We start from the raw sequence: 143,449 nt of genomic DNA on the forward strand, positions 1-143,449 counted from the left end.
TGTTGGTGTTCATTACTTCGTCTTGTCTCCGCTCCTTGAGAACGAGTCTCTGGAACGCCAGCTCCGGGAGATGGAGGACCGCTTCGCTATGGAGACGTCTGGTTACCATGATACGGTGAGCCGTCTGGAGGAGGACATGCGCGCTCTGAAGGATGAGATGGCGAGACACCTGCAGGAGTACCAGGACCTTCTCAACGTCAAGCTGGCCCTGGACATCGAGATCGCCACCTACAGGAAGCTGCTGGAGGGCGAGGAGAGCAGGTGAGCCAGAGCTCTTCGACACAATCAACAAATAAGATAAACAAGTAGTGATAACTTAGTAATGGGAAATATTCTTTCTTCTTTTTTTTTATCGTCATCATCCAGGATCACCATTCCAGTTCAGAGCTTTTCCAACATGCAGTTTAGAGGTCAGTAAGAAATGTGATGCCTCAATATTCTCATCCCTTTATTAATTTGGATGTTTTTGCTTTTTGGAAAGTGCTCCGCAAGTATTATGGATTTTTAATATGAAGGATAATTTACAACAAGAATGATAGAGGAGAACCCCAAAATACTTTTGGCACATTAAATATGTATAACAATTGTTGCATCATGTTGTTCCCCGGCTCTATTCCTGTCACCTCACCCCTCTTGGTTATCTAGTAAAGTCTTAAAATGCCTGAAACACAAAACAAAAACATGGCTTCCTGCCTCGCGAGGTTGTAGAAATATCTTCTTAGCATCTGACATTCTTTTCCCATCTCAAATGTCATATTTTGGGATGTGTGCTGTTGTCACATTTCAAGATAAAATTGTGATTGATTAATGGGCAGTCCCTCTTGTGCCCTCATCCTTCAACTTTAACTTTGTGTAACAGTACCTGAAGGCTTACTACGATGTCATTGAACACAGGATATTAAACGTGTATTTTTTGGACTTGCACTTTCATCTATTAGAAACTAACCTGGACCCTAAGACCCAAGAGGCGCACGTGAAGCGGCGCATCCTGGTCCGAACTGTGGAGACGAGAGATGGGGAGGTAGGTGCTTTTAAAAACCACACAGGGCCAATCTGCACATTGCACCTCTCACTCATTCCCTCTGGAGGGCAATGTTGAACCCTTCTGCAGGTTTTCACACTCATTGGCTGTCTCTCAACACAGCTGATGTCATTTGCAGTAAAAACTCACTTGGGATCTGCGTTTCTATTTCTAACTCTGATGTCATTTCTTTTCAGATCATTAAGGAATCAACAACTGAACACAAAGATCTTCCATAAAGTTTGGTTCTCATGGTCTCATGGCCCAAACCGAAATCAGTCATCACCTTTTATTTCTTTTTTTTCCCTCTCCTTTCGTCATCACCTTTAATGCCATAAAACCCATCATATAAACATTAAATACTCATATACTTCCTCATTAGAATTATTACCAAAAACATCTATATGTTCAGCGTTTGTCCAGCTGTGAGTAGAATGTAGGTCACTTGTCTTAAATGTGTAGCCTGTTCCAGTAAAAACTACAGGAAATCACTGGTAACATGTTGGATTTTAATAATAACTCACCCTCATTTGTAGCTTTTTTTTTTTAGAGTAGCTGCCATGAGAGAGGCCTTGACAAGTAGCGGTTGTGTTCAGCTAATATGTGTGTGGAGGTTGTCTGGTGGTTCTGTGGATGTGAAATGTGCCAAGGGAAGTACAAGAGGGAGTTGGGTTTTTGCAGACACCAGAATTGGATTCAGGCAGGAAAAGAGAGGTGTGTGTATGTCAGAGCAGCTTTTTGGCAGAACTGCAGTTAAATTTGGACCATGTGTTTCTTTTTTTTTTTTACCTTGGCTGGTGCTATTTTGCTTTTAATTCCTTTGTGTTAGCAGCAGCCACCTCTGCTTGTGTGTTGTTGCTTGTGTTACCTGAAGAGGTGTTTTCAATTAGCGCATTCGTGACTCACCTCTGGCTGATTAGACGTGTGCTCAGATTGGCGCCGAGTGGAAATCATCGAAGTCAATTTAGTATGTGTCGATGTCACCTTTTCTCATGTTACAACCCTAAACCTCACAGAGCGGCCAAACAATCTGCTACTGCTGCTTTCAAAGGGTACAACTTCAAAACCAGGTGATACAACAACAATTGTTTTGTCCGACATACCGGACAGTCAGTGAGCTGGAGACGTTGGGATTTGAGTTTACAAACATGTACCTTTACTGACACCAGGGAAATCCCAAAAGCTCAAGGACATCAAACAACAGAGACAGCTGACTGGCATTCAAGATGAGATTTAAAGGTGTGCTTGATATATGACTTTTGGCATCAGGATTTCCATCATCTCGCACATTTAACAGTTTGCCGGAATTCTGTCTAAATCCGTTCGTGCAGTCACCAGCCCATTTTAGCTGTGTTTATTTCCATGTGACTGCACCAATGGCAGATGCTATGTTTGAATGCTTTCCACTCTGAGAGCAGTGACCATGGCAACATTTACAGTGATGTCACATGCATACCCTTTATACAAAAAAAAAAAAAGTTATCAAGGGGCACAACGAAGTGAGCCAAATTAAACAGGAACAACTTTCCCCCATCGCTTCACTTCTGCTCTTCTGCGCATCCTCTATTCATCACACACCCAGGTGGTGGTGTCTTTTCTCTTGAACACAACCCGATAAGACATTTTTTTTGACACCAAGACCCGTCAGGGCTTGCCCACTTATCCAGCACGGGTGATGGGGACAGATCCAGGTTGGAGGTGTGGAGGAGGTGCTTGGAAGCTGTCGTTGTCCTCAAGCCTCCAGTTTCTCCACCAATATCCCTCCTCCCAATTCACCGGCCAATTTCTGTCGCGTGTGACTGATAGTAAATAGAGATAGAGATGCAGAGACAGCGGAAAGTGCCGTGTGGATAACCTTCAACAAATCCCACAGCACCAGAAACCCTTATTTTATTAATATTTTTGATTGGGGGGAATGACAGGAGTGAAAAGGGGAAAAAAAAGAGGCTTGGAAAAAAGCTGGATGGATGGAAATCACAGCTCAAACACTGTAATCAAGCATCCTGCTTTGTCGGGAGTCCTGCTGACTGAAGCCATGCTGACAGGCCCTGCCACTAATGAGAGTGATGCTACACCGAAGCTGGCTGTCGCTGCACTCGTCGCCAAGGACACGCTGTGAATTTGTGTTCCCATGTGCCTCCCACCTGCTCCCCTCCACAACTTCCACTCCTGTCACTCAGCCCCGTATCCTGCTTCTCCCAATAGCGTGCAACCCTCTCTTGTATTCACTGTGTTGTCTTTTTTTTTATGTCGATCTAATAGAAGTTCTGACTCCTGAGTCTTGTAGCAAAGACGCAGATGACTGCTGCTTTTTTTTGGCGGGGAAGAAACCCCTGCAGGTGGGAATATAACGTTAGTTCTGACCAATGCTACACGCTACGATGTAAAGTTAACAACAATAAAACATGACTAGAGTTGATGACTCCTTTTGTTTTGGTTTCTAACAAGTGTTCCATCCATTTTTCATGTCAGTTCATGCGTTCGTAGACGTGTATCTTTACTACTGAGTCAATACTCAGACTTTTATTAATCTCCTGCCACAAAAGTTTAATTGGATACAAATGTTAGATTTTTATATTAAGAATTTGCAAAAAAAAAAGGTAATGTTTTCATCAGCGTTTATCTCAATGAAACGAGGGTTATATATGCTGTCAGTTAAGGGATGACAGACGCAGACAGACACTATTCATCATGCTCACTGATTGCAGCCAGGTCTGCTGAGCAGGTGGGTTCGCTTGCTGTAATATCCTCGCTCATGATGAGTGTTGCTGTATATCCTGGCGGAAAGATAATTGTAGCCAAAAATAGAGCTGTCTAAGATGCAGACAAACACCTGCACCGGCTTGTCAAACACCTGAACTTACGTTTCCCAAAATGTCACTTCACTGTCCCTCCTCTCTTTCATCGGAAGAATTATTCTCTGATTGACTCCCTTTGCTTTGACAAATATTGACATTTCTCCCAATCAGGGAACCTTGAACCAACTTAACACACTATGGTTACTGTTCTGCTTATTCATGTGTTCATGTATGATACACTTGGAAATCTCTGTTTTTTGGTATGTATTGGTATTTTAGTTTGAAGAAACAGCTCATCCAGGAGTTTCAAAAGGGCTCAGACATTTAACAACAACATAATGAGGGCTTATGAACATCAGAAACCCTCTCAATACCAACAGTTACAAATGAATCCAAAGCCTTTAGTGACCCAACATGGACGCCCATGTTATCTAAGCTTTCCACCAACATACATGTGCTGTTAGTTGCTCAATGCTTTCACTTGTTTCTTTAAGTCAACAAGAGCATCAGAAAACCTTTCACATAATGCGTCATTCTTTGGGATGATGTGTGTGACTGAGTGTGTTTAAAGTTTGCACTGTCTTTGCTTTGTCCAGCTCTTATCAGAGGAATGGTGGACTCAGGTCTGCACAGAAGTCAACCCTGAGCAGAAGGCATTCCAGGCAGATAAAACTCTCAGGCAGTTTGGCTCTGAAACACTTTCCCATCCAGAGCTGCTGGGAAGGGGCGAAGATGGACATCTTTAAGCTCATTATCTTCCCACAGTGGGTGCGAGGTGACAACAGCTGTCATGTCAGCTATGGAAAACATTAAATCACACGGTCGCCAAGTCTCGTTACACCTTTAAATTACACAAGCATGGACTTCCAGGAGGTGAGCAGGTATGACACAAATAGCCTTAATTGGGATTTTAACATTTCGTTCCATCAAATAATTTCAACATACGGAGAACACTGCCAAGGCTGAACAGATGGAGATTTGAACCGTTTATACACACTAAATATGAAACCACAAGTCAATTTATTGATTGATAGATAATTAATCTGCAGCTCTTTTGACAGCTTAATTTTGAATTAAGCTTTTTTTTTGGACATGCTGCTTGTTTTATATGATGTAAAAGTTATCTAAATATATTTGGGTTTAGGAAAGCATGCTACTTTGATGAAACAAGCTATCTTAAGATGTCACCTCAATGTTAATGGACTTTAACGGATAATAAGTGGGATTCTACTCATCCTTCAGACTGACGCTCATCGTTCAGTGTTGCGGCCAACTCTTATTATTCATCGCTCTTTGTCTTTCGCTGCCCTGTGTAGTGCACATTCCTGTCTTACTTGTCTCTCACACTGAGAGGTCAAAGGAAGGCATTTGTGCTTCTTGGTTAATTTTAGCCCTCATTTTATCAAGGCCATTGAGACAAAACACAGAGCAACCACCTCCGCCTGTCTGCCGGGTTCATGAAGCCCCCTCTGGTCTCCAAACACCCTTTACGGACTGCACCGCTGTATCACCAAACACGTGCTCACAGTGACTGCTTTTCATTGGACGAAGTGGAGCGAGACCTTCTCAGATGTATTAGCTCACCATCATACGACCTAAAACATCAAAGTGCCACTTGAGAGGATCATGACTGGTCTCCCAATTACCTCTGTTTTAATGATTGAAAGCAATAGGTCACTTACAGACTCTGTAACTCTCAGATATCCACCGAAATATATAATACAGGCTCAATTCAGATGCTGTGTCAGTGTTGCCAGTGGAGACATAGAAAGAGGAAGTACAGTTCACCGACCTGCAGAAAACATCACTCAGCCGAGCGTCTCTCCACTCTATTGTGGCATCTATTCCCAAACAAAACTAACAATGTGCAGTGTGTGTGTGTGTGTGTGTGTGTGTGTGTGTGTCAAGAAGCCCCTTTCAGCCTCATCATGTGACCTTTAACTAGGTGTCCAATTGAAACCCTGGCCTGGACGTCTGCTGTGTCTCTGAATACTCAGCTTGTGCCAACTAAATGTCTCCTCGTCGGGTTCAGGGAGATGATTGTCGTCTTTTAAAGACACACAACCAAAGTTCTGGGGATTAATCACATTTGTAAGGCAGAAAGTCAGTCTAAAGAACAGAGAAAGAGGCCGCTTCAACAGACACAAATGCTTATTTTCTGAAATATTCAAAAAGGACACACACACACACACACACACACACACACACACACACACACACGAGACTAGCTTATCGTGAATATAGATTGATATAAAACTCCAGAAGTGTGATAGCAGCGCTGAGAGAGAGAGAGAGAGAGAGAGAGAGAGAGAGAGAGAGAGAGAGAGAGAGAGAGAGAGAGAGAGATGATGCTGCTATTTTGAGCTCAGAGACTTGTGATGTGGAGTCAAGCAGAGTGGACTGATGGCGGTCTGCACTCTGTCAGTGTCTGACCACCATCAAGTCATCCACAATAGAATAAATACCTCCCTCAGGAAGTGGATTTCAAAATATAACGTAGAAAAAGTCATGCAATTTCCCCAAATCCCAACATATCCAGTAAGTATTTCCCCCCTTTTACACCCTCTTAATTCACGATAGCCTTCCACTATATATTCTAAAATGTCATATTATGCTTCAAGTAGACGTTGCAGCATTTGAGGGCATTATAACAACAATCAGACGATATATATAGCCTACATGTGACCAAAATGGCATTGGATTTTCATGATATTAGGCGTTATAAATAATAAACTAATATAGATATTATGAAAGGAAAAAACAAATACCATGGGCAATGATTTGAGGGCACTACACTGAATTACAACGTTTTGGGATTTGGGAGATGATAACAAATAATGTATTTCCCAAGTTGGGGAAGGCATGCCGCGGCTGACATATTATAAAACTAATCAGAGAAAGAAAAACATTGCCTTTATTCTGAAAGCCAATCAATATGCACTTCCGTTTTTGACCTGGTGAACCGAGAGAGACTCGTCGCCGCTTTCCGCCGCTCCTGTCGAGCCGGGGGGAGGTGGAAGGGGAGTGGATCCAGAGAAACTGGCTCATTGGAGCCTCGTCTTATCGCGCGGGGTCTAAACTTGAGAGAGAATGCTGCGATGATCAAAATAACAAAACCGAGATGTCCTGCAGCTTCTGAACACAACTTATTCTCCCAAAGCAGGGACTCTTCTTTGCCTTGAGGAAACCAAAAAGTGAGGCACCGGGTTGTTTGTCTTTTTCAAGGTTTAGAGATGTTGCATATGGCTTTTGAAGTATCCTAGTCTACTTTTCTCTCTCCTCAATATCAGCGTGCAACATCCTGCATATGCCATCACCCTGGCAACCATACCCTTTCTCCATCCTCCTGCGCTCAGCTCGCGCCACCATCAGCAGCCTGCGAGACATCAAACCCTGCGCGTGCCTCCTCCAAGTGGAAGCTGATTTTGTTTCTTCATAGGTGGCAATGCAAATTATATCTTTTTCTTCTTCTTAATTTTTTTTTTTTAACTAGTAAGGTTCATGTGTCGGAGAAGTCTTTTCTCTCAGCACCAAAATGCCTGTGAGACGCGGTCACGTGGCGCTCCAGAACACCTACCTGGACACTATCATCAGGAAATTCGACGAGCAAAGTAAGTGCACATTTAAATTAGATTAAGTTATCCTCCATGAGAGGCTGTCAAAGTGTGGACACACAGTTGACCCTCCAGATGTCGATTATAAGTGCAAAGAAAGTTGCCCTCCATTCCTGTATTGTGAACTAATAATGTCTTCAGTCCCTGAAGGAAACACATGATTTCTGACAGAAAACGGTTATCATCAGCAGGAGTTGTGTGCCTTCACACCATATTTCTGTCACGATTATTGTGAATGGAACATGTAACAACCTTTTGATTACAGAGATAAACATTGTGGGTCAAACCTTGTTAGTTTGGGGCCACAGCATTTCTTTGTGTGTTTATTTCTCACCTCTTTTGTTAGCCACACCATGTTGTCTGTCACAAGGGCCACAGCCGATCCTTTGTTTCTTACACTTATGTTCATTTAGACTCTCGTGTACAGTCTAAACTGGTGGCACACATCTTTATCTTATTGTCAGTGATATTTGCTCACCTGATATTATAATAATAGTCTAATATTATTTTTCCATTAGCTCACAGGTTCCACTGGCTCCAAAGTAAAAACCAGCGCTTGCACATTTCTAAAGAAAAAAAATGGGTTATGTATTCATTTATCTTTTGTCTCCATTTTACTTAAAGCTTTTGTACGTCACGCATATCAGCAAGTTACATCTTAGTTAATATAATGTATTTTCAGTCTAGTTATGAAGTCTGTGTTCCCTTACTTGTGGGCCTAACTCTCTGGACCGCTCGCCCGGACATCCTGATCAAATATGACCAAACATGAGAAATAGTTTCTTGCTCTCGATCAGTTGTTGTCTGATTCAATCTGGGGGCAATAACACTTAAATCTCCGAAGCACCTTTAAAAAAACGCTTTTATGCAATGCCTCTACTGTATGTCGCTAAATGTGTAACGTGCACACGCAGCCACATGCACGTGCCTGACCAGGTAGTTGCTGCTAAGCAACGGTGTGACGATCAGGGCTTCTGCTTTGAGCCCAGGATAATGACTTTGGAGAGGATGTGCTTCCAGCCAGAGGAGCTTTTTACTCTAAAGAGAGGGGCTGAGGGGAGAGTGTGGGGGGGGGGGCACTCATCTGTTTGGGCAGCAGACAGCGAAGAGCTGTGTAACCCAGTTCCACCACAGGATCATAAAAGGGCCAGAGGATACGTCCGTTTCATTCAGCTCATTGCACTCCTCCATTAGCGGCCTTCAAACAAAATTCATTTTATGGTTGACGATGCTACGTACATTACAACCATCAATAACAGGAACTGAATGGTACGAGCGTGGAATTAGGCTACTATTAAGGATTTTTCTGAGTGCAGAGTAATACTCAAAGGTTTGAAATCGCAACAAAAAAACGATACTGTGGTCCAGTTGTCAGTGGTGGACTGAATATACAGGTATCAATACAACAAAGTAAAAATACTCCATGACAAGTAAAAGTCCTGCATTATACTCAACTAAAAGAAGTATTATGAGCGTAATGTACGTGACAGACAAATTCTGTGGAGAGTTTTATCTGTTTGGGCCACACATTTGAAAATATTAAAGAAGTTCAGAGGGGAAATATTTCTTTGGTGGAACTTCTAACAACTCCAGAACATCTGAAACATGACAAGCTGCTCGACTCTTTAACAATGCCTTGTATTTTAAAATCATGATTAGTGAACGCAATAATCATTATCTTGCCTGTGGGGTCATGGGCAGATATATTTGTGTGGGCTTCTAAAATAAATTCCATATATGTGGAAACACGACCTCAAAGTATGCTCACTTGTACTTTACCACTTTCTACTTTTTACTCCAATGAATCTATTGCTACTTTAAAAAATAAGATTTTTCTATACAAAGCATACGAGTTTATCAATTATTGTGTCTTTTGATAAATGAAACTATGACAACAGTACATAAAACCATATATAATAATGAGGCTTTACTTCAAGCTACCACAACACTCACAGTAGTGTCTTTCTTTACTCTGTGCTTTTACATTAATTAATGCATGAGTAATAATAATCTCATAATACAGTCATGGACATACAGAGAGTATTTTTCGAATAATAATTACATTTATTTATTCTCCGGTGCGATGTGAGTATTTTGAGTAAAGGAATTCTTCCTCCACCACTATCAGTATCAATATTGAAGAGAACATAAAACAATAATCCATCACAATAGAAAGGCAATACTCTCATACCGCAGCATAATTATATGAGCACATGATTATGACAAACAGCTGGAATATTTAACTTTATTTAAAAAAGAAATGTCACGTTAAATCTTTCAGGCTGATGTACGCTAACACCCTGTATTCCCATGAAGTAGGTGACAGCAGGTGTGACAAGCTGCTGAAGCTCTTGTATTAAGAGCCCACCTGCTTCTCCTCAGTCTCTCAGTGAGAGATTGTGAGAGTAATACCATTAGCACCATGGAGAGGTGGACTCCGTTGCTCCACTTGAGTTCATTGTCGGGTGGAGGCCATGCAGGGGAGTTAAAACACCACGTTAAGTGAAACTTTTATTGTAAACATTAGAATTTATTTTTTCGAATAACTTTAATAAAACAAACAGTTCGTGCATATTCGGTAGAATTTAATACAATGTTGAATTGTATCGTTTGTTTTACCATATGAAACGTTACTTTGCCGTAGAAGGGCATCAGAATGTAGCTCCCTCACCGTTAGCTTAGATGAAAGCTAGCTGCTGTCGTTCCCTTAATCTTTACTCCTGTTGTCTCCTGTAACTGAAACAAATATCTTTGACAATCCAAAGATGTCCGTAAATCAGTATTTATAAAAATGAAGCAGCAGCTAACGTTAGCTAAACTTGTCCTGCTAAAAGACTGCTCGCTAACAAAGCAAAATGTAGGGCAGTGTAGCATACAGCAGACTTTCTCATTATATTGTGGTGAATGCTTTTTAATAAAGCGCCTTCTATCATGTGTAAACTACATTGAATACTCAAGAATATATTGAGTATAATTGTAGGGGCCTATATTGTTCATAAATAAATATTTGTTATACATATTACTTACTTAGTTTCTAACTTAAACCCACAGCCACTATATTTTCAGATAGATTTATTGCTTCATATATAACACTGAATATATACGTTGTTATGTCCTCTTATTTCTTTGTTTGTTCACCATATTGTATCATACATCTTCACATTTTCTATTTTTAAATTGTGTCATACTATTGCACTGTGTTTTACTGTTATAAACTAATCATAATATCCGCATTGTTTGTGTAACGTAGTTGGCCATAAACAATTTCTGTTTCTGATTCCGACATTTCCTCCGACCTTCAGATCGCAAGTTTCTGATTGCCAATGCCCAGACGAAGAACTGTGGCATCATCTACTGCAACGAAGGCTTCTGCCAGATGTTTGGTTTCGCCAGGGCGGAGATCATGCAGCAGCCCTGCACCTGCCAGTTCTTGGTGGGGCCCGGCACCATGAAGAGCGCCCTGGCCCAACTAGCTGAGGCCCTGCTGGGCTCAGAGGAGCTCAAGGTGGAGATCCTCTACTACGATAAGGAAGGTGAGTGTTTGCAACCTCAGATACCTGGCCTGTTGGACAGCTTGATTGTTATAAAGACAGTTATTCAGAATAATCATCCTCATGTTCTCGCACGAGCCTGTTAAACGACCATTCTAGGGGACCTGCCATCTTATTCTTTCAGACTGTTCAGACTCTCCATAGTCTCAGAAATCAGTCATTACTGAGTGTCCTCCTCAGCAAAACCAGACAGGCATGTTCACACACACCAACTTGAATCATTTAAATCTAATTTAAATTTATTTGTTTAAACTCACCTGTTGTGCCATATTGGTTTGTTGTTACACTCTTAATCCCGCCTATCCCACCGACTCCATCCTAAACAAACTTATTTGTGCTTTCCATCACATTCCCAATCTATAATGTTGTGCAAAACTTAATTGCAAAACAGAAATATATTTATCACAGTTGGGGTAGCATGAAGGAACAAAAAGTGTAGACGTAGAGATGGTGATATTAGGACTGTAAGGAGGGAGCAGAGTAAACGAACAAAGAAATAACAGAGCGAGACATGCGTTTAAACTTGGCAACGGTGGCATTTTAACTGAACGCTCCCTCCTCTCAAAGCTCCTTTTCCTCTCGTCTTATCCTTAATGCCACCCGTTGCAGACTGACTAGACTGTTCGTTCAATTCCTCCCTCACCGTTTTATCTGTAGCTCACACAGAGTGACAGGAACACAAGGATAGAGGCACGCAAACACACCAGCAGATTACCGTCATCAACCCATTCACTGTCTCCTTACGTACACACACGGACATGTACACCCACACACGCACACACACACACACAGATGTATTTTGCTACTTTGGACATTTGGGCATGGGGCGTTCAGTCTCGAGCACTGTTGTCATGGAAATGTAATCAGCATGCCAGCTCAAATCCACTGAGCATCCATTTCTTTTGTCTCCTGCTTCCTACTGTGCTTCCAGACTGAACAGGCAGAGAGAATTGCAAACAAGTGGATACAATGTGATTGGGCTGCCCTCTTTTCTGATTGGATGTGTGAATGGTACTGAATGCAGGAACTATGCGTGTGTCTGTGCATTTATGGGATACCCCCCCCTCCCTCCCCTCGTCCCCCCCACACACACGCGCACACACTCCGAGTATTTTTAGACCCCACTGATTGTAGTGAAATTAAACCTAATGGAAGTGTTGTTCAATCAGGCATTTTGAGCCTCGTGAGCCAAATCAGATAGTATTCATGGATCTCTGTAAATGGGGGTATAGCTCAGTGGTAGAGCATTTGACTGCAGATCAAGAGGTCCCCGGTTCAAATCCGAGTGCCCCCTGCTTTCCTATTGAAGCGTCTCTCTTTCTGTGTCAATAGGAACCTGTCGGCCATGCCTGGTGGACGTTGTCCCTGTGAAAAACGAAGAAGGTCTTGTGATCATGTTCATCCTCAACTTCCAGGAGCTGATTGATCCTTCTCTCAAGAAGTCAGGCCTCCGGAATAGAGTTACCCAAGGATTGATATACTGTAAACCATTTAACTTTTGTCTTATAACTTGCCTGCTATTCATTTTCAAAAAAACATATTTTTGCAACTGAATTACTGGTAATTGGATTTTACAAAATGATTGCATGTGAACATGATTTTCAGGAGATACAATTGAAGTTTTCTTAACAGCTGAGCTGAATACAGACTTTCCCCCTCAGGTCAGAATCGCAGGTTAAAGATGAGGCTCCCGGTGCTGCGATCCATGAGACAACCCTCACTTTCCAAAGATCAGTTTGAAGGCGTGGTCGTGGAATACCTGCAGGTACATTCATAACACTCACAGGAGATGATACAATGTGGCATGCTTGCGTGTGTGTCATGCAATCTGCTGTAGTACGTTTACAACACGTTTTCCCATATGACATATACAGTTAGACATACCTCAAATATCTGCGAGAATTGTTTGAAATTCAGGGATTGATTGCTTGTCCCAAAGGACCCCAACGGTAAAAAAAAATGAGGGGGAAAAAAATCTACCATTGTTGAGTTGATCTTTCTCTTCTCAGAGTCTCTCCTTCCTTTTGTTTAGAGTTCTCTCATATTGTGATGAATCACTTTTTTCCTGACAGTATCCAGGCCTGATTTGCAAAACACAACACAATTTCTGTTTAACTGTTGAAATGTAACAAATGTAATTATCATGTTTTGGACATCTGAGATGAGACTTCCTGCTCTCTGCCCTTGCTAGCCAAACAGCGAGGAAGTTCCCCTCAAAGAGTTTCGCATCCCATCCGAGGAGAGCTGCATGCAGTCTGAGACTGAAGCCCTGATAGAACAGGACCTTGCTCCTCCATCGTCTGCAGCCCGGTCCTCCACCAAGCGTTGCTCCCTGCTGACAGACCGCCTGGACCCCGGAGACGCCTTCTCCAGAGGTTCGCTACCTCGGAGCGCTTCTCGGGACAGCGTCCGAAGCCTTCGACGCGCCTCGTCACTGGACGACATTGATGGAGCGAGGGCCGAATGGAGCGGTCGATCCGCGGACCTCCAAACCAACTGCAGTGGGTGTCTGGGACGCTGCGAGCATTTCAGTGGGCACTTGTAGTTGAAATACAGAATTACTCGGGGTATTGTTGTAGAAGACTATCGGGTATTAGTCTCTGAAAAACTATAATATCGTTAAAGCACATGATTTCAACATATTCGTAAGTATGTTTATTTTCCAATTAAACTTCGGACAGGAGTACAGCAAAATGTATTATTCTAACTTAACAGTTGATAATAGGGAATTATTGCTATTTCGAGGCCCTTAGGTGAAATATTATTTTTAGTGTAATATTACATATGCCACGTGTACTATTTGATATAATTACATACTTTTATTTAAAGACAATTGTTTAATTACTATTAACACAACCAACAGGAAATTACGTAAATTGAGTCATATTGCATAATCTTGCAAGTCGTGCAGAACATAAAAAATGTGTTTGTGTCTATGCTGTTCAAAATGAACAAGTAGCGAAATGTTTGCAACTTGAGCTGGGAAAGAATGTCATCTTATATTATTTTATACTATCAATAGATTTTGGGGCTTTTTTTGCATTTATTATTTCAAATGGGACCAGAAGTTATTCTGTATACGATGTTAACAGCCAATCAGAAAGGAGTATTTACCATGGTCATGGGATAGTATTTGTTCCAAAACTGAACATTTTGATACAAAATGAAAGATGAAATTGGTGTAAACACAGGAACATTCCCAGTTGTCCATCTTCCATAACAAGGAGTGCATTGCTTTGAGCATGTGGAGCCGCCGGATGATTGTTCCAACAGAGACACACAATAGCTCTGACACTGTGTGTGTGATTGTTTGTCTGATTCAGTGGGTGTGTGGTCAATTTGTGGCACAATTGAACGCTGCTGCACGTAAATTGTCTTCTTCTCTCAGGGAAAGTCTTTTGTGAGGAAACTATATTTTTCCAATCATATTTGGTCATTGAATCTGTCCGTCACATTTTCTTTCATCTCACCGTATTTGTAGGTCCATCTCCGTCTTTAAAGACTTGCTGGAATTGCAGTCTGTCCTGATTCCCTTGTTAAGGGCATGAAATAGTGTATGAACAAAAACATTTAGTTTCCAAAACATTTGAACTGTTTCATTTCTTTTAACATTTGGTCAAATGACCTTTAAACCTGGACGCTTCATTTAGAAGTACATAATTGGGAATTTAACGTATAATTTCACGTATAAGGCCTCGTATTATTCAAATAAATGTATGTCTCACGTCTCTCTGGTGCAGATCTGAAGCCAAGTGGTCTGAACTCTACGTCGGACTCGGACCTGATGAGACATCGGACCATCGGCCGGATCCCTCAGGTCACTCTCACCTTCGGCTCGGACCGGCTGAGACCACCTTCGCCCACTGAGATTGAAATCATTGCACCCAGCAAGATTAAAGACCGAACCCAGAATGTCACTGAGAAGGTCACTCACGTCACTCAGGTAAGACGAGTGCTTTAACGCCTCAATGAAAAAAAGAGATAATTACTGGGAAATTATTGGATGAAATGATCTCTTTTTTTTTGCATTGTAGGATTAAGTCAAGTTAAGCCTCGTTTTTAGAGGTTGTGATGACAGAGATTCACAACAGCTTTGTCTGCAAGCTTTTTCTTCTGCCTGAACATAAATTCTTGTCACTCTCATTGGAAAATTATATTATATTCATTAGATCATATCACTCCTGATGTCATAGTGTCAAGTTCAGCTTGTTTGGCCATTCGTGTGGTTGATCTCCCAGCATTGTCACATCCAGTCGTTGCTTCTGGCTCACTGAAGATGCTGAAAGACGTCTGCAGTCACAGGGTGATAGTGTGAGAGTGATCTCTCCTGAGGTGTGACATCTATAGCACCAGCAGCACAACACTCTCATCAACCACCTGTCGTCACACCACAGGTGTGTCTGCCCACATTTTGGCCCAATGTTACCTCTTATACAGCAGCAGAAGAAGTACCTCAATGGAAAAATACTTGAAGACGAGGCAAGTTTCTGTTTTGACATTGTCTTGTTGCGGTGAAGCACACATCAAGGATTTTCTTTCTTATCTTTTCCAGTCAATAATATTTACCTAAGACATTTGGAGAGAAAGTTGTTTGAGTTGTACTTAAGTAGATGCTTTTATTTACCACATCTGCACAAACACACACAACCCAAACGTCTCACGGACTGGCCTGTGTGGTGGAAGAGCGAGCCATCAGTCGGGCTCTTTGGGGCCCCCTGACCGCATTAATCCGGTTAAACTGCGGTCAGTTGACTCTCTTTCCAACCAGTCTGAGCCAAAGAGGCAGCGCTTTCAGCTCAGTTTATCTGTTTAGTTGGTTTATTATCTTGCAGTATTGCTCCAAAAACTGCCAACAGATTTTAAGTTGATTATGTTGTTGATTTAGATCCTTCAAATTTAAAACATGCACTTAATCAAAAAAGAATGGGTCCAGGTTATACTCAGCTCAGTATACCTTCTCTGAAGCGTCCCATTACCTCTGTGTTGTGGAGACATTCAAGTTATTTCTATTTCAATGATCATTAATCAGTGCCACATTTGCATGGTTTTTCGTGCAGCACCCTATTGCCCTATGTTGTATGTAATTGCTGTTGCCTTGGTGGTGGTGAGATCTCACTTCTTCACACCAGGGGAAGAGTGGTATCGACAGCCGGCTACACCGTTGGGAGCAACGGGGCTTCTGCGGCCTTGGAAAGTGACAGGATGAACAGAAGGCCTCCTTGAATGCCTGGCAGAACACTGAAGTTGTTATCTTGACTCTGCTGACGTCACGCTCAAGTTTGGATGAAGAGTGTTCCTCTGTGTTAGTGTGTCAATGGAGTGGAGTGTCAGAAGGATTTTTGTTTTTGTTGGAAGGAAGAGTTACTACAGCTCTCTGTCTCTGGTGTGTGTCCTGTTGACGGACCCGCACACGGGACGTCTTCATCTTCACAACAATGTGGTCTTTAAATCTTGCTTTTAGTCAAAACAGGGGGCTGAGGTGTTTCAGTAGCTGATTCAAAACATATTGGATGAATTAAGGTTCTGGTGAGATGTAATGAAAGCAAGTGAAAAGGGTGACGGCTGTGAGGCTTATTGAGCGGCACTCGGTGGCTTGGTGCTGATGCCAGTGACCTTGACCTCTGGAGCTAATGGAAGTGGAGGACAGCAAGCATGCTCTCACTCAAAACCAACAACTGCAGTCCCGTCTAGCCGTCTTCTAGCGTTTGTCCTGTTTCAACAGGGGTGTCGTGGTCGTGGGGTCACAGATGAATGTGAAACCCTGAAGGTCAGGTTTTAGGTCACGCTGCTGCTGTCACGTGAGAGCAAACTGTAGCGTGAGTCAATAACCATAGCAAGGGCAATTTAGTCTAAAGAATAAATATGTTTTTTTACATGCTACTAAATCTATATGCAGATTTTGCCTTTACTTATTCTTATACGCTGTTATACAACATTTATAATTGGATTTCGATTGGCGCCTTACAAAAAGGGAAATGAAGGTTGTCATTGATCTTTGTTCGTATTGATTTGTCTGCATAACATGAAACACACAGTGTGATTGACTAGACTGTAGCGTGTACTGGTAACTGGTAGAAAAGCCCCAGCACACTGTTACTATTGTGTGTGGCGCCCCCTGGCTTTGAGAGAGATCACAACAGGAGCCTGTTGAGATGCAGTTTAAACTAAATATAACTTAATATTTGTTTTTAAAACGTGGCACCATGATTTTTAAAATGTTGTGCACGTGTTCAACAGGTACACAAGGAGGTATCACAATCTCTCCATACTCATTGATCAAACCCATTATTCTAAGTTAATTAGCCATTGCCATACAACAGTACGGCAATATAATAGCCATGATTTACTTAATACATTTATTGATGTAATACATTTATTCTTAATGTCTTTTCATGATTTTTAAAGCATCCCATGGGTTCAGAATCAGCACATCGTGTCATATATATCGACGTTAAAATACTTTTTTTTCACAAATAAGTAGACATGGTTGTAATGTAAATACTAAGATATTTCTGAAGTAGCTACATTCGGCTGCCGATATCAACAGTGAAATGTATTCAGCAGAAAGCTAAATGAAAGCTACTTTGGCTTTTCCAGTTATTGCTTGTTGAGCACCAGTTGAGGAGCCGGTGGATCATTTGTTCCTGTTTGAAGGAGGATCCCGCGGAGAGGGCCGGGCGACCGGGAGGGAGGAGAGAGCAGGTGGGAGGGGGATACAGATGGATGGATAGAGGTTTCCTCCCTCTCTTCTCTTGCAGTCTCTTCTCTTGCAGTTTACCTTGTGGTGCGCTTCAGCATGAGCTACAAGCATAACCTGCAGCCTGTGAGTACCTCAGCCTTCCTGGGTCTCTCACGCTCCCTGGTGTCCTCCTCCAACTCCCCATTTCTTTTTCAGCTCCACTTCCCTGTTTATTTGGTGTCCCCTTCCCTCCTCTTCCTCCCTCTCTTCATCTTCATGCTTACCTTCTGTAGCGCCACAGGTGAACCACATCAGCTGTATCCATGTGAAGCTGATGCCATGTCGCCTTGCTATGACATGCTACTACTGCCTGTCTATTTGTGACGCGTCACAAATTTAGCTTATTTTGCTTTTATAACATTTTGCTTTTGAGTTGCACCTGTTTCAGGTTTACTGAAGGGGTTTTAAGTGCAGCAATTGCTTTTGTGTTCATGTTTAGAGTGAAATGTGACAGCACGAGGAAGATACATTGGCTGAAACGTTGAATTTGATCTACACTAAAGTTCTTTATTGGTGGAATTTTGTAAGAAGAAAATTAAATGACTTTACTCAAAAGTACGAATAAAAGTACTATTTTCTTGTTTTCAGCAGATTACATACAATCCACAGTCTGTGAATATTTAGTGTTATCACACTAGCTCTTGTGGTATATATCCTCTTCACTTGTTAAGCTGCTTTTGTACTTCTTACCTCAACTGCCTATAAACGTTTCTGATCAAAAGTATAAACAGTGAACTCTTTATATGTTAATTATAAATTCAGAGAAATGACACAGAGCTGTTGCGTGCAAACTGGCGGTGGCGGTTGTTCTATGGTCGTCATTCTGAATCAGAGCTGTGCCCAACATCAATAACTTAACATTTCTTGGATGAGTGAACTTTTGCCTGTGTTTACATTCTCATTACTGTGTTGTCTTTTCACATCTGTTCAGCTGCTGTGGTCAGCTGCTGACATACAAAGAAGTGCCAGAGGCTGTTGTGTTCAGTGAATCCTGTGATAGTTCACACCTCAAACCTTGTTTCCTAACACTGTGCGCTGCTATTGGTCATAAAAACAAACAGATTTGTGAAGAAAGAGCCAAAGTCATCAGGTCTCTGTCATTAATGCCACTGCATGCTATAATGGAAAACTATACAAGCCTGGGGTTTTCGGAAGGGAGATCTCACTTCATATCCACGCTCCTTTTTTATGTACCAAATATGGACATGAACATTCAGTAACTTCTTTAATTTAGTGCTTTGTCCTTAAGAGGAAATGTACTTTTACTGTGTCTGACCGCTGTGGTCATCTAAGCTGGGAAAGTGGAAAGATGAACTAGAATCAGAATAGACGTTACTGCTTTAGACTTTCCTCTGTGAGTTGAGTTTTCGACACTGCCGCTCGTCAACATATGAGTGCAGCTTCTTTTCTCAGGCCCTCATTTGCATTGTGATATGTCTAGACATCCTGGACGGTTTATGAGGAGATGGAAAGACACCAATGCACAAAGACCATTTTTAACATGGGTTATTAGGTTGTTGTAGGTATGTCTGTCAGCAGTGGGACATCATACATTTGCAATTTGTTAGAGGAGAGCGATACCCTTTCCTTTTACAATGAACTACAATCACTCCTCTGCATGGCTCCCAATCGATGCCGCCACTTATTTTGGTCCACAATTGATCATCACACTGGTAGAAGGGGTCACATGGTCTCAATAAAATGGGGATCACATGGTGCAACAGTGGCAGGTGAGGCTGCAGTGGGCTCTTTAATAACAGTGGTTGGCGATGTGGAGTGCGGATCGAGCGACACAGAGACTCTGGTTGAGATGAGTTTGTGTTTTTTTTAGAAGTCTGTGGTTTTTCTGCAAGAAAGTGATGCAAGAGAGGAGATGGTCTCCACAGAGCAGGCAGGTAGGGCTACAAAGGGTTGGGAGGAGCCTCCTCATACGCTGCTGTTGCCGACACCAGGATGAGAACGTGGACATGGAGGCCCTAACTGTCGTACCGGTCAGTAGGGTCTTAATACTTGTCGCTTTATCGACTCATTCTCTGTTTACGTTTGTGTTAGTCTGCTTATTAATGCAATTGAACAACTCTCTCAGGGTGTGGTGGTATCACTGGGGATTTGTGTTTGACTTGCAAAGTATTGCATGTTGAGAAACTAGCGGACATGTTGCATTAAAGGGCTTTGGGATGTTCTCCTGCCCAACTTGGTGAGAATATTCTGGAGTTGATCATAAAATTGATTTTTTCCCATGTGAAGTGAAGTCCTAGACATGTTGCTTTGATGAGAACAACCACTAATTCTGTGTTCTCGGTTTGCCGCCGCTCATGTCTTTTAGAGTGTTTTGCGGAAAGCCTGTGTCTCATTGTTCATGAGGCTTTCCTCTTTAAGTTGTGCATGTAGTCTAGTTATCTGTGTTGATTAATTTCTTATTGAAGCCAAACTACTTCATCCAGCCTTAAGCTATTTTTCTGAAAGGCTATATAGTATCATGCACCTGCAACAAGTGTTGAGTTTGCATTAACACATTATTAACATTACAAGCTGTTGACCTACTTTCTTTTTTCAGCAGCACTGTTCCTACATTCCACTCTGGCCATTTTTTTTTTTTTTACAGTGATTCTTTAATGTGAAGTGATTTGACATTTGAGAAATAAGAAAAAGAAAAGTCCCTTTTTAGTGAATGTTGGCAGTTTTGTGTCTGAGATGAATTATTAAAATAGAAACAACATACAGTTTGAAACCATTGGAAACAACAGTCTCGTCGCACTTTGTCATCAAGTCTCAACTGTTTACCCACACAGTTAAAGTGGAGGGTGAATGCATGAATATATTAAACCTCATCTGAAAAATGACACCTCCTTTTTAAGTAAGCACAGCCATTCAAAGTTATAGCTTATAACGTATAACTAATGTACAAACCTTTTATTCCTGTCTGAAATGTATATGCCTCATAAAGTGACTTGTTTTCAGCTCCGTCCCGATACACACTTTACCCCACTAGTCATGAATCCGCTGTCCTACCTCCATTATTAATCCCATCCTCACCATCCCGTCCGTCTCTCTCTAGGTGTTGTCTCTCGGTGCTGACGTGCTGCCGGAGTACAAGCTCCAGGCCCCGCGCATCCACAAATGGACCATCCTTCACTACAGCCCCTTCAAAGCGGTATGGGACTGGGTCATCCTGCTGCTGGTCATCTACACCGCCATCTTCACCCCGTACTCGGCCGCCTTCCTCCTCAACGAGGTGGAGGAAGAGCGGAGGAGAACTTGCGGCTACACCTGCAACCCGCTCAACGTGGTGGACCTGGTGGTGGACGTCATGTTCATTGTGGACATCCTCATCAACTTCAGGACCACCTATGTCAACCACAACGACGAGGTAGTCAGCCACCCGGGGCGCATCGCGCAGCACTACTTCAAGGGCTGGTTCCTCATTGACATCGTGGCCGCCGTCCCCTTCGATCTGCTCATATTCCGCACCGGGTCTGAGGAGGTGAGAAAGGACATCTTTAACATCATGCGTTTGAATTTGCCCAATGTTGTCTGAAAAAGATAAATACATTTTTTTCTCAACAGAAAATAACACTAGTGATTGGATATATTCAAGCATCTCAATCACTCTTGTGTGAGCCAACTAAATAGAATGCAGCCATTAGTCCTGTTATCAGTTAACTGTCTATTCGTGCCACAACATGACCGAGCTGAAATCCAGCTGGCGTCAGGATTGGGATTTGTAGTTGTTGAGTTGAAACAAAACAGTTGTGGTTTTATCTTCGTTGCATGTCATACCCTTCTCCCTCTGCCTGTGTTTTTTGTTAGTTCAATTTTGTGGCACAGTGAAATTACTGCATTTTTAGATAATAAGGATAGAACACTCAGTCAATATGTTTCAGCTTTTCAGAGAGACCAAAGACATTCTCTCTAAGTACTCCTTTGACTTACAGATACTAACAGAAGCTAGCGAAGTGGGTAAGACTATCTATTGAATCATCCCTGAAACATTTATGGTGCGGGTGAACAATAGAGAGGTCTATTTGACTTTACTGAGACGTCAACCCCTGTTGAAATGAAAACTTGAAAAACGGTTATTGTATTGATTGGAAAGAAGAAACAGGTCATGCAGTCACAGAACATTATTATTATTATTTTTTTGGGAGGGATATTTGACTGAGGACAGTGTAGAAAAAGGTGTATGACATTAAACCATGCAGCAGTCTCTGGGTCTGATAAATGAAATCAATACTAAAGTGCCTTAAATGTGCATTCTTTCTGCAGCAGGTTGCAAAATAAATCAGATTGTACGTATTGTATGGGAAATCAACTTATCACTTGATACATTACCTCAGTAAACATTGTGAACATGAGTTTCTGGTCTCAGTTGCTAGTTTCAAGTCTTCTACAATACAGCATGATGTTTATTAAAGTTCCATTGAGAGTAAAATAGACGATAAAGTAGGTTATACTTTTTGTGATTGACAGGTTTGTTTAAGATTTTTCTCATTTTCTGAGATTTGTCTCAGTTTTCTGAGACCCTTTCACAGTGTATTTCCAGTTCATGAAAGTTAATTGAAACACTTACATCAACCTCTTATTCAGCTTTTTGCTTAGTTCCACCCTCTCGTGTCACCTCTAATTGCAAAAACAGCCGAAACGCCAAACTGAAGGCTTGAAAATCCTAGTCCACAAGACAATGCGTGATGCCACAGTGACTATGTCCACTTTTTATATTCAATCTATGCATGCAACAAAGGGTCCAATGCCATAAAACCCAGGACATTACAGTTAGATGGCGCACACTGCACCTGCTCTCACCAGTTGTTGCAATATTCAGATTTTTTAGATGGGGTGAATCAATTCGTTCTCTTCACGTCTCTGCATAGTTCACAGACCGGTCTGATGTTCAGATCCTGGGTTTAGTTGATTATGAGAGCTTCCCAGATTGAACTTGCAAGATTTTGTTTCTTGTTTTTGAGACTGTTCAAAAACAATTAGATGTTAGCACTGGGATGTGGTATATTTCAGGTCATCCTAGTGCGTTATATCAATTGTGCATGTTTGACACATGTTTGGCTTGCTAATATCGGTAACATGAAGTATACTCTCTTCACCAGCCTCAGACAACCACTCTGATTGGATTACTGAAAACAGCCAGACTGCTGCGGTTGGTTCGAGTGGCCAGGAAGTTGGACCGCTACTCAGAATATGGAGCCGCGGTCCTTTTTCTCCTCATGTGCACCTTTGCCCTCATCGCTCATTGGCTGGCTTGTATCTGGTACGCCATCGGCAACGTGGAGCGCACAGGCTCTGCACGCATCGGAGGCCTGAAGATTGGCTGGCTGGACAACCTGGCCGAACAGATCGGTAAACAGTACAATGATAGTGACCCAGCCTCGGGCCCCTCCATCAAGGACAAGTACGTTACAGCCCTGTACTTCACCTTCAGCAGCCTGACCAGTGTAGGTTTTGGGAACGTCTCACCCAACACCAACCCAGAGAAGATCTTCTCCATCTGTGTTATGCTCATTGGCTGTGAGTAGAGTGGGAGTGAGTCTGAAATAAGAGAAACAATCATGTTTCTAAAGCGGTTTTACTTTAATATGAATATGTTTCAGCATGTGCACAAAAAGAGAGACAGAATCAGTGTGAAAACCATGATCACCAAAGTTTGAAATCCTGAATATTATTTGTGTGGTCTGATTGGAGCAATGTTTAGTCTTTATATAGTTTTCAGGCACTAGACTTCAGTCATTGTTTGGTTCTCCTGTGTTGTTATGGTTGGACAGATTGTGAACCAGATCTGACATTCTAATGGGACAGTAAAACTGTCCACTGGAGAGGGTCATTATATTCGTTATGGATTATTGAAGGGTAAATCTCATTTACAAAAGTTTAAAGGGCAAGGTGACCTTTAACCTTTAACATTGACACGAATGGTGTTTAAAAGAATAAAGACCTGAATGTCATCCTTCAATATTGTAAATGATGTATTTAGTCAAATTAATACATTTTACTAAAGTAATCTCAGCATGTTGCGAAAGAAGATTAATTTAAAATACAGATATTTGTTTTGCATGTTACCTGTTTTTGTCAAAATGAACATGGCTGTACAAATCCTCCAATGAACACTTGTCCTGAATCAACATACAGTATCTCTGTCATCTGTCCCATGCAGCTCTGATGTACGCCAGTATCTTTGGTAACGTGTCTGCAATCATTCAGAGACTGTACTCAGGCACGGCCCGGTATCACACTCAGATGCTGCGGGTCAAAGAGTTCATCCGTTTCCACCAGATCCCGGGAGGCCTGCGCCAGAGACTGGAGGAGTACTTCCAACATGCCTGGTCCTACACTAACGGCATCGACATGAACGCTGTAAGTCATTTAAGACATTCAGACAAACAGGATCTAGGTCACAAGAGGCAGAAGACTTATGTTTGGGTAGAAATGTTTTGCTTGAAATTAGATGCTGAGACGGTTTAAGAGATGGAGTTGTTGCGATATACTGAAACGTTAAAATCGGAACTGGCTCTTAATTTCAGCTCGTTCTGTAGGGGGTATAGCTCAGTGGTAGAGCATTTGACTGCAGATCAAGAGGTCCTCAGTTCAAATCTGGGTGCCCCCTGTCCATTTTCATATCACATTTAACAAGTGAATATTTGGTCATCACAGTCCCAATTTAAGTCACGTTTCAAAGATCCATACAAAAACGTGCTTGATTGTGAAAATTAGCTTGCTGAACAGCATGTGGAAGATTAATATATGTTGTTTTGATACAAAGCATTTATTTTGAAGGAAATGGAGAAAAAAAAATATCCCTTTTGCATTTGTTGAAGGAATCAGGCTAATGCTAACTTCAGGGTTGGGCTTCAAAATACTTCATCTCAGCAGCTCTCTATGACCCAGAATCAAATTTCTATGATAAAAGTTCATGATGTTCTGTCATTCATACATGCTACGAGATATAAACACTAAGACATAATATAGCAGTTTGAAAATAGGGGGTATAGCTCAGTGGTAGAGCATTTGACTGCAGATCAAGAGGTCCCTAGTTCAAATCTGGGTGCCCCCTTTTTGTTCTTACTCACCAAGCTTCAGCCGATGTGATTTTAGACATGATGTGCGTCATATTGCCGCTCCGCCAGCTCACAACACCGGAGCATTATACAGTCACAGCGCAGCATTAGTGCCTGCCAATTCAATGTGCGAACAGATAATCACTGGGAGCCACTGCCCTGTGCACCCTGCCCGAATCAATCTGACACAATCTGCTCTCTTCCCTCACCCCACAGATTCCTTATTATATACCGTTCAGATTAATTTTAGATTTGAGATTAAATGGCTTTGTAGATACTGGACAAAGAGATCGAGGAAAACAAATGCCAACATCATGGATAATAATGAATAATTATTTCCAGCAGTTTCACCCGATGCCCTCTGTTGCCCTGCAGGTTTTAAAGGGTTTTCCTGAGTGTCTGCAGGCCGACATCTGCCTTCATTTGAACCGGACCTTGCTCCAGAACTGCAAAGCGTTTAAAGGTGCCAACAAAGGCTGCCTGCGGGCTCTGGCAATGCGATTCAAGACCACCCACGCTCCGCCGGGTGACACCCTGGTTCACAGTGGGGACATTCTCACCGCCGTCTACTTCATTTCCAGAGGCTCTATAGAGATCCTCAGGGACGATGTGGTGGTCGCCATACTAGGTGAGCTGCAGGCTACAGTCATAGTTCTGCTGACTGTGTCCTTTTTCCTACCACATTTAAATAATCAATACATAATTTCACCTATACAATGTTGATAGTATTGACCAATGTCCATTACAAACAGTCATGAAATAGTAAAACATATTTACATCGCAGACACTGCAACCACAGCATGTTGCTTTTGTTTTGTTAAATGACTACAACTTTTGTGTGTCTATATTTAGTCCACTTTCTCGTCCTGTTCTCTCATCCTGACAAAGCCAGATTCACAACTCACCCTGCGCTATACACCTCACAACACACATACACACACACACACACACACACACACACACACACACACACACACACACACACACACACACACACACATGTGTGCGTTCTCTGTGTGTTGCGTTGCCAGAGGTGTTTGGGCACAGCTCCACTTCCATTCCACAGTGGCATTGATCATCAATAGCCCCACACACAGCAAACTAGGCTGCATAGGTCATTTCTTTTCCAGCTGTGATCATTCACTGGCGTTGAGCAGCAGCGCTGCAGAGGATCAGTGTCACTCTCATGCTTTGTCTTTCATCCATTTTGGATCAGATCCATCCATCAAAAAGTTGTCAGTTAACTATTTCCACTATTATTAGCAATGGCGTTCTCACTTCGTCAAACATCTATTGATTTACTGTTACTCTTTTCCCATGCTCTTCTTTCGTTTTGATGTGATTTCCGTAGGAAAGAACGACATCTTTGGTGAATCCATCAGTCTATATGGGAGGCCAGGTAAATCCAGCGCGGACGTCAGGGCTCTGACCTATTGTGACCTTCACAAGATCCTGAGAGACGACCTGCTGGAAGTGCTGGACATGTATCCCGACTTTGCCGATATGTTCTGGAACAACTTGGAGATCACCTTCAACCTGAGAGATGTGAGTGCCACTAGAGGGTGTTACACGTAGCAACACTATCCTTACAGTGAACGCAGTTCGTTTGCATCATCTGTGCTTTTGTTTTTGCCTCAAGGTCGAAGAAAACATGTTTTAACCGGTTCCATCATTTTATGAATTAACGACCTAAGACAACTTAAACAGGTACACTGTGGAGTTGACGTTATACTCACACATGGTGTGACTGCATTTAACATTTCACACTAAGATCGATGCCAAAATGAATTCCCTGGCCCATGAAACATTTGTAAAACCGTTTTTAAAAATGCGTTTAAATCTATCGGCTTGCAACCGTTTACAAAAAAAAATCCTCTTTTACTGGCATATGTCCCACATTTTATTGCACTTAACTACCTCTGTGCACAGCATGGTCAGAAAGACATTGCTCGATAGCATCACAACTGGTCACAGACTCCACAGGCTGCCTTAATGTGGTGTGAGGAAAAAGACATCATTTGGTTGTATTTGCTTCCACTATTTCTTCTCAGTTTTATGTTGTACCCTAAGCAACTTAGAACATGACTTCTGATAACACATCTGTTGTGTATATATTGTTCATGTGCTGGTGTATTTTTCTTTTTCTTGGCGATTTTTTTCCTGGCTGCTTCAATATGGATTACTATATGTATCATCCATAATGATGTAAGACAGTCCATGACTGTATAGACCCTTCATGTATGAGATCCGGTATGTAGTTTTGAATTACTGAAGCTGATATGTATCAGGCAGATAGAATACAGCAGCCAACCCCGGGCAGGGACTCTGAATGTGGCTACCGCAGGACAAAGCATCGGAGAAGCTCCCTGCGTCGCCGAAACCGACCAGGTGAGTGACGGACAAGGCTGAACACACTTTCTGTTCTGACTGATATCCATATTGTCTTATACTGGCTGTCCTGTGACACTGTCTGAGCAGACGGCATGGACCGTGAAGACTCTTACCCCGATCAGTCGTGTCCAATGGCAAACCACCACCAGGGCATGATGGCAGAATCCAATTGGGAGGACCTCTGCAGCAGTGCCAGCATCTGTTCACAGTCTAGTGATGAGGAGATGAAGCCCATGGGACATAGCAAAGGGGAGCTTTACCCCACCAGAGGTGACACCAGAGACCACCCCCCGGCAGTGGTCAACCACTTGCCTCTTAGTGGACCCTCGGCTGGGATGGGACCGCCTGTAGACCTCGGAGGACCACCATACTCAGGTAAAGACTACCTACAAGCCCTTCATTAGTCATGTCTGGTAGACTCTTATAGGCCCGATGGAGCCTTGAAACACTTTAGAGGGAAACCAAGTTGATTTTTTAATTCACAATTCCATCTGTGTCCTCTTCAGAGTTTGCACTTTCCCGGCCTTTCCTACACATCTTTCTTTACTTTGAGAATGACATCAGATGCCACCATGTTTCTCTACCTGTGTTAGGGACATCATGTTTTTAATGGGATTTTTTTTCAACATATTATCAAATATCTTTTTGAAAATGAAAAAAAGTGATGACATGTGAATGTCATTTGATGAAAATGTATATTGTTTTGTATGGAAAAGACAATATGTGCATTTTTGTCAAATGTGTTTTTTAAGTGGCCGCAAGTATATTATTTAATGTTAAAGGAGAAACAGCAGATGATTATTTATAATGTAAAGAGATAGTGGAGTAATGTCTACCTGGGCATAGAATGAACCTCTGTGTCAACCTTGCTTTGTTGACATAGCCGGGCAGACAGCATGTGCTTTTAGCGCATGTTAGTAGATGTGAGTGCATGTGAGTTTCCCCCACTGGTCAGCAGCTGCTGCTCTGCACTGCTCTCACTGATAACTCCAACAGTGTAAACAGACTGGCTTCATAATACCAGTTATACCAAAAATATAGTGTTTGAAAAAATTAACTCAGGATCCTACTTCTTCCTCACAGCCACGGCCCAAATCAGCATGTCAGGCCTGTATGGCTACTGGCCAGACCGCAGAGCCAGCCAGTTCTCTGAGAGCCAGAGACGGCAGTCGTCAGTCAGGGCCAGCTTCCACCCTTCGGCCTGTGCTGAGCACCGGCCCAGTGAGCTGGAGTCCAGGCTGGAGATGCTGCAGTCCCAGTTGAACCGGTGAGGTGGTGTCCTGTTTATGTATTTGAGAGTGAAAAAGAGGGGGCATCCGGATTTGAACCGGGGACCTCTTGATCTGCAGTCAAATGCTCTACCACTGAGCTATACCCCCTGTTAAGAGAAAGTATGACAGGTGTCGCAATTGTCAATATTTGCTTTCACGTCATATTTGTGTTTTTGGAGGCGCCTCCCTTTTCGCTCCTGCTGTGTTTGCGTATCAATTTCCAGCATGGTGGTAATGTGTGATGCATATGTATAAGAGAAAAGGGGGAAGGGAAAGACAAATAAAGATAAGAAAAGGATCGAAGTTGAGACATATGAGAAATATTCTCTGTAAAGTCAGCCATGTATGTGCTTCCTGTAAACCGGCCTGTCCTCATATTTGCCTGAGGGAGAGCGAGACGCTGTAGTAAAGAGATCAGGAGGGGAGCCTAGTGGACGTTTTTGAAAAAGCAGACAGGAGGACTGAGAAAAAGATCATAACGTGTTCCATTCACCATAAACATTACAGACATTTATGCTGGGTGTTTCCTGATTGTGAAAATAAATCCCTGATGTCTTTCTTTATCCTGCCAAGACTGGAGACTCGAATGACAGCAGACATCAATGTGATCCTGCAGCTCCTCCAGAGGCAGATGGCTCCAGTGCCTCCGGCCTACAGCGCTGTATCCCACCCTCCTCACCCCACAGCCCTGTACAATACTGGAGCACCCACAATCCACACTGTCCCTCCAATCCAGCCTGTACAGATCGACAGCACGGCCTCACTCCTGCAGGTGTTGTGTTCAGTTTACATACATACAGTTATAATGCACATTCTTTTCCAAAACACTAGAGGGCATACAAACAAAATGAACTGCATGAAAATGTAACCGGTAAACCGTCATATCCTTCTCTCTCTTTCCAGAGTCCAGACTCTGATTTTAACCACAAATCCAAGGACTCCCTGTCCAGTGGGATCCATCTCACTGTGGCCTCCGATGACACGGTGTCCATGTCGCCGGACGCCGAGCCGCCACATCTGTCCTCTGTGGACCTCGCCGCTTCTCAATTTTCAAGGGCCCATCAGCTTCCTGGACTGCTTTGTGTCAGCCAGCGCTTCCCCTCCCTCCCTGAGCACCTGGAGACCCCTAAAGAGATGCAGGAGATCCAGAGGCATGTCTCTAATCCTGTCTTGCCAGGCAGCTAAAACACCAATTACCAACACGACACAAAAAGCCTGGTCCTTTGGACGGGACAGCCATACGCTCCCCACTCTATGAATTCCCTCTTCCTCCCTTCAAACCTCCTCAGTCCTGTTCAGATGCTGCTGTCGGGCGTGGGACGCCTTGCCTTCCACGTCACTGAGGGTTCAGAGTGCCTCCTGTTTCTTACGCACAGACAGTTTTGTGCTCCAGCGATCCTTCACACCCGAGCTCCTGTGCGATGATGAGATTATTCCTGTCCAGCTGAGTGGGAAAATTGTGGAACACAAGTGGACAGTAAAGACAAACAACATATACACGTGTCATGCAGTCGCTGGATCCCAAACCAGGGTTTCTTTAAGGAGAGGTGAAGTGTCAAGGACTAGTGACATGTTTCACAAGTGAAGAATTATCTGAGTTCACTTTGTATAAGAATTGCACAATTAGCTTAGAGAAATGTAATCATTTATTTGAAATTGATTTTTTTTCCTAATAGTAGAGATGTGTTGGTCTTAAGAACAATACATCTAGTAAATGTCATTCTATGAACTATGAGTGTTATAAGTTAGAGACACACTTTTGTTGTTTTAGTGTATGCCTAAACAAATATCAAAAGGCATACTGTAGCCGTCTGTCACCCTGAAGGATTCAAGGCAGTGTTGGAGAAAAATGTCATTTCCATCATACACACACTGCTAAGCAGAACAGAAAAAGCCTCATAGTTTCTTGTATACCTTCACACGTAGCTTTTACAGGTTTGTTTTGATCATGACCATTTTGCTTGGTTCCGCCTGTGTCTGTGCATCTGTTCTGCTCGACTCTTCCTCACGGTTTCATAATGTACCTGATGTGTTTATCTGAAAGTGCCAACAATAGAGGGCGTGCTCTCGACTTCTCTAGACTGCAATACGGAAACAGGTAATAGGAAAAACTGCAGAAGTTTGCTTTGCATCAACTGAGCGATGTGAAGTGGACGCACAGAAAGGTTGCCTCAAGGCTTTCCAACCACAAGGTGAATGCAATGACTTTTTAAGCATTTATAATTCTGTATAATGTTTCTTGAAGCACAAATTCCTGTTATTTATCTTTTTTTAGATTAAAGACACAATGCAAAGTTACAATGGAAGTCCGAAACGCTTTTTTATTTTCCCAGATCAATAATATAGTGTCACACCGTGCAGAAGAAAGTTTGTTTCTACTGACACACTGTGTTTCTTCTGGATGATTGTTGGCAGTTAACCAAACTGTCTGAAGCCTGAAGAGGAATATGTTTCAGTATTGTGATTTAAGTACACGATCTGAGTATTTCTTTCACCAGTGGAAATGAGGTATAGATTTGAAAGTGAGCACTGTTGTGCAGACACACACAACCTGTCAAATATGGAAAATAAAACCTAAAGGGTTATCATTTGCAAAAAAATGACGCATGCGTGCACTGTCACGTCACCAGAGTACCTGTTTGCACTATGCAAACACAGAGGAGATTGAAAACGATTATGTTACTCGTTTGAAACTTTCTGTCAGGGGGTATAGCTCAGTGGTAGAGCATTTGACTGCAGATCAAGAGGTCCCCGGTTCAAATCCGGATGCCCCCTCTTTAATTACATTTGATCTTATACTGCAGAAAAGCAGCAATACTGCTAATATAAAAATGCGTATTAATAAATAAGAACTTGTGTTTGTAAAGCAACTTCACAGAGCAATACATTATGTTTGTTCCTGGGATATAGAGGAATACAATTTATTAGAGCGAATTCAATAATAAACTTTATGAAAAAGCTACAACATGAACACTTGTCTTACCAACTTCTCTAGTTGGTATATTCATATTTATGTACATTGTTGCCTTGTAATGGCATGCTACAAGGAGAGGATCCTTCATTTATTGGAAACAACAAAATGAGAGGCAGACTCGGTCAGGAAGTTGATTCACGCTCCTCCCATTTTGAAACACAAAAGAAAATGCAGCTTTCAAAGCAAAATCTTCAACAAATAAAGAAGAGGATAAGTGAGGCGTTCAAAGGGCCGGACGATGCTGCTCCGGTAGGTTTGAGTGATTGATGCTGTGCCTGGCGGTGTCACAGCGTCGCCAGCTGAATTAAAACGCATCATATATGTGACAACACAAATCGCTCTCAGGTTATCTGACAATTTATAAAACTGGACAAACACCCGTTTGAAAAATCGTACAGGGGTAAACGAGACCATCGTAGACTGACCTTTGAATTATCAATAATATGGTTTGAGTCCACAAGAAGGCTCCCACATATTCCCAGAGAGGTCTTCTTCAGCAGTTTGTATCAAACTTTATAACTCAAAAAGATGAAGCGTACCGATTTCGTAACCCATAATGATAACCTCACAGCTGGCTGAAATCAAACCAAGTATAAATAAAAAAAATTGGCTTTTTAGAGACAGCTGCTCGGATTCTAAAGCTTCTGAACCCTACCGTGTGAGCGAAATAAATAAGAGCTTAATATGTTTAATAGAAGAACAACTGAGTGGAGACATGGGACAGAATGTAAACGGGTTATCGTGTGGAAGGTGTGCAATACTCCAAACACATTCAGAAGGTTCACTTGTGACATCATCCTCGTCTCGAAAGCAGTGGGTCGAAGACTAAAAAAAACAAGTCCAAACTCTGAAACAAGAAGGAGCTTCTTTTCTTTACTTAAGTGTTTGTGGTTTTAGACACGCAGGATCTCCAAACAGTTGTTGTAGCAGATAGCGATCCAGTCCGGCTGCGTGGACGCCCACTGCACGTTGTTGATCTCCCCTTCAGCAGTGTAGGCCAGGATGGGATCCTCGATGGCTCGTGGCATCTGCTGGATGTCCCAGATCAGAGCCTGGTGGTCGTCGGCTGAAGAAACAAGACAGGCAAAGAGGACATTAAAAGAGCTTTCTCAGGCCGAGAAAGCAGAAAAATGCAGCCGATTATATTACATTAAATTTCCTTTAGCTGACGCTTTGATCCAAGGTGACTTACAATAATTGCATTCAACCATGAGTACAAACTCAGTACAAGAATCAAGGAAGGACAATTTCTTCAAGAAAGCAAAACTACAACGTGCTATAAGTAAGTGCTACTGAAGTGCTACTTTCTTTATTCAAGGTGTAGTCGGAAAATATGTATTTTTAGTTTGCGGCCGAAGATGTAGAGACTTGTTGCTGTCCTGATGTCAATAGGGGGCTTATTGCACCATTGAGGAGCCAGGACAGCAAATAGTCGTGTGTTTAGCTTGCAGTGACGAAGCTACAAGCCGATTGGCAGAAGCCGAGCGAACAAGCTGGGGTGTACGTTTTCACTATGTCCTGGATGTAGACTTGACCCGATCTGTTCGCAGCTCGGTACGCATGCACCCATGTTTCGAAGAGGATGCGGGCAGCTTAATTACAGATAAAGTTAAGGTCCCTTTACAATAACATACGCCCCCACTAGATCCCACAATGTGTCGGGGGCCTTCACCTGCAGTGCAGATGTGACATGACGAGTGAGGGGCCCAGGCGATGCCGTTGACACAAGCGCGATGGTTGTTCAGCCGAGCCACCGGAGTGCAAGGCACACGTACATCCAGGATGACCACCTATCAAATAAAGTTTTTTTTATGCTTATGGATCTAGAAAGGATTCATGCAAGTCAGATCACAATGCTTTCTGAATGTGTAAGAAAAAAAGTACTGGCTACCGACAGGTTGAGAGAATCTACAGCAGACTGACCTCCATGCCGTCCATGGCCATTGTAGCCAAGTAGTTGGGGTCCTGCTTGTTCCAGCAAAGGCGGAGCAGCGGGTGGTGCTGGGGGTCTTCATAGATGATGGTACTGTGCTCCAGGTGCCGAAGGTCAAACATGCGGACGGACCCATCGGCCCCCACGGAGGCGAACATATCTCTGCCACCTCCAGCGCGGCTAAACGCAATGTCATACACCTGCACAGACACATAATGACATTCATTTAAATATTATTTGAGACTGTGTACACAGGGCTTCATTTTACCACATAGACACCAACAAACACACATGCACCTCTTTGTCATGAGCAATCAACTGGGTCTTCACATGCCCAGACACCAAGTTAACGCGTCCCAACACCTGGCCGGTTTCCAACCCCCAGATAGTGCAGGTGGTGTCAATGCTTGAAGTACCTGCAGGACAAACCAACATCTTCACTTTCCAAATGAAAGAGCAACAAAGACCGATTGATATCCCGCTGATTATTAACTATGTCGTGGATTCCTTACCAAGCAGATTCGGATCGACTTCGTTCCAGTCAAAAGACGTGAGGGGAGCACAGAAGTCTGAGTTCTTGTTGTTGTTCAGCAAACATTCAAGGCGCGTTTCTGTGTCGCTGACCTGCACCACAAATTCAAAAGAATTTGGCAGTGAGACTTCTGCGTTTCACAAACTGATGCTGTCCACACAGCACGGATGAGTTGGTGTTTAAACTACAGCCGAGAAAGATTAATAAGTGACAGCTCCAGACAGTATTTTGGAAGTGCAGTCATAGGCTACTGGAGTTCACATGGCCAAACAGTTATGAAGGTGGTTCACTGATGCATCTTCAATATGATATGGAATTATACGTGTGTGTGTGTGTGTATGTGTGTGTGTGTGTGTGTGTGTGTGTGTATGTAAAAGAATGGAGTTGTATATTTTTGGATCATGGATTTTAATAATAATTAAATCAATAATCCCCCTCAGATAAATAAAGTTGCATCTCATCTACAGCCCAGAGGAATGACATATATCAGGCTTTAGCTGCACGCATGACATTTGTCAGTGGACAACAATGCATTGTTTGTTTTGACCTCTTTGTGGAACGTGATTACATACAGATATACACTCAACATCTTACCCTCCAGATGCGCAGGTAGTCCCCACTGGTGGCCAGCAGGTCCGGGTACACCCCCTTGGAGTCGGGGATCCACATGATCTTGGTCGTGGGGTAAGGGTGGTCAAACGTGTTCCTGCACAAGAACTCTGAGCTCTCCTCCTCCAGACCCACCAGCTGGACCTGTAGCAGGGACCAAACACACATGACTGCGAGGGCTAGTTATTGAGTGATGGAGCTATGATGGACACACACACACACACACACACACACACACACACACACACACACACACACACACACACACACACACACACACACACACACACACACACACACACACACACGCTGTGGAACAACAACAACAACACCGCCGTGTTGTGGTGCTGCGCAGGACCCCCCTATAGCTTTCAGCGTTAGCCCGCTGACGTTAATCTGACAGATATGGCCGCTCCGCACCTTGTTGTTGTACTCCTCCACGAAGCTCCCCAGCGCCAGGCGGAAGCGTTTGTCCGGGCGGACGCTCCAGTTCATGGCGTACACCGTCCATGGCGCCTCGTATTTGTATATTTCTTTTCTTTTCCCGTGGAGCGACATCCTCCCCGCACCGCGCAGCCGTTGCTAGCTAACAACGCTAGCGAGATAAGTAGTCTTGCCAGCCAGCGGCCGCGCGCGACGTCAACGTGCCGTCACGGATACCAGCCGGTGGGGTGGCGACGACCATCTGATTAGATCAGTCTGGTTTTGGGGGCCAGATTCCTCACCACTTTACTTAACAAAGAGTTGCGTGTCTTGTCATGACCTAAAGCGCTGTCAAGTCCAACACAACCCATGTGACTTCTGGTTTTGGTTTTCAAAATAAAAGCAGACGGTCTTTTTATGCCTCGTTCAAGAACGTTGTGGGCAAGACAGCTTGTAGACCCACAATGTATGTATGTATGTATATGTATTTTATTTTTTTATTTTTTTAAATGTAATATGTCGCTCTGCAATTTTATTGCATTGTAGGTATATATTGAATATTTTCCATACTTAATATTTGTATGTCTCCTATGTAACTTTGCTTCTGCCACAAACAAATCCCCCCCACCCACCTGGGGATGAATACAGTATCTCTCTCTCTCTCTCTCTCTCTCTCTCTCTCTCTCTCTCTCTCTCTCTCTCTCTCTCTCTCTCTCTCTCTCTCTCTATCTATCTATCTATCTATCTATCTATCTATTTATCTGTATGTATAGTTGTGTTTACTTTATTGTGAAAGTTTATAGTGAAGGTTTTTATGTTGCAGTTCCTGCATTGCTGCATTGTGACCACTAGATGGACTCAGACACCGGTACACCTTCATCGTTAAGGAGCCACGTGCATCCCAGCTTTAACACCTCGAAACAAAGTTGAACAGACCTGTGTTGAATTCAGATTATTATAATAGAAGATGTACATAAATACAGAACCAAATAAACAAGGAGATGGACATCTCAACAAACAAGCAATGAAAGAAAACAATAATACACAAAAGACTTATACATATACAGTATGTAAGCTTATAGTTTTTGGACAATTTTAAACACTTTTTGTTAGTGTTATTTTAGTGTACATGTATTATCTTCCATTGGCTCACATAACAGAGGACCAACATAATAAATGTATTATAAATTGATCAAAAACATTATTCTACAAGATAAACATTAACTTTTATAAAGTGTGCCATATTTGTTGTTGTTGTCCAGTTAATGAGAGGGAAAGAGTTTCATCATTCTTGAATAAAGATAATAAAGATGACAACAAAGAGCAGAAAGACAACTGTAACACAAAACTAAAACATTAGTTTTATTTCCTACAACAGGAGCAATCGAAAACGCCTGCTGTAATCAACTGAGCTGGCAGCGAGGCGACACAGCTGCTGCGAAACAACAAGGAAGAATTTAATTTTAGGTGTCACGCTTCCACCCCATCATTGAAGGCTCTGTGACAGGTCTGCAGTTTTGTCAGTAGCAGATATTACAGGAGGACGACTGCTGCAATATCAAAGATATTATTTCAACGTGTTTACTGGCAACACTGCTGGCCACAGAATGGTGTAACCACGGCTTCACATGCAAATGCCAAACAGTTGTGAGAGAATTTAAAGGTCAAGAGTACATGATGCTGAAACTTTTCTTTTTTCTTTTTTGCTCTGTGGTTGCACAATCTATCATCACCTAAACATGTGATGATTCTTTACATCAGAGATTGGGTGTGACCCTCGGTGCAACAACATGAACTCTCTTAACACCCAACATCAATGTGTCTGTAGGTTGCACATTGTACTTTTGATCACATTTCAGTTAACTGAGAGCAACAGTTACTTTGTAAATTAAGATTTTACAGAAACTACATTTGATCATAATATATGAAGTAATGGATTGAAGTACTAAAACCACCCCAATCAGCTGTGGCAATGCCGTGTTTGTGCCAAAGATGTTTCAGTGATGAGGTGAAAGTTCATACTGTACTATAGCTGAAACGATGAGTCGAAACCAATACCTTTTCAAGCCTTTCAATGTGAGAATATGATGCTTTTCTTCGTCTTCTTTTGATGTTTTTTGGACTGTTGGTCGGGCAAAACAAGACAAGGACGCCCCCTTACCATTTGTCATCATTTTATAAAATTTTATAGAATCAACCATTAACAAAACCATCAATGACCAGAACCACAAGTAGCCCTTTGTGTAAGTCACTGCATTTGAATACCACACCAGCTCAGCGCCTTATGGGATAGAGTCTGTGGCAAGATAGAAGGTTGACGGCAGAGGGAGGAGACATCCAGCTAAACAGCAGGTACTGGGAGGCGGCTCGTTGGGATGGTTTGTAATTAGTTGTCTCCCTCTTCACAGATCCTGACACAGAACCTCCGGAGAAGTAGAGGTCGCCGAGCTGCTTACAAAACGTGAGTTCACGTCCACATTTACGGAGGACCGCTGACAACTTTTAATTTGAAAGACGCTATCCTGACCTTTGAACATGTGATTTTTGAAAAAAAGATGCGTTAGCCTTTTGTTTTACATCTGTGCAACCTGGGAGCTGCAGCTTCACACTGGGGCAGAACAAAGACATCCTGAATACGTCTCAGCTGCTGCGGTAAGTCAATGGATAGTCCACTTCAATGTAAATGGAAATCTAGCAGTTATGGCATCCAAAGTGTTACTTATAATATATTAGCTCATTATATAATCCAGAAATAGTTGTAAAAAAAAGTGTAGACAAATAGATTTTGGGACCTGTGATGAAGTTCGAGAGGAGATTGTTGTGTCACATGTCGATATTGACCTATTTGGATTCTTGTGTTTATGGTGTTGACCGTGGTTGTTGTGTTTGGATGTGGAGCGAACTCCTCTGTTGACCGTGAGATGGAAGTGTGTTGACTTTAGCTGGTCAATGTTGACTGTTGTCCTTTTAGTGTTGACCTGCTTATAAATTCTAGCCAGGGGTAAATGTGTGTATCCAAGGAAACATCTGGTGAACAGTCCAAACCCTCAACATACTGTTTTCTGTGAACACAAAGTTCATGTCTTTGTGTCAGTTGTTATTTATGGGCTGTTATAGCAGTAGTAATTCTGATCATGTCCTCTCCTCCGCTCCCAGGTCTCCCTCAGAAGTTAAACACATTCATGGAGAAGACACTGACAATAGGTTTGACTCTTTTCTTCACGCTCTGTGTGGACATACCAGGAGCTGCAGGACGGAAGGACGAGGTCCATGGCGAGGACGCGCAGAAACGTTCATCGCGCTCTTCGGACACAAAAGGAGGCCGTTGCTCCTACACTTTCATTGTCCCGCAACAGAAACTGACAGGTGCGCTGTGTGTGAACACGCAGTCGTCTTCTGCCAACCAGTCGGAGGTGGCAGGCCTGCGGGCGGAGCTCAGGCGGCAGCAGGAGCAGCTGGAGAAGCTCCATGGTCAGCTGGAGCAGGACGGGTCCATTGCCATGGAGGTAAGAGCCCTGCGCAAAGAGAGTAACAGCATGAATTCTCGTATTGCCCAGCTCTACGCCCAGCTGCTACATGAAGTCATTCACAAGAAAGACCAGGCTATGGAGCAGCAAAAGGTGGAGAGCATCCTGCTGAATGCTACAACACAGGTGAGCAGAGCACTGCAACTTCTGCATCTTATCCTCATCGCTCAACTGCTCCTTACGTTTGCTGATGCAACATGTCAGGCGCTGCAGGTGGCCAGTAACTACAGGGAGCTGGAGAAGAAATATGGAGCCCTCACCTCGATGATCAGCTCCCAGAACCAGCTCATAGGTCGTCTGGAGAAGCATTGCCTGTGCAAGGACTCCACGCAGGCCTCTCTGGCAAGGGACCAACTGAGATCTGCAACATTTTCATATAGTTTTAACACTGGAACTGAGCATGGTGTTGTTTTTGTGTTAGTCTGAACAGGTGACGACTGAACCACCAAAAAGCCAGTCTAATGTGCATCATAACTACAGCTCTGACGCCAGTGAAATGGCCAATGATGTTCAGAGGGACCAAAGTGCTCTTCCACCACAGCAGGAAAAAGCTGTTGTTTCCCTCCCCACCACTGCAGCCACCTCTCCTACGGATCCTCCATTCATTAGTTTCCCTGTCACAAAGACTCCAGGTACATCAATGCAAAGTGTGTCTTATAGCAAGAGTGCTCGGTTAGACTTAAACCTATGCGTGTAAGCGTATCAATCTCCTGGCAGAGTTATTTAGCTGCTCCGATAAGCAGAGGCTGGAGGAGTCAGTGACCTGCTGGTAAGAGCCCTATCGCTCTGGGAATTCCTAAACAATGTCAAAATCAGCCGGCAGCTCTTATCAGAATAGAGAAGACCTCCTAATGAAGTCTCACTCTGGAACCACATCATTTGTTGGAGCTTCAAACCACACAGATGCTGTATACAACTGGAATGTTTGAAATGACAAAGTAGAGGTGAGAGCAGCCACCATGTGTGTGTGTAAGTGTGTGTGTGACTCAACTTTGGCTGCAAGGTCTGATGAAAGGCTGTGCGTTGCCTCATCTTGTCCCTGTGAACGAGGATGGACCGCAAATTGTTGTCAGGGATGACCATTAGTCATTTGTGTGGGAGAGTTTCCTCCATGTATACATTTTCTCAGTGCAGGTTTTCTATGTTCCTCTTTGCTCTTCTTTCTGGGACACAAGCCACTCAACATGTGTTGAGGGGGAAATTCTTCGTCTCTGTAAAGATAAGCTGGTGTTGCTGTGTGTCTGTGGTCCTACTGACGCGAACACAAACAAAATTCCAAAAACATCTCTAACCGACACCCTTGTGATTTCCTGCATTGCCACCTCTGAGTTTCATTTTGCATGTGTAAAAACAACACATTTGGCATAAAACTAAGTCCTTTTTCAAAGGTTTACAATAAAAAAACATAAGCAAGTACAAGTCGATAAGATCCAACGTCTTGGTTTTGACTCATTGCTTACTGGAGCTATTGGCCATGACAGATACCTCACAGCAAGGGTATCCAAAGTCTGAGACTGCGGCCCTCTCCTCAGACAAGGCTTGGTTTACTGTTGGTTTGCTAAGATAGCCTAATATTGCTGGTGTCTGATCGAAGGCGTCTGATATTTTCTGACTATGGGAAAGTCGGAAGTAAAATTCCCCCAAACTTCTGTACCTCCGAACAATCTCTTCAACCAAATCACACATGAAGGCTATTCTGTGTGATCTTTAAAAAAATATTTGATGTATTTTTTTAGTTCCATTCACTGAGACACCTCTGAAACTGTTTACAGCTCCCCAGGGGGACACCTGTCTCCCACTTTGAAAACCTCTGCCTTATCAGAAAGAATTGTTTAAAAAAGAGATAGTATCACAACATGTATCTGCATAGAACATGTCTTGTTATGGTTCCTTCTCCCTCACTTGGTTGTGTATACTTTTCTCCCCTCTCAGGGCCGTGGCGAGACTGCCAACATGTGCAGGAATCAGGTGAGACCACCAGTGGAATCTACCTGCTCCGTCCACAGAGTGCCAACCGCCTCCTGCAGGCCTGGTGCGACCAGACTCGGGCTCAGGGAGGGTGGACGGTGATCCAAAGGAGACAGGATGGCTCGGTCAACTTCTTCCGGACATGGGAGCAGTATAAGGTGAGTCTTAGTTTAGTGTGTCAGCATGCTGATATTTGATAATCAGCACGAAACACAAGTCCAACTGAGGGTGATGGGAATGTCACTGGTTTTGGTCATAAACCAAAGTATTGGACTACATTTAAATGTTGACCTGATGATTGCACTTGTTTGAAAGTCTGGATCACCAATGTCATTGAAATTCTTCCCGAACGGCATATAATTGTGTCCTTGCCAAATTCTTGGCAATCCGTCCTATAGTTGTTGAGATATTTCCCCAAAAGCCAAATAGTCAGATGGTCACTGAAGTCTTTGGGATTCAACCATGCATGCTGTGAACCTTTTCCTCCAATCCATCCAGTTAATATTTGAATATTTCCATGGAAAACTGAAAAACTTTGACTTGAGTCAAGAGAAAACAAATAATACAGGATTAATACTTCCCCTCAGACTGAACCTGTGTGTTGGTGTGTTGCAGCAAGGCTTTGGGAACCTCGATGGAGAGTATTGGCTCGGCCTGGAACACCTCTACTGGCTGACTAAACAGGCGGAATATAAGTTGCGGGTGGCTATGGAAGACTGGCAGGGCCGGCAGGTGTTCGCAGAGTATGACAGCTTCCACATCGAACCGGAGAGCGACTGGTACAGACTGCGGTTGGGACAATACCACGGCAATGCAGGGGATTCCCTCTCATGGCACAACAACAAGGCCTTCACCACTCTGGATCGAGACAAGGACGGCTACACGGGTCTGCTCTCTCTCCCTGGTCCTGGTTGTTCGCTCTCTGTTGACCTTTCCTGTTAATAAGCCTGTCCCTTTGTTGTGTCCCCAGGTAACTGTGCTCACTACCAAAAGGGAGGCTGGTGGTACCACATGTGTGCCCACTCCAATCTGAACGGTGTCTGGTACCGGGGTGGACACTATCGCAGCCGCTACCAGGACGGGATGTACTGGGCAGAGTTCCACGGAGGGTCCTACTCCCTCAAACGAGTTTCCATGATGATCAAACCCACATAACAGTTGTACCGTGGACAGGTTTGCTGATGCAGACAGATGTAGAGGGCCTTAAAGAATATGTTTCAGTGTTATCCCTGTACAGTGCTGAGCCATTGTGTCTTTTTCATGAATACTGTCGCTACGTGTTGATTAGAGGCCAGGGGTGTGTGTAGATTGTGAATAATTTTACATTGGCCAACATTTTCTGTGTTGACATCTGTTCTGTTTTGCAATTTCCTGCCAAAATTTGATGTTTTCCAAATTGCAATGTATTTTTTAAATAAAATTATGCCCAATTATTTTCTGAATGTTTTTTTTCCCTTAATAAATGGAAAAGATTAAAAATGAATGATGCACAAAGTCCCTTGGTGTAAAGAGGAAGAGGAGCATAAATGCTCTAGTGAGAGCAAACTATGGTTTCAGAGACAAGTTCCGTTTTCAGGCAGTTTCCTGTGCACCAGGGCGTTGAATTTCACCATGTGTACTTTCTTTTTATCCCGCGAAGCGCGTGTCACTGTCAGCAGCAGGCCGTCAGCGGCAGGTCTTCACCAGCTACTGGACCATCCTGTAACACACATCACTTCTTCCATCCACCTCCAGCATGCTCACAGCTAGCATGGTGCCTCTCAGGATGTTGAGCCTCCTCATGCTCATGTCTTCACTGTGTGGTGAGTGATTCTGACTCTTTGCAGGCGCTGTGTGGGTCTTCAATGTAACACTTTATTCTGTGCTCGGGCTATGAAAAAGTAAAACAACTGGGGTAACTTCCCAACGTGCTTATAGGTTTAATAACTCCACGCCCTACCAGTGATGGTGACAAGTAAAATTAAAGAAAAAAAGTGTAGTTACGCTGGACAAATAAAATAGTTTACTAACTTACTTAAATAATGACTTCAATCGTTAACACATAGATACTTCATTGCAATACTTTAAATCAATCTCATATATATGTATATACATATATATATATATATATATATATATATATATATATATATATATATATATATATATATTGTGTTTTATTTGTTAATTAATTAGTTAATTGAATTTTGTTTTGTGTAATTATATTTTATACAATACTATACATCCTTTAAATAAGGTGATGTTAAGGATAATCTAAAGGAAGTCACGAAAAATGTGATGTGTGCCTTGGACCTTTAAAAATAATTAATTGAAACAGTTTTTTTTTAAGTGTGATTTCTTTCAATGTAAGAATAACTTTGATAAATAAAGAGCGTGAGGGATTCTCTTGTTTGTGGTAAAAAAAAAACTTCCTCTATAATGTCTGTGGCAGTTGACTTGTGGGTGTGGTGGGTGGAGTCCATTTTGAAAAAAAGAGTAATCGAACAATTTAGCAGATGAATAAAGTCCTTGCAGCATGGATGGTTTCTAGACAGTAAATAAATACAAATACTGTCTGTAAAGTTTTACCTTTTTAGGTCCTCAAACAAGTTGCCTATCTCACTGCTTTAAATTACAAACCTTTATCATTATTTATAAGCATAACTACCATACGATCATACTTAGTTTTTGATGTTTAAAATGGAGACCAACTTATCTCTCCATCATGACGTGTATACCGTGTCAGTGCTGATATTTTCTTCAATGAACAGTGTTGAAAGTTTATATGAGTGCAGAACAGTGATTATAAAAAAAAAAAACATGACAAATTACTGTGAGCTAGAGTTCAGCAAAGTCCACTTTTAAAGACCAATAAAAGCATTCCCATTGTCTATCAACAGATGCAGACAATAGATGCCACACCGAGCTCACCCTTGATCCGCCTGAGGTTCTGGCAGAACATGGAGAGTCAGTGATGGTCAACTGTTCCAGTGGAGATACTATTCATGATGGGATGTCCTGGAAGGTTGGAGACACATCCACTCCACCAGAATATGGCAATAGTCTGCTCAAGTCGGTGAAACTATCCTGGAATGTAACGGCAGAGTGCAAACTAATCCTGGATGGGACTCATGAATGCAGCAAAGAGCTAAAAATCACTCTATACAGTAAGTTTAATTTGACATGTATAATATCTAATGTTAAAACCCCCAGCAAAAACTATAATATATTGTTAATTTCTTTCGATAGAGAATCCAGAGACAGTGGAACTGTTTCCTACAAAGCACATAGCTGCGGTGGAAGGGAAACAGTACGAGCTGCAGTGTGATGTCGCCGATGTTGCTCCTGTTCAACACCTGACTGTGAGGTGGTACAAAGGCAATGAGACCATCAAGACAGACTATTCCACACAACCAAACACAACCAAAAGTATAGTCAGTGAGTCCTTCACTCTGGCAGCCAAATTCAACCGAGAGGAAAACAGAGCTGAGTTTAGATGTGAGGCTCAGCTGGACTTTGGCCAACACCGATCACAACCTGCTGTTACTTCAAAGATATACACCGTTTCTGTGCACTGTGAGTCAACTCTGTTGTTTCCAGATAAACATATTGATACCTTTATCAAGGTTGTTCTCTATGATGTCAATATTTGAATGAATAAAAGGCCTTTGTTTGCCTCTGCAGATGCCCCCGAGCTCCAGAACAAAACAGAAGATGTCTACGTGAATAAGGGTGATGATGTCATCCTGGACTGTGAAGCTGAGGGGCGTCCTGCTCCTGCCTTTCATTGGTCACGTGATGGGGTGAATTTAACTGAGACCACCAATGATCTAAAGATAACTCTAGCAACCAGCGCAATTTACGACTGCACAGCTACCAATTATCTGGGACACGCAACGAAGCAAATCCACGTCCATGTGATAGAGCCCGACATAATGGAAGCCCCTGCAGCCATAACCACCTCTGAGCCATCAACACCAAGCAGTAGGCTCCTTTACATTATCTTATGGATTATGTGGAATGTGTATCACTAATATTTCTGTTGATCCCCTTATTGTGCACCGAAATGAAGCTCTGATTGAACATGCATATTTTGAATGGCAGGTTGCCCCCTGGTTTTGACACCTGCTAAAATCGTGGTGAGATTTGGAGATCCAGCCTCAGTTAGCTGCAGCACATCGGCCACAAGGTTTTCAAAAATTGGCTGGGAGGCCAAATCTGGGGGCATGACGTCTAATGATACTGCGATCGCCTGGACAATTGAAAAAGTGAAGGACTGGGACACAAAACCTTTGTGCTATATCGATAAAATCGATGGCCAGTGTTCCACGATGCTAGACGTCACTCTTTATAGTGAGTACAAGAACTCAACACAATATGCTGTCTGTAAGAGATGATTATTACTGTGCCACTTCAAAAGCAAAGTAGACATGGACAATATTGATTGTTCAATTGTAATTGCAATGATATATTATATATTCTGGATATCATTATGTTTGCTATATTTGCAGAGACTCCGGACAATGTGTCAGTTTCTGCGTTGGACCAGGGGCCGATGGTGGAGGGCACAGAGTACCAGCTGAAATGTGACATCACCAATGTGGCTCCTGTGCAGCAGCTCAAAGTGACGTGGTACCGCGGTAATGAAACTATGCACACAGATATGTTTATTGACACCAGAAAGACCCCAGTTAATGTGTCCTCTACCTTGAGAGTCACACCTAAGAGAGATCACAACGAAGTACTCTTCAGATGCGAGGCTGAGCTGCAGCTAGGACTAAATGGATCAGAGCGTGACCCTAAAGTGATCTCATCACCTTACATGGCTGTTGTGCACTGTGAGTTGTCCACTTATCTGTCTATTCTGGGCATTTTTTTTACACATCCCACTAATATTACGTTTTGATTCATTTCTGCTAATGTTTAATTGCAGATAAACCCCGGGTCAAAACTTGCAAAGATCATTACGCTCGTGTGGAGCATGAGTTTAGCATTGACAGCTTGCCATGTGGAGTTGATGGGAACCCTACACCCACAATTCAGTGGTACCACAAAGGAGAACGGATCAATGCGTCGGAGCCCCTCACCAGGACTCAATCAGGAGAGTACACAGCGGAAAGTACAAATAGCATTGGCTCGAGCAACTTCTCTGTCCTCATCACAATCGAATGTGAGTGAATCAGACCCGTTTGATTGTATAAAAGTTTCCTTTCTCGTTATTCATTCTGAAAAGTGTCTTTGATACAATGTTCGCAGATGGCCCTTCAATTACCTGTGTTGGCAACCATGAAGTCGTAGAGGACGATACCTTCCAGTGTGAGGCAGATGGAGTTCCTAAGCCTATCTTCACCTGGTTTAAAGGAGGATATAAGGACAGAGGAATAAAGGTGGTTGCACCGCAGCGCTGGACAAAGAATGACCATGGAAATTATTTACTGCAAGCCACCAACAAACATGGACAAGTCACTCACGAGCTACATGTTACTGTTTTGTGTACGTTTTATATTTTTGGAATCACAGAAAATGTCTTTATTGTTTTGTCAGAGTATATAAGGTGATTTGGGATGGTACCATTTCTTCTGCTCAGTTGTTGCTCGCCTCTCCACAGATGGCCCTGTGTTCGATGGAAACTACAGTGCGGAGGTGACCGTGAACCTAGGAGAGAATGTGACTTTTAACTGCAGTGCTGATGGCAACCCTCCGCCTGAGATCGAGTGGAGCTACAGTCCTAAAGCAAATGTGACAGAGACCACTAAGGGGCGCCAGAAGAGTATCAGTGTCACAAGAGCCACGTCTACCGACGCCGGCGCTTACATCTGTGTTGCCAAGAATAAAGTTCGGGTTGTGAGAAGAACTGTCACACTGGTGGTGAAAGGTATCATTACTGACTATGTGCAGAACAGTTATGAAAATACAAACAGTGAAGTAGTAACTGATGGAGCCATAGATAAATAATCATAGAGATGTATGGCAGTAAGAAGTGACTTTAAATCCATGCTTTTTTTCTTCTTCTTGTTTGTCTTACAGATACGCCTAGGCAAAAGGCGATAACAACCATTTGGTGGTTGCTGATTGCATTGGTCGTCTTCCTCATCCTTATTCTCATCATCTGTTGCTGTCGCAGGAAAAAACAAGGACAATATGCTTTTGTCACAGACAAAGCCAACGAGCATGGTTTAGATATCCCGATGACTCCTCCTGCTAACGGGGTGGAAGCTTAGGACATACAGTATATTTATTACTTGCTGAATCAATCAGCCTGGAGAATGAACACTTGACCAGATCAATGTCCGTCGTCCTGCATAACAATGATGACATGTAAATATTGTATTTACGTTTTAACTTTGGTATGGTACGAGTTTTTACATCATCTGATGTAAAAACAACTAATTAGGAGCAGCAGGTTTGCAAAGATGTGCTACTGACAAAGAATATTTGTATTTGTTTGATTTGAAGTCCGACCTAACTTTAATTGGAGTTCTTAATACAGTTACACAGTAGCCTGTGTTAATGTATTTTATGTGTATTTGGAACCTGTACTTGGTAATGATCTTGTTTGCATTGTAGTTATCTTGAAATGTTGGTCACAGTTAAGTAATAATTGTAAAAATAATAAAGAGCACGTGACAGGAGTGACTGCCATGAATGGTTTTGTAAAGAGTAATGAAAAAGTCCTAACTTGAAATAATGAATTCAGTAATTAGAAAACAGTTTAATAAGTTGTGAGTACCTGAACAAGCAACATTCAGGTTTTAATAGCACAAGCTTGCAGTATTGTATGGAGTATTGCGTCTGTCAGTGTGTTAGAGCTTCATGTTTTGAAGATGTAATGCGTGATGATGAATTTCAGGATGCTGCACAAAGCTTCTTGAGGCTCAAGGACACTTAAAAACCAGGATAAACTAAAAGCATCACGCAAAACGATACAAAGTGCCAGGATGCAGCGCGGTCCTCTGGGAAGTGTCGCCTGTGGCTCAGTGCACTGCCCCTTTAAGACTTAGGATTTGGGAGTGACGCGTATATGAAAGCTAGTTTATCCCTCTTTCGTTCGCTATGAAAAAGATTTGGGCAAACTAGAATAACGACTTCCAGCCCTATATTTAACTAACTAATTATCATGCCGGTTTACATTATTTGTTGAGGCAATCAAACCCGCGCTGCGTCGTGGTTACGACTTATTTATCACCTCGGGATTGTACTCGCCAGGGCCGTCCTCCGACCCGCTGGAGAACTTTGGAGAAGTTCTTTGTATTCGGGACGGGCAGACAGCTTGGCCGACAAGCGGAACATGGACTGGGGCACAGAGCTTTGGGTGAGTCCGTCCGCTGGCTTGCTTTTGGTTGGTCTCAGTTGTCAAGCTGGACACAGTGCAGCTTGGGTGCAGACAGTGGGACCGCCGGGTAAGCGCCAAACGTCCTGCTGTGGGGAGGAACATTTCTCGACGAAGTGGCGAAAGGCTGCAAAAACTGTGCGCGCACGAGCGCGGGTCCATTTGCGGTTCGTTTCTCTTCAGCGTTTAAGAGCTAAGACAAAGAGTGCAGTGCGAGCTGCAGCCCACCGCCAACGTGTTGCTCTTGTGCAAAACGAGACAGTTAGTCTTGGATCCACGTATGCACATGGATTTGGATGTTTGGCTTTTGTTTGGATCTTTTTTTTCATTTTTTTTTTTTTTTTTCACGGTGCTGCTCCACAGTGTTTTTATTATTATGGGGTATCTGCAGTGCACGAAGCAAACGGCTGTAACTTTACATTTACAACTTGCATTGTGCAGACAACTAGTCTGTTTCTGTCTAGTTTCAGACATACATCACCTTCTGCTGATCATACATGGAAGTACTCAATCAAAAGTCAAATGTTGGAATCTTCATGCACAGAGGCCACACGTGTCATGTTAACTATGCATTTTAATGCCAGGCCTGATAATGTGTGTCACAATGCAATTTATTCTGCACATTTAAAGTGGGCTGAGGTGGGCTGTACCCAGTGGGACGTCTCACTGTTTACAGTCTGGCACTCCTTGCTTCCATAGCGATTCAGTCCGATGCTGTCACTTTGCCTTGGCGACAAGCTCCACCACTGATGAAGTGCCTCGTGTGTCCACCTGAGCAACAGCATAGTTGTTCATTCACCAAGCACTGCGGTGATTTCTAGAGATCTGAATTTTAGCTGTGATTTGTTAGATTAGATAGATTTCTTAGGACCCGTGTTTTTATGTCTGACCAATACAGCCATATACAAAAAGAGTGCTTCATCTGGTAACTTTAAAAGTTGAAAGCTGTGTTCTAGCTTTGAAACAAATCGGTGTGCCACAGTCTGTAAAAAGTAAACGGTGAGCCATTTCCTGCTAACGCTGACACTATCCAGAATCCAAACAAACCCTGTTTAAAATCCCACCAAATAACACATCCCCTTGATGACTGTGCCATGGCAATGAAGCCACACATTTGCGAACACTCCTACACACACATTCTGAGGGAACCTGAATATGTAAAATGGAGCATTGCAACGATAGGAGGTTGTGACCTCATTCCAGAGTCTCCCCCTGGGCCTCTTCCCTGGTCCCTTTTCCATCCTACATGCTGCCGGTGCAACAGTCTAATTAGTTTTGCCCTACTTTGATTGAATCAGAGAAACATCCGCACCCCAGTAATAATCTGAGACTCTGTGTCGGTATAGGAGGCGTTTCTATTCAATGCACCAAGTTGTTTCACTGCAAAGTCTCCACACAAAGGCCAGTCCTCCTTTTTCTTCAGGCGATATCAAATGCATATGACTTAAGCCAAAGGTTTTTTTCTGCAGTAGGTTTATTGGGCGGTAGCCTCGCCTATCTGGTTAGACAAAGCCCTGCAGGCGTAATTGTGTTAATGTTTGGTGGGAGAGTCATCTCTTGGGTCAAGTCAGCTCAATGGCATCTGTCCCCTGATTGTCGTTAATCCAAAGGCTATTTTAAGGCACAAGTTTTCACAGCGCGAGATCAGTGTCGAAGCATTAGCCGTGATAGTGAGTGCTACCAGGCCGGTCCTAAGAACCACATGGGGCAGGTCTGGTCGGGCCTGGCCCCGAATACTTAGAAGACAGGGTCAGTGACTCAGGTCTGAAACATCCACGTAAGCCTTGTCGGCCGGTGACTTTCACGGCGACTCCTTTTTGAAATTACGTGGCGTTCACTGCATGCCAGCTTTCTGTCTGGTATTACTGGAAAGGTTGGGGGATGGAATGTATAGGACATGTTGGATGCCATTAAATGTGTCAAATATGTTAAACAGCTATTAAAAATGTCTTAATCATATGTACACGTGTGGGAATGGGATGTTGGCCAGAAACACGTCATTTGCTGTTCAATTATTAGTAAGTTGTCGGTAGTTTCCTACACAAACCGTTTATGATTTATTAAAACATGTGTTCAGTACAAACCCAGTCTATTGGGACCGATAAAGATAATTAACTCTGGCTACGGATGGTTATAAATCGCAGCAGAAGTGACAGCCACTGGTGTTTGGCGAGACAATGATTATGTCCTTGAAAGATGTGTTTCTTTAAGACGGTTTAATGAGGTTGGCTTTTCTCTAATTGGAGCACTCTTGTTTTGAGTTCATCAGTCACAGTTCATTTATAGATTATCATTTGCCATTTCTAAAAGAGCACATACATCTCTTCATCCATAAATGCTTAACTCAACTTGAGAAACACTTGATCTAAATGGAAAGAATAGTCGACATACAAAGGACTCTGGAAATAATCAGTTGACTAACACTCATAAAGGTTTGGTTGAGTCTAAAGATCTCTAAAACTAAATTATTCCACATAAAGCACCGCTTTAAACTTCAAGTCATTCAGCATTAAACTAATATTTGTTCCAGACATTTTTCAAAAAGAGAAACTGTTTGTTTTGGTGTCCCTCCAGCTGTGTTGCTGCTCACGTCAGTTTCCCAATTTATGTTTCACAAACTGACGCTGACTCTTTTGAGACAGTTATTGAATTGCCTTTCGGGTGATGTGTTTGATAATTAGATCTGATGTGTAGCTTGACTTGATAGTTGAATTGCACACAAACTGAACAGTTTTATTTTGGTACAAGTAGCTACAAGGCCATACACTCAGCTACTTGTATCATTGTAATCCTGTGAGATTGAAGACAAATACTGGTTTACTATTGGAAGTAGAAGAACAGGAAAACAATCAAGTATGCGTTGTTTCTTCTCTGCTGTGAAAACTGTATGTTACTCACTGTAAATCACAGTTCTTGTGCATCACGCTGGGACAATATTCCTGCTAATTCTAGAAAGGCATCAGGACTTTAACTATTTATTACAGCTATCAGGATGATTACGTCCTAATGAGGTATGGATACCTCATAATGACCATTAAAGGATAACTGTTAAAGTAAAGTAGGACATTTTATCCTAATGCAGAATTTGTTTACCAACATGCCAACTTGTCAGATACTGACGCTTTATCACACGCCTTGGCGTCATAAAACGTTAAAGGGTGCCTTGTGCGTTGCTATTTGACGTCCTAGGCAATGAGAATGGTCTGTAACTGCTGACTGCTATATCTTACCCGAATCTGCTAAATTTGACTTTATCAGGTATGCATTGTGCAGCTGCAATGTGACGGAAGTATTATTATTAGTTCAATGCAACCCAGTATTGTACTTGACAGACAAAACACTGGTTTGAGGACTTCCCAACCTACAAAGATGCTCCACCCACAACTGCTTGCCTCACAATGTCAGACCTTTCCAGCAAATAATAGGTCATATGTCTGCAAAAGATGTATCAAGAGAATAATACAGTGCATAGCTTTTCATCCCGCTATGATAGCCGTTTCATAAGATGATGCATAGCCTCTTAGTCATGCAGTTAATTAGCTATAATTAACAATTTTTCAGATCCTTCCCAGCCTTTGCCACTACTCTACTGCTATTTTAAAATGTCTTTCATACTCCTCATGTAACGCACATTACCATGGGTTCATGTTGTCCAGGATAACTGTGACAGGACATTTCCATACCGTCCCGTGCCTAACGGTCAGTGTAGATAATTGCAGCCTCAGTCTTCTGCTCTGTTGATGTGGTGAGGTTGGAGTGGAGGCTGACAACTACTGCTCATTTAAATAAATAAGTATTCTACATTTGAACAAAGCAGTGCCCTAAAACCCTGCCATTTGGTTATGTTACTACTGTTCTTCTCTCTCGCAAGTAAAATGGTTTTCCACATCTGAGAAGAAAATGTCTAGTTGTAAGTTGGCTTTATTGACTGCCATTACTTCTACTCCCTTATAAATGACTCAGAATCAAACCCCAACGCTGCCTATTGGTTAGATGTTATTTTAGCCATGGATTGCATCTGTTCTAACCTTTAACTGTGTTCTGTGATTAAGCTCGACGTAGTCTCATTCATTTGGGTTTGGCCCCTTTTTGTTTTACCCGAGGGGCAGGAAGGGTTTGAAAAAACAGGGCCCAACTCGTCAGGAATCCTCTTTTCAACATGCCCCCTCCTCAGCACTGAGGACGCCAGCAAAGAAAGCCTGTGGGTGTTATGAAGAGTGAGAGAATATTGGTGAAGATATCATCTCTCACACTTTATCAGACTTGTCAGAACTTGAAGGTGTCGTAAAATGCTTTGCCCAATAAGGAACCAAAGAGGAAGAGAGACACAATATTCCTCCCTCATTCTGTACAATCTGAAAAGGAAATGTCAGTGACACCAGTTTCACTGTGCCAGAAGGGTTTATTATTTATACATATTATGAAATGTGTAAAATATCTTAATTAACTCTGGAAAGCTCATTTGATGTAATTCATAGTATGTCTCATTGCTCTCTGCACATGAACAGCACCTACGTGTTCCTGCCTGTGACTCTCTTTGAAAGCTCGGAAGAAGTTTAAAGATCATTGCCAAGATTTTTTCGCCTGCGTGGAGAGAGTTTGTGAAATCCAACATGTGGGAACCAACGTCATTGTGTTTATTACTTCCATTCAAGTTACATTTAGATGACCTTAAACTCAACCGGAGGAACGTCCCAGTTATTACCCAGAATATCCACATCCTGACCGGCAGACTGTTGGCTTAATGTCTTTTCCTTATTTGTCTCTTGTGCTCGGTTCTCCAGGACCAATATGACATCATTGAGAAGCACACACAGTCTGGCCTGGAGCTGGTGGAGAAGTATGTGAAATTTGTAAAGGAGAGGACGGAGATTGAGCAGAATTACGCCAAACAACTGAGGTAGGCCCCGCTTCTGTCGCTGTTCCTCGGTGCTTTTGGCCTCGAATGATTTGTGTGTGCATGGGTGCATGTTGAAAGGCTGTTTATGAAATGTTTGTGGGGTCTTGTGACTACTTTGGGACAGAATCTAACTTGTCTCTGAAACACTGGCCTCATTCTCCGGCTGCAGCGTGCTCCCTCTCTCGGTTGTCTCCCAGTCTTCAGGCCCACATGTTGTAGTGCTGAGCTTTGCTGGAGAGGAGAGGAAGTGGGAGCAGACTGGCACATGATAGACAGGATGTGGTCACGGAGAGAAGGAGAATTTGTTTATAGAGGACCGCTGTTTTTGATTTAACGGTATAAAACAGCCAGTGGTTGCATAAGTATAGTTTAATTTAGTGCGCTTTATTCAACTGCCACTCACCTTTTTCCCAGTGAGAATGTCATTAAGTATTTGTTTCCCCATTCCTTTGATGCACTTTCACTGTCCACAGGAACCTTTCAAAGAAGTATAATCTGAAACGAAGCGGCAAAGATGAACCAGATAGCAGGTGAGCCGTTGCAAAGCATGTCTTCACATAAAACTTGTAAATGCTTGAAGATTTTTGAGGTTTTTCTTTTTTGTTATTATTACATTCACCTGTGAAACCATGTCATCTAGACTTGTGATTACCACGTTAATTAGGATTATTTATACCCTGGCCATTATAACCTGCAAATAACGGTTTCAAAGGGTCAGGAATTGCCTCGTCATTCATGTCATTCTTGCTGGAGTGTGGGAAGCTGTTTAAATGGCCCCAGAATTTAGCTATAATAAGGAAGTCATGAGCTTCTCATTATGACTTGGCCCACTGCGGACTTTAAGCCTGTGTTTGTCTCATTCTATCAGTGCTCCCATCACTGTGTTTTCATTTCTCCACCCTTTCCTCTCTCCTCCTCTTAAATGGTAGGTTTTCCAGCTACCAGTCTTTCCTGGAAGTGCTGAATGAAATGAACGACTACGCTGGGCAGCGAGAGCTAATTGCAGAGAACATGATGATGAACATTTGCATCGATCTCACAAAGTACCTGCAGGAGCTCAAGCAGGAACGAAAGATGGTGAGCCGACTGGGAGTGCATCCGTCTGGTTGAAGTCCATCTTTGCAGCTGCGAGTATACCAAATACATTGTGTTATGTTGTCACAATGGTGCTTGAGAGACTTTTTTTTAACACAGCCCCACAGTTGTTTACCCTCAAATACACCTTCATCTTCAGCTGCTCTGCTCTGTTGTGATCGGTTTCGGGACACTGTTGCTCGACATTATTCTTGTTTTTGCCCTTATTCCAAAAAAAGACATTGTTCCTAGTAAGCTGTTTACATGACTTATGAAAATGAATATTACACTTGTCTTCCCATTTATATGTAGTCGTGCATATTTTGATTAATCTAAAACGCCCCCACCACACCATTCTTGGCTTTGTTTAACAGGGGTCATTGTCCGAACATGTCGTTTTTTATGTTAAAATATAAAGAACTGGAATGGCCAGTTTGCTTCGTCGTCAACATATGTTACATGTCAAAGTTTTCCACAGGTGGCAGACTTGTTTGACTGTGCAAACACAGCCTCCCTCTTTCCTTCCTTCAACCACCTTCTAAAAAAAGGTCATATTTACATATCCAGAATCCTGTTGATATCCAAATCCTTCCCAATGCTTAAACGTAGGTGTGTTTCTCCTTCCAACCAGACATGTCGGCTTTTCTTAGTCGTTTGCATCTCTCCTTCAGCTTTGCAAACTATTGCCAAGATGGTTTGTGTACAACACACATCGCTGTGAACAGAAAATAGGTCATGTGTCACAAAGCGCAGTAAAAAAACACATTTACATAGCACTATACACATGTCCAAAGAATGCTCCTAAAATCTGGTCGACCTGGCGGCATATTTCACGTCTTTTTCGGAAAATGTTCCATTTGAAATAATAATTCAGAATATCCAAATAATGTTTGCGTGAGCCATATCACATTCAGAATATTGTGTTATTCAGAACAATGGTGGAATAGGAGTGTGCGTGTAAATGTTTTTGCATTTTCGCTCAACGAAGGTGGAAATGACGCGGTTGAGAAGGCCAACCACTTAAATGATATGTCAATTCTCAAAATAATTTCAGATATAGTATCTGTCAATTTATGATTATGATTAATTAACCAATCACTGCAGTTCCTGAGTGTATTTACTAGTCTGTGCCTGCAGCACCGTGTTCAGGCTGAGAGGATGACAAATGAGATTTTCAGTAGGAGTCTGCAGCACACGCAGCTGAGGAGGAGTGTACCGTAAAGGGTGGGAGGAGAATAAAGGGACGTTTAAAGGAGTGCAGAGGTGGAGGAATGAAGCCTTTCTTAGTGTCTCCAGGCGGAGGCATGGTCGGAGCAGAGCTGTTCCACTTCTGTGTGAGGAATGCATCGATCTGTCCCATTGGACTGCAGAGCACTGCAGCCATGCACAGGCTCTCACTGCAGACGTGACGTCTCAAGCAGACACACTGCTATTTGTTTTCTTGTCTGCTATGTTGTGCTGCCTTTAGGAGGTCATGGTTTATTTAGTGTCTGCCCCTACACATGGCTGTCTCTGTGTCTGTCATCTGACCCGCCTCCCCTCTTCTCATTCGGCCTATTTTCTTTATGAATGTCTGCAGTATCTGATGGAGGCCAAGAGGGCCCAGCAGAGTTTGGAGAGTACCTACAAGCAGCTCGACAGTGTAAGTCTTGACCCAGCCTTTTAAAAGATTTTCTAAAATACATTTTAGACAAGAGGCGTCCAGCATTGCTTATGTTTTGTTATTTATATTTTTTTATTGCAATGAGCGAAGCTGTGGAATTTACATACATACATACATACATACATACATACATACATACATACATACATACATACATACATACATACATACATACATACATACATACATACAGCAAATGGCTGCACCCTCAATGTGGCAGGCTATATTTGTCTATAGTAAAAACAGACAGAATGGAAAACAGTTGCCTATTTTAGACGCCTATCATCAATCCAAGATCCTACCCATGAAGTTATGATTGGAGATGTTCTCTCCCATAGCTGTTTTTTTTAAAAAGAAAAATGCTTTGCTCCACATGGTGAAACCCCCTAATGATTCATTCAGCCACTTAGCTGATAGAAGTGAACATGGTCTTTCTCTGTTTCTCTCTCTATTGCTCCTTTCTTCCTCCACACCAGAGTAAAAAGCGCTTTGAAAGGGAATGGAGAGAAGCAGAGCGCACAGCGCAGTACGCCGAGAAGACGGATCAAGACATCAATGCCACGAAGGCGGACGTTGAAAAAGTAACGAGGGAGAAATTAAACTGTTCATTTTAAGGACTGTTTAGCATCGAGGAAAGTAGACTCGGACCCACTTGGTTGACCTGTTTTCTGTCTGTGTGATTCCAGGCCAAACAGCAAGCTCATATGAGATCACATGTCGCCGAGGAGTGTAAGAACGACTATGCTGCTCAGCTCCAGAAGTACAACAAGGAGCAGAACCAATTCTATTTTAATGACATGCCACTCATTTTCAATGTAAGGGAATATTACATCTGACATGTTCCCCAGACATCTATTTGAATTGTTAACATATGGGACTGTAATAACTGCTATTGGTATGCTAAAATACAGATGAACGGATTTCTTTGGCACGTAAAAACTTGAAATGACACATGCCTTATGGAAAATATACATATTTTCAGTCATAAATAACTAACATTTAGAGCCATGTATTAAGTTTTGTCTCAGCCCTAATGGTGTCAGTGTCTAAGCATCTGTTTCTGTGCGTCCACTAGAAATTGCAGGATCTAGATGAGAGGAGAGTACGGAAGTTGGCACAAGGCTACATCTTGTTCTCAGACACAGAGAAGCATGTGATGCCTATCATTGGCAAGTGCCTGGAGGGCATTACTAAAGCCGGCACTAATGTTAATGAGAGAAATGTGAGTCGGTCTCAAAACAAAATGCTAAATTGTTTTGTTTTGTTGTGCAACATGGCTTTATGCAGCCACTTTGTTGTTTTGACTCTGCATCTGTTGGAAAATAACTCTTGATTGCTCTTTTCCATAATTGCATTAATGCAGGACTCCATGGTTGTAATAGAGCAGAACAAGTCAGGCTTTGAACGTCCCGGAGATCTGGAGTTTGAGGATTACAGTCAGGGCATCAACCGAGCCTCTTCTGACAGTAGCCTGGGCACGCCGAAAGGCCCCATGGAACTTCTGGGAAGGAACAGGAACAAAAACTTTTGGCTTTTCAGCAAAAAGAGTAAGGTAGGAGCTTCTACATTAGGCTGATAAACTGTATCCTAATGACCGGATTTCTCACTAGAAGAGAAGTTAATTTTTGCATTGTGGTAATTGTGCAATGAATGCATCAGCAAACCTCTCCAGCAATGATCAACGACAGCAGATTTGAAATTCTGCAGGTGGGCAGTCAGTCAGATTAGTGGGTGACTGCTTTGCACGTCAATGTTTAGTGTTTAAGCCACAGAGCCAGCAGGAAGGAGCCAGGAAATCCCCTCTGCAGAGAGCACTCATGATGGATCTGTGGTCGTGGCAAACAAACGCACTAAGACACAACCTTCTCATCTCAAAGGCGAAGAATAATAATGCATGAACCTAGTGCATTACATTACACATGAACTCACACGCACACCTCTAGTACTGGACCTTTGCATGAGTCTGTCCCTGACTGAGTGCATAAACCTTGCACCCCCCCTAAACCCCGTCCCTCCTTCTGCAGCGTGGTTTCCAATAGTTCAACTGGCCGTCAGCATTCTGCTGTGTTTGTGCTTTCATCAGCACGGGGCCCAAACAACATTGCATTTTCCTCTACAGGCATCCACAAACACACTGCTTCTATTATACTGCCCAGCAGCTAGCATTATGTCGCTCTTCACAATACGATTTTTGTAACAACAATCGGGGATGACAGCAGGTCTGCCGGGTCAAAAAGAATTGGATCAGGTCCACACACACACACAGACACACACACATATGCCACAGGTCAATGGCGTTTCTGTATTTGGCCTTGAGAATCTATTTAGGTCAGGAGAGCCTCACTACATCGCAAATCATGGATCTTATCTACAAGGAGCACTCTTGGGGGCCAAAATTGAGCTGATGATAGCTGACCACCCCCCTCCTCTTGCATCGGCACTAAATTATCCCCTCTTTCTTCCCTGCAGTGTTTGCTTGTTCAGCGCCTCGCTTCTCTCTGCATGTCTTATCTGGGCTGTGCTCTGCTTGCTCTCTGTGTGTGTGTGTGTGTGTGTGTGTGTGTGTTTGTGTGTGTGTGTGTGTGCGTGCGTGCGCGTGTGTGTGTGTGGCACACTGCTCTGTGTCACCAGTCATGCTCTCCCAATCAGGCCTGTGGAGCAGTATGAATAGGAGGCTGACTTTATTGGCTTGAGTGAGCTTTTGGTTTATGTTTGGCCCCTAAACATTCCCACTCTTAGCTGCTCTCCTGTATTTAGACCGCCATAACACTCAAGAAAAGTAGCACATCCCCAGTAGATGTTCCCATAATGATAGTGCTGTCCTTCCAGTTTTACACAAGGGACCTTGTTATAGGGCTGTTTTAGTCATTCACTATTGAAGACTAGAAAACATCAGCCTGCTGTGTAATTTAGCTAATACAGCCCTCCCCCACCTTCCCACTTAGGCATGCTGTACGGCTGACACTGGGAGGTATTACTGCAGTTTACTCTCGGCATGTTTTCAACTTAACCCCTTTCTGAGAGGTCATACATGGCAGTCTTCACGCCCAAAGCAATCTATATGCACAAATGACACTGATAATTAAGCGGGCTATTTTTAACAACCGCTCAGATCTATGAATTGGTATTGTATCTATGTAGGTCAGCCTAAAATGATAGCACAGTTTGAGCTGTGCACATGCATTTTTGCACAGAATCCTGAGTTTGCGCAATTGGCGTACAGAATGTTTTTTCTTTTTTTTCAAAGTTTTGGCCATATATTGTATGGATTCTCACTGTAAACACAAACTGCGACCAAAAAAAGACCCAACAAAAATTATTATTATGAACTTTAGAGCATAGCAAACACATGTATTCAAATAAGCCCAGTTTAATCCATTTTAGGAGTACAATTCCCAGTATTTGACAGTATTACCAATTTGGGTAATATATTAAATTTCCATCTTCGTCGTTACCTCCAAGTATGTCACTTGATTAATGTGATGGCTTTTGTTTCTTTGCAGTGTCACCATATCTCTATAGTGAGGCCAGGGAGTAGCATATCTTGAAGCTCATCTTATTTTACTCATCATTGGTCAGATAAAACAATGAAAATAATTTAACATTCTCTTTTAGCACTTTGAAATTTGCCCATCCGCCCCAGCTCCTCTCTGTGGCTCAGCACCCGTCATCCTGCCTCCAGTCTGACTGCAGGTGTTGGGCTGCTGTGCCTCTGGTGTGGGTTGGTTGCGTGCTGTCTTGCTTTTGTGTTGTTTTTGTATTATTTATTTTTTCACCAGTGTCGATAACAGCCAAAGAGACAGATGTTTGCTTCCATGCTCTCTGGGCCAGTGTGCTGGGTTTACTCCTGTGTCGTCTTCCTGGCTTTGTGGTGTGCTTTCAATTGTTAAAGGTGTCTTTTTCTTTCCCGTGTCAACTTGTTGTTTTTGTCTTCCCCGTCTCCCCTCTATTCCTATCCCTCCACCCCCCCCCCTCTACCCTATCCTGTACACCGCCTGCATACCTCATGCTTGGGTGCCGGTACTTTCGGGTCTCGCCCCCACCCCAGCTCTCTCCCTCCACGCTCCCACCTTTCTCGTCACCCCCCGCGCCTTCGCCCGCTAACGGACCCCCTTCCCCCAAGTTTGGCCGGGACCCCCTGTCATACTGTTTGAAGGAGATCAATAAGACAGTCAAACCCAGAATCTCTTCCTTCCGGACACTCAGGAGATCGGTGAGTCATTAGAGGAGACCGTTGGGGTTTCAGGAAACCTCCACTCATCAGGGCTGCCACATCATGCTGTGTCCCCCCCCTTTGCAAGAATGGCTGAATCCCTTGGATGACAATTAACATGTTAACATGTAGCATAGATCTCATGGTCCTTCTGCTCTTCGAAATATGTTGTACATGTTGTAAACATGTAAGAACATATTTTTAGTGTGGAAAAGTAAGAGCCACATTTAAAGATATGTTCTATACACGTGCCGTTTCTCTTTCCCTCAGAAGTTTACTCCAGAGAAGAACACGGTAATTTGGACAACAAAACTGGTGTGGGGGGTCTCAGTTGTGTGACATAGGATTGGCCACCTTTCCTTTACAACAACTCATTGTTATAATTTTCCCCTCACAAAACTTAGGCAACTGCAGTAGTTTCTGTGTTGAAAGACCGAATATGCACCTTCCATGATCATGTTCTGTTGAAAAGGCCTGTCCTCTTGAGGTTGTATTGAAGAGGTGGCCACCTGGTGGTGGAGTAATGGAGGAACGCTTGGTAGCACAAGGAGACACCAGTTTTGAAGTGGCCTTAAGTTGTCTCTACAGTTTCTTAGGTCACCTTTTCCATCCAAGATTTCATGTCTTGAACGTGTAGTTTATCTGCCAATATAATATTATGAGAGTGCTACATCATATTGTGTGCCCATGGGTGGTGGTTCTGAGTTCAGCTCACTGTTGGCTTTACATTAAGGAGCCTCACAAATGTGTTACTAGGAGATTTGAAAATATTTTGTTTGCCACTTAAACATTGTCCCTTGAGCTGAACTCAAACCGCAAGTTTTGTGTTCCTCCGGAGGTGTTTTTGTCCCATGGTTACCGTTGAGTATGAAACTGTTAAGTGTGTGGCTGAGTTTGGTGTTAACACGCCCTCTCCTGTGAACTCTTGCAGCCTACAGTGACTGAGGACTTCGCCCATCTTCCTCCAGAGCAGCGCAGGAAGAGGTTACAACAAAAACTAGAGGAAATTTGCAAAGAGCTGCAAAAGGAAGTAGATCAGAGGTGCGTTCGTTTATCTGTGTATCCTTCTGCGTATTAAAATCCATCTCTGTTATTACTCCTCTAGTGAAGCGTGTGGATATAAACTTCATGCCGTGCACATTAGTGTGTATAACTCCAGGGTGTATGTGTGAGTGTTTGAATTGTTTACCCTGAGCTCTGCAGGGAACCAATTGCTACTGAAAGTCACCCCCCCCCCGACCCCTCCCTCCTCTTCCTCCCTTGTTGCTCGCTCTCTCTCCTCTCCTCAGTGAGGCCCTGGGGAAAATGAAAGATGTTTATGAGAAAAATCCTCAAATGGGAGACCCTGCTAGTCTGGCATCCCAAATCAGCCAGACGTCGCAGAATATTGAGCGGCTAAGCGGAGAGCTCAACAAGTATGAGGTAATCCGGACCTCTGTTTATTCACATTACAAGGTCATCATTTATTATGATGATGGGAGCATTTTAAGCGATACAAATGACCATCACTTGACATACTGACCATTAAATGCATCACAATAAACAGTATTTCCTACATTTTCTCTCCTTTTCATGCTGTCTTTCTCGTGTAGACTTGGCTGGCTGAGGCAGGTGGTCGAGGGGAGACTTTGCGTTATAAAAGTCACGCATTCAACAATAACGGAGCTCACGATGTACTCAGGTAACACTAAATCCTTCTCTTATATGGGTGGAGTTGGCACAATGATGTATTGTCGGTTAAAACTTGTGTTTTTCTTGTCCAGCCCCGATGGAGCTCACTCAGATGAAAGCACTCCTGATCCTTCCCAGGCCATCTACGCAGAGTTCGATGATGACTTTGAGGACGAGGAACTAACTGTTCCTATTGGGAAATGCACAGCCATGTACAGCTTCCCTGGTATGTATACAGGCTGCTTTACTGTACAAGGACGTGTGAGTATCCTTGATTAAAATGGAAAGATGAAAAGAGATCAGCTTCCTCTGAACTGCAGCTATTGCCTTCGAAATCAGTCGCCTTTGTGAATGCACATATTTTTCTAAATTATCGTAGCTTGCCTTCTGATCAGTAAATATCAGAATCAGAAAATGTGGAGGAAAAGTTTTGTCAAACTCGCATAAGGAGCGAGATCACAACTACATCAAGAGTTTTTGTGTCGTCTCGCATGCATGAACTAGTACAGGCTGCTAGCATGTCGTTTGTCTGTCTTCCAGGTGCCAGTGAAGGGACCATCTCTATGCAGGAGGGGGAGGTGCTGGCCGTGGTAGAGGAGGACAAAGGGGACGGCTGGACCCGTGTCCGTAGGAACAATGGGGATGAAGGCTACATACCTTCATCTTATGTCACCATCAACCTGAACAAATGACCGACGTGTGGGGAACAAGAGAAGAAGAAATGGTCCCTTCACTAGACTGTATGCAGTTCTTCCCATGGGACCAATCATAAAGGAGCCACAGCACTATGGGCAGGACCACTGGTGTGTGCAGAGAGAGATCCAAATAAGGTGCTTTGATTTCATGAGAGAGGTGCCCCCAATGGGCAGAGGAGTGGCGCTGACAGTGTTTTCCTCATGGCTTACGTTACATTTTTGTAATCCCAGTTATCTAAGCCACCTAAACCACAAGGTTATTTCACTTTTGGATATCATGTCACAATAGTTTTTTGGATTTCGGTTTCACAATGTTGCATGGATCTTGGGCACCACCGTGGTACAAGTGTCCGCCTCGTCCCGCATCCTGATAAGGTGAGAGGGACAAGAAGATGAGGAGGAGGAGGAGGAGGAGGAGGAGGACGATGAGTGCTGCTGCCATCTTTACACTGGGTGTTCATACCAGTAAACCCCAGGAGGACGTTACCTTACATGTTTACCTTTTTATTTAGTTAAAAGTGGACCTGCAGTTCTCATTGGCTCCCGCATACCACTCTCTAGCTTCACTGGTGTTGCGAAGATGTATGCCGCCGTCACCTGGTTCACGGTCGGACTTGAGAGTCCCGAGGGGATGAGTGAGGTTTTAGGGGGAGACTGCTTCACTTTTGGGTTTTAGCAATTTGTGAGAAGAGGCGTGTCGATGGTCATGGTAAATCATGGTAAATCATATGCACACAACTGTAAAATAAACACTCTAATGTTCTGACAATCGCAGCCATATCAAAGTCCATTTTCACTCCATTACAGTAATAGGCATAGAGCTCTTTTTTCCCCCAATAGTTACAACTTGAAAATTGTACTTAAAATAATTTATTACAAATGTATGTTCTATAAATACAAATTTTAGAAGTTGTATTTTGTATTAAGGATGTTCTCACGTTGTTTTTTTCCCCCCTTGCACACTTAGTGGACAGTCTGTAGCCACAAAAGGGAGTAAATATTGCACACAAAATGTGCTTTATTAAGACTATTGTATTTATGTAATAAATAATATATATTTTAGCTATCACAACACCACTTTTGTCTTATTCGCTTTTTTTAACCATTCAATTAAAGATTGTTACATTATGAGAGAAAACTAAAAGGCTCTTAATTGTGTTGCTAATGTTTTGTTTGACTTCACTTAAAATCTTCTCGTCTTGGTTTTTTATGTTGTTAGCCAGCGAGAAGCAATAACTGCTCATGTCTTTGGTGCCTTTCTGGATAAAAGCATAGTGTATATACCAATTTCATAAGACATGTTGTTTTCTTAATACATGTAAAGCACATTTCAAAGTTAGGAGTGGTTATGTCATTTCTGGATTTGGAAAATAAATATTTGAATGAAACATCGTGTGTGCTCGTCCTGTAAAATGTGCAGTTTCTAAAAAGATTTTGTAAGGTCTGAAAAGTAGTGACATCCATTCTAGAGTTTGAATACATTTTCTGCTCAACAGCACAGTTTAGTTTGTACTTGTGAACATTTCTAACTGAAGCTTGTAACTGTGGAACTTGAACTTGTGGTTTTCACAGTGATGACAATGTGGCCCGATGTAATAGGAAATGACTCAATCGGAGATTTGGGTTTTTGTAGGTCAAAAATGACTTAGGGTAAATTCTCATTTAAGACTAATGAATAAATGAATTTCATATTGAAGATCTGTATTTTCCAAATCATGTCTGACATCAGATATTTAATTCATTTCTCTATTCTTTCTAGTTTCATTACACAATTGTGCATGTTCACAAAGGCTGTGTTTTTGTTTTTTTTCTTCCTAAAAGGCTTTAGCTCCATGACTTAGATACAGTTTAAGATGTTTTGTTCACCCAGGAAACCACAGTTTCCTATCACAAGACCATTCGACCACACCCACCCATTGTCTTCAATTTAGAATTGCATTCACTCTTTCAGTTTTGTGGCAAAAGCTGTAACGTTTTGAAGGTTTACAGCACCAACCCACATGCCAACCTTTGCTCACAGCTCAATAATATTTCATAACTGAATTTCTAAACATTTCCGGTGAGCTGGGTGCTCTCGGGCACCGTCAGAAAATCCATCATTGTATTTTTAAAGTCTTTAAAATCATCTAAGAAACATGTGGCTCAGTGTGTGTCAGAAGAAGAAGATGCACACTTAATAAGTCTTCATGTTTGGTTCATTCATCCTTTGTCAGTGAGGTTGATGAATTTAAATCGCATTGCAGTAATGCATTTGCCTTTTCATAAGGCTGCCATAGTTTCAGGGGAGAACGGCTGTGATGACTTTACCCAACAGATTTATTTAATAAAATGAGGAACAGAGCATAACTGAATGTATCAGGGGGCCCAGAATGAGTTGCTATGCATCTCACCATTGACTTGATCACAGTTGATGCAGGTCTTTGTCACTAGGTGGCACTGTTGCATAATGTCTGTGGGACGTGGCTCTCTGTATAATCGTGTTCAATATAGGCCATGCATTTGCATACCTGATTAAATTGCACTGACTTCAAAACCATACTGTTTACAATAACTAATTAAATAACCCCAAATTGGCATGCAGCCCACTTTCATACTCACTTTATTCACAGCAGAAGAAGCGTGAAGAGAAAGACAATGGATGTGGTCAACGACACGGTTTAAACTGAATTACTCCATGATGTTTCCAATGGAAATAAACAGGCTGGAGCTCGGCTCGGCTAAAGGAGCGTCCAGTGGTGACGTGCTGTGGCGTTGACTGACTGGTCACATGACTGAGAAATCAGATCATCATTTGTATGCAAAGCCTTTAGTCTCAAGATGCGTTAAAGGTCAGCGTTTTAGTGAGGCTACCGGACCCGGCCAGCATCCTGCACCAGCCATCCAGCAGCAGACAATACTGGTGGGGACATGATGGGGGAAACCCACACTTTATAGCATACATCAGATAAGATACCAGCTGATGCAGATGCTTCTGTGTGTTCATACACATGCACATTAAGCCTGCTGTAACATCATGACTGGGGCGTGGACAGAAAAGCAACATGCTTGGAGGTTTAAACCCAAGAATTTCCATTTTAAAAGAGACAATTGAGGCATAGAGCAACTCACTTCTGTTATCTCTCATCTGACGACGGGGATTAGACTGGAGTCGCTTCAATGGTTTGGAACTTACATCCTGCAGAAAATTCTGGAAAGATGTTTTGGCAACAGGATGTTGGTGCCATAGTTGTACAAGAAGGCTTTAACAAGATAGCATCTCTGTATCTCATGTCTTTCACCCTCCTCCCCGATAAGATGGTTAATATGGTCATTCTTTTTAATCTTTGTTGCACTAATCTATTTATAGCCCATTTAGGCAAAATAGTAACACAAAAGAAAATCTGTTTGCTTTCTCCCGTGGAAGAAAAAGATGAAGAATATAAATAAATGTGTGCACTTTGTGTGAGATAAGTGAAAGGAAACAAGCCACTTTCCTTTTTAGTCAGAAAGAATCAAAATGAAAAATGTTTAAAACATTAATGATGTTTGCTTTTGTGACTAAAAAAGAAAACAGTTTCTTAAAAAAAAAAAGAAAAAAGTTTGCGCATGGTTTTGCTCTAGAAATGTGAAGATGTGAGACTCTTCAACGAGAGCATGTGATGTTATGAGGTGGCTGCTGGATTCACTGAGCCTTTGGAAATGCCTCCAGCATCAAAGATTAGACCTTGACGTTAACCCTCAGAGGTTGTTGATGTGGTGGTTAGGTGTGTGTTTTTATTCTAGTGGAATCGTGCTCACCTTTCACTCGGCTGACCTCATTTCAAGGCTCTTCAAGTCATCATGGCTGATCTCGTAATGAGCAACAGCCTGATGATCATTAGCAATCCTTTTAGGTCCGTTGAACGTTACAGTATTCTTGGCACACAAACTGTATTATAATCAACAATCTTCTGGCAATACTTGAGTATCTGTGTTCTGTGTCAGTTTCCATAAGAGTGGGGATGTATTATACCTTATTATATTATGGTGGGTGCTGCTCTTACAAAATAAACGATTATTTCTCTGCCTACTGCACCACAGGTGATTAAAGATTTAAGAGCTTGATCTTCCAGCAGTTGCTGCAGGAAAAAAAAGAGAGAGCTGGAGGAAAACCTTTAAGCTTTTCAGGAGCTATGTGTGATCTAATAGTATATAATTTCTCTACATGAAGCCATTTAAAAAGACCATTTACAAGATTATATATATCGCTAATGAATATTTCAGGTTCAGAGTTTGGGATGAATGAATGAAACTCATGAATAAATAACCGACTTTTGCAACTGCTTCGCGACGTGTTTTAATGTAAGTTTATTGTGGATTTATAAATAAAAGTCCCTCAGATTAATCACTGCCTCATGTTCATTCCTGCGGCACAGTTTGAGGCCAATTTTGAGTCTGTTTACTACTTCTGTCTTCTCGCAGCCATTCTGCTAAAGCTTGTTATTGCCACATTGGTGGCATTCTGCATTTGTGGATCCAAAGAGCCTGTGATAAGCTCCACCAATCAGACGTATTATATTACCACCATCAAGCAAGTGTTGAGCTCCAGCGGAGCCACGCGTAATGCAACACTGCCACAGAGTCCGCCGTCAGCTTCATCTCTCAGAGTAGACCCTGGATAACGAGTAAACAACGATCAATGTAATATTGAGTCATCCGATTCTCGAACCAAGACGACAACAACCCCCAAATCAAATCAAATTGTCATGTTATAGTCAAATTTAACAGATCCCAACAGAGGCAATTAAGCGTTACATTTACAACAGCGGGCTGTGGGCCTTTGCAGCGACAATCTCCTGCTAGGTTGATGTTTGGCTTCACAGGCAAGACCGGCAGATGTGAAATTGGGGAGGGAAAAGACCTTCACTTTTCTTCTTTGTGAATTACAAAAGTGGAAGAAAACAAACGGAAAAGCGGCTGTTTTCGTTTTCAAGCCGGACATTTTCTGACTTTATTTCTGAAACCTGGAGGTTGTCAAAATGCTCCCAAAATCTGTAAAAGATTAGGTAAGAGCGCCATAAAAAAAATAGAAGAAGAAAAAAACAGATTCACTGGTTTTAGGCATACAAAGTAAAGTAAATATTTGTTACATCCAGTTAAAATAGTCATGCATATAGCTCAAGGTTAGAAGTGGTTGGACTTATATGTGGTCAAAGTTCGGGAGACTTCTTTCTCTGCCTGCCACAATAAAGTAAAGAGATAACAAGGCCTTTGATACTTTCATTCACAACAGTTTGCTTTATATCTTGTTTCCCATGTGTAATGGTCGATTCTGGTTGAAGTAAGTAATATCTTTAATAGTAGCATACGATAAAGAGGTGTACCACGGCAGGGTCTCATGCTGACTGCATAGGTTACAGTAGTCTATTTAAACATTAATGTGTGTGTGCTGCTCCCGCTTGAGTTCAGATGTTCTGTAACTTGTTAGAAATGACACTCTTTGACACTGTTTTTTTATTAAATATCTCTTTAGTTTTTTGCACAGCGACTAGAACCTTAACAGAAAAGTGTTCATCCGGATATTTATTTTCAAACCCACTCCAGCCTTCTCCCACTCCCGCTAATTCTTGGTCCCTTGAGGTGTTCTGCTCAATTATGCATTCATATATTTCCTCGGGGATCACCAGGGAGTCAATATGTACTAAAATAAAGAGTCAATATGTACTAAAATAAAGAGTTGCCAGGTTGTATGGAAGGTCTTCAGGGAATCTCTCAGGGCGAAACCTAATCCTCTAAAGTGTAACACACTGCAGTATCAACCAAGTCCATCTCATATGAGTAGGAGGGAGAGCTGTATCCATGTCAGGAGAATACTTTGAGTATACCTTGGCTGGTCTTGCATCGATAAAATGGACTGTGGTAGATCATGCCCTACCCGTATACGGCATTTAGAAGGTGTCGTACATGCCCTCACTGCTCATGTGACATGGTAATACCGAGCTTTTGGTCCCAGATGGCCCCCAAGGAACAAGTGGAGGTTACCGTGGATGAGGTTACACGGATGATTGAAGTGAGCCTCTTTAGCCGGGTCCATAAGTGATAGAAAAGAGGGGTGGTTGGGAAATTGGGCGAATTTATTTTTGCACTAAGTGCCTAATCTGGAAGAGGTGGAGTTAACTTATTCAGTCTCTCCAAATCCCTCTTGATCGTATGAATAATTTACTTCAGCGTCACATCGCATCCTGTCAGAAAAGGGGTGAAAATTAGCGAGTCACCCAGGTGTCATGTTTCCATCACTGCCGATTGGAGCTGAAGCCGATAAAGACTACTGCAGTGTAATTGGCCCTGGGAATAAACGCTGATTGTAACCGTTCCCACCGAAGAGAGGTGTCAGTGGGTGTTAGTGGGTTTTTTGTTCAGTGGCAACGTGTCTTGATAGTTTTTTGTTCAGTGGCAAAGGGGCTTAATAGTCAGCAGACCTTTGTTTAACTGAGCCTGGAAAAACTGACGCAAAATATTTTAAGTGTTGGTTACAATGGGTTCTGAGAGACTTATTTGATGGAGAGATGTAACTAGAAACCACCGATGGAGGATTTTTCCATCAAACTGGAGTTGTTTGTGTGTGAAAATGCGTTCAAAAAATAAGTTTGCTGATGTTACAGGCCCAATAGTGGAAATGTGATAATGCCAGGCCTCCTTCAGACATGGGAGGACTGTTCTCTTGATACATACTCATTCATGACATCATAGGAATTAGTTTATCAGTTAATGAACATTGGTATTTATCTGAAGGCTTTTTTGTTGATGGAGTAGCAGCAAGTCAAATAAAATATAAAACAACATGAAAGATATAAATAAAATAAAATGAAACAGAATAAAAATAGCTGGGATGAAAGATATGTATGGCGTGGTCATTGTGCACTGTACACAAACACGTGTACAGTGATTAAATTCGTCCACAGAGGATCTGGCAAGAGATAATTTGTTGTCTTATGTCCTTGTGACATTTCAGCGTGATGAATCTTTTGAAGAAAGTAATCCAGTTCTTCCAGCACAACTAATCAGAAAATGAGGGACTTTTACTAATTTCTTAAAAATGGAGTTGAGTATCTTTTCATATTCAAGAAACTTTTGAGTGGTACACACCAAGTCAAATGCTTTTCTATTATACTTAATTGGGTTGCAGGAAATTTTGCATATTAATAAATGCAATAGAGGTGACTCAGTTAAATGAGCTCCTCAGCGAAATTGCCACGTACTCGTTGGATAAGTGTGCACAGAGATCAGACTTTTCATGCTAAACTCCAGGAGGCCGTTCGGCTGCCAAGACATTTGAATGGAGACTGAAACATTTGTTCTCATTTCGAAACTAAATGGGCCAGCAGTAGAAAAGAAAAGCAGGAGACAAGTCTAAACACGCACAATTAAACCCATTTCAATTTGGTCTGGTTTTCTTAATTTTTGTCCTCATTATAAAGAGCATTGTTCCATAAAATATCACAAGACAGATGCATTTTATTACTCACAACCAAGACAGGACCGTTCCCCGTTTAGTGGAACATACAAAACTTTACTGTTTCTCCGTCTGAAGCAGGAGTTTCTGACCTTTAGAATATTGTACAAATCTTGTACATGCACCTATTAGAATATATATTAACTTGAGCTAAAGGAAAGAAGCATTATTCCCCGAGAAACAACGTTTCTGTCCTGAATTGATCCCTTTGGGGAAAATGCCTCCAGGCTCTGCAGTGCACCCCCAAAAGTTCAACCAATTAAGTGGCTATATTTGATTTAGGTTAGAGACGGTCAGGGTTATGGCTATGGTTTAGTGTTCGTGCGTCCCAATCCTGGTGGAGGAGGTGGATTTGTATGCAGCATGAGAGGAAGTTTTGTCTGGGAAGCTCAATTGAGGGCAAGAGGAGCTAATGAGCTCTTTTCACAGCGAGAAAACACAGGCTGCCAAAATATGTTCCCTCCTCCTACATTCAAAAAAAGTTTGGACAATGATGAAATGCTTTTGTGTTCTCAGGGAAATGCTGACAGAGATACAAGACATTGCATACTACGTGGTGGGACCATCACATCTATATTACAGTATTATACCTGTCCTTCCCTTCATACAGGGAGCTGAACATTGACACTTAGCCGATAAGGTGGATCCTCTAGAATCACCCTGGTTAAGAGTTGGTTAAATCAGCCCGAATCCTCTGCACGGATGTTGTCTCGAGCTCTGTAACATAACAACGCCACCAGACGTGGACGTTGGAAGTGAACATGTGCTGAGTCGACATGCTGTCGTTCTTCTCGGGAGGACTAATGATTGCACGAGCCACACGTGAGTCAACCTAACAGGACATTCACGTGACATCAACACATGTGCGTTGTCTATAATCTCTAAATTGTTGGGATTGGACGTACGAAGAGAGACACATGGACACTTGTTCAGCTGCTATTAACTGTGATCAATCCTTGTTCCATACAAATAAAACATGAAAACAACATTGATACAAAAATATACTCCATCTGTTAGATAAGTAATAACGATACTGTTCTCTGTCGTTAATGTGAACATAGTTGTATTCCTAAATGAGTAAAAGTAGTGTGAACATTTTGAGCTAAATGGTAAGTAAATTATTTTAGGAGCACAGAATATGTATTTAATGAAACACTAGTCTACAATATGTGCACGAAGAAGGAAATCAATGAAAGAAAACATGTCAAAGAACATGTATGTTATCAGAATCTGAACCGTTTATTGCCAAGTATGTTTCACATACAAGGGATTAGTCATGACGTGTGGGTGCATTATAAGGGCACGTCTGATGCTCTTATTCTGTAAGTTATAATTGAGGCAGCTGCTTACCAATGCTGTGGAAAGATAGCAGCGATGCCAAAGGGCAGTTTAGAGAAAAGGTAAATCAGGGCAAAGATGTGCAGTTTGTCTTTTCTCGTCGGCATGCTTCACGCCATCGGGGATGAATGGGCTTCTTTAAATAGCTCTGATTAATTGGAGGTTTTAATTGGACGGCTGTTGGTGGCAGCCGTGCGCCTCTAACCAGTCATTTAGGGGAGTGGTGCCCATGTCAAAAGGACACCTGGCACTGGCTGACTCAACGGCATCAGCCACTCTGTTCTGCTTTCACGGTGTGGACGCCACAAAAGCTTTAACACCCGCTGCATCCTCTTTGTGTCGGTGTCAGTGACACGCAACGCTGTTTGCTGCAGGCGTCTGCCTCCCGTCTTGCAATCACTTGCTTTGCTTTTCTTCCCTTTCCTCCCAATGTTTTGCTCTTTCTCCTCTGTTGCATCATCACTTCTTTCCTCTGTGTGAGTGATTAACGCCCCCTATTGTCACCTCTCCAGGGTCTCTTTCATTGTTCCTTGCATTGTTTTGCGTCACCGTGGGCCCCGCTTACAGTCCCTCCATTCACACAATTTTTCATCTTGTTTCCCCCCTTAAAAATATCACCACGTTTGTGATGTGTGCAATTCACAAACTCCAGGAGTGATTGAATGACTTTCTGGTGAACTGCAAGAGATTTGACTCTTACAGAGAGAATGCTGGTCTTGTTTCAGCCAAGGCTCACAGGCAAACACTCAGCTGGGCATCGCGATCTCGAGCCAACATGCACTTTCTATCACAACCCTCTTGTCTGTTCGTCATGATTGCTGTCTTGTTGCTGCCGCTGCTCATTACCGATACAAATGAGCAAGATTAATTGTCAACATCATTGGCAATGATTTCCTTTACTTGGAAACAGAGTATAAAATATCCTTCCTGCCGTGTGGATGTGCATATCGATGATGTTTTTCTTACAAAGAAAACCTTAAAGCAGGATGTGATTCTAACTCCAGGATTCAAGTATTTATTTCTCAACTGAAGTACAAATACAGAAGTTCTATTGTCACTTCGGTGACTTGTTTAAATTAGGCTGCAAGTGCCCACCTGGCCTGGTGAGTGACATTGCTTGGCCTTTCCCACTTTCTGCAGCCTGCTTGGGTATGCACAGTGGCCCCCGGTGATTGATGAGTATCCCCCAGGTTGCAGCCCGGCTCTACTGATGGATGGCCTCTTAGAGGTCTTAGCAGAACTGATGGGTCATGGGCCTCGGAGAGCCCAGAGCTGGGAGTAAGAAGACAGATCAGGGGAGAGAGGATGAGGATGCAGAGATAGAGATGGGAGTACGGGAATAGCCAAACTGCATCGGGAAATCTGTGCATTTCTTCCTGTGAATACAGTGATATAAGCGGTTCCTCTTCTCAAGATGAGCTGTATGAGAATCACTGTGAATTTATTCGGTCCATGGTTTGCTCCACATACACTTGCAACACATTCCAGAAATAGATGTTTCTTGTGCTCAAGTATTTTCTCAGAGTTGAATCTTGCAGGCAAAGATTCCACTTTGTAGTCAAGAATTAGCGGACCATAACGTCTGACTTCATCATTTACAACCTTGATTGGAGGACATTGGCGGGCACAGTACACCGATTGAGACAAAGGAATATATGTGCAAATACTACTTGAAATACAGAATGTCACATACAAAATAATACAATAACTTGAATGACACTGTCTTTCACGCCAGACTGAAGATTAATATTGCTAAAATGCTTCCACTATAGCTCCTGATTGTTTTGCATTCTTCCCGGGTTTCTTCACATCATTGAAAATAAAGTCAATGTGCCTTTTCAAAGGGTGACAGCTTGAATGTCAACATCACCCTAAACAAGCTTCTGTATGGCAGACAGGCTGCATCTCTTGTAATCTGTTGGTGTTCCACCTTTCCGGGACACACATTTGATCATCCTCCCTGCAGTGAATTAACTGAAAATCAATCACAATGATGCACAGGGAACGTGGAGAAACTGACAGAAAATAATATAATCTGTGTTTTTATTATCACAGGAGACACTCCTGTGAGGGCTGGCGATGATTCGGGGAAAATATCATGTCTGACAGGTTTAGCCGTGTGAACACAAACGGCTCCTATTAGGCTCGGCTTCTTGATGCAAACTTTTATAAACAAGTAATGAATACTTCCACAGTGGCATCATGCACTTCAAGCAAAAGCGATCATCAACTATTCTCTCAATGCAGCAAATATGGTAATGCATCTCTCAAGAAACTTTGTAATGCTTTTTTCCCCTCCCGAGGCTATTGAGGAGATTCATGACTGTATATCTCTGCACAACAGCAAAGTTGGCCAGCTTCCATGCAAACATAATAGGTGCAAACAATTTCTCCTTTATGGCACTTTTCTTTTGTGTATTCAAATGTGAACAAGCCCACCTCACACACCCGTATGCAACACATGCAGCCCGGCCATGCACACACACACACACACACACACACACACACACACACACACACACACACTCACACAAAAAGGAAATGCAAGACAAAAAACACCTGTCATTTGCTCTCTGTCGGTGCCGGAGGTCCACTCGGAGGCAATATGCCACCCAGTAGTATCCACTGGGGTGAGCTGCAGTGGTGATAAATTGGGATGGATTAAATGTCAACCCTGGAGCAGACTCACACTCTACAACGAGTCTCTTCATATGAGAATAGGTCAGACAAATTAGTGCAGGGTCCACCCTCAGCACATAATCTTTATGTGTGGGCAGATAGTTAAACAATGATTGACTGAGCCACAAGTCCGATATGAAGGGACATAGATGACCACGAGGTGGGACTGGCTTCAGGCATTAGGTCTACCGGTTGAGACCAACTCTGCAATTTCATTGGGTATCGACGGCCTGATGGGATCCTTAAAATAGATGTATCTTTAAAATGGTACTAAACTCCCAACGATCCCAGTTGGGAATTTGCTCATCGTAGCACAAAGACACATGAAGCTCCAGAAAGCACAATGACGGTCTGCATTCAAGCACAACAGCACAGCAGTGTAGTAAACACAATTTAGGCCACTGCTGTCAGCCCCCTGTTTCCACTTCACCTCGGATTTCTCTTGGACTTCAATCTGCAGATTCACTGGCTTAAATCATCACCTTTGGCTCAATGATTTTTTTCAGAATCGGTATAAGTAAATACATTTTTTCATCTCTCACAATGTACTTACACAGACGTAGAAATAACAGTTAGTGTCAAGGTTGACACTGATGTATATAAAAAGAACAAGTGGCCAACAATTTAAAAAAAGAAATAAAACGTCTATTTGTAAGGAAAGCGTTTTGTAAATTGTAAACTAAACAAATCAATACTCCCATCATGTCCAACGCAGCCATTTTCACCCAGTCTCACAATATCTCAATCATGCACTCAGACTCAGAAACTGCAGTGCGGTAGTGTCATTCACAAAACACAGGACAATTAGAATAAACACCGTTTGGATTACAGGCTTTCATTTCCTCTTGGGCTCTGTTATAACCAAATCAGAAAGCTCAGTGAGAGCTGGACCGCTCACCAGCATGAGCAGCGTGCTCTCCTCAAAATGATGTTCTCAGACAAAGAAACTGCGTCGTCAATTACATTGTGGAGGAAGGTTTTTTTCTACTGGATTAAGTTTGTATTTGACAAATCACAATTATGTTTAATCAAACTCTGTGTAAATCTGATAGACTGGAGATCAGGATGGACGGGTCAACCACAAGACCCAGGAGGCTTTTGATTGTGTCCCAAAAAAAGACACTTATTTGAACTCAGAACATGATTTTTATATTGAACCTAACAAAAATGTTTTGTTGCCTGACTCTTTAGAAACGGCAGAAGGAGCAAGAGAAATTAAAGCACTATAAAGTTGATGCACACATAGGTAGACATGTTGAAATGAAACGTCTTTCTTTATTTCAGAAACATCAAGAATCAACGTATCCGTGGTTTGGAGTTTCGTACAATGTGGCGAATAGGTTGACGTGAGAGCAAAAGGATTTTGCACGGACATAGAATTACATATCATTTTTCTATGTGTGTGTGTGTGTGTGTGTGTGTGTGTGTGTGTGTGTGCAGAATTGTGTGCAGAATTTTGAGAGCACTGTACTTGCTCATTTGCCCAGGGGCTGAGTGATTTCCCATGCGAACAGCAATTAAAAAAAGTCTCCAGTGAACGAATCGGATCAAACTCCACAAAGTGAGAACCGAAATCAAGCTCTTTTTTTTATTATTATCCCTCGGCTAGCATTGCAGGTGTCTCTTCAGGAAGACTCTGCCTCTCCTTTTTTTTTTCATACAACTTTTTTCATGTTTCTTTGCGCCTTGTCTTCTGTCTGATTGCTTAAAGTGGCTGTGAAGTGATTTACAAGCTCTCTGGCCCCTTTTGGCAAGTTTGCATTTATGTTTTAATTTAACAGAGACCTCTGCACCGTGCCGGTTCAACAAGCGACTGCTGGAATTGCTAATTGGCTTCTCTGTTAGTATACCATGCACTCCCAGCTCTAGTAGACCGCCAGACATGCTGCTCTTCCATAATCATGCACATGCATGGGAATGAAGGGACGCATGATTCATATGGAAAGCACAAGATGTGCGGTTGCCCAGAGGCCCGAAGAGCCATTACTGCTCTGTCTGAAGAAAAAAGGAAAAACACTGAAACCAACTTAGCATAAATGTGTGAGCAGTGAGCCATCAATCATTTACTTCCCTACACAGTTCCAACTGCTTCATACAATACATATCTTTTATATCTTCAACCTGTCTCGCTTTTTTTTTTTTTTGCCCATCTTTATCAAAAGTTGTGGCAGTGACGAAATTGCCTGATGCAGATTTAGCTTACAGTTGTGATGAAATGTAAAACAGGGTGCGCTCGCCAGGCTTTTTTGAATCGCTGACGAGAGAATGTGTCTCGGGATCGCTGGTTTGCCTGGCAGGCAACCAGACAAGAGACGAGGGATGTAGTGAGCTGGAGAAAATGGCTGTACTTCCCCCCCCACTCTCTCTTTTCCCTCTCTGTCACACACTTGGACTCTGATGGACGGCCGCCCAGAACAAAGTTGTTTCTGGAAAGGGGGTTTCGGGTAAGAGCACAGCACCTGTTTAAAGCATCGGTGGGTGGTGAGGCTTTTTTCTTCTCTCTCTCTCTCTCTCTCTCTCTCTTTCTCTCTCTCTCTCTCTCTCTCTCTCTCTCGCGCTCTCTCTTTAATGAACACAGAGAGCAATCACATGACACAAACTGCTTGGAAAGCTCGGTGCAGAAAATACCTCAAAACCTAATCATCACTGTTAGACGACAGAATGTGAAACCAGTGCGCAGACCTTTGTCCCTTTCCTCTCCCTCTACTCTAGTTGTCACCAGCACCTGTCAACAGCTACTTAGTTCCCTCGGAGGAGCAGCAGATTCATACTCCACATGCCTTTTTGGTATATTGCCTGCTTGACTTCGATGATGTGAAGTACATGCGGCACTCATTTTGGCAGTAAACCAGAAAAGGTACTGCAGTGGCAGAGATGTTCCATTCAGGTGGCTGGTAATTGATGCATGGCTTCAGCCATGTTAGGGCTGTGTAGTGGAGAGGAGGGAAGCAATTTGTGCCTCGGCTAGGGGCCCTCTCAGCAGCTTCAGTAAGCACTCCAATTTCCCTTTCATTCTGCCCAGCGCTTTTGTCTGAGGATAAACGGCAAGCAGAGAATTTCCAGTCATCACATGGACTCTCTGTTACTAACACACACTCTTGGGTGGATTGGGCTTTTTGGCCACTTCAAAAAGAATGTTTTCGAGGCCGAGTAAATGCGAGCGGATTCCTCGCGAGCGGGACGGTGCGTGGAGGGCGTGTTTGTGTTTTTAGCAGAGAATCGATCGAGGGGCTGTTTGGGCTGACGTGAAGAAGGGAGGGGAGTGAGTTGGTTGCATTTTTTTGGGGCTTTCAGCTGCATAGTGAAGTGCTCCCATGTGTGCTCCCGTATATAAATATTCATCTTCCTCAGTGTTCTGCATCAACAACTGAAACACTTTCATCTATCTGCATTTGTGGTTTCAGAAAATAGATCACTCCTGGGTGGTGAGCAGCATAACAGTGTTAACAGAAGCATTTACCTTTGTTAAAATCAACGCTGAAGCGGTGATTATTTCGAGAGCAGTTTAACACATTCCAGTATTAATTGAAAGAAAATCCAGGGACGTATGCAAAATGGATGACAAGTTTAACTGCTTGGCTATTAATAATTTTTCAGGCATGTCTTTGCTTTATGACATTACACGCTGTAAACACATGTCAGCACCATTCATTACCAGGATATGCCTTAAAGAGGTTTAAAGCTGACATTTTTAAACTGTTTAGGCAATTTAGTTCCCCAGATGTGAACATCATGCTACACAGTATTGCAATTAGAATTCAGTGGCCTCATTTTCACCAGAAAACAAAATGATTATATCATTATTTTGGCTTCCAAATAATGACATAAAAATATAAATGTAAAAAGCTGACAATACAAATAAAATGTTAAAAAAAAATGCTCAAAGTATGTAAGTATTTTTTTGTTCATTTTGGCTGCAATATCAAATTATATCATCATTTTAGCTTCAAATTGCAGCCAAAATGAACACAAAAATACATGCATTTTTTTTTACATTTTTCTTTTTACATTTTATTTGTAGTCTCGGCCTTTTACCTCCATTTTTTATAAGGTTGGTATGATTATAATCTTTAAATTTCATGATATACAGTAGTTGCAAGTATTTTCTCATACTGCGCGCGCTATAGGCTAATGTGTTTTTGCTTCATCCGAAGGTTCATCATAAGCACTTACTGTTGATGAAAAGCCTTGTCAGTGTTTATCCACCACGTTCAATTTTCAGTTATTGCAAGGAAATTAAACACGCCTGTCAGTTTGTATTTGCAATGAGGTCCATCACGTTATGACAAACAGGGTGGGCCATTTCTCTCTCCATAGCTCTGTGTTTATCTCACATCCACAAACACACATTCACGTGTCTGCCTTGCTGCTGAGGTTATTTGTCTGCCTCACTGCATGCATCATTTCCCCCGGACTATTACTCGTGCCTTATGGATGTCAAGACGTAAGAATAATAATGAAAATATAAAAGAAAAAAAACCCTCAAAAACATGCCTTGAACTTAGGTGTCATCAAAGCTTTATTTTCTGCATTCCTTGTGTATTTAGGAGTATAGTTTTGTATAATGATGTAGTGTTTGGCTCCCATGGTAATACTGACTGGTTTCTGTGGTGATGCTGCTCTTCTGTATGCTCACGTAGAAATATCCAAGCTAATGTTGAGTTAAGTAAGAAGGGGGGCTGCAGCCCTCAGGCTGCGACGGCTGTCTAAATGGTCCAACTGAAATTACTTGAATTATTGTACTGCATCTGAAAAACCTCTTGACATTAATTAAACAACCCTCCGCTGAAAGTAACTCCTGATTATCCCGTAAATTAATCCATAAACCCACATGCAAATTCCTCTCTTCATGCCTTTAGTTTCTTCACTGCTTTTGCAGATGGTTTAGAGAGCCAGTCGCTCTCGACATCATTCATAATGCATGAGCCAGATCCTATCAGTTGGTGATCAAATTTTCTATTTTTCCGCTCTCCTCAAGTTCCATATTTCTTTCTATTATTCTCATCGAGTCTCCAAATGGACATTCAGACAAATACCTTTTCTTAGGACAGATTAAATACAGGAATTTTCTTTTTTACGGCAGGAAGCTATTAGCATGTGTGTGAATGTGCTTGCCCTTTTCATTCCAGTTGTCTATCAAATAGGATATGCACTGACGGGACATCTATTCAAGAAAAGGCACATTTTAATAGTTCAAATATCGAAACCTAGTAGCCTTTTTCTTTAAAGGTTCTTTGAAGTTGTAATTATAACCATATTCTGAACCGGAAATTGTTAGTGTCTATAAATGTCATCATCATATTCAAGTGAATAGTTCTAATAGGCAGTTGGCGATTACTGATGGAAATATAAGTGCACTCGTTGTAGACATCATAGAAAATATTCTGTATTCTTCCGTCATATATGAATCCTTCTCAGGTTCATAGGAAGTGATCATGCAGGTTTTGTTTGAGCCTTAAGATGCATTGTCAACCATAATGTTAACTTTGACGAAATATATGAAACACACTAGTGATTTATATTGCTTTGGTTTATATTCAAAAACATTTTGTGTGATTGAGGTTCATTTTGACACCACGAAACAGCTGCCAGGAAGATAAGACGTGCAGAAAAATGTGTCTTGAGAATGGCCTGCAGTAATTGTACAGTATTTTTGTATCAAATGGGCCACAACATGTATAAACGCTGGTGGTCCTTTTATCTTTGCTACTGTGACTCACTTACTGTAACTGACTCCTCTGATCGCAGGCTTTCGACTGTAAGACCTGATTTGAATATTCTTTCCCCCCACGGCTCTCTCTATGTCTGGAGTTCAGGAGTCACCCAGTCTCCTGGAGGTGTTTGTGTCAGCTTTGCCCTCCCACTGTCTCGCTGCTCTTGTCCCCGCTTTATTACCGGTCTTCTGAATATGCAGGGCCTGTTAAGCAGACTTGTTCCTCTTGTAACCACAAAGCCCAAGAGCCGCTCAGGGAGTCATAAAGAACCGAGCGGGAGGAGCCGCTGAATAGCAATAGGAGAGAGTGTAGAAAAGGGACGTCTGAGCCAGTGCGTGTGTGTGTGTGTGTGTGTGTGTGTGTGTGTGTTCACTACTGTGATGTGAATAATAACTCTTTTTGTTCACCAGTGGCCCTGAGTGTCTGAGAAGTCACCGCAAATCCTAATTTTTTTTTGCCGACGGAGCACAATGCCGAGGGAGAAGAAATGCGTTTTATTTTAAAGATTTGTCTCATTCAACAGATTACATTCCTCTCCATCTTAGGTGACTGCGCGCTGCTCGGTTATCTAGCTGCCCTGACAATATGTGGAGACTGTCGTGCAATTTCAGAGCCTGACTTATAAAGTGGTATTGTTGCGGTGGCAATTTACTCCAAGTCAGAGTCTGTGCTTGGGGTTATTGTGCATACACTGTATCGCCTGGGCCAAAATGGCTCCATATAATATCCATATTTTTTATCCAGTCAACCCAAAACTTTGAAATAGCATTTCTATGCCTCAATACAATCTATTATTTTGATAACACTTAATCCCACTATTTTTTACTTCCCGTTCTCTTCCGAAAAGTCATTTATGGCGTTTTCTTGGAGCTGTTTTTTAAGGGCTATTTTAATCATGGGAGCAATTTATTTACATTCATGCACAGTCTCTTTCCCCCTAAAGGTGGAGTACCATTATGGAAGGAAGACTGAAATGCACGCACTTACCAGGTTGTCAACAGATGGAATCCGGTGGAAACCTTTCGGAAATAAGGCAACGGCACAAGAAGAAAACATTCATAATGACTCAGGATGAAAAAGCTCTTTCTTTGAAATTGGAATGATTTGACTTCATATTTTGGTTTCCTTCGTACCTGCAATAGTTGTTTTAGTTTTAATGAAAACATAACTACATCCTCAATGTAACAGATTGCTGTGAAAAGCCCAAACAGCAGCTCAATCACAATAGGGTTGCCAGGCAGTCCTGGGGTGTAATTGGGTGGCAAACATGAGTCAGCAATTTAGCTGGCTCTCACCGTTAACAGCTTAGAGCAATTCCTTTCTGCTGGCTCTCACTTTTCTCCTCCTCCTCTCATCCCTCTCTTTCTCTCTCTCTTTCTCTGTCTCTCTCACTCATCTCTCTTGCACATACATGTAAACTTCACATGCTAACATACAAACACACACACACAAAATGTATACAACTCACACCCTTGCAGTCCCCATTAGAAACTATGTATTTGTTTTGTTCTTTTTGTCGCTAGCATCCGTGTTGGCACGAGTCACATCCATCGAGAAATAAATAAAGCATTCCCTTTCCTCCTGATCCTCCAGGACAAACCTTGTAGAAGCAGAGCTTTGCCGGCTTCAGGGAGCCCAAATCATTTGTGTTGCCTTTTCATCCAGTGTTTACCAGGTATTTGTTCGTATTGTGCGCACTACAGACTGACAGGACACAAGCTGATTATTCAGGCTTTGAAGGATTTTGGCGGCTCCTGTGTAAAATCCCAAAAGGCTTGGTCGGTGCCTTTTTTTTTACCCGGACCACTTGGCACACGCTTTCATTTCAGTGTGACCGGGCCGGTGGTGTAATCTCGGCTCTCGTGAGACAAGTCGTATTTTAGCAGTGTGTTGTTCTTGGTTGCTTACTTTTTAAATTAAAGCGGTTGGCTGTTACCATGTAACCTAAACAAGGAGAATAAATGACAGGCGTTCAGCGTAGAGCTGAGCAGCTGTGACAGACTGCATATGAGATGCTACGCCATTAATCTTGTAAGGATTGGTACCGTGTTTATATATTTGTTTCGTGCAGAGGCACTTTGGGGGACTTGCTCTCTTGATGTGCTGTAAAGAGAAATGAATCGATACTTGCTCTGCTTTAAAGAAAACAGAAGAATAATTGAATGAGTGCCCCTCAGAGACTGAGACAAATGACTCCCGTCTATGAGTGATTGGACGGCTGCTGCCTCGCCCTTCGCTACCTTACATTTCTCCCTCTCGCCTTTCTTCTCATTGCCTCCCTCCACGCCAAATTGAAATTCAAATGAGCCTCAGTGGCTTGACAGCCGACCATGAGCATCTGCCAAATCAGCTTGTCGGCATTTTTTCAAACAAACATTATAAAAGCTCAGATGAGATAAAAATGAAGGTTTAACGTCGCATATTTGTCGCCGTGAGTTTTTTGTTTCAGGTGAGTTTCTGCTTCATTATCTCCCTGTTCCCTGTTGACATCAGCTGATGCCGACACAAATTGCTTTAGTGAGAGGCCGGCAGTCCGCTGCTTTAGGCCTAAGAGAGAAAGGAAAACAGAGCCCCAATTATAGATGTAGGTGCCTGGTTTTGTTTTCACTTTGAAAACAGGATAAGTGGTCTGCTTCATCGCAACGGGGTCCCCAGTTCGCCCTTGCAGCGAGAGGCCAACTGTATTTCTGTTTGCTCTGGTTTCATTGCCAAAGTGAGGAACAACAATCCAAGAGGAGGTAAAGCTTGTTCTCCGCCGTCACGTGTGAACACAACGGCAGAATTTCAAAATTCCATTTCATCTATTATTCATGTCCACGTTTAATTAAAACTCAGTGTTACCTTGCATTTGTTTGATTTGTTTTTTCTTCTTTTTATCGATCTGTTTATCTTTCATTTTCTATTAATTATGTTGCAGAACTTTTCAGAGATATGAAAAAACAAGTAGAAAACATTGCATGGAAATGCCAAGTGAGATTATCCTAATGTCTCTAAAAAGGATGTGTTTTATTGGCATGCATCCATGCACAGTGTTGAGACTGACCTGATGTGCATGAGGGGAACAGCTGGGAGGTTAATTAAACCTCTGCATCTCCACTAGCACCTGCTATCTATTCCTCTGTTACTCTGCTTAATCTGGATGTGCGACTTCCTGCATATTTACATAAGGAACACTAAACTTTATGTGCGAAAAAGTGTGACAAAGCCTGTTCAAAAAGGCCGTGTTAATCAAAAGCACAGTCTATAATTGGAGCTCCGAGTTTGCAGTGGTGCCCTCGTGTAGTGTCTGTTATAAGATGTGGGGAGTTTCTGTTATACGAGTGGTGGAGTGCAGCTTTTAGCACTGTGCGGGGAACATAAATTAAAGGGTTCGTGCAAAAAATGTAATGGAAAAGGCTCCTGTTTTATTGTCCTTCTGGCACTAAACGTGCTCTCAGCTGTGACTCCTAAAGTTAAGAAGAAATAATTCACAGCCACACCCACGTTGCTGGTCTAGGCCATAATAATGCCCGGTAGTCTGAGTTATGGAAATAGGATTTAAATTGTAACAGCGTGCAATTTGTTGGCAACTCTCCTCTATTAATGATGAATGATGATTTCCGGAGATCAAAAACGAGATTGTTTTTTTTTCACCTCATTGTGCTTTATATGATTATTCAAGAAACTCTTTGTTTTCAATGATGTCTGCCCCAATAATGTCACCCCTCTTTAAATATGTGTCATAGGAAGAGTGATGATTAAATAGCTAGCTTCACATTATGAAGTGGCAGCCTTTGGAAAGACCTCCTCTATCTATAACAAAGGATCAGGATGCAGGATGACCTCAATCTCTCACTCATCATGGAAGCTCCCCGTTCACATCCCACTTTCCACATCACTCAGATGTATACTTCCCCTATGTGCACATGGTACATCCGCTCATATGCACAACGGGCACATTTAAAAGTTTGAAAGCTCTCCTGCCTCTCGTGGGTTCCCTGAACATGCAGTCACAAGATGAACTGGCGTGTCAGTTTGAAATGACATCAAACTAAACATAATGCAAATTGTGTCTTAATGACAGCAGCATTTTAATTATACATCCCGTCTTACAGACTCCTTGAGTCACGTCAGCAGCTGTAAACCTTGTTTCATGCATCGATGTGCACATGCAAGGAAACATGTGCTGTGTACTCCTCTGCACTGCCTCCTGCTGAGGGCCCTGGTGGCTGCTGTCAGGTACTGCGCTTTAGTGCAGCGCAAGGCTGTACAAGAGTGCGATACCCGCTGTGGTTGTGTGTGAGTATTCCTCAACTGTCTCTCTTTTCTTTTCTCTTTGTGAAGACTTCAGAGTGGCAGGTTTTCTGTGTCGTTACGACTTCTCTTCTCCTCCTCTGCCTCCATGTTCCATCTCTCTCTTTTTTTTCTCTCTCTCTCTCTTTCCTTTCCTGCTGTTGGGCGTGAAAGAGACACATTTCTTTTTCCCACTTCCCATTTTGGCTTCTATTCTCCGTCTGTCAGGCAGTGAGATACAAGTTCAGCCTCAACGCAGTGACCCGCAGAAGGGTTGCTGCATTCCCAACAACATTACAGAGCAAATAAGGCAGTCAGTCAGAGGGCCGGCCAAGCAGGGGTGAAGTAAAGGTGTTGGAAATATATGGGAGAAAGGAAGATGACAGGGAGGGCAGCAGGGGGGATGTGAATACGGGGTGAAAGGGAGGCAGAGGAGAAAAACCCGTACAGCATGTTTGCTTCAACATGGTTGAGTTGTTGCTGGAAGTCTGATAATAAAGCTCCAGAGATTCTCTTCAGGGTGATGCTGTTTGTGGACTCTCTCACATCTTCCTTCCTCTCTCTCTCTCTCTCTCTCTCTCTCTCTCTCTCTTTCTCACATCTTCCTCTCTCTCTCTCTCTCCGTTTCTCTGTTTTTATTCTCGAGCAAAAACTAGGAACGCACAGCACAGCATAATCATAATCATTCTGGGTCCTCTAGACTTCAGAGTGGTGGTATTTATTGAGTGTTATGACCCAACTTTCACCCTTGTCTGTCTACCAATATTCTCTTTTCCCTAGCCATTGGTGTTGAACATTTAACTTGAAAAATGTGTGTTTGAGATAGAGAGGACACATGTTAAAAAATAAATGTCTTTGAAAACAGCTTTTGAATCAATGCAAATCAGTAGACATGCGATGTGATTGCATTTGGTTCCATGGCCTTTGATTATAAACCCATATCTTGCGTTCTCTACTTAAAAAAAACCTCCAATCATCAGCCGCTCTTCTTGTGCTCAGCTGCTCATCACAACCTCTTCATCTCCTCTCATCTCTGGCTCTGCGTTTTTTAGTGCTGATGGATTTGCTGCTGCAACAAAGGAGTTTACGGTCTCTCGGCATCTGGTTTCTCTATCGCAGCTTTCACTTCAGCCGCCCACCAGTGTAAACTCCTTGTCTGATAAAGTCCCACAAACTATTGATTAAGCTGATAGAATAAGCCCGTAGCTGCATGATTTATGAAACGATAAATTACCTGGGGAGCATCCCTTCAGAGTCTCCAGTTTATTTTCATTGTCACTGAATTTCTTCCATTAAGAGCGATACAGTTGACGACTGTCATGGGAATATTTACCAGGTGGATCGCTAATTAAAAATAAACGTGTTTAAATATTTTGTCTGCAAGCGCTTTGATACAACGGTGCCTCGCGCTTCTTTTCCCAGTCGGCACACAAACAAACACAGATACTATTTATCCATGCACCATGAATACATCCAAAGAAAACAAACAAAGTCACATGCAGTGGGCCTTTTATGGACATAAAGACACATCACAATGCTCATATATGCACACAAACTCATTTTCTTTGTCTATTCAACGAATTTCAATGTCATCCGGAGGAGACATTTACAAAGCTGGACCACTTTCCGTAGCCCTTCGGTGAAATGTGATGGATTAGGTATAGAGAACGGCCTCTGGTGAAAACAAATCTACGTTTCCCACATTTTAGTCTTCTCAATAGGTCCATTTGGCAAGATCTGGACCTGCATTATTTGTTCAGAGGAACCCTACAGTCATCAAGTTGTCATCAGTTTAATCATGTTACTCTCACTTTGCTTTACGGCCTTACTAAAGCTTTAGCTTAATTGAGTCATAATGGCGGCCTTGATAGAAATCCCATCTGAAGCACATTAGAGGGATCGAATGAGCCCAAAAGGTTTGAACTTTGTGTGACCACCTGGCTACATTAAGCATTTAAGTGAAGGTGGTTTAAAATGAGGAGTTACAAAACCAGGCTGCATCTGGGCTATGTTTGGTCTAAGTAGGCAGAGGATGCAAACTTTAAATCTTTTATTTTGTTCCAGCTCTGTGGGTGTCCACAGGCGTCCTAAAGTCTCCAGTCAATTTTAGATTCCAGTTTTGTTTACCTCACCCGTCTCTCAGCTCTTCCTCCACTCTTTTCTTTCTCAGCAGGGTGATTCGGCGTCTTTGTCGCCGGTTCCGCTGTTCCAGCCGGCGTGGTGTTTGATTCGCTGGGTGGTATGTATGTACACTGCTCATCCTCTCCTCTGAAAGTCAAGGACACGCCGACATGAATAATTAAAACGCTGGGCCGAGGCTGATTTTTCTCTCTTACAGAACCCGACATCCCAACAGTGTTAGCCTGTTTGTTTGAGTGCTAAAGCTTTACTGAATCTGTTGGTGAATGTTCTCTCTGATGTTCCTCCGCTCAGTCCCTCTCGAGATCAACTGGAGCTTAATCACTGGTTACAAACACAACACTGTCAGGAAATTAAGATTTTCTGGGCCATTGCGGCAACCTCCAAAGTTCCCACTCCGACCAACAACTATTGCCCAACACTCTGCCTCTCTCTCCTTTCCATGCTTTCTCTCTCCTTCCCCCACCTTCCTCATCCGGTGAGATTGGGAAAAGGGCAAGGGGAGCCTCGGCTGTGATATGAAATGTTCTGATTGCGTATTGGACTCCTGTGTCCTTAAGGAAATTGAATTGACTCGCGGTTATGTCTCAATACAGCGAGCTCAGTGACCTCCTCCACCTCACTCTTATCAGCCGAGCCCCAGACTCAGCCTGGCCGCGTCCTGGCCAGCTCGTCGGCGCTCACATCTGCCAGTGTGGGCAGCCACAGTGGGAACGCGTATACCCATCGGACATGTATGCCTCAGAGGACCGAGATTCTGTATTAGAAATCCAAGTTATCAGCGTAGCGGGGAACGCACGCTCCGGAGACTCGAGAAGAGCTATCGGCTATTTTGTTCCTGCTTTTTTCCACACTGGTGTTCACTCAATTACACATACGAGTCCACTTCTCTGCCTTTGAAATTCCTCCTCTTTGCTGCTCTCCTCTTATCCTCTCACAAACATGACTGCTGACCTCCCTCCTCTGCTGCCTCTGCTGATATTCCACCCTGCTCTTTCTTTGTCTCCTCATCCTGCTCTCTCGCTTCACTTTCTCCGACTTGCCTCTAGCAACAAATCTTTCCAATGTGTGCGCTTCTTCATCTTTTCCCCCATCGCTCTCCTATGCCGGATCGTAAACACAAAGCTCATAATTGCTCCCCGTGGCCCCGTGATTTGCTAGTAATTACTATAACGATGCTTGCTGGTTGGCTAATGTCCCCCTACTCTAGTTTTTGCCGAAGGTCACTTAAGATACAAATAAAAGACGGCAAGTAAAACAAACAATTGAATCGTTATAGCACACAGCACACAGGAGGAAACCTCCATTGCACCTGCTCTTCTTTCCCCTTTGTTAATATGACCTTTGGACCAGTGCTGTACATTAGTACAATTTTGAGGTACTTGCCTCGTGTTTACTACCATTTAGTCACTAAGTACATTTCATATAAATAAATACACATACTGTCACAGAGTAAACAATATGTATTGATCCCGGTGGGGAATTCACAAGTTTCCCACCAGTACATAAAGTTATTATGTTAAAGCTTATGCACTTTTACTGCATGCAGAACTTTTCCTTGTAACTAGTATTTCTACATGCACTGTGGTACTACTACTTTTACTTCAGCAAGTCTTTGGAAGGATAGTTGGTTTGATGGTAAACCAAAATGTAAACCATTTTGTGTGTGTGTGTGTGTGTGTGTGTGTGTGTGTGTGTGTGTGTACTTGTCAGTAGAGACAACAACTTATAACAGTAGCCTGTCACTTTCATTTTGTTTCGCAAAGTGTCACTGCCCTACCAGTGGGACCTCCTCGGTGCTTGTGTGTCAGTGTCCATTCGCATACTGTGTTGATGACAATCTATACTGTGTGTGTGTGTGTGTGTGTGTGTGTTTTAACGCACACAATTCACAATGAATTGCAGTCTGCTCCTCTCGCCAGCACGTTGGTTTGACAGTGCTGCTCCCCGGAGACTGCAGCATTTTCGCTGCTGTGTGACATCACCTGTTGCTGTCACTGCAACAACTTCATCATGTCATCTCTTGGCGTGTCGCTGCATGAAGCGGCAGATAGATGGGAATGGGCTCGTGAGGGTGGGGAGATAGGGGGGCACAGAGATCCTGGTCCCCCTGCGTCTCTGGTGATGGACGACCTTGCAGCGGATGTGACTGCAGAGCGGGGTGGCCTGCCACGAGGGTGGAGGTGCCAGTGAGCGCACTCCCTTCCATCTTCCTGCTGTGATGAATGTAACATTGAGAATGGATCATTAATATGCGCAGATAGAGGGGAAAAACCCATTGACTACCTCAGCAGCTCCCGCCACTTGTTTTGGGGAAATTAATTTCATAACTGGATCAGTAAAGCGCTGTGATCGCAGCCTGAGCTCCAATTTGCATATAAATGCAGCGCGGTGCATGCAGCCGGAGATGTTTATGGCCGGGTTGGGCTGAGGCGACTGTTTTTAATTACCTTTACTTTGTGTGGCTCTGTAGGTTGCAGGGGGCGGGGCCCTGTCGCGTCGCAGTGAGGGCTAAAAGAGGCTGCATTTCCCCGGCGGAAACTTTCTAATGCTTTTTCCTATTTATTAAAAAGGTATTTTGGTGTCTCTGCTCACCCAGAAGACTTGTGGTTTGATTCTTCCTCTTAAAGCAAGTTGAAGAAAAATAATTACACTAATACGAACCTGGCCTCATGGGTTTCTTCCTCCAGGGATTTCACTTTGAGGCGCTTTCCCACATAGATGAATATCTAAATTCTCATTAAATGCCCAACCTCAATATGTTTTAAATAATGCTAATTAATCTGTGAGGTATGGTGGAATTCTTGATGAATATGTGTCCATGATGAAGATGTACAGACATTCAAAACTGAATCTATATCCTTCAGGCATGAATTATACAACAGCTTTATGGGACGAATGGGAACTCACGCGTGTCTAAACTTTGAGCAGAACTCAGAAAACTCTGTAGGCGGAGAGAGAAAGAGATAAAACAATAAGTGAGAGTGAGAGATGCAGTATTCAAAGCTTCCTTCAGAAGATACCTGAGCTGCCATAAAAGATTATATCAATTGAAGTTAGGGGGGTTGCAAAAAGTTCAAATGAAGGCATCCTGAATTGTTTTAACAGTTATACTTTTACTTCTGCACTGGTGATACGGTGTGAGGGATAGGAAAAAAAGATGTCATGAAACTCCTGCCCACGATTCCATTGATATTGAGGCGTCAATGATGTACGACATAAATCAACTAGCAAAGCAGATGTAACACAGAAGATCGTCAGCAATGCTGAATGAATTTAAAAGGGACAATTGATATTGTTGCTGAGGGAGACATGCACAAGACAACATATATGCAGTGGGGAAGTGGCAATTGGGTACGCCTGATAAAGGAAAACAAAATAGTGATATATCAGTAATACAGTATCCATCACTCTCCTGTTCCCATGGCCACTGCTTCCTGGTGTTTTTATAACAGAGCACCTTTTTCTCTTTTGAAAAGTTCCCCATTTCGTCGCAGACTAGAGAGAGGACAGGAAAAGGAAAGATGATCTCTCTCTCTCTCTCTCTCTCTCTCTCTCTCTCTCTCTCTCTCTCTCTCTCTCTCTCTCTCTCTCTCTCTCTCCCTCTCTCTCTCTCCCTCTCTCTCTCTCTCTCCCTCCCTCTCTCTCTCTTTTGAGAGCCCCCCTCATCTCGTTTGATCCTCAGCAGAACAGCGTCTTGTCTAACTGACATACAGTGGAGAAGGCCTGTGATCTGACAGGTTTCTCACCTAGCCTGGATTTCACTTTGTCTGTCACTCTCTGTCTCCCAATCCCTCACTTCTCTACACTCGCCTGAACTTCCTTATCAGAGCGCCGCATTTGAAGTTGCTTGTATTATATTGCTGTTCATGATCCGCCCTGCATCTCCAATGCTGCCAGTGTTCAGTTACCGACACCTCTGCCTGTAACCTATTTTAATAAACACGTCCATCATGTTGTACTAAGTTTAAATATTAGCCTGAAACCTTTGATATATATATATATATATATACAAACACATATACAAACACACATGAGCCCTCGATGAGAATTTTAAATAAATATGTTGTGGATAAAAATGTATTCTGCATTGTTAAAGGAAGAGAAATACAAAGCCAATCCAGCAGTTAATTATCTGTGTGTGAGTCTCTTTTATAGTTGTAGTCCCAGTCTGGGAGCCTTCTCCATTTAAGCAGGTGAAGCAGAACTTAACACATGTTTGAAATGGTAAGTGAGGTAAGTAAGTCATTCATAACAGCTGTTAGTTCTGTGTTTCTTCATTTGATTTGTGCTCTTTATGGAAACAACTCATTCTACTGTTAAAACGAAAGACAATTACATCATGTACACACTCTGTGCTTTAATAGTCCAACGAATTATAATACTACCATTGCACTTCATGACGTTGTGTTTGCCTGTTAATGTGCATGTGGGGCACTGTGGATGTTGGAGTGGGAGACGAGATCATTGAAGATGTGTAATGGATGGGACGTAGAGGCTCTCATAGCCCAGCATCAGGTTGTGGTCAAATGAAATTAATTGAAATTAATGAGCTTTACAAAATTAAAAGTGGGCTATTGGTTGACCTGACAGCAGGAATTTCCAATTAAAATCCACTATTCAAGTCGAGCAGATTTTACGGACCCTTCAAACGGTCGCAATAGGAATTCATTGTATTTATTATATAAATACTTGGCTTGGATTATTGTCATGGGATGACATAACTTTAGGCTTTACTGTCACCGCCATTGTGTCTGTATTCAATCTTTGGCTGTAATGATTGTGGCTTTGCCACATTTGTGTGTGACTCAGGGTTGTAGTGCATTGTCTGAATGTTGAATGGAAGTACTCCTGAACATCAACAACACTGTTGTGTCTGATACAGGCACGACAGATTCAATCCCATGTGGCTGGAAGATGCTTTCTTGACTTGTGTTAATAGGAGCAGTGAGAAGTAGTCACAATACAGCCATGTGAGCCATAAATTGAACCTGAAATGCAGCCGTAGTCTGATCAGTAACCACAGCCACCGCTGCTGCAGCAGGAAGAGCAGCTGTGCTTACAGCCAGTGGCTGTATTGTCAAACGGAGTAATGAGCAATACATGCACAATGTGAAGTGTGACATCATCTCTCCTTTTGGTTGTATTTGCAGAGCATTTCCCTAAACTGGCAGTGTATTGGCCGAGACATAACTTTTCCTTTAGATCAGAGAACACAAAGTCTAATTCTATGGAGCCAAATCCAGCGGAATGTTTAGATCATTGGAAAGATTTGAACCTGAAATTTCAAGTTTTGGTCATGACCTTTAAATGATTTAATAATATATTTGTAATAAAAATAAGTGTATAAAGAGTTGTTTTAAATTGAATATAATTTTGATTCTGTTCTGTTTTGTTTTTTTTTCTTCCAATTTTCAATAGCAGATTTTATATTTTCAACTTTCAATCTTTTTTAATTTTTTTTTTAAACAGTTTTAAATGTTATTTTTTCAGGTTCAACCTCAGATGCCACGAATTACGTAGAGGCACTTCTGCTTCACTTCTGCTTCATTTCCGGTTCCAACCTCAGATGCCCACGATGTGAGCTTGCTTCTACTGACAAAATGTTCAAACTAATAAAATAAGACTGACCGTTGGGTGCTCTATAAGATTGACTTAGCTGCTTCGAGCGCATTCACTCGTTGTGGTGATTCCATTAAAAATGGTTTGAACTGATAGTTTGTACCTTTGTCATAAACGACCTTAAATGCGAAGCCGATTCCCATGATTCTGGTCTTCTGCCTCAAGGTGGACGAGCTTGATTGTCCTCATCATAGCAGGGCAGTACCATCAGCTGATGAGGAATATCTCACGTTGCATATATTCCTGAAAATAGATGCTTCAGGGGCAATGTTAAGACTGATGTTGTCTCACATTCACGATAAATCATATGAGGTCCAAATTGCCCATCACGGGCGATAAAGCTCATTTTTGCCGAGCCAAGCGCTTTCCTCAGGTCAGTTAGCTTCTACTGTTAGCCGATCTGAACTTGAAGCTAGAACGGATGTCCCACATGTTTTCAGCTCTCAATGCTGCTTGTATGGACGAGCATGGAGAAACCAAAACAAAAAAATATCCTTTATCTGCTTTATATATGCAAATGTTGCAATTAACTCTCAAGAAAATGGTCCAGGCTGAAATGCACGAAGAAGAAGGACAAAGAACAAATCCCTAAGTGGTAGGAATAGGAAGTGTGTCTGAGGCCAATTTAAAGCAGAATTGCTCTTTTTGCAATTTAATGCATTTACAAAAAGGTGAGTCAGTAGAGCAGAAAGGGCTGAAAGGAGTTGGAAAGATTACAACTGCTACCTCATCAAAAGAGAGACTTTCTTAGATTATATGTGGTTGCATTTTCATCAACACCAACTGACCATGTTGATTGACAAGAGTTATATTAAATGTCGTCATTACCATGGGCCTGTAGTATCATTGGTCTGACCGTGCGCTATAATAATTCACTTCACATTTAAGTCTATGCAACACATCTATCATACTCATTTCCATTAGTCTAGTTTTTCCGCCTTACTTCTTTTTTTTTTTTTAAACCTGTTACATTTTTGCCGAGTCCACATGAAATTTGGCACAGACTCAGAGGAAAGCTAGACAGGCCCAAAATCGTTTTATGATTGGTTGTCAGCATTTTGTGGAAGGGACCATTTACTGCATCCCATTCATTTTCCTGCTGAAACTTTTCTCAAACTTCCCCATCATAAATGTATTTCCTGTTGAAAATCTGTCAAACTTATTTCCACTACTAAACATCTAAAAACATCTGAATTTGTTTTACACGATTGGTCCTTGTATTGGCTGAACAAAAACAATACACTAAACTGCTCTTTCCCTACACATTAGGTGTTTGTAACCCGATATGGCGGACATGAAAAGTGGCCCAGCTTTCGTTTTTGGCTGCGTTTAGCCGCACAGGAGCAACCGAAAAAAAAAATCTGTGGTGAGAGATGATACAGTTTGGATTGACAACCACATTTCTTGTCCAAGTCTTTAATGTATCCTCTTCCACTGCATAGATTTCTGCACATCCTGCAGCATTGTGGGGGCTGAAAATAAATATTTTCAGTAATATCGACTCCAGTTGCTCATAACTGCTTGCAGCTGAATTGTGATGTTTGCATTTTAGTATCCTGACCCTTCTTCTCTCCCAGCACACCAGAGCTAAACATCATCTCTTTTCTGCAGCTATGCCCCACCATAATTACAGAAGGAGGAGCGGCGTCCAGGAGAACTATGGTCATGGTAAATCTTCACTGCCTCAGTGAGGTGTGCGACGTCAGGACATCAGGGTTATAAAACTGAACGGTCCACCGCATGGTCGCAGTCGGGAATGATTCTACTTTACTGTCCTTCACAAAACAGAACCTAATGAGATTAAGGATGCGGGTGCTGAATCAATAAAAGCTCAAAACACAATTAAAGAGCCAATTAATGAGCATGCTTCTCTGAGGAGTTAAGTGGAGTAAAATTACCTCCTCTCTCGCTAACCCTCTATTCCATCTCCACAGCCCCGGCACCTCCGCATCCTTTTTGAGTTCAAACATGAATAAATGTGTGTGTGTGTGTGGGGGTATATGTGCAAGTGATGTTTAATCATGAGGAAACAAACGTTCAAAGCTCTGTTGTGAGGGCTTCCGTGTCACCTCAAGGGGCACAGAGGAGAGGAATAGTTTGTTTATTGTGAAAAGTGAGGAGGTGTCGTTCCTAGTGCCTTATGAGGGTTATTAATGAGGAAGCAGATGGAGAAAAGTGCAGCAAAGGAAACCGTGAATTAGCAAACATATGAAACGAGAGTGGAACCAATTGCTGTCTAAGATATGGATTGATGGCAAATGTACTCTGCATGTACTGAATCAAAGTGGAGCGTCTCAGGACCGGCTCCACACACAGACCATTTTGTATTTCCATCAAAACAGACCATTCGTCTCGAGGACAGCCGCCTGATTAAAGTGGGAACTGCGTTTGCTTCTTAATTCCAGAGTCTCTGCCTCTATCTGTGTTCCTGCATATGAAGCTCAACCCTGTGCACTCTATCAAAGCAGTTCTATCGCTGCCATGCCTGCCCTCAATCAGTTCATGTGCATGTGAGAACGCATGCTCATAGTCACTTCAAGTAAATCAAGCCGCCGGTGCCGCTCTGTGGTCCGCCGTTCCTCTTCTGCTCTGTATTAATGCAGGCTGCTCACGCTGGGAGATTTCTGTAGGTTACTACATCCTCCTAACACAAAATCTGTATTGGTTGCTTATTATTCAGGCTAGCTTTAATTCCAAAGTTGGTTCTTTTTGTTTTCCCAAGGGACCCAGTGCGACTCTGCTTTAAGGAAATGTTCCAGGGAAAGTCACAGCTGGCGCTGACCCCCACACCAATGAAACATTTAAGTGAAGAAATGGCTAAGGGTCTTTCAAGGTAAAGTAGTTGCAGTTTCTCACATGTTTGACCAAGCATGACAAGCAGCTGGGGTTTAAACTTTACTTTACGAATTCACCTCCTGTATGAGCTGTCTGGAGTGCTACACCATGCTGTTTGCCAAGAATACATTTTTATTATTAACTCTTTTCTGTAAATGTAGGGAACTAAGTCAAAACGTTTGCTGATGTCTTGGCAACAAGCACCTGCATATATACGCATGCTCTGAATTTCTCATTGCAAATCACTGTAATCTGCTTTACAAAGTGTACGTCTGTCTCTATGCATTCTCATACTGCCTCATTGCATCGAAGACAATCAACAGCATCTTTTTTGACACATCCGTATTCAAGTTTCCTGCTTCTCATCAGTTACTGTCTGACTGACAACTTTGCAAATCTTGATTCACTTCGCTCATTTAGTTCAGTATCAAGATTGAAGTCACTGCAGTTTGTGTTTGTTTTCCAGCTCAGTGATCGCATCATCATGCAGAACTTTAAGCTGCACATTTAATATTTCCTGTTTCACTTTCTCCGGTTCGGTATTGTCTCTCGTGGTTTGGACATAAATCAGGTGCTCGGTGGCACAAAACCAATATCTAATCATTGCAACCTCACATTGGCAACAATTTTGTTGTTGCGTCATATTGAGTTTTACGCCACACTTTTCATTAGTCCACTCTGACATATTGACTAAGACACTAAATAGTGTCTTTGTACATTTGTAATGGTATATAAACCAATTTGGCTTTTAACTTAACACATGTATTCATATATCCAAATTATATAAGTGATATATTTACGAATTCAGAATGTGCATGCATTTATATAACCTCATGTGCTAGAGGAATTATATTAAAAAGACCCAGCAAGAGCTCTGAAGCCGGGTCTGTTGAACCGGACAATTTAGCAGACGCATCTCCAGTATGTGAATCTGAGCTTTGAGAGATTTACACACTGTGTGAACCAGCTTAGTGACTTTATGCCCCCTCAATCACCACCTTTGCCATATTCCATCCATTTTTTCTCTCACCCTCAGGATGATCTTGAGAAAAAAAAGAAGGATTGTGCACTGACAACTCGGCCTTAGCTGGAGATGATCTATCTTGACACAGATACAATGCTACGATACTCAAATGGAGCGACCCATAATGATTTAATGCTGTTCGTCATGCCCCCGATCTTTATCGTGATTATCACTCCACTTGCTGGCCCTTGGCTCTGAGCATAAGTTGGCACAACAGCACGCTCACCGGTGCTCACGGAGCCGATGTTTGCCTCACAAGCGCTGGAGGCCACGGTTCTGCTGCTGGCAGCAAACACTCGCAGTAATTGATTTCTTGATGAAAAAAAGTTATCAACAAAACTTGTGGCTGTTTTCTGCACTCTTTAGTGATAACAGAGCATGTTTTCCTTATTTCTCTCTCACAACAAATGAATTTGTCAGAAAAATTAGAGAAAGAGTGGGAATCATTTATATATACATTTTCTTTTGTGTATGGAAATGTGTTTAAAATGCCCCAACAAAAAATATATATGCTCTTTACGTCTATGTTAGAGACCATTTTGTTGCAGGTTCTAAGTAAGTAGAATATAGACATAAATGTTTCATAACATTTCATATTACTCACATAAATGTGCTGACTTGATTTGTCAGGGATTACATGTCATTTAGCTGACGCTTTTTTATCCAATGAACTTACATTGTTGCTCTATTCACCGTAGACACAACAACGGGGAGCAATTAGGTGTTCAGTGTCTTGCTGAAGGACACAACGACAGGGACTAGCGCAGCCGGGGCTCAAACCACCAATCCTCTGATTGAAAGACGGGCATGTAACCACTGAGCCACAGTCGTGAAAAAGTTTCATCATAGAGATTATAGATTCATCATCTGTGTGCAGTCATTATTCCCTTCCCTGGTCTCAGTTAAGGGCAAAAGGTGTTGCCTTGAAATTGTATGTCATGCCTTACAATAAATACCTTTGTGTATTGGTGAATCTGTCAACTCCAGACTTCTTTTTACAATAAGTAAGCTGCTGCCCTGCTATATAATTGCCTTCGGGATCAGGATAGGCTTGGGTATTTTCTTAGCAGCTGACTGAGCAATCTGATCATCCTATTTTTTTTCAGACAGTTGGAGAGCTGAGAGAAGACATTATGTTGTAATCTTGGAGCAACGAGATCAACAGTTTTTCACTCTCCCCTCAACTGAACATGTTTATGCAGTTCGCTAATTACCATCCATTCATCGGTTTCTTTGGTAACCATTCTCTAAATTATTATATTTCAGTATCATCCAACATTTTTATTTCCCCTTCCCCTTTTCATACTGCTCTCTTTCCAGCAGACAGTTGATGGGCTGCACTGTTGAGCATTGCATTGTGCTTTTTAAATGTCATCCACTCCCATGTACTGCATGACCTCATCAACACAGCACTTTATTGACAGGAAGGTCATCCTTTATGAAAATGATCACTATGGTTACACAAAAAAGTGGAGGCTCCTATTTCATTGTATGTCTTCTGTGTCCACCACAGACTCTGCAAAGAATGGATGCACCCTCACAAGTCTTATACATGAAAGGAATATAACGAAAGCACAGTGGGCTGTTGTATGTTTGCCAACGTGCCCACCATACAGCAGAGAATGTTAATATGGCTTCAGGTTTATTTTCTGGAGCAAATAATAACAAACATGCAATGAAAAGTAGTTTGAGACTTTTATGTGAGCCGTGTCCCACTGTATGCCTTGTCTTTGAACATTTCTCTGCAGAAAGCGCGTCAGAGTAGTGCGACTAACAAGATTAAAACAGATTGGAGCCTGACGTGCAACAGTATTTGTGAAGCCTCAATTCTATACTCAAAAGTAACTGCTCTTAGAATTCCTCATATATATATATATATATATATATATATATATATATATATATATATATATATATATATATATATATATATATATATACATTTCTCTCCTTTGTTTGTGCTTCTCGACCCTTCGCAGCAACACCTGCTCATTTTACCAGATGGTTTGCATTCATTTTCACCTTGAAACACAAAATGCAAGCCGTGGTTTATTACATTTAAATATAACACTGTTTGAGCACCAGGCAGCGCGCTATTTTATTACAAAGAGCTTGGTGCCCTAACTTTTTTTTATATGTAATATATTGGATTAAATGTTTTTAAAGTTATGGTTTAATGCAGCTCTGGAGATTGACTCGTCAGTATTCGTATGCTGTCACCTCATTATTTTGTGATTCGGCTGTGGTGGTAACAGCCACTCTGTATCAGTGAGATAGACACAGTTATTCCATTTCATTATTTTGAAATTATGCCATTTAACATATTTTAGAAAAGTATTTTAGATTTCATGTTAAGAAAACAGCATCCATTTACTTTAACCATATTTTCTAAATAAATATCTCAGGTTTCAGTGAACAACGAGGAATAAATAATTGCATGTCCCATCCAATCACAAATACATATAAATCCTAACTCAAAAAATAAAAGGTAAGCTTGTTTATACATTTTTGGAAGCACTCATCTTGTACACACATCCAAGTTTCTTTGTTGTTCACCCTTCTGAGATATAGCCTACTTGAAGTGAAAGTGGCAATGAAATACAAACTCATAAATGGTAAAGATTGATATTTATTTCTCATCACAAATAAAAAGAACCATGCTTACTCATCACAGAAAGAAAAATAAGAGAAGCGCTCAGTCTTTGTATCTTTACCGACCTGGCTGCCGGAGTGTTTTTTTTTTTTTGGAGAATGTGAATAATAGCACTCTATGAAGATTGAAATTCTTAAAAAAAAAAAAATCAAAGCCTATGCCCTTACACTGAAGTCCCCAACCCACACCACCCACAACCCCACCCCCCTCCACCCGGCTCACTTGCCCCGGCCCGAACAATGATCACAGCATTATTTGAGTGGGTCAGTCTGAGGGCTCTCAGTCCCCAGAAGTCTTAATAACCTGGAACAGTGTGACATTGTAGAGCACCTGGTGTCCATTGTTCCAGGTGTACAGGACCCTCTCCCTGGGGTTGTAGTCCATCATGGAGATGTGGGAGTATTGATTGTGGAAAGGGATGTCTGTGTACTCATAGCTTGATGTGTTGGTGTAGTAGGCAAAGTAGATCTTGGCACCAGCCAGGTGGGAGTTGGTGACATAAAGTGTACCGCAGATCATGAAAGACTCTCCAGCGCTGCGCTTGGGAAAGCCCGTGTCCCAAGTCTGCAGCACTTCCAGACTCTGGGGCTCCAGGCGGCTGATGACAATGTTCCCAGCATTGGGGATGGTGGTGTACACGGCCCACAGGCCGTTCTCATCTGCCATCAGGTCGATGTCAGAGGAGCCTCCCCAGGAGTAAGGGAAGGTGTTGTTATAGCCGGCACCACTCAGGCTGCGCTGCACCAGCACACTTCGAGAACGGAAGTGGTACTTGATGATGATGTTGCTCTGGTACTTGTTGTAGTACAGCGAGCCGTTGTAGACCACATGACCAGTGCCGGCCCAGGGGTGAGGCAGCAAGTGTTGCACAAAGTTCTGCCCCTTCATGAAGTCATTCATTGTCCGGTATTCCAGGACACGCCGCCCCTTGAAGTAACCATCCATGGACCACACCTGGAGAGAGAAGAAGAATTAATCCCACTGGGAAGAGGGAAAGAAACTAAAGGAGATAATGAAAAGATCTAAAGGTTACAGGAGAAGATTATACTTGACACACCTCTCTGCAACAACGCTGTGAGCAGTGTTTCACTATAGCCGATGGCGATGCCCCAAGCAAAATAAACGAGTTGTGCATGTGTGTGATTGTCTACTCGTTTTACTGTGAGTGTATGCCTTCATGTGCATGTGTGCAGAATTATTGATGTGTGGGAGTGAAGATGTTGCATGCACTTTGCAGTCAACCAATGCTTGTGCTCTCTGGCCTTTCCAGTCCACATATACAAAAAAATCAATCCATTTAGCAGCTCTATCTTTTTCCTCAAGCACTCTCAGCGGATCTCTCCACTGACATGGCCCCTCTCTGGCTGCATCTCCCATCTCATTCCCTCAATGCTTCTGCTGAGGCACAGTTCAGCTTTTAATTGATTCAATTAAACTGCAGTTGGCTTGGATATTTATTTTGCCCTTAACATATCAAGGAGAGCTTTGCTCAGATGTAGGTATTTTTCTTCTGATGCACCACCCAGCGTTTTGTTCTCGCTTTCCCTCTCGCCTGCTTTCCAGGTGTAGAAAAGGCACTTTCCTTCCAAAACAATTCCATTGGGGTGAGAGGTATTTTATGGGAGGAGAAGAGGGAGGTGAGGTACAGCATCTGAATTATGGAGAAGGGTGGGGGATTGGGGTGGGGGAATCGTTTCTCTCCTGCCAGCAAAATGAGTCCCTAGCTGAGCCAGGCTGAAACAATACCAAGTGTTGATTATGTTTCATTTTGGTCCCCAATGACGTTTCCCCAAATATGATTATGATGATTAGTGCGGGTGCTGATGTGATATTGTTGATGTATCTGGCTATTAATACAATCGGTGATTTATCTAAAGAGTCTGATGCTAGCTCAGCAAGTAAGGTGATTAAAGACAAAGATCAGAGCATTCAGTCGAAGAAATTGACCTTTTCTATTTAGCCTGTTATGATTCAGGCTGGGGATGAAAAAGGCCATTGTCTCATTCTTCCTAACATGTATCTGCCCAAATGAAACCACATGTTTTCTCTTACCAACTGAAGCCATTAGTATATCTTCTGGGTCCAGAGCATCGTAGCACACTCCTGGTAATTACTTTGGTGATTTAGAAAACTTTAGCCCAAACAACTCATTCATTTCACCACTGATGATGAAGTGGTCAATCAGCTGGAGTTGCAGTGACAGAGGTAGAAGAGGGAGAAGGAAACGGGATGCTATCCATCAGTGACTCAGCTTTGCATCCCCATTTCTCTCTCAGCCTCTCCTCCTCCAGAGCTCACGAGAAGTCTTACTTAGGCAAAACAGTCAATCAGTGACTGAAGTATCAAGACATGTTGCTGTAAGGGATGTTTTTTTTCTTCCAATGAGCAGCTGACAGAGTTGTTTGACATTGACTTTAGCTCTACTTTTGTAGAAAAGGCAAATGAAGAGGAAGACAGTGTTTGAATTTGGGCGGTCCTTTATTTCTTTGTTCAAAAATACAATCTTACAATAATGCCAAAGAATCAGAAATAGGAACGATATACCTCCCTTCACGCCACTTTCCAGATTATAGCACGTTGACTCAAAAACATCCACTGATGTTTATTTGTGTATTTCTTAATTTCCCACATAATTTAATTAAATTCTGTTTATTTTGTATAGCCCAAAATCACAAATTTCAAATTTGCCTCAGAGGGCCTTACAATCTGAACACATACTTTCCCTGGGAAATGTTTTAATGTCAGTTCCCATGTTCTAATGACTTATTATTTGACAGGCCGTGTGCAAATCTCATCATGTCACATAGACTAATTTTTCCCCATATTCCGCCTACTCTGACATCATGTGTTCAGGTGTTGTTTGGGGTTGTTTAAAATTGTTGTAAGATGGTATTGTTGAACAAAGAAATAAGCGGCTCCCTGCTGGTTGACCGAATCCGAAGGCTGTCTTCCTCTTTATTTGCCGCAACACTTTCTACTCTGTTTGTTGAACCATGATGTAAGTAGCAGGGATTAAGGGGTTACACTTCAGGGGTGAGCATGGAAACACAGGGACTTACTCTGTTGTCTGAGCTGGGGATCATGGTATCGGTCATCCAGGAGCCGAACCTTGACCCTGATGCACGCACTGTGATGGGATTACTGACGCCAGTCAACTTCCCACAGCCTGGAGGTCAAAGAAGAGAAAGGCGTAAGACGCCATACAAATGGACGTAAGTATTTACTATCTGGAGTACATACATAAGTACACACTGTGGCAATGCCATACACAGATACACACAGACAGAAAACTCCAGTTAAACAGATCTTTTGAAACATGGTGTTCCACCAGGCTGCTTTTAAGGCCCAGTATGATTTTGTCAAATTGTTGGTTGCAATCTGTAAACATATTCTTTCACCTTTTAACTGTTTGCATCACACACATGTAGCAAAGATGCAGCATTCAACACACTTGCAATTTTTTCAGGGGCAACTTCCACAACATGTCAGGAGCAATTAAAATACTGTTGGAATTGATCATTCATAAGTGATGTGCAAAAATACATTGACTATTTATTGATTAAGTGTTAATTTATCTTCAAACATTCTTGCATTATTTTTTTCCACCACTTATCTAAGATGTTCAGTTTCCATTACTGTTTTAGTTTGCTTTTCTCTGCATACATTTACTATCAATTGGGTAAACAGATATCAGCCTATAAATAGATAAATATTGATATTTCTGTGTAATCTATGTTTGTAATGATTATTTATCTGCATAAGGTCAGGTGTTTTATTAAAATGTGTCATGAAAGAGGACCAAAACATTGATGACCTAAAGGCTAAACTTTAACTCTACTCTTTTTTTTTGTTAAGTCATCAGTTTATATACGTGTGATTTTGTAAAATCATCAGTTTAAGCTAACATTACATTACGCGAGAACACGATCAATTATTCATTCAGGCTTTCAAAGCCAATTTTTCTTAATTTATGTTGATAATTCGAACAGCAAGGAGAGTAGAATTGTTGCCAATGCACAACAGCCTTTTGACCATTAATGAACTTAATTTAGTCATTTATTCCTTTCTATATCGATATTGTTCAACCTCTGATTTTTTAATTGCAACAATTATATTTGAGGATTCATTCAACATGAAACATTCAATGACAGCCGACCCATAGACATTTGCATATATCTTATACCTAGTTTCTGCATGCAGGAGTGGAGCCTGGTCTCCAGCAGCAGGACTCTCTGGCGCAGCTCCTCATAATCATAGGCCCCCATCTCTTCTTGGATGGCCATCAGCACCAAGGACAGATTCCTCACCTCCTCCCGAAGACGCAGGATCATCTTGGCATCCGTCTTGTACTGTTCCAGCACCGGCAGCAAGGGGAGCAGCTGGGCCACTTTGTCTTTCAACTCCTGAGACAGCAATCACAGAAAAGGACACATGGGATACCACAAAGGGGTGGAGAATATTATACTCTCGGAGAATGTAGGACGGGGGATTAGGTCAACCAAACTCGTCGCCACAGGGGATTGTGTGCTGAGTGGCTCGCCCTTCAATCTTGTTGTTGCTTCTGGTTCGGAGATCATGTCTCAATCAGAGCGCGTGCTGTCGCTGGGTGCTGGTTCATCTCTTCCACTTCTTCATCATCGGATTCATAGTTCAGCTTCACCAAGGTATAATTTACTGCGATGTATTACTGACTTTGGAACACACATTTAAATTGATTTATTTTTCCTTGGCTATATTTTAAACTACTGCATGCATAACACTTGTGACCTTTATAATAAAACAATATTTGCACTGTTACTAGCTTTTTTGTTTCTATATTGATCAAGCTTCCACCCACTTGTTTGTATTGTGTGGGCTTATTTGTATAAAGTGTAAGTAGATTTATTTTCACTTACATCGCGTGAATTAGAAACCGACTGAATTAAACATGATTTTCAATCTGTTTCCTGTCTCAGCTGGTTTGAATGATTTTCACCTACGGTAAGGGGCATGATGCTGCTCGGGTGTAATATTGCTCGGTGACTCATGTGTTTAGAAGTGAAAAGAACAATGTGTCTTTAGGTAGGAGTGCAGGAAGCAGCAGGAGAGCCAGGCTGCCTGCTTGCAAGGCAGAAGGCTCAAGAGAGAAATAGGTGTATCAACAAAGTATGGCCGCCACAGGAGGGGCTGTTTCCTCCTTGTTAAGGTTTATCGTAAATCTGGTGATGGAGCAGCTCTCAGCCCTGTGGCGCCACATCATAAATCTCATTTTCCCCTTTTCAAGCCGCAAAAATTCAGTCTCGTTAATCTCCCACGCTCTGCCATTGGCAACTTTGAGCTGCACGCATTCATCAGCTAACCTGTTCTGGTCAAATCCTGCTCTTTTTTTCATTAAAAAAATATCTATATATTTATTTAAATTTCTTTTAATTAGATTGTGAATTTGCATTCAACAGAAGTCCTAGCATGTGATGCTTACTATTCTGCATATTTTAGTCATCTGCAAGCCTCACTTTGGAATTGGCTTCTTCATAAACATCTTCATTACCTCCATCCGACTGGATTTTATAAAACACACTGAAAGCAAAACGAAGCCATTCATGCTTGTCGCTGTGCTGAGCCGGAGTACCAGCAGTAAAGCATACTTAGCATTTATCGAGGCATCTTTTAATCAAACTGTTTTATGGTGCATCTAATATCTGTAAGGTTGTGAGAAATGTGGAGAAAGCTATGTCAAGACAGCAGGTTGATAGGAAGACAAAAAGGCCTGCTGATAATGGCAGCTGAGCCTTAGCTTGTAGAGAGATAAGGTGAAGATAAATGTGAATATATGTGCCTGTTATCTAGGAGCATACACAAGAATATTAAGTATATATTGAGTAGAGAGAAAACACTAAAGCATGTAAGGAGGGGAATACAGAAAAAAAACACTTCTCTTCTCAGTCCAGGAGTTTAATAATTCACGGCCATGTGAATTTGCTCTGAGCTTAACTCAATGACTCAAAGATAGTTTGGGAATTTAATTTGTATACTTATGTGGCAGTCTATCGAGAGTCATACCACATGTTATTGCGTGTCAAGAGAGGCGGAAGAGATCGCAATGCATCTGCCAAAGTTTGTGTGCACATGGAAAGCAAAGTCACATCTGAAAGTATCCACGTCCACTTAAGAATAATACACACACACACACACAAGGTCGTACATGAGGTGACAGACGGCCAATTACCTGAAAGCCCTTTGGATTGAGGCTGCGGGGATTTTCAGAAGCCACCTTCAGCTTTCCATCCACCACTTTCATTAGGCTCTCCGTGTTCCTTACATACTGGAGGTCCCTGTATGTCCGCAGGTCCAGCACCTCCATTGACTGGCTAATGTTCTGAACCTGTCACACACACACACACACACACACACACACACACACACACACACACACACACACACACACACACACACACACACACACCAAAAAGTTGAACTTAAAGGAATAATTAGATTTATAAACACAGCCCTCCACTTCTCATCAGACCTGCAGGTCTAGTTGGTCTGTCACACTATATCAAAGGTGTGAGTCGGTCTGGAACCTCCCAGACTCCCAATTGGGTTTGCAGTTAGTGAACAGTCCAAAAGTGTACAACAATGCAACACCGTAAAGGGCTAAGAGTCATTATGGGGTATTATTATGGTTAGCATTGTTGTACCTTGTCATAATAAGCTGGTTATACTTTGTATGGGGATTGAACGAAACCAGTTAACCTATTAATCTTGAGTGAGTGTTGGCAGATGTGTCCATAAACCTGAGGAGCACCACTTCATTGGCTCAAGCGAGTGGATCCCGGGACAGTGATGGGTCATGGCATGCAAGCGTTTGTGTGAGTCAAGTTTGTTCATCTGCAGCGAGAGCAAATAAAGTGGCAAGTCGCCGATGCCTTTCAGGATAACACGATGTAAAAATAATGTTACAGACTGTTTAAAGCCACCTTTGTCATATGTCATCTCAGCACAACAAGCTAGCATCAGCCAGCTTGGATGCTAGCTCACTTCATGGCATTTCTCAGATCACTTCATGGCGTTTCTCAATTCAGATACCAGCGTAACCCAGATTCAGAACTAATTATGCTGTCATTACATCAACACGGCTTTATTGGCTCCAGGAAGAAATGTAAGCTACCCAGCAGAACGTAAAGAAAAGAAGAAAAAAAAAAATTAAATTATCTTTCATTACTATACAATAAAACATGTTTGTTTATCACAACAATAAATTGTGTTATTGCTGTAATATAATAATCTCAAGCGCTTATTTAATCTCACATTCTTCTGTACCTGACTTTTGTTTCATCTTCTGTTTCACAAGAAGACTTTATGATCCACAAGGTGCACAGAATACTGCTCAGAAATGTGAGAACAACAAGAAACTCACTTATTGTTTTAAGTCAACGCACCGCTGTGTTGCTTATGCGGGTGCTGTGTGTTAGTGCAGAAACTCTCTTTTTGCTTGTGTTTGTGCAGTTTTTATTGTTTACATCTCTGTGTTGTCTGCTTTTGTGATGCTTTATTCTGCTGAAGATTCTATAAGGCTGAATGATTCCTTTACCCGACATATTAATGTTTGTTGTACCCGCCGTGGTGTCAATGGACATTTTTGTTTAATTGGCTGTGTTGGCCTCCTTTCTGGTGAATTCCAGTAAGGCTAGATGACAACTGTTTTATATTTATAATTGCTTCTGAGTTGTATTCACAGGCTGTCTTGTGAAATTCAATCTGTTGTTGGTTTGGACATTTGGGCTCGGTGGTGTGATGTTGTGTTACTAGTGTCTACAGTGAGTGCAATGCAATTTATTTTGTAACGCACATCCCCCTGACACTCACCTGCAAAACTTCACGCGTGGACATTTTCTTATAGTACATTTTACGAATCCGTTTTAATCACTTTTTACTCAAGTTAAGTAAGAGTTCTTTTACCTGAGTATATTTTATAGTACTCTTGCCATTTCTTCATGGAGGCCAGGTAATTTGAAAACTGTGAAAGGGTCACAGGTGTGGATGTCTCAGTCAGCAAACTGCCCTAAAGTGTCTCCACAACTTTCATCCAGTGCATGCTGGGATGTCTTGCATTTCCCCAGGGACTGATTTAGCATCATTTTTGCGATAGGCTCACGTTGCAGTGGTTGACAATTGAAGGGTTGTCACAGCTTTGAACTGTACATTAGAAGCTTGAGCTTTGCTCCCAGTATGAAGTAAACAATGTTAAAGTTTACACGTAGACAAAAAGACACATTTTAGTCATGTAAACACAGTCGTAGACCTTCTAAAACTAAATATATGCAGAAAGTGAATACACGTGACAAATTTAAAAAACACATTCATAAATAATATAATAAAGGCCAAGTGTACCCAGGTAGGATCTCCCTTCACTATGACAACAGGAGGGCAGCAGGCCAGTATTGTTATGACAGTGTACACAACATACAACATAAAAGACAATGAATACATCTAAATGTCATGGAGGTGCAACCATGCTGTCAAGTAGGTGTTTATTGAATTTTTAGTTCTCAGTTTTGCACTATGTTTTATTTTTCCCAGTACTTTGCTTGCTCACGCTTTGCCAGCCCACTCTGCTGCCGCATAACCAGCCTACTGTTTCATACGCCCCCTCATCTCCTGCACGTTGCACTGAACTGGCCAGAAATCATCGGAACATTGACAAATGTTGTGGTGCATATAGGCAGCTCACATGCACATATGTCCAACTACCCACAGAACCAGACACCCACCCGCACAGACACGCAGCACTGAAACTTCACTCGCACGGAAGATATGTATTTCAGTAAGTTAAAAAAACAAAAACAAATACAGTCCCGACTCTCAAAGGCCACACAATCTGTTTAGCACCAAATGCCTTGCTTGTTACTTTGAAAGCCCACTCAATTAATGTGTGTCCAGCCTACACCCAACTCATCATCCCCCACATGCTTCACTGGCCAGAGAACCATTTGGTCAGAAAATATTTTCTCCAGAAATTAAACAGCTACTTAAATAACTATCTGACAGCTACAGATGGAATAGTTGGGGGAATGTGTAACGATAACCGCCAGCACGGAGTCTAAACAAATGCAGTGTCACCGTCCTGGGCGGTGGAGGCAGTTGGGACGTTTCCATCCTGTGAGCCGCGATAACACACACACACACACACACATACACACACAGATGTACACAAACCAGGCATTTCATGCTTTCTTCCGGCCTCACACTCATACTTCCCAGAATCCAATCTGCCGCAGGTGTCCAGTGTAATAATGACTCACTCTGAGCCAAATCCTAAAGTGTGTTTGTGTGTATTTATGCCCGACTGTGCCTCCTATCTCATTTAATCTCAGCTCAGTCAGTCAGACGGACGGAGAGGTGAAAAGGCCACAAGGTGTTTCTAAAATCGGCGCCGTGAGCGTTCTCACACCGCCGTCCTTCAGGGCCGTCTCTGCACTGCGTGCTATTTTGTCTGCCTTTACGGAAAGCTGAATAGAGGCTTTTCCACAAGGCTGCTTTACATTCTTTGGTGGTTTTGACATTGTTAGTGTAACCTTGTCTTTTCTGTGTCAGGGAGAGCCTTTGTGGATCTGGTCCGCTCAAATAATTTGCTCACATGCTCCGGGTTGAAACGAGGACGTCTTAGCGGGCACGGTGCTATGTGCGCATACTCTCAGACACACAGTCTTGTAACTTGTGGCTTTACTTCGGGGCAGCTGAACCAGCGCTGACCCCAGGTGTCCTCATTAGGCCGGGATGTGGACTGTATGCGAAGGGAGCGCTTTGCTCTAATAACTGGTGTGTATAAACAATAGCATAAACTGTTAAATCTAATACAAGGATAAGAATATATTTTCAAAAGTTATAACAATCAGATACTATGTATCTTCTCTTTTATAGTATTGTAATGATGATATAAAATACCATGCAGAAGCACTAACAGTTTCCTCAAAATTGTTGAGCAGAACATCTCAATGAGCAGCTTATTACGTCCCGTTAAATAAGTTAAACACTATTAAACTCATTACATTCTGCATGTAATATATTTTAAATCTTAAAGCATGCAGGAACAGTGGTCTCTATAGGTATTATGTAATTCCTAAAAATACATGCAGTTTATTTTTACATTACTTTTACACAACCATGCTATGTGAATGGCTTTATCAAGTTTGTCTTTTTCTCAGCCTGGATCTGTTGGAATATGCTTCTTTTGAAAGTATATGTGAGTGTGGATTTTGTCTGTATGAGCATGTGCTTGACTGTCAGGGAAAAGGCAAACTTCAATGAGAATGAATGCAATATGTGGATTCAGTTGTCTCATTGATCCATTAGGACCTAAGAGCCTAAGCGTCTCAATTTACCACCGACTATACTCACAAGACCACATCAATGTCAGCCCCTCCTGTCTCATTTCCACCTCTCCGCTCTGAGGCTTTCCCTCACTCTGTGGATCCACCCTCTCATTCACCCATTTGCTGGTCCACAAAAAAAAAATAACTCTGCTGTGAATGAGCTGCCACAGCCCATCAAGCAAGTGAAAGCCGTTAAGCATTAGTTCTTCGTTTTGTATTATTTATTTTGGGGAAAGAAAGTGGAGAAGAATGAAAAGATGCCAGTCAATTGCAAACCACTAATCAATGCAGTGATCTGGATAGTCAACAGGCAGCTGTGGATCCCCAGTAAGCAGAAGTCCTCTTCTGCCTGATCTACTTGTGTTTCTGCACAAGCCACGAGCAAGAAATTAGATTTGCATGCACTGCACTGTCTGTCGATGATGCTCCATGTAAATGAAACAGAGACAATGTCCGGTTGCTAAACAGTGTATGCGGGTGGTCACGTTTTTGGATGACATGATATTTATTTGTCGTACATGACACAAAAAGAGGGTTGACTTGTATTTTTCACAAGACCATATGAGCTCAAGTCAGAGTAGATAGATTCATTCATTTTGTGTAACTATGCAAACACGGCTTTTACTATATTCACTGATTTGTAAAACCGTTACTTTTCATAATTGTTGGAGTAAGATTGGATTGGAAAATTGATTTATGGTTATAAAAGAAACATGCTGCTAAGGCTCAATTAATCAAATTTCATGGGCGAGTTTGGAACATTTCTATTTCTCAAAGCTAAAGCAACCCCGTGGCTCAAAAAAATAATAATTCAAACAACAATGTCTTCTGATTGGCGTCATATTCCTCTGCATAACTGTGGGGTGAAGGAAATGAGACTCTTCACTTCAGCAGCCTGCATGTGACAGACGGCGCCAGACACGAGCGCAGTGCAGTGTGGCGGTGTGTGTGTGTGTGTCTGCGTGGGTAACAGTCGTGTCTCAAAGCGAGTGTGTTATTGACAGCTGTCACCTTCTCCATGAGCTGGCGAAGTTGCCTGCTGCGTGGGTCGCGGTTACACATGTTCTGGGCCGGTGCGACCACGGTACAGATACACTTCCCATCTGCGTCCTGGGCCGAGCTGTAGATCTGCCAGCCCTCCTCTGGGCTCGGGTACAGAGCCTGCAGGAACACAGAGACATATACATTTTAGACAAAGATACATAAATGGTTGTGTATCCACATTGCTACCAAGCAGGCTTTTCAAAATTATTCAAATTAATATGAAGCATATTGATCAAGAATAACACACTGTGTTCATGTATTGCATACCAATGAGTTACTAACGAGTGTTCTTGTTGGAACAATGCTTTATAAATGATGAATTAAGTATTTACTCATACTCATACTAATGCTAAATAGTGTGTAGTTATTATAAAGTGCTACCCAAACTTCTAGTCTATAAACTCTATCTAATACTTGAAAGTGTTGGAAGTGGTTGGAGAACAAAACAAAGACTTTAATACATCCCATATTGTGATTACTTGTGCCCATTCTGTCACCATACGTTCGAGACAAAGTCATCATTTCTCCATGGCTTTTCACTTCCTCTCTTGCAACCCTGTCAAAAGTTGCTCTTCCCCAAAGGCAATTAATGGCTATTGATCCCTCCAACTACTCAAAATCACTTGGAGCCTAATTTTAGTATGAACTGGAGAGCAACAGTGAGAGAGAGGGAGAGAGAGAGTAAAGCCAGAGATCAACCGAGGTGGCGCTCACAGCAGCAGAAGATAGGAGAACAGAGAGATGGAGGATAGACGAGTCAGAGGGAGAAAATAAGCAGAAACAGTTGCAGATTAAGATAAGACAAGAACATTGAAGGGAAAATACACAAAGGGATGAAAAACCCAAACGGCGTGACAGAGATATGAGGAGGATGAAGAAAGACAAAGACAAATGGGAGGAAAATGGAGGTTTCAAAGAAGCGATGACGGGGGAGGGATCAGGCCAGGCTGTGTGAGAGCTGAGTTTCTAATAAGTTTGGACACAGAGAGGAAATGGAGCTATTCGGGATCGATAAAGCAGCCCGTAACCAGCGGAGGAGGGGCGAGGCCGATAGGATGGATGTCTCTCTCTGACATAATCCAATCAAAAGTAGTGCTGCGATGTGCACACGCACATGTACACGCAGTTTACGCGAAGGCCGGGCCAGGACGATCCGTTCATTCACGCCGCATCTCCACACACTCAGCATATAAAGCAAAATGTAATGAGAGGAGGAGCAGCCATCTTAGTGATACAATTAAAGACCCATCCGCATAAGTGGAAGGAAAAAGGCTGGGTAGAAACCTTGCGGCGCGGCGGCTCTCTCCTACTTTCTTTCCCTCTGAGCATGTTGTGCTGCGCTCTCGTCTCCTTGGGTCGGGGGGATCAGATTAAAATGTCTTGGGGGACAGAGGGACTGTGTGATTGGAGTGTAAAGTAGCAACCACCCTGCAAGCCAATGTGCTCACTGTCACTTCTTGTCACTCCTGCCATCCCTTGGCACCCCGTCCCTCCCCTCTCCTCCCTTCGCTTCATCTCCTGCTCTTACTGCTTTCCCCTCTTCCTCACCCTCTCAGGATGAAGTGAGTGAATTTTAAATCCGAAATAGTCCAAATGAATTGTGGCCAACAGGCTATACAGCTATGTGAGCAATTTAAATACGCTGTAATGTCCACCATGACAATCACATTATACAATTGTTTCCTATTTGATCTGTTTCAGTATGTTCTAGGTATATTAAGTTGACTCATAAAGGAATACATCTACATTTAATCAAACAAAGATTAATATACCATTCATATTTTATATTTCATACATATATTAGTGATATTTCCATGTGACAGGTTGACTCATGGTGGAACTTGTTGGCGCACTCTCTAAATTATTATTCTATTATTCTTAATATTGATGCAGTTGTGCAGACAGTTTCTGCAGTGACTTGCGCAATTTATTTTCTGTCAGTCAGCACCTTTCTTGTCATCAGTCTTCCTTCTTTGAGGGGATCCAGCTTCATCAGGCTGCTCGGTGGGGAGAGGACAAAGGCCTACAGAGGCCGGAGTTGGAGGTAAAGCAAGACAAAAGGAGCCGTCTCTACAGCAGAGGCCTTCTCCAATTTCTTTCAACCGCATCTGACTGTCTATTTCATTCTGCCATTGCCTGAGGGAGAGATTCTTTCCCTCTGTCTGCTTCTCTGCCCACATCTCACTCACTGTCAGGCCTTGTGATTTATTGCAGCACACGCGTGAGTGTGTATACGTTTAAGTATTTCTCTGAGCATAGCTATCTGTCAATATTTGCTGATGTTTCCTTCAAGAACAGCCCATATGTGCATTTTTGTTCATAAATTAAAATGATCAAGATTTTAATAATGCATGCATTTGGACGTGCATTTAAAACTGCATCGCCGCCACTGCTCCGCCCCCGAGAGGGATTGTTGTGCTGTATGCATGATTGCTGCAGGACATTAGGAGAGCATATGCAACGGCTGCTTGTGATACTGTGGAGGTGTGCGGCGCATCTTCTCACAGACTTCTCATTACAGTTCGTATCCTGCGGTGTAAACAGGTGGAGGTTCGCTTGCCTCAAATAGCAAAAACCACTTATGTTACTCTGAGCGTGTGTGCAGCCTCCTGCATCCGATAAAATTACCTCATATTCATACAAGGGGGCCAGTCTGCCTACACAACAGATACTCCCTTTTGGTTAAGAAGGATTCTTGCGAATGGAGGCAGAAGTGGGCATCAATATTTCATATCGCTATCAGCCTGAAAGGGAGCCACAGTTGGTGTCACACTGATTTTGTAGGATATGTTACATAGTGGGCAGTAATAAGCAAGACGCTCAAAAATCATCAAAGTACTTTTGATGCACGTCCGCTCCATTATCATAATACTTTCTTCATTTTACAACATGTTTAAACTCACGCTGTGCCCCTCATGTGCTTTTGCCCAAGCCAGGGAGTTTCACAGCGTCACATCTTCTCCTCTCTTCATTAATGTTTCATAAGTGCTGGGCTGAAATTAAGAGCTTATTTGAAGCAGTTCCAATTTCATTACCACCCACCTATCCATTCTGCACTAACTTCCCCATTCTCAACACAGTAGCAGTTTCGAGAGCAGGAGGCCAGAGGTAATTCCTAAATGCAAATTTGCTCGGTCCTGATATGCTTTGTGCATTAGCCGTTTCAGGGGAATCTATACATCAGCGCTCATATGCTATTGATCTCCCACGGTGCAAGTGGTAAACTTGAATATGTCTTGGAACACTGTTAATTTATATGAATATGATTAAGTCTCCTCTCTCCAGTAAAGAGTAACTTGTCGGCATTGGTTCATATAGTGCTCACACCATTCAGCCTATCAGATATCTCATTAGTGAGGGAAAAGAGGTCCTCAATATCTGTTGTACAGAACAAAATGTATGGTAAAGAGGGTGGAATATGCAGAATAATATTCAGGGTGTGCACAGTGAAATGAATGAATACTGTTTGCATCCTGCAGGCAGGTCGGGCCTCGGTGTGTTAATGTTTGAGTAGTATAGGTAATAGCATAACCCGTGCTATCAGTTGTAGCTAGCTGGGGGCACTTCAGGTCTGGGGGATAATCCTCTCCTCCCAGACACAGACGGTGGTTTCAGGAGAGAGGAGGTGTTCACTTCACTCTCCCAGAAATTCACCCATTAGATCTGAGGGATGAAATAGAATACGTAAGTGCCATATTTGAAGCTGTCACAGTCATGGCTGCCACGCAAAAGCCAATTAAGGAAGACGATGGCAGCAATGAAAACAATAGGAGACCGTAGAGGGCAAGAGAGATGAAAAATCAATTGGGCTCGCTGCTTACTAAAGTGAAAATTGCTCTTTCACATTTCTGGCCTGCCTCTTTTGCCCATGCACCCCAGGGTTTCCTCATTCCCATGACATCACAACTTACATCCTGTGCAGACGAAATCCCGCCCCCCATCGCTGACATGTCCTCAAACCACAATCTCCCATCCTCTCAATAGAAAACCAATAAATGTGGGCGTCACTGAGACACTTGACCGGAAGAGCTGTGGTTTGAGAAAGGATGACGGCGAGGTAGATGGCTTTAATGTCTAACTTAGTTCAGACACTGGCCAGTTTACAATGCTAAATGACAACTTCAGTGAAATTGCTGCTTAGAATGGGGAAGAGGAGATGCGAGGAGGGGGTGTGGCCATTACTACGCTAATAAGTAGCAACCAAATGTGACTCCAACGCTCCTCTGCTCCCTGCAGACAGAAGAGACCAGATTGTATCGTTTAGGAGCAAACGGTGTGAAACTAACTAACCGTCTTGGGCTGTTACCTGAGCGCTTCCTCACAGTGCAAAGACAGTCAGAACCCTTGTGTTGTTAGTGATGAACAAAGTTCAGAGGGATTATCCAATTAGATAATCAAGCTTGTGGTATCACTGTCGAGGGTTGCGCGATGGACTTCCTCTGGCGTTTCATTAGACCAACCCCGTAGCTGGCTGCTGTAAGGCTGGAGCTAAATTGGATCATAAATCTGCAGCTCCCTACTTTATGAGCATGACGGGAAGTCTATTATAACTTTCATAAGCAGCAGGCAGCAGGGCCAAACAGGCAGAAGCAGGTGCACACCCTGAGATATGAGAGAGAGCTGACCACGACACTGTGGGCTGAGCTGTCAGTCACATGTGAGGGACGGAAAGTGTAAGAACACTGAGATAAAGTTGTATTGAGAAGAAAAAAGAAAAATTTTGTGAATGTAAGAAGCGCCAAAGAGATTAAGGATAATAAATGAAGAGACGTGCTCCAGATGTAATCTATCTCTTTATTCTGTTTCCATTCCACAATTTTGTTTGTCCAAGTTCTACTTCAGCTTCCCTTTATTTGCTACTCTGTCACTCTGCAGAAGTGTGTTTAATGCCAGACATTAACGTCTCTAAACGCTTGTCCCCAGCAAAGTACCAACATCTGTCCCTGCTATATTGCGCTCAATTCTATCTATAATGTGGTCAAACAATCAGGTCTCATTTTTCATTTGCCTCCCACAAATAGACAAGCAAATACACACCCCCATTCTTCAACTGGACAACCAGTCAATCCTCAATGCACAGGCCAGCTGCTGGCCTTTATGAGACGACTCAATGAAGGCTTCTAGTGAAGACCTTGGTCTCTCCTGCGCCCAAGAAAAACTGATTACCACAATCAGCGCAGCATGCTCGCCAGTCAATAATATGACTCATAAAGTCATCATGCTCCTCTCCCTGCTGCCTCCATTTCCCTCCCTGCTGCCTTGCACGCTCTCCCACTCCATCACTCACGGTCCCGCCATCCCTCCTGCGTGGTGTCCTGCTCGCTTCCCATCTGCATCTCACTCGTTCCAATCCGGATAACACTTGAACTGACAGTGGCGGTGGGCAGATGCGTCAAGCGTTTTTTTTGTAGTGTGGGTGGGGAGTGGGGAGGTGGGATCAGTTGGAGGACTTTTGGAGAGGGGGAAAATGGCACTCACCAATGCTCAGCACTTACGAGTTACAACTGTTTGGAGCAGGCTGCTAGTGCCATGCCAGGTGCCCTAGTGTAAAGGATTTGGCATCCACTCTGTTGTTAGACGGTTACTAGATAGCTCGACTACTGTAGCTGGTTTTAAATAGAGGAGGGAGTTGAAAGTGGCAGGGTAGCTGGTGTGAGAAAACACTGTATAAACTGTTAGAGTACAGTCATTGGTTCCGTGGAGGAAAATATGGATCGCAGAAGTGTGTGAATTGTGAAATCGTCAAATTGCTTTTGAAGGGCAAGACAATAATGCAGGCACACGTTCAGTTGGATTGAAATTACACTCGTGATGGCAAATGAACCGTTTCCAAAGGCTGATTATAAGACCAATTATAGAATCTAGGATCAATATTGCTTTGTACACAGGCTGCCAGACAATTAGCTTATGTATCAAAGCAATTTAAAATGATATTACAAAATTGGCTTTCACGCTGACTACAGGTAGTCGAGGACACCTGCCAGGGTCTGAACACACATCAGGTTTGGTTGATAAACATTAAAGCCAAGTGCCCAAATAAAATTCCCCAGCAGTGTTTAATCTTGAATCCATAGCCAGGAATCAATCTTTACAATCTGCTTTATTGGATCGCACAGTGGACGTGGTAAAGTTTACAGTCCCACATGCCGACAGACAGAGGCGGGGTGACCCCAATCAGACCCGCGGCCCCGGCTCTTTGTACTCTGCCATTTGTTGTTTCACGCTCCCCTTTGATGGTGAGAATATTCTCTTCTGCCTCGCAGCTTTCTTATTTTAGATATCAAAGGGAGAGTCACCACATAAATACTGCGCTGTCTTTCAGTGCAGTATTAGGAGAATACAACCCACAGAATGTAAAGTTTTATGATTTATGGATCCATACCGTGCACGCTCACATGTGAACAATAAACTATGATGTGCGAGTAACCCTTTATTTAAGCACTGTGTACATCGAGTTAGACAGTGAGCACTTTTGAAGTGGTTTATGTCTGTTGCCGTCAAGCAGACATCATCTTAATATACGCTCTACTTTGGGTAGAACGGCGTGGAGCACGCCGGGGCTCAATTCTTATCTAATCTTGTTTTATTATATCTATTATTATATTATATTTCACTGCTGGGAAACATGTGTGCAAGTATGATGTATCTCTGGCCGTACTGCACTAAATTATGCTTTGCATTACCGGCGGGTGGCTCAGAATTCACTCCTGCTAAAATGCAGATAAAACAAGTCAGGAGTTTTGGTAATTAAAGCAAGGATGGGTAATGCATTTTAGATTTTTTTCTTTTTTTTTATATCTTTGTTTAAATTCTCTTTACACCCAGACAGAAATCAATAAATCAAATGCTCTGACAAATAATCAATATCTGTTAGCTTGCCGCACACGCAGTGCCTGCTACGAGCCTGTAGCGGGACAGCTGCGAGTAATTACAACAGCTGTTTACATTGGTTACGTTCATTACGAGCATTTTGGGCTCGTGGCTCTGGAAGGAGGCCTGAAGGGACGGGCTGTCAGTGTTGTTGACTTTCTTATAGATTTAGCGACTTTTGGAGTTTGTGCTTCTTCTTTCATTGGAAAGGAGGGAGGAGCTGGAGAATGTCTCAAAGCTAGCTCACTCTCAGCTTCTCCCATGTAGCTTACCCAAGCTTATGACTCAAGACACATTTGGCAGTGGCATGGTGACTGTGTCCAATATTTTAGCTATTACTTTTCTAGATTTCTTGGTAACACTTCCTAATTACTGCACACCATGAAGCATTAGTTAACTATCAGTAAACACTTAATTCATCATTGATACTGCATTGTTCCACACTTTATAAATGATTTGTAAATGAAGTATTATATAATGATTCATAGCGTGCAGTTATTATAAAGTGTTACTAATGTTTTATTCCACTTGAAGAAATATTTAGCAAACTGCACAATGAATGCAATTTTGTAAATAGATTAATAATGTGTTGGGATTATAATAATAATATAGGAACATTGTGTGTGCACAGCCTGGCAGCTGTACAGCTTTTCTTCGCTTGATCATCCAGCGCAGCCACACTAGTTCCATGCAAGCGTTAGAGTGGTTTCTTCCACTCATTAAGGAACACGGTTTTCTACTATCCAGATGTGTACAAGCATCCAGGCACGGCTGAGACGGGCCCACGTAAACTCAAGCAGCTGTGTTCCTGAATCAGCTGGTTAGAAGACGGGAGCAGCAAAGCAAAGGAAGCAGACTTTGCAAATAGCTCTGAGCTGGGAGGATATGGGCCGCAGCATGCATGGGTGCCATGGGGAGGGGGGAGCAGCCACGCAATGCAATGGCCACTGGCACGCTAGCGCCACATTGTCACAGAGATTATCTTTGATTAGAGCTCTAAACATTGTGTGAGTCATGACTGCTTCTAAGATCATCACAGGCAAATGTCTCATTAATAGTGATGGGACTTTGAGGCTGGGTTTTACATTAAAGTTTTATTCGCTACCATTGTTTATGAGAGGAGATTATTCCTGTCTCAAAGCGGCGACATTTCCCATCACAACAGGCTGTTATACTGTAATAATCCCTGGCACAATCAAACTGGCTCATCAGTTTTGATGAAGTTTTGATGGAATGAACTTCAATTGCAGCATTTTTGGTCGATTGGTTGTGAATAAAAGTGGCCTGAAAGAAATATAACTACTTCACTCATAACTATGTATAATATTTTATCCCAGCCAGTCTTTTGAAATGCAAATGATAAGGCTTCCAGTCATGAGTCTTGATGAGATGAATTTACTGAAAATAAACTGTTTTGACCCTGAGCAGGAGAAGCAGCTATAGAAAATAAATGGATGGCTTATCCAGGCCAAACCCCCTGGGGGAAAGGTGGGTGTTCAATAGGATTACAGAGTTTAGTGCTGTAAAGGATTCAAACATGCCTTGCAATATGACATTGTTGCAGAAATCAGATTATGATTTTACTTTGATGTTGTACTGAAAAAAAAATCCCTGCAATATGTCCATGTTGTAGGAAAGTGCTTTTGGCGAGGTGCTTGAGATTTTTTACAAAGGCAACACCTTTTCTCAAAAGAAGACATTTGAACCCAAACCCTCACTGCAACATAAAGGAGATATTAATAAGCGTGCGACTGATGTTTTAACGAACCGCTAAAAACTCTTCTTCAAACAGATGGACCTTCACCCCTGAGACAAGAATGCCTGAACATAGTCAGGGCATCTATTAAAACACATAAACAGGCAAGAATGCACGCACACACACACACACACACACACACACACACACACACACACACACACACACAAACACACACACACACACACACATCCAGATGGTGGTAGACCTCCTGGGACGTTCAATTTCATCAAATCATTTCAACAGACCAAGGCATTTGCTTAATGGGTAAGGTGCCATAAAAACACTCAGGATAGAGTCAAAGGCAATCATTAACCACCGATGACCCAGAAGATATTAAATTCATCCGGCTGCTTGATATTTCTCAATGTCTGTCTTACCTTCCATTAGCACACAGAGACGGACAGACACAGAAAACAGGTGTGTGTGTGTGTGTGTGTGTGACAAACTTCTGTGGAAACTAAATTTACAAAACTGCTTCTTCTTTTTTAAGTTACAAAACACCTCCAAAGCCTTCTCCAAACCTCCTTCATGCCAGAGTATTATTTGAGAAGTGGAGGATTGAGAGGATTTTTAAGACATTTTGAGAAAGCAAATTAAGACATTGAGGAAACTGTAACATTGTCTCAACCTCCCCGTTTCCCCCGTCGCCTCTGAATCTGAGCGCCATCCTTCTCGTCCTGGAGGTGAGTGACAGATGGGATCAGCCTGAACATCACTCAGAACAGCCTCCTACCTCCCGTCACCCTGGCACAAACATATGATTTACCGCGGCCGTTCACACTGCGTCCTCTGCCTCTCACGAGCCCACAATTCAGCGGCATTATTCTTAATGTGACTCACACACCAACATGATCATCATTCATGTTTAGTTGAAACGCATGCACGTCGACCTGCTTCATCTCTCGCTTATTGATACATCACAGCCCGTGAGACAGACTCTCGCAGTCCCTCACCCACTCTGTTAGTTAAACATATAGACACACACTAACTTACATGCTGGGATCTTTCCGATTTCTAACTGTCTCGCTCTGTCATCTGCTGTTTCACGCTCTTTCATGTCTTTCTTTCTCACATCAACAGCGGACAGATACAGTGCACAAACACACACGCAAAAGCAAAGTAAGTCATACGCACGCTGACAATCCTCTCCGAGGTTCCCCCTCTGGAGACTGTGGTCCCGTTGAGTCCCACCAGAGAGGGCAGAGTCTGAGACATCCAGTTGGTGACCATGGCCATGGTGCTGAGCACTGCCCCAATCTTCAGCATGGGGACGCTCATGTTTGCTCCCTGTGGGGGGGCCCCCGGCGCAAACGGCCCTGCAGCCGGCCCTTCCCTGCCCTGCCCTGCCCTGGACCTCGGCTCCAGTCAAAACGCCTCTCTGGTCCAAACAGCCCAGGCAGGGATCCGGCCAGTCAGCTTCTGCCTCAGCACGAGCAGCTGCAGAGCGCCCCAGAGCTGGTAGAGCACCGTTACCACACTCACACACCACTGGCTCGGTTAGAGAGACAGCCAGAGACCGGTTAGAGGAGAGCAGCTCACATCCAGCAGCATCACGCTGGAATCTTCCCTCTCAGGGTGACTGCCTCAACCTCACCCCCCCTCCCTCTCCCTCACTTCCTCCCTCTACCCTTCTCTCTCTCTCCCTCTCTCTCTCTCTCTCTCTCTCTCTCTCTCTCTCTCTCTCTCTTCCCTCTCTTCCTCAAGATGCAGAGCTGCGCATTGGCTGCCTCTCTGACACAACCCCTCCCAATCAGCCTCTGCTCCGTTCTTCCCAGCCCTGTTTTGCATGCATGTATCCATTCTTTCTCTGACATTTGGATGTTCTTTTATGACTCACATTTTGTGTGTGTGTGTGTGTGTGTGTGTGTGTGTGTGTGTGTGTGTGTGTGTGTGTGTGTGTGTGTGTGTGTGTGTGTTGTGCATGCACCCATTTCTGAGGCTGATTTCAAAGAGCTGATCTGCTGCTCTATGTGCGCTCGGAAGGCATCCCGGGCACAGTAGACCTCATCATGTTGTCTGTACTGGATGGAGGATGATGGATGGATGCATGGATTTAAGGTTGGTCAGGGATTCGCGACGGGAGACACTGCAGTCAAGGTATTAATGTGGGAGAGTTCCAGGTGCGGCTGCCTGTGGATGCTTCTGACAGCTCATCCGTCATTCTGCTTCATGGCATATCCTAAATCAGCCTGTAGCACCATCAGCCTGTAGCTTGCACTTTTACAGTATCTTATTAACTCCACTATGTCCAAGGCGGCACCATATCACCATCTTTACTTACACATCTGCTTGACACTTACTGATGCTTATGCTCTACAACTGATGATTGAATTGACATATATTGCAGATTAAAGCTATTAAAACCTCAACGGATACATCAAACTTAGATGCCTTCTTATCGAGCTGCTATAGAAGTACTTCCTTGAATAAAGGGGATTACATGTTTTTTTTTCAAGTGGTACACTTTCACCATTGTCATACTGCTATAATCCAGATGGCTTTAGCTTCCAGCACAGTCATGGCAAGAAAACCAGTGTCAGATATCACAACAATCACTTTGCCGCCTATTTTGGTGTCATTTCATCTCAGGGGCTGTGCCTCAGGCCTGCATTGAGTTTATCTCAGGACAGACTTAAGAAGTGTTCTGAAGTTAAGATTAGAGTTTCAAAGTCATTGTCTGATTTGGCCATGCACCTCTACCACAACGGCCAGACGAAAGAGGAGCATGGAAACCGGAGGGTGTCTCGAATTTCTCTCTTAGGGCAGTGTCACGTTACGCCCCTAAACAACCGTGAATAATGATGACAAAATGTGCTGCTCAGCCAAAACGGCCAGGTCATCTCCTTTGCTTGCCTGCGACCTGGTCTGCTGACTTATTCAGTTTGTCAGCCATGGATGGGCTGCATTCGCGTTGGGTGAGTGATACGGGCTCCTGTGTGTGGGGTGCACCGCGAAGTGATATGAGAAGAGACAGCTTCCTGAGCTCCATCCAAAAAAATGTCAGCCCTCCTCAGCTCACCTGATGCTCCCACATCAGTAGCGCCTGCGTCGGGCTCCTCTATTTCTGCAGCAAGACTGACCCCTTGTGGTTACCGGTGGAATCGCACCCCATATGCTGCCTTCCGCAGCTGGAGAGCGAGCCGTTGTGCTATATTGAAACTGGTGACAGGTAGTTGTCACTTTATGGGAGCATGTCAAGATGATGTGAGGGGGCATGTGGCAGCGCTGTTTTGAATCACATCGATCCATGTCTAACAGAGAGAAAAAGATGAAGTGGTACAAACACGGACACACTACTGCTTCTTAGAAGGGTAATGTTGAGGTCCACAGGTATGTTGGAAATAGCCTGGAGCCAAGTGAACATGTCAAATATATCATCTCACATTTCACAGGTTATCAATCTAAGTGGCTGTTTACAGCTAAACAAGTATGTAATTAATACTTTATAATGATCATACATACTCATACATGATAAGACTTTATAATGATCACACATAATAATGTAGGAAAAAACAAAGTGTATATATATATATATATATATATATATATATATATATATATATATATATATATATATATATATATATATATATATATATATATATATATATATATATATATATATATTCCTTTGCTGCACCACTGTGTAAAGAGCATGCAGTAATCATCACATTCACAGGGTGGCAGCAAAGGTTCAAATATGGAGGTCCTTTACCCATTTATCTTTATTTAATCAAGCTCCTGTTCTTAGCCTCCATTAAAGAAAACCTGTGACTCAAGTATGAGGGCTTGCTAAAAATTAAAAATCACTCAAGAGTGTGCTCCAAGAGATCCCTCACCCCTTGTACTGCTGTGGCCACAGTGCAGGACGTATGATGCATGTTGCCATATGCAATAGACACTAACAACACAAATTACTTCTAACTAGGGAGGACCATATTTGACATAATGTGTTCCTCATAGACCCACAACTAGTCCTTACCCCAACCTTTAGAGTTGTAATGACCGTTTGATAACACAGGACAAGTCAGAGTATCCTCAAATAAAAAAAAATAGTCCCTCAAAACTTGATTTGGTCTTTCTCTTAAAGTTCAGCAGCAGTTATATTTGCAGATGAAAGAGGCCATTTGTAGTAATTCGTGAAACCTTGAAGGCAGCTGTATACATTTCCCAAAGCCCTCTTTATTCTCTTTTCTTTTGCGTTCATTGAGACTTGGTAACACTGGTGTGGACAACTCTGTTCCCTTTTCTAGTTTGATGGCAATGCTTTTTGTCTCATATATCAGACACGTCTTTATTAATTTGTGATAATAAGAAAGGTGTGCCTGCTGCACCTGCTGAATGTATAATAACTGAAGCCATTGAGGCCGGCGCCAGACACCCCCACATCACATCTTCTCTCTGAAGCTCTTAGCCGCCTTTTCATCCGAGACCATTGTTAATAAGTTATGTTTCTGCTTTATAGAGCGGAGTGCACCTGAACTCTTTCAAACTTAAAATTCCACTCACAGAGTGCAGGTCAGATGCCATCTTTTGTAAAGTGATGGACCAAATAAAGGATGGGAATGAGTGTCATGAGGACAATCTGCCATACCTCAAATAATTCCAGGCTCTGCCAATCAACTGTCTAATCACACAGTCTGTTGGCAGAACAAGCTTTCATTAAACATTAGCAAGAGAGGAAGTCAGCCATTTAACCTGTATTAATTTAATCCCTTGTCCTTAATTTCCTCAGCCATTCCTCATAATTTTCACTCTAATAATTGTCCAGCCTCATTTTCACTTCTCCTCTGCAGTGTCATTATCTCCAATTCTCTGTCGCTCTCTTTTGTTCTCCTGTGAATTTGATTTAGCCTTTATCTACTCTTCCTCTCTCTTTCTCTCTCTACGCCAATGAGAAAAAGTGGCATCATGTGATCCTCCTTTATCCTGCGTGTATCTTAGTTTCTACTCTTTTTGTCCTGAGGTGATCTTTGCTGTCTTGCTACACGCTTGGCATTAGATTTGCACCTCACACTGTAGATTAGGAGTGTTGTGTTATATTGATAGTGATGCTAACTGAGATATTTAGGAAATTAAATGTTGATATCATCAGCTCTCCGCCTCCCTGTACTAGTATTTTGTAATTAATTTGGCAAAAAAAGAGACAGGATGCATAATAAACTAAGTAAAAGACAAATTTGACTCATAGCATTATTATTTATTTCTAAATAGATTTCTAGATATAGCGGTAATATATTGTGAATTATTTTGGACATAATTGTGTAGTGAAAATCTGATATTGTAACAGTACTAATATAGAGAAAACACTTGAACATCTCCATGCACAACGGTGTGTTGCATCTTTGTATTGCCTCCACATAGATCACATGATCATAAGCTTCTATGAATAGAATCCACTCTGCTCCTAGCCTGTGAGCGTGCTCTATAAAGGGCATTTTTAATCAGTTCAAACTGTGAAAATGGCCACCAACTGCAGGAATGGCAGTATTTGTGCACACCCATGGATGGCAGTAGAGTGCCACGAAGCCTCGAGGTCAGAGAGACAGGCTCCGGGTGAGATAACAATGCTGGGGAGCAGAAAGCGCCAAACACACAGCAAACTACAGATTCACAGCAGAAATAAAGGACCAAATTACACCTCAGCTAATTACACAGACCTCATAATGATGCAGAGCTGTAATGACTGAGGCAGCGAGGCTGCACACTAGCAGAGCCCCCTCCTCCCGAGCTCTGAAGGATGCTGGAGTCATCTGGCTCTGAGAATACTGGCTATTTTTCTGAGTCATAATTCATTAATTAAATGATGGACATGGAGGCCCACTGCCTTCTGAATATATCAAGATCAAAATCAGCTTAAACAAAGTGTGACCTCATTACCATGGTAACTATTTAAATGGCGTAAATAGGCTGTTCCCCAGGGTTTAGGCAGGCAGACACAGTGGTGTGCTTTCAACATGGTGTGTTTAATCTATTAACAGCTCCTGTGGGCCTTTGATTAAGGAAACTCATCTGGGCTTTTACATTTTTATAGTAGCGACTGAGACCGCAGGAGGATTATAGAGCACACATGCATCGACCCCCAGCGTGCATAAAGAGCAGAGAACACATCCTGTCGAGTTGATTGTGTTCAATAATTCAAGCAGAGAGCATTCACCACAAATGAAGCACCTCTGTCCCACGCTGACCACAGCGGTGAGTGACAGTATATGATTCAAGACGGATAAATGTGGCCTCAGTCGATAACGTATCATGTTCAGCTTGCATCAGCACAGTTTGACAAGATTATGCACTAATCTCCTAAAGACAACAAACGTGTCCATTTTAGTGTGTGTGTGTGTGTGTTTACATATGCGTGCATAGATTTGTTTGTCTGTCGGTGCCTCGCCGTATTTGTGTCCACTTGCATGAGCCACGCTTTCTCTCCACTGAGCTGTGAAATGTCTACAATGCCCTCTAATGGCGGTTGCCACAGTGTCGTGTGAGAGACCCGGTTGAGCCGTGACATGCACGTAATACACAGCTCCTCGGTCCGTATACTGCGCGGATCCAAAGTGGGGAATGAAACAGGCCCAGCCCAAAGTGCTTCACAGTGATGTCTGTTAACAGGTAAGAATCTGTCCTTCCAGTGGAAACACGTGAGAATGAAAATCAATATCGTAAGCGTGTCTTGTCTGCCTGGCTGAATTGACTGTAACACACCTACAATATTCTGTAGTGAGTCCATTCACTACAGTCTATCCATCTATAGACCGTAGTGTGAATCCAATGAAGCCAACCCGAAGACATGGAGACACATTCATAATTGAACAGAAGCCAAGCCTGCAGATCTGAGACCAAGTGCTTAACCTCCGCTGTTCTCGGTTTGCGCCAGTGAAGTGAGATTGTTTAGCTACATATTTAGTAGTTTTATAACACGTATAGACAATATACTTTTTGATCAAGTACAGCTATATAGATCTTGAAGCAAATATTCATTCTCAGAACAAAGTTTCTTTCAAATTGTACGATGACACGAGATAGAAAAATGTAGACGTTCCGAATCATTATGATATGTGTCTCCTCCAAATCTAGCAGCCACTAAACATACCTTTTAATGACCAACCAACAGAGCAACATAAACAGCTGAGGAGGTTTTATTCTCACATTGTTTTCTTGGGCCAAGCAAACACAGCAGAGAAGACATTTTCAGTTCAGAGCCATCATGGATATACAGTATTGCTCGAACATGCTTTCAAATTTTATTCATAGACGGATTGATTGCTCCTGATTGCCCCCTGATTACAATCTCAATAGTCCACGGGGGCTTTTGCATTATTATTTGGAGGGTATTTGGTGTGAATGAACAGTATATAGTTGAATATCAGACGGTTCAATCAGGGGCAAGCAGGGCGCCACATTTAGCATGAGGCTTGCAAAAAGAAAAGACCTGATCAAAGCAATAGACAAGAACTACATGCGGCAATCATCCGCCGTGCGTTCTGCAGCACAGCACGTGGCGAGCCTCTGTTCTGCACCTACTCATGCCAACAGCACCAGCTGAAAAAGACTCAGTGCAGCACTTCCTCTAGTAAATGTGCCCAGTTGAATTGCCCACACACACGGAGGCACTCACTCATGAGCTCATGTGTACAGATCCACACTCACACACATTCACGCACACACTTACTATGATCATTTCCTGGCCACATAACCGGCTTACCAATGTCCCACAAGAACCCATTTTTGTCTGGATGCAACAGCAGATAGCCACATCCACATCCTTTTTCTCCCACCAGGCTAATCAAACATTCTCTCCGTTGTGTACAGTGAATCATATTTCTGTAAATGGAGTAATTACTGTGAGCAAATTGGGAGTCAAGGTAGCTGAGGCTCAAAGCCCACTAATTGAGGATGCCGCCCATGGCTATGTGCCTCTTCAAAATGCCCTTCACTGAACTTGTGATGCCTTGCCACTATCACCCAGAATAGTTCTGTTTTTTTTCATCCAGATGGTATCTCGACTTCTGCTGAGTGCTTGAAAACCTCTTTTTTTTCTTCAAATAGCAGTTAATAAAACACTTCAATTTTGTCACGCTAATATTTACAAATCTGTCCTCAACCTCTATATAGAACATCATTGTTGCTGCTGAGAGCATTTTTAAATCTGTTTCTGTGCTGCTGGAGTTGAGTGCTTATCTATCGTCTTATCTCCTTCCTGGCAAAGTGTTTTGTTTCTTCAGTGATGTATTGATGTATACCTGTGATGTGATCTCAGATGCCGCGCACCTCATGCCGTCTTTGATGATTAAAGAGACAACCGCCGGAGAAGATGTGTTTGCGATTTCTCATTTGGTCTCTGTCTGACTCATTGTTTACAAATGTCACCCATTTACTCAGTAAAGGTATCACTATGATTAGCTAACCACGGTGGCGGTTACACAAGAGGGAAATAAGCCGAAGAATAACACAAGAGATAGACAAAAGAGTAATAGAAGAGACCACAATGCTTAGGAGAGGCCGAGAGATAGAGGGAGAGCAGCGGGGAGAGAAACCGATAAAGAGAAAAAAGGATGGGTGATGCATTTGAAACTCCCCGAGGTGATGAATTTACATCTCGTCTGTTTTCTGCTACGTCTGCAACAGCGAAACTAACAGGACCAGAGAGAAGAGGTGATACCCTGCCAATTACAGTCTGGTTGACTGAGAGTTTGCAGGAGCCAGTTGTGAAAGGAAATCTCAATGCTCTGGTGTTGACATGGTCAGGAGCAAACAATGACCAGAGCCCATCAGCTAGGACTGTATATTTTAATAAAGAGACAGAACCAGCCTGCAAGTCTTGTGTGCAGCATCTTTGTCAGAGCTCACACTGAAGCCTCCATTTGTATCCTCTGTCTTCAGGTCATTAATGCTCAGAGAAGCTGTAACATTTAATTAGGGACACGTTATTAGTACAACACAAGCCCAGTGTGCAGTGGAGAGAAATCCCCAAAAAGCCCCTAACTGAATAATACATTTACAGCCACATGGAGTTACGGGCAAAAGTGGTTCAGGGAAATGTGTAGATAAACAAATTAGCTTGTGTGCTTTTTCCGAGTTTTTTGCCTTGCTGGTGGACCGAGTAGAAATAATGATTAGTATAAATACACAGTTTTGTGTCTGTGTTCCCTGCGCCTTCCCCCCAAAATGCCGACGTCGATTCCAGCCATGTAATCTGCAGCGTCTTGGCTGCATTGTCAGAATGAGGAGCTGCTGATCCGTTCAGTGATTAAACAAACACACAGACAGACAGGAAAATGTCAACAAACTTGAGAAAATGAGTAGACAGAGCAGAAATGAGAAATGTTGAATATTTTAAAAGGGTAATATTCTGTGGAGTTAGCCGAGTGGGAGATGAGAAGTATTGTGAGTGGGGAGAGGAATGAGGAGAGGTGCCTAACGGTAAAGAGTGGCCATAGAGTCTGCAGCTCCATCACAGAGGCTTGCTTTGGACCATCAGGCTGGATCTCTCAGCAACAGATGCAGCGTTTAACAGGTAAGAGGAAATACACCAAATACCAAACATGCCCATTTTAATTCAGCCCAAAATGTGAATTACACTGTGGAATAATGTGTGATTGTTTGTGCGTAGGTTAAACAGTTAAACAGACAAACGGTTGCTGTATTCATGTCTATATCAGGATATCTGTGTAATTTGTCATTTGCCTGCAGGATTCCAGTTGATAGAGGATGTCTTCACTCTGAGCACGATGCAGATCTACGGTACTTAACGATGACTTTTTTTTGAGTACAGCAGCCTGGGAGATATAATATCAGAAAGGCCCTTGCATTAATATTCCAAGCAGCACATGGAGGGAATGGGAGATGATTTCCACCTTAAGGAGGCGCTTCCTTTGCTAATCGCTAATATAAATATTTTCATTTGGTGTCTTTAAAACATGGCAGTCTGCGACTCCACTGCTAATTCCTCCTGGCACACATCATTGTTCATTTAAAATAAGATCCAACCTGTAAGCACGGGAGATTAGAATGACAGAAATACCCTTTAATAATGAGTTTGAGAAGGTAACACATTCTGGGGACATTTCTGCCACCCGCAGATTAAATCACTAATTTGAATTTTAATGACACGTAAGCAAGGGCCCCTTCTGCACGAGCACTGTGTGTTGGTGTTCATTTGAAAAGGCTGATGTACAAGGAGGACTCAACATACAGTCACAAAATCCTGACGACTTTCTGTTTGTTCTCCTTCTTGTTGCTGTCCTCTATTTAACGACACTCCCCTAAAGCAACAGGTTGTACCCACACTTGTGTCACTGTGTAAATAAATCCCACAGTTCACGTTTAATAGTGATGTTCAGGGGGATGTTGGGATAAGATCCACACAGAACATACCAAGTTGAAGAGAAATGTGCCTGACAAGTGAGAAGCACTCATGAAGATCCGAGCAGCAGCTCTCTGCATGCTGCTGCTTTAACTGAGTGAGAGATGAGAGCTGGGCCTGAGAGGACCAGTAGCCTGAGGCACTAAGGCTTAAAGAGAGAGACCCATCCTGAATACCTATTCATCACATCACCATTAGTGTAGCTCAAGCACTCAGCTCTGCTGCTCAAAAATATAACGAGGATTACTGCATTAGATTCCATAGCATAGTCTGGCATGATCGGACGATATCCCTGCTGCCTGATATACAGCTGAGCCAAGACTTCCACCTGCTTGTTTTTCCTCCCTTTGTGATGCAGCAAGATGCAGACGTGGTACACATCCGCATAGTAGATAAACAGGAGCAGACTCTAATCATCATAAGAGCAGATTCTTTTATCAGAGCATGACGTCTCTATTCCCCCACACCCCTTACCCCCTCCCACTGAAATGCCACTCCGCATCATTTGTGTCTCTCATCTTGTCTGTCAACACTTCATCCTTTCTTCCTGCTGCTTCCTGTGTCTCTCTTGCCCGAGCGACAGGATGCACATGCCGTTGTTTTGTCACGGTCACGGCCATATTGATTAAGTGATGTGGAGCTAATTAAAGACAATGTGCAAGGAGTGTCAGTGAGGGGAATAAAATCATGGTGACGGAGCGATAGGCCTCTCATTATTCTTCTTCTTTTGGTTAGGATTGGAGAGATAATAACCCTTCGGCAGACACAGTCGGAGAGCACTCCGTCTATTGCTCCCTCTATCCCTGCCCGCAATCTCCAATTTTCATTTCCAGCAACTCCACTCTGTCTTTTCCCCCCTCTCTCTCTCTCTCTCTCGCTCTCTCTCTCTCTGTCTCATTCACTTTTCAACCGTGTTGCCCTGCCCAGCTACTCCACTGGGCACTAATTCAAACCCCGTCCACATCCTCACTTTGTACTCTGACACTGCCCACCAACCCTGATCACCACAGCATCTTCAGTTCACAGCATCTGCTTTTGTGTGTGTGTGTGTGTGTGTGTGTGTGTGTGTGTGTGTGTGTGTGTGTGTGTGTGTGTGTGTGTGTGTGAGCGTGTGTGCGTGTGTCTGTTTGTAATTAATTTATAATGCATTGTTTTAACATTAACACTTATTAGTATACAATTCATAAACAGAATTATACATGTTTTATTATATATTAATAAGCTTGACTATTATGCATTTCCTGATTGGGATTTCATACTTTATAAATGTTGGATTCCCTATTTGTAAATGAAGTAATATACATTACAAACCCAAGGATTAATAGATCATTTATAAAGTGTTATCAAAAATTAAAAAAAAAAAAATGTTTTAAATGTCATTCATTCATGCATTTACTAGTCTGTTCAGTGACCTCATCTAAAGTGAGGACTATCTATGCCTCAAAACAAGCAAACAAAAGTCTCAGTTGTCTTCTTAACAGAAAAGGAAAATACACAAAGTAAAACATTAATATTTATTGCAAAATGCAAACAATGTACTCATAGTGGGAAACACGTTTATGCTGTGGGAGGCGATGCCTGTTAGTGGCACGAGTGGTGAATATGTTTCTTAGTTTACTGGCACGTGTTGATCATGGGTATCTAGCTAGCTAACTAGAAGTCCGGGTCCCAAAGCGTAAAGTGTTGGTGACGTCTCACCACCATCAGTGGGTTAACCCTGGCGAGCTAGCTAGCTCATAATCAATAATATGTGCCAGCAAACTAAGAAACGTATTCACCACTCGTACCACTGACGGCATCACCACTCATAGAGTGTATCCCACTACGAGTACATTGTTTGCATATTGCAATAAATAGTAATGTTCTTTATCACTTTGTGTTGTGTCTATTTTCCTTTTCTGTTGAGAAGAAAAGTGAGACTTGTTAGCTTTAAAGGCACTTTGAATGTCATTTATAAATGCTTTTTAAAGCATAGACAGATCTTCACTTTAGAATAAGTCACAAAATACTTGCCTAACAAGTACATGACATTTTAATATTTGTTTAATCAAATCTAACACTTTATAAACAATCTCATTAATCATCTATACGTCCTTTATAATTGGTTTGTAATATATATATATATGTATATTACTTAATTTACAAATGTGGGATCTATCATTTATAAAGTATGAAAACCTGATCAGGAAACGCAAAATAGTCAAATATATTAAACAAGAATAAACCATGTATAACTGTGAATTGCATACTGTTATAGTGGGAACAATGCTTTATACATGATACATTTAGTGTTGACTCATACTTAACTAATGCGAAATCACCTGTAGTCACTACAAAGTGTTGTATATACTGCACATGTTATGCATGAGTATATGCTGGTGATAACTTGTAATGCACATAATGTATTTTTAATACACATACTTTCTTATCTGTACACATTAACATCATGTAGATGCATATATGCATACCCAATGCCAAGTAGTATTGCTAAGGGACTACAGCTTTTTTTAGCATAGAAAAAATACATTTTGTTCTTTGTACTGGCTGTTTTTTTGTGTCTGAGGCTGCGTATGAGAGGGTAAAGGTGAAAATGTTGCAGGCAAGTTCAAGGCCATCATTTCAAAAGCATGTTTTTGTATAAATAAATCATTAATCAAAAGGGCATCATTTTCAACGGATTCATGGTACTGCTAGATACACAAGACTCACTCACAAGAAAATGTCCTTTCGACTGATATTCTTATCTAAATCCGAGCCTTTTGATCTATGAAGAATGAATGCAAAAGTCAGCGTGTTACATCATTTTCCTCCAATTTTGTGTAATCCATCAAAGCTAGATCAAATTTATTTCGGTAAATGTCATCAGGGCCACATATATCCATCCATATCACTTTTTTCTTGAATAAGATGTGTGCTGAGCTCTCTAATTATGACGCCTACTTCCAGATGTGGTGTGTTCGCATCCTGTATCACACACTGCGTGTGTCTGTGTGTGTTTTGAAGAGTTGGAGAAATCCCAGGGGTTTGGAATCAGGAAGCATAATGTAATGTAAGCTGGTGTTCCTTCCAACTTGTTATCTCTTCTCTCCTACATGTAGTGTCTCTATCAAAAGACCGCTCTACCTTGCTCACCGTGGGGCTGCAGAGAGCATCTATACAGCCTGCTTGATATGCAGCAGTGTCTGGTGGCTGCCGGGCTCCCACGCCTCCCTGACTGGAGCCTTTAAGCCTTGGCGCAGTGAGAGAGAGCCTCCCTCATCAATGGCCCCACTGAGTGGCTGTGACAGTGCCACGCGGAAAACACATCGATTAAATGGTTCCTCTTGCCACCCGATTCTGCTGCGGCGCGTAGCTCTCATCCTTTATTCCCCAAAATGAAAGCCCTGCAATTGAGTTAGCGTTGAACATGGGAGGCAATGCTGTCACACTCGCACATGGCGGAGAGGGAAGAATTCTCTGGAATAAAAGTAGTACGGATCATGTGAAATAGGAGTGGAGAAGAGAAGAAAGAGGAGTAAGGAGTTCACCACATTTAGTCTCTCACTTTTCTATCACCTCTCATTTTCTGCCAATTCCTCTTCCAGCTCTCCCTAAAAGGAGTGCAAGCAATCTGTAATTAACTAGGGCTTTCGAGGAGTAAACTATGCTGACTCAAAAGGAAACCAGATTTCCCGGGAGTATGTTGTCCAGCCATGTGATGGAGCAGGTGGAGGCTGAATCTATGGCTGGTGTTTGAGAATGCGTAACGCTCTCTGGTAGAGGATGTGTGTCTTCTGATAAAAAGCGAAGAGATGTGAAGAGCACCGTTCAAGTAGCAGCTTGCCCAATCTGCTCAGTCTTATGAAAGCTTTTGTATCAGAGCGGGAAGAGGAGCTCTAGGCGCAACAGCCATATTTATATTCCAATCTTCTCCACAGAAAACCCACATCGCCAGGCTCATAAAAGATTCATCGAGCAGGGGGAAAGCAAGGTCGTACAGAAAACTGGTCAGGAGGTGCCTACTGCAATGCAAAAAAGAGCAGATGGACGCAAAAAAAATATCAGTGGATAAGTCCCACGATGGCAGTTATAGGGTAACGTGTGTCATCGCTTTCAGTAATGGCACCAGTATGTCCAGCAGTGACCAGATGATCAATGCCTGCATGATCAATGTCTGTGCTCTAATTGGCATCTGTCACTCATACTATATAACCCGTGACAGGCCTAACAGCCGCGGCCATGTTTGTCGGTATCGATTCAATGGGTGGTTCGGCTCTTTGTCTGTTGTGGATCCCGTCGCTGACATGTTTGTGAACTAGAGAGCAAAGGGGAGCGAGAAACGGAGACAGAGACAATGTGTGTGTGACAGAGAGACTGCGTGTGCACGCGCACGCGTGTGCCTGTTCCGGGTGTTGTCAGAGAAATGTCACTCTTGCTTAGAGTCACTGACATAAACCTCTGGGAGTCCTGCACCCTCCAGCACACTCACACAGAAAGAAAGAGTAAAAGAGGAGGAGAGAATGCGATATAGTGATGATACCTCCCGCCCCTCTCCCCAGTCAAGCTGATCCTTCCATACACCCCGCCGACACTAAAAAAAACATCGTATACATTTCATGAGTACACAGAAGAGTTTGAGAAACAACGTGAGCATCATTCAGCCATTGTGAAATCGTCTGGAAGAGAGAATTAGAGTCAAAAGGGGACACTACAGGCTCAGAGGACACATGTAAATCCACTTTTCTTTCGTCCTGCATGAATAAAAAGTAATCAGTCCCGAAGTGTACAGCTGGCTGCTGGTTAGCTGCCAGGTTAACAATGTCTGTATAAATGAGAACGCTGTAACAACTGTATTCAGTACTCAGTCCCAAAAGACCTTAGAGACTCTTCTAATGACGATTATGAGCTGCCCTGGAGTCAGCCAGCTCAGTCCATGGGATCGTTAATGGTCATTTTAGTACAGCGAGCCGCTGGGTTTTCAACAAGACAGAAAACAGCAACAGAGGTCATTTAGAGCCCACACAACCCTGGAGCATAAGTAATGGTCAGTCTGTGGCTCTGAATGAGTAAGTGGTCATTGAAAACATGGACTAAATACCAAGGTTACCAGACATTCCTCTCTGACTTTGACAATCTCAGTTTAAAGCAAGAGTCTCCCCTGTCCCGTGATATACCTGCAAAATTCTTAAATTCGCAGGGTTTCAACAACAAATGTGTGTGGGGGAGGACAGAGTAATTAAATAGGTCCATCTACTGCATGCTTTTTAGGCTTAAAATATATTAATAATGTTTTATTTCACGACTGCCATTCAGGCAGAGAACCTCTGTGTCAATTGGTCTTCCCTGGCTAAAGGTCAAATATAGTAAAAAAAATACTAATAAGGAAATGGGCATTGGAGCTGGAAAGGTAGGGCCATGCTGACACGCCCTCTCTACCAATGAGGATGGGGACACAAGTGTATTTTTGAGAGTCAGGCCACTGACCTCACATGCTTCTTTACCCGGCCTTCCATCTGTTAGCCAATTACCACGCAGACCGCCGCCTGCCTTCGTGCCTCATGAAAGCTCTGCAGTAGTAAAATCAGTCACCCGTTTCACCCTGGGCCACATCACAAAAAAAGCTCTATGCCACCATCATCACACACTAATATCACCCCTGTGTGAGTCATGAACAGACCACATTTAGAAAACTGACCCAGAAACAGGTACAGCATCATCAAAAACCAAGCCACTCACACAGGCACACAAAACCGATGTCCATTAAAACACACACATGCTAACCGGCCATTTTTCTCTTATTCAACACACGAACATGCACTGCACTTATGAGGAAATTGAACAGTGTTGATTTTGCTTCAGCTTTTAACCACAAACACCACGCGTTTTCCACTTATCCACACTTTCCACTTGTCCACAAGGTTTTACCTAAGAAATTAATGGTTCACCCTTCTCAGACAAAATGTATATTCTCAGATGACAGGTGAGTCTGCACAATGTCTCTGTGGGTAATAATTATTTGTCTGTGCAAACACACAGGCGGGCCTCTGATGATGAAGCAGCGGGCAACATGAAAGCACATCAAACACCGAGATGAGGGAGAGCACGGTGGACAGGCTCAATAGCTCGCTGTGCTTCAGTCCCTTTCTTAAACTGCATCTCTTTCATAAAACAGATCTCTTTACAGTGATAAGATTCTGACTCACACAATGTGCTATCATTGCCGTGCACTGATTCGAGCTCTGCCCTAATCAGTCATGACACAAGCACACACTATTCAATCTCTTCAAGCAGCACTGAATCAAACATAATGCAACCTCATTATCTGTGGCTGATTGTGAAGCAGCGCCTGTGTGTATTGATGGGGGGGTGCGTGAAGGTAGATGCAGGCGTAGTAGCTAATCTAACCCGGCCTGCTCACTTACTCACCCACATAGTACTCGACCTGATTGTTAGTGACTGACAGGCAACATGGAAATGAGGTTGTTCTGGATTTCTTATTTAACGGTGCGGCTAAACACATGACAAATACAACAAGCGCACACAGTATTGACATCTACAAAGAATTATATAAATAATCATATGGATCTATACTAGTGTGAACTGCATGCAAAATATGTAATGTTCTTGTGTTAGGTTTAAAGTTGTATTTGTGTGTTGCAGCTTGACCTTCCAGAAGCTTGTGTGGTCATGCAGTGTTAGTCATTCAGACAAGCGCTGGACCTGTCATAGCATAGCAAGGTGATTTTAACAGTCGAGTGTGTGTCTTTGCCGCTCACTGGCAGATTTACACCCCTGCTCCAGCAGCTTTTCATTTGTTTAATTCTCTCGGTGGCGGTTGCTGCTTGCCAGAGCCGTCGGTCCAACCGAGTGTCCTTCCTGCTGGGAAACGTAGGCTTACATCTCTGTTCCTCTTTGACCGTCATCCAGCTGCACGGTTGCATTCCTCCATATTTACAAAAAGCTTTTAACAGGTAGGCTCACTCATGATAATTATAGGAGAGGGGACAGTATTTGTTCCATGGTTTCATAAGCTTCCGTGTTTTGGTAAGACTGCTGTGTAAACGGCTTTTGGCTGGGAGGCAAGGACAGAAATGTACTACAAGTGGCTTGATTATAGTCATGTCAGGGGGAGGTTGTGTTGTGATCATGCGTTTCTGGCACCAGGAAAGTGGATTGTTTTTTTTTTTTGGCCAAAGGGTTACTGCCAGGTAGGTGGACGGTTTAAAGCTGGATATTGTCCAACCCAGTTGTTTGTGTTCACGTCCAGAGACGCTGTAGGCAGCGTTAGCATGATAGCATGAGGTCAGCTAGCTACCTTCCATCCGCTTTGTTAATCACACTGACACATATGTCTTCTCGATGCAGTGTTGTCATAGCTACTGTTTTATTTGACTCAGTCAAACCATCTTAATTAAGTGGCACTTGTATTACAACAATTAGTGTATACTGTATAATTTGCTTCATGTAAATAAATGAAATGTTTGCGCCAAACGATGTTTTAAACAACCGTGTGATTAACAAGTGCTCGTTGCTTTAAATCGACCCAAGGCTGGTGCATTCATCACACCAATCTAGAATGAGGAAACACAATTTAACAAGGGCCTAAATGGCAGTCTGTTCAAACTGATTGTTTATCGTGATTCCTGGTGTGAGAAAGGATCAAGTAAATTACTGAAAAATCCAGCCAATTGCTTACACAGGTTTCTGACTCCCCGTTTGACAATGACAAGCAATTAGGGTTTTTCTCCCCACTGCACATGGTGTAAAGGCAGAAAAACACCAACGCAAGAGATAATTCCCATCACTCCTAATAACCATGCTTGGTGAGAGTCTTTCGGGCCAGACGTCTTAAACCAATAACGGTATTCCTCTGGAGCTTTCTCGCTCCACTGGGACAACTTTTTTTCGTATGCCTCCAAACCTGAATGTGAATCTTTCAAGTACATGAAACAATCTTTATAACCGACAACTTAAAAAGCAGAAGTTGAGCATAAAACAAAACAAAGGATATTTTGTTCCCCTGAACACTATCACCGCACCTTTTGTAATCCCTTTGATGGCTGAACAGGCATATGTGGGGAACACATACATCTTTGTGATTTGTAAACATTCTTCTAAATACATACCCATCTGAATTGAAGCGTCTTTATTTGTTGTAAAACGGATAGTTCATCCTGAATTTCCATGTGTTCTCTGTTTGTTTGTGTTTCACACATGAACACAATGTCAAATCATTGTTCACATCATTTTAATGTATGGCATGAAATGCTACTCTATATACAATACATTGAGCATCTCCTGTTTCATAATCTCTGCTGTTGCACTACATTTACATTCTGAGCAACTCTATGAATATGAGCCAGACTACTGTAAAGATGAGTGTCACATAAAATGAGGCCAAGATACTATAATTTCCCACTCTTGACAAAAAATGACATGCTACTTTTTCATCCAATATTTAGTTGCACCTTGCAGAAGACATTGAGAAAAAAACACTTAAAATGTATCTTCATGCAGGTCTATTCTATAGTATATGACATTTCTCCAGAATGCACACACACACACACACACACACACACACACACACACACACACACACACGTGCTGTCAAGCATGGCTTGATGTGCACTCCTTAGCAGGACATCTGTGCCAAGGTCAGGCAGGTGCCCATCTGTATCAGTAACACTAAGGACCCCCAGGCTTTATGGGTACTTAACAAAACACATGCAGTGAACGAACAAGTGCATCTGTTTCATTAAAGCCCTGTAAATATTTAATACACACTCTGCACTGACACTGTGGCTTAAAACATGCGGATTGATATCTCAACTCTGCTGGTAGGGCGTGTTACTCTCATTGCAGTAGATACGCAAAAACTCATCAATTCTTTATGTTTGCAGTGCAATCTTAGGGAGATGCTGGTAGCGTCATATTTTCTTTCAGTCTTTTAAATATTTAATGGGAACACTTACACCAAATTGTCCCCCAAGGCCAATTACAGTTTGAACCCACTAGAGAAGGGGTTAAGATATGATAGTAAGTTATCAGCTACATTTTCCGTGTCACAAAGCGAGTGTTTCACAGTGACATTTATTCCTTGTTATTTATGGAAGAACACACACAGAGATGTGTGAATGTGGATTTCTTGAAGAGTAAAGATTAGTTATTAGATTTCATTTTAAACCAGTTTTCAGTTGAGGTTGAATTAGTTATTATGCCCGGGGAAACGTAATAACTAATTTAATTAAAAGGTGGTTGAAGAGGCACTTAATGGTTTCATTTTGTGGGAGACGTGCAGCTGTGAATGTGTTTAGTGTGATTGTTAAATGAGAGCCCTGGGAACTCCTGCACCTTGTTTCATTGCGCTCAGGATGAAATCAATTTGTCTCCATCTAATACCATCTGTGCTGTACATGTTATACTTTGAACCTGGCCCACAGGTGTGTCGTGTTTATCAGCTGACATCCAGCCTAAAATCATGCTGTAGCTTCTACTTCTGTTAAAGGTCAGCTGCAGTGTAAACCTTTCCTGTAAAGATGACATATAAAACACTAAGGTCTGCTGCAACAGACTGCTTGGCCTTTACTGTAAGTTAAGCATATTATTCAGCATGTACCATATATTATTTAGAGATAGATAGATAAATCCATATAGTGTGTAAACCCAAAACATCAATTTGACTTTAACTGCATGGTTTAGGGATATAACTGGCTCACTGTACTGACTCTGTTACGTCACTTAGGATATATTGTGTATAAATACATTGCTGTTAAATTTGTTAAGCACCTTTTTTTAAATTATTTAAATGTGTGGATGTGTTTCTTTTGTAAAGCCCTGCGCTCTGTCTGGTGGCCTTTGCCAAACGGTGATACTCACCGCCGCGTACGAGGAGGCGCTGTCTGTGTTGCTCAATTGACTCAGACTGCTGTTTTTAACCGAGGGCGCGACACCGAATATAATGCTGCACGGAACTAACCATACAGATATCCTGGGCTATCTCACACGCTCCCAAATAACAGCCACGCTACTTTATCAGCAGACCTTACACGTCCTACGCTGCCCATGGCTCATGCTCAATGCAGCCTGCGTGCTGACCAGCCGAACCCCTGCGAGTTCAAAGCTTTTCTGGGTCAAATAATTTACCGTCCTTCACTTCAATTCAAAACTGTCACATCAAAGCTCATCATGGGGACCAAAGTGACGCGGCTTTTCTCGAGTGTCCTGCACTCCAAGCACGCCACACATCTCCAGGATCTACAACCATATTCGTTTGGCGCTGCTCTGGTGCACAAATTACGCACGGCTCGTATTTGCAGCCGCAATTCACACGTATTACCACTCAGGCTGTCAGTGGTGGCGTCCGTCGGTCTGTGCTTCTGCTCAACCAGCACGATCGGTTTGGGTGTATCTCGGAGACCTCTGTCAGTGATGGAGAGGTAGATAGGAAAGTCTGTAAACAACGACCTCCGGGGCATCAAAGGTATTAGATTCCCCCATAAATCAATACACCATCATTTGTTCCACCCCGTTGTATTCATATACAGGTTGCACGGAGATTCGTGTCAGTCTGAAAATGTGTGAGACTTTAATTCCGGAGAATTAAAAGGGCAAGAGATTCAAGTTCAAGTGGATTTACCGACAACTGCAGCGGTGCTTATTCTCACATCTTCCCCTGAAGTTTCTACCTCCTCGCTTCTTAACAGCACGCTAGGTCGCATGCCTTCAGAACAATAGCAATGCTCATATTTAATGCTGCAACATGCACACAGTCTTTTCACTGCCTGAAAATCAAATGTCTCTTCGTTCTTTTTTTACATTTACTCTGATGCAGCTCTTTTTAAGCGGTTGGTTCTTACTGAAACCATCCACATGTTATACTCGCTATATAAGCGATCAGCAGTGCTTTGGGAACTTTTAAACAATGCTCATCCATAGCGTGCATGCGTGTGTGCCGTAGTCCTTACCTCACAGGGCATGACAGCCAACATGACAAGCAGGAACATGGCACTGAAGAGATGCATCCTCGTCGAAATGATCGCGTCCCAACCGACACCAGTTCTCGCAGCTCTCTCCCCGTTCTTGTTCCTTACTGGGGCGGTTTCTTCAGACACAGAGGGATTCCTTTAATGCTGTGTCGGCTGTGCGCCACCAACCTCATCACCAGGACGCACGGCAGCCCTCTCTGGCTCGGGAAAGCGGGAGCATATAGAGTCTTTGGCTGGTGGGTTGCGAAAGCGAAACCTCCCAATTCCCCAGCGTGGAAAACTCCTCAGGTGATGTAACCGGGGAGAAGCGGACAGTCGGAGGTCCCCTCCGTCCTGCGAAATAGCTGCGACAGCCTGAGAGATGGAGCGGGGGAGAGTCGCAGAGGTTGGAAGGTGACTGCTGTGCTTGCAAGGTGCCGACGCTAGGAGCAGCACGTGTATGTGCCAGGAGCCCAGTCAAAGAAGTGCCACTCTTTGACGCAGCCAGGCTTGGCCGAGAGAGAGAGGGAGAGAGAGAGAGAGAGAGAGAGAGAGAGAGAGAGAGAGAGAGAGAGAGAGAGAGAGAGAGAGAGAGAGAGAGAGAGAGAGAGAGAGAGAGAGAGAGAGAGAGAGAGAGAGAGAGAGAGAGAGAGAGAGAGAGAGAGAGAGAGAGGTTTTTGAGAGAGATGGATAGAGATAGAAGCGTTGCTTCCAGTGAAGATGCGTTTTGCTCCACTAAATGTTACCACTACAACGACAGATATACCTCGAGGAAGTGCTGACATTTTGCATTGATAATGTCTTCATACTTATAAGCCCGATGGTGAGATATAACTGTCAGCGCTCTGTATAACTTGGAGACAGTGACTGTGTGACTGTCACATCTAAATTAATACCATTAATTCAGCTCTGACGCATATCCAATTAGAAGATGCCAAAACTAAGGCATTCTCTGGGGTTTATGGAAATGTATGTATGGAAATTAATATTATTCTGGCCCCGATCACAATGGAGATAATGAACATAGTTAGCTAATAGAGGTAATTAAAGGATGGTGAGGCGTTCTAATAAGTGCTTTCTAGGCCAGGTCATTTTGCGAAGGTGTGCATGCAGCTTCACTAAGTTTATTTATTCATGCATGTGTATGTCCATGTCAACGGTTTCACCGTGATTGGATGGTATATGGCCTGTGAGTCCTCTGCTTTTCTGACAGCCTGTGTTTGTAGCTTCCAGCGATTCTGAATCGGGAATGAAAAATCTCACAGCCTCTGCCGCCCGCTCCATCCACACCACTTAATACAAGCTGACAAAAACAATTTTCAACGGTAAATGTACAACATGTCACCTGTGCTGAATTCCCTGTAATGATGGCTGCAGCGTCAAACCACAAAGACAAAACAGCCCTCCCACTCCATTTTCCTTTGAAGAAATTCACCATATACTTAGCAAACCTAATGTGCCTTATTTCGAGCAAACATGACCTGAGTAGATCCTTTGTGTGAAGTGATAGTTGATGTTTACAGGCGCTATAAAAGATTGGGAGCATTTGTAATGCCTCTCAACGGCCCACACTATATTGCAAAGGGTAAGCCTGCTTGCAGCTAAAGGCGCTAACAGCAGTAACAGTGAAAACAGTGCTGGCAGAGCTAACAGTGTTTAACTGAGAGAGTGGGTGCTACCAGCTGTTTAAAAGTAGCTGAATTGCATATTAAACTGATTTCATGAACCTCTGTGTCATAAAGCAGGTGTGAAAGTCTTTAGAGTTTATCAAAAGAATTAATTAAAGTTACAAAACATAGAATAACGGAAATGACAGACTCTAGGCCAACACTGGGGCATACACAAGCTGTGAATGTTTGTGGTTTTCATTGTACAAAGCACACACATTACATTTTGTATTCTTCATTTCAAATGTGTTACGTTTTGCTACCCCAAATCCCTTTTCTTTTTCTTGACGGCTACATTTTTTTGCTATTTCACTGCTTTAACTTAGTTAACGAAACCCTGTGGCTCGAGTTTATACTATCGTAGTTCATATCATATTCAGAAAAGATGTTGTATCAGGCACTTTGCTTGGGCCTTCCAGCCCCTGTCCCTGTGGCTCAGCAGAGGCTTGACTTTCTCCACCCCTGCTGCTGCCCCCAGTGGTGCAGTGCACAGCCCTGTATTTTCCCAGCAGGAATAACCACAAGGAGTTGAAATGAGTAGCTACAGGGGAGCAAGGGAGGAGTGTTGTACAAGAAAGAAATGAGGAAAGAAGAATGCAGGGATTGTTCCTGCCTCCGTGTGCTGTTGTTTTCATCAAAGCATTTTACTGTATACCCTGAATTGTGCCTCTGCTCAGACGCCGCATACAGTAGAGTAGAGCACGGGGCTCGGATTAATAGAGATGCCCAAGGCTGCCAGGGTGAGTAAAAGTGATGTTGAGTCATTGCATGGGGTCAGAGAGTGCTCATGTTTTTTAATAGTCATGCTGAGGATATACACTGTACTAACAGGCTCCTCCCTTCCCCTGGTTGCTCTCCTCCATCTCCATCTCCATCCCCTACAGTTACAGTTTGGAGGCTCGGGGCGTTGAGGGAGAAATGTTTCCGAGGTAAATGCAAACAAAGCATAACCCATTTCTCCTAGATGCAACATTTTTAACCTCGATCAGTCCAAGAACGCTGAGAGAAGGGGGGGAAATAGACCCTCAGGGCAAGTGTGTGTCCTCTCAGGCAGGCATTGTCTCTCTCTCTCTCTCTTCCTGTAACCTCACACGTGACTGCACTGTGTTAGGTTGATGTGGTACTAAAATTACATTTTTTTTTTCAAATCATTTCTTTCTGCCTTACTAAACTAATCAACTATGTCTCTCTCTGTTCACCTTCTCATGGTTACCCTCTGTGTTTATGTTCGTGAGAAGTCCTTTTATTGCATTTCATGATTTATGACTTAATCATGGAATTTCTCTCTGTGTTTCTCTTTGTGAGCGTGTTTCCAAACTATTTGAGGCAATGCTACATATGGCCTGAGGACTAAAAATAACAACCACCAGTATGTGTGCGTGTGTGTGTGCGTGTGTGCGTGTGTGTGTGTGTGTGTGTGTGTGTGTGTGTGTGTGTGTGTGTGTGTGTGTGCAGTGTCTCTCTGACTGCCTACAGGCACTCTGCCTGTCACAAAGTATGCTTCATCAATGCTAAAAACACAGCTGTTTGGATGGGACTATTTGTACTGCGTCACCATTGCCAAGATCATTATATAGATTTTCAATTTCCAGGACTTACTTCTCGTCAAATAAGAGGAAAACAAGGCAAGTTTTAAACACACTCTGTGAATGAGGAGCTTAGTGTTTTGTTCATGGTTACAGTCGATATGAGACAGGCGGATAGGCCCGGTGAGGGCCTAGATTGTAGATCATCACACAGACATACACAGACAGTCTAATTTGATTTTGTAAAGTTAGAGAACATGAGTTGCTCTATCCATTTAGCAAACATTGTAGTCTGTCCAATAACAGATCACTCTGGTTGTTATTGACGTTCATAATGCGACTGCCGCTGCCCGTGCTGCAGAGTTATTACGCAATAGGATTGTAAGGCCCTGTGCTTCCAGAAACTATATGCAGAATGTTGAGTCTCAGTAGTTCAATGTCCACACAGGACAATGTTTAGCCAATGGAGCTCATTGTCTTTGGCTTAAATTTAATACGGATTTATACACACACAGACAATCTATCTCGCACCAACATACTTTGCTACAACATCAATGATAACTGTGAATAAACACACAGATGGAGAAGTGTTAACCCTGAAGCTCCAGCAAAACATAGCGCTGATGTCTAAGCCAAAACGTAAGCCTGCTGCAAACATTTCAACAGCAATGCATCTCTCAATTGAACGTTTCTAATGCATGTGTTATCAATGTTCATGTCTGTACACAGCATGAAACATCTCAGCAGTCCCAAACGTGCAACGCCTTCGTTCCGCCAAATGGACTGCCACAGCGCACTCTCACTCGCCCGTTGGGTTTTTATTTCCACTTCACTAATGCATCAAAAGTCTGAAGCATTACGTTTTAAAATATGGGATCCCATTATTTCAGGCAAAGGCTTGCTGGATGTGGTCAATGTGGACCTCCGTCTGTGACAGGATTTATTAAAAAGCTGTTATTCTTACAATTAAAGTGTCAATTTTTCAACGCTCTTCCTATCAGATTAGTGTTAAGACAAAGACAGCTCTCTAAATCACCTCCCTCCGTCCGTAAAGATGAGGCAATTCTGTGTGTACTCTGAACTGGAATAACGCCGAACATTTAGCGACGGCGAGAAGGTCGGGTCAGAAGGTTAAGAGTGCTCAGTTGCCATAGCAATGCTCACCAAAGTGCCCGGAGGGAAAGGTGTGAAATCCTCAATGGCTGCTTGAAGATGGAATTAAACATTGCTTTTCACAC

General features: G+C 42.6%; 7 protein-coding genes and 5 non-coding genes across 15 annotated transcripts in view; 9 read left to right on the forward strand and 3 right to left on the reverse strand.

Annotated features, from left to right (window-relative positions):
• The window catches only part of gfap (glial fibrillary acidic protein), a 6,616-nt gene extending 3,176 nt beyond the window's left edge, over positions 1–3,440 (forward strand). The window contains exons 6-9 of the mRNA XM_068579255.1: positions 41–261; positions 367–410; positions 939–1,021; positions 1,219–3,440. Of these exons, the coding sequence (XP_068435356.1) occupies positions 41–261; positions 367–410; positions 939–1,021; positions 1,219–1,260 (390 nt within the window). The 3' untranslated portion in view covers positions 1,261–3,440. The remainder of the gene's footprint in view (positions 1–40; positions 262–366; positions 411–938; positions 1,022–1,218) is intronic.
• Positions 3,441–7,328: 3,888 nt separating this feature from the next.
• On the forward strand, positions 7,329–30,750 carry kcnh6a (potassium voltage-gated channel, subfamily H (eag-related), member 6a). The gene is made up of 16 exons (XM_068578067.1): positions 7,329–7,430; positions 10,736–10,966; positions 12,317–12,466; positions 12,646–12,749; positions 13,176–13,485; positions 14,725–14,927; positions 20,782–21,207; positions 22,826–23,243; positions 23,887–24,086; positions 25,163–25,415; positions 26,139–26,332; positions 27,076–27,175; positions 27,266–27,553; positions 28,262–28,445; positions 29,023–29,221; positions 29,353–30,750. Exons 1-16 carry the CDS (start codon positions 7,355–7,357, stop codon positions 29,632–29,634), a joined length of 3,618 nt encoding a protein of 1,205 aa, XP_068434168.1. The 5' UTR covers positions 7,329–7,354; the 3' UTR covers positions 29,635–30,750.
• trnac-gca (transfer RNA cysteine (anticodon GCA)) lies at positions 12,207–12,278 on the forward strand. The gene has a single exon. It is a non-coding gene; the product is annotated as a tRNA-Cys (tRNA).
• Positions 24,265–24,336, forward strand: trnac-gca (transfer RNA cysteine (anticodon GCA)). Its single transcript has one exon. It is a non-coding gene; the product is annotated as a tRNA-Cys (tRNA).
• On the forward strand, positions 24,712–24,783 carry trnac-gca (transfer RNA cysteine (anticodon GCA)). Its single transcript has one exon. It is a non-coding gene; the product is annotated as a tRNA-Cys (tRNA).
• On the reverse strand, positions 28,486–28,557 carry trnac-gca (transfer RNA cysteine (anticodon GCA)). The gene has a single exon. It is a non-coding gene; the product is annotated as a tRNA-Cys (tRNA).
• A 402-nt stretch (positions 30,751–31,152) lies between the features above and the next one.
• On the forward strand, positions 31,153–31,224 carry trnac-gca (transfer RNA cysteine (anticodon GCA)). Its single transcript has one exon. It is a non-coding gene; the product is annotated as a tRNA-Cys (tRNA).
• Positions 31,225–32,269: 1,045 nt separating this feature from the next.
• Positions 32,270–35,293, reverse strand: dcaf7 (ddb1 and cul4 associated factor 7). 2 transcript variants are annotated; one of them, XM_068578069.1, is made up of 7 exons: positions 34,918–35,293; positions 34,483–34,641; positions 33,869–33,980; positions 33,654–33,772; positions 33,347–33,556; positions 33,096–33,213; positions 32,270–32,489 (listed from the first exon to the last, which is right to left on the reverse strand). In XM_068578069.1, exons 1-7 carry the CDS (start codon positions 35,053–35,055, stop codon positions 32,317–32,319), a joined length of 1,029 nt encoding a protein of 342 aa, XP_068434170.1. In that variant the 5' UTR covers positions 35,056–35,293; the 3' UTR covers positions 32,270–32,316. The 2 variants fall into 2 exon arrangements, with proteins under 2 accessions (XP_068434170.1, XP_068434171.1); XM_068578070.1 differs by having other exon boundaries at positions 34,483–34,667.
• A 2,809-nt stretch (positions 35,294–38,102) lies between these two features.
• On the forward strand, positions 38,103–41,570 carry angptl6 (angiopoietin-like 6). The gene is made up of 6 exons (XM_068578068.1): positions 38,103–38,573; positions 38,652–38,789; positions 38,878–39,079; positions 40,380–40,573; positions 41,031–41,301; positions 41,386–41,570. The coding sequence occupies exons 1-6, from the start codon at positions 38,103–38,105 to the stop codon at positions 41,568–41,570; spliced, it is 1,461 nt and encodes a 486-aa protein (XP_068434169.1).
• A 595-nt stretch (positions 41,571–42,165) lies between these two features.
• Positions 42,166–46,970, forward strand: si:ch73-208g10.1 (intercellular adhesion molecule 5). The gene is made up of 10 exons (XM_068578349.1): positions 42,166–42,217; positions 43,295–43,561; positions 43,644–43,970; positions 44,079–44,378; positions 44,499–44,747; positions 44,906–45,232; positions 45,328–45,564; positions 45,651–45,887; positions 46,003–46,269; positions 46,422–46,970. The coding sequence occupies exons 1-10, from the start codon at positions 42,166–42,168 to the stop codon at positions 46,613–46,615; spliced, it is 2,457 nt and encodes an 818-aa protein (XP_068434450.1). The 3' UTR covers positions 46,616–46,970.
• A 487-nt stretch (positions 46,971–47,457) lies between these two features.
• trip10a (thyroid hormone receptor interactor 10a) lies at positions 47,458–63,295 on the forward strand. 2 transcript variants are annotated; one of them, XM_068578878.1, is made up of 15 exons: positions 47,458–47,706; positions 52,509–52,624; positions 53,098–53,154; positions 53,554–53,701; positions 55,278–55,340; positions 55,838–55,942; positions 56,048–56,176; positions 56,437–56,583; positions 56,725–56,913; positions 59,410–59,574; positions 60,506–60,615; positions 60,864–60,996; positions 61,167–61,255; positions 61,338–61,471; positions 61,786–63,295. In XM_068578878.1, the coding sequence occupies exons 1-15, from the start codon at positions 47,683–47,685 to the stop codon at positions 61,935–61,937; spliced, it is 1,761 nt and encodes a 586-aa protein (XP_068434979.1). In that variant the 5' UTR covers positions 47,458–47,682; the 3' UTR covers positions 61,938–63,295. The 2 variants fall into 2 exon arrangements, with proteins under 2 accessions (XP_068434979.1, XP_068434981.1); XM_068578880.1 differs by lacking the exon at positions 59,410–59,574.
• A 34,587-nt stretch (positions 63,296–97,882) lies between these two features.
• On the reverse strand, positions 97,883–139,485 carry olfm2a (olfactomedin 2a). Of its 2 annotated transcripts, none has more exons than XM_068578963.1 (6): positions 139,019–139,485; positions 109,051–109,200; positions 103,893–104,048; positions 101,871–102,090; positions 100,747–100,853; positions 97,883–98,641 (listed from the first exon to the last, which is right to left on the reverse strand). In XM_068578963.1, exons 1-6 carry the CDS (start codon positions 139,073–139,075, stop codon positions 97,967–97,969), a joined length of 1,365 nt encoding a protein of 454 aa, XP_068435064.1. In that variant the 5' UTR covers positions 139,076–139,485; the 3' UTR covers positions 97,883–97,966. The 2 variants fall into 2 exon arrangements, with proteins under 2 accessions (XP_068435064.1, XP_068435062.1); XM_068578961.1 differs by lacking the exon at positions 139,019–139,485 and adding an exon at positions 118,847–119,274.
• Positions 139,486–143,449: the final 3,964 nt, after the last annotated feature.

The sequence above is a fragment of the Clinocottus analis genome, unplaced genomic scaffold, assembly GCF_023055335.1.
Source record: "Clinocottus analis isolate CAN_PGR_092001 unplaced genomic scaffold, fCliAna1.0.p SCAF_16, whole genome shotgun sequence".
NCBI classification, from domain to species: Eukaryota; Metazoa; Chordata; class Actinopteri; order Perciformes; family Cottidae; genus Clinocottus; species Clinocottus analis.

Excerpts from the sequence above, each read along its gene's own strand:
- trip10a (XM_068578878.1), top strand. The coding sequence starts at position 47,683 with ATGGACTGGGGCACAGAGCTTTGG. Across the intron at positions 55,943-56,047 it reads CGAAGGCGGACGTTGAAAAA|GCCAAACAGCAAGCTCATAT; the intron begins GTAACGAGGGAG and ends GTGTGATTCCAG. Across the intron at positions 60,997-61,166 it reads GAGAGCTCAACAAGTATGAG|ACTTGGCTGGCTGAGGCAGG; the intron begins GTAATCCGGACC and ends TTTCTCGTGTAG.
- dcaf7 (XM_068578069.1), bottom strand. The coding sequence starts at position 35,055 with ATGTCGCTCCACGGGAAAAGAAAAGAAATATACAAATACGAGGCGCCA. Across the intron at positions 33,557-33,653 it reads TGATTGCTCATGACAAAGAG|GTGTATGACATTGCGTTTAG; the intron begins GTGCATGTGTGT and ends GTGTCTGTGCAG. Across the intron at positions 32,490-33,095 it reads ATGTCACATCTGCACTGCAG|CCGACGACCACCAGGCTCTG; the intron begins GTGAAGGCCCCC and ends TTGTTTCTTCAG.
- olfm2a (XM_068578961.1), bottom strand. The coding sequence starts at position 118,990 with ATGAGCGTCCCCATGCTGAAGATTGGGGCAGTGCTCAGCACCATGGCC. Across the intron at positions 104,049-109,050 it reads TTCGCCAGCTCATGGAGAAG|GTTCAGAACATTAGCCAGTC; the intron begins GTGACAGCTGTC and ends TGTGTGTGACAG. Across the intron at positions 102,091-103,892 it reads TCAATCCAAAGGGCTTTCAG|GAGTTGAAAGACAAAGTGGC; the intron begins GTAATTGGCCGT and ends TTGCTGTCTCAG.
- kcnh6a (XM_068578067.1), top strand. The coding sequence starts at position 7,355 with ATGCCTGTGAGACGCGGTCACGTGGCGCTCCAGAACACCTACCTGGAC. Across the intron at positions 25,416-26,138 it reads TGTGGTGGTCGCCATACTAG|GAAAGAACGACATCTTTGGT; the intron begins GTGAGCTGCAGG and ends TGATTTCCGTAG. Across the intron at positions 28,446-29,022 it reads CTGCAGTCCCAGTTGAACCG|ACTGGAGACTCGAATGACAG; the intron begins GTGAGGTGGTGT and ends TATCCTGCCAAG.
- si:ch73-208g10.1 (XM_068578349.1), top strand. The coding sequence starts at position 42,166 with ATGGTGCCTCTCAGGATGTTGAGCCTCCTCATGCTCATGTCTTCACTG. Across the intron at positions 45,565-45,650 it reads TGTCCTCATCACAATCGAAT|ATGGCCCTTCAATTACCTGT; the intron begins GTGAGTGAATCA and ends CAATGTTCGCAG. Across the intron at positions 46,270-46,421 it reads TGTCACACTGGTGGTGAAAG|ATACGCCTAGGCAAAAGGCG; the intron begins GTATCATTACTG and ends TTTGTCTTACAG.
- angptl6 (XM_068578068.1), top strand. The coding sequence starts at position 38,103 with ATGGAGAAGACACTGACAATAGGTTTGACTCTTTTCTTCACGCTCTGT. Across the intron at positions 38,790-38,877 it reads ACTCCACGCAGGCCTCTCTG|GTGACGACTGAACCACCAAA; the intron begins GCAAGGGACCAA and ends TAGTCTGAACAG. Across the intron at positions 40,574-41,030 it reads GGACATGGGAGCAGTATAAG|CAAGGCTTTGGGAACCTCGA; the intron begins GTGAGTCTTAGT and ends GGTGTGTTGCAG.